We start from the raw sequence: 144,179 nt of genomic DNA, 5'->3' as shown, positions 1-144,179 counted from the left end.
GCATCTGTGGCACCACCTCAATCACCGTATTTGCTCTATGGATCCTCGCCTATGCCCCCTCCAGCAGCTGTGGGATGCACTGCAGTCAGCATGGCTCCAGATACCTGTGACAACCTACCAGGACCTAACCGAGTCACTACCACACGGCACGGCAGTCGCTCTGGATATTAGCTGGTGCTCATTATAATGGGACTTGACTGCATATATGTATATACAGTGGGGATAATAAGTATTTGATACACTGGTGATTTTGCTAATTTTCCCACCTACAAAGAATGGAGAGGTCTGTAATTTTTTTATCAGAATCTAAAAAATAAAATCCAGAAAATCACATTGTATGATTTATAAATTATTAATTAGCATTTTATTGCAAGAAATAAGTATTTGATCACCTACCAACCAGCAAGAATTCTGGCTCTCACAGACCTGTTAGTTTTTCTTTAAGAAGCGCTCCTACTCTGCACTCTTTACCTGTATTAATTGCGCCTGTTTGAACTCGTTACCTGTATAAAAGACACCTGTCCACACACTCAAACACACTCCAACCTCTCCACCATGGCCAAGACCAAAGAGCTGTCTAAGGACACCAGGGACAAAATTGTACAGGACAATGGGCAAGCAGCAATTGTTAGAAAATGGAAGAAACACAAGATGACTCTCAATCTTCCTCAGTCTGGGGCTCCATGCAAGATCTCGCCTCGTGGGATAAGGATGATTTACAGAAAGGTCAGGAATCAGCCCAGAACTACGCGGGAGGACTTGGTCAATGACCTGAAGAGAGCTGAGACCACAGTCTCAAAGATTACTGTTAGTAACATACTACACCGTCATGGATTAAAATCATGCATTGCACGGAAGGTCCCCCTGCTCACGCCACCACATGACCAGGCCTGTTTGAAGTTCGCCAATGTCTGTCTGGATGATCCAGAGGAGGAATGGGAGAAGGTCATGTGGTCAGTTGAGACCAAAATAGAACTTTTTGGTATCAACTCCACTCCCCGTGTTTTGAGGAAGAAGAAGGATGAATACAACCCCAAGAACACCGTCCCAACCGTGAAGCGTGGGGGTGTCAACATCATACTTTGGGGGTGCTTTTCTGCAAAGGGGACAGGATGACTGCACCGTGTTGAAGGGAGGATGGATAGGGCCATGTATCACAAGATTTTGGCCAACAATCTCCTTCCCTCAGTCAGAGCATTGAAGATGGGTCGTGGCTGGATCTTCCAACATGACAACGACCCGAAGCACACAGCCAGGATAACCAAGGAGTGGCCCTGTAAGAAGCATATCAAGGTCCTGGAGTGGCCTAGCCAGTCTCCAGACCTGAACCCAATCGGAAATCTTTGGACGTAGATGAAACTCAATGTAGCCCAGCGACAGGCCCGAAACCTGACAGATCTAGAGGAGATCTGTGTGGAGGAGTCGGACAAAATCCCTGCTGCAGTGTGTGCAAACCTGGTCAAGAACTACAGGAAACGTCTGACCTCTGTAATTGCAAACAAAGGCTTCTGTACCAAATAGTAACACTGATTTTCTATTGCATCAAATATTTATTTCATGCAACAAAATGTGAATTAATTATTTAAAAATCATACAATGTGATTTTCAGATTTTTTTTTAGATTCTGTCTCTCACAGTTGAAGTGTACCTACGATAAAAATGACAAAACTTGCAAAATCGCCAGTGTATCAATTACTTATCTTCCCGTCTATAGATATATATAGTGTATATTCTCCATATGTGTGGAATCTGCATGTTAGAACCAGACATCGTTTCCTACAATAAGAAGGAAGAGAATTCTCTGACCTTGTACATGACCTTGTCAGGCTGGGAGGGGCAGCACATGTCCCTGGAGTATAACTGATGGCGGTATTACTATACACAGCCCCTCTCACACACAGTGAAATGTACAGGATGAAGTCATCATGTGGATTACTTCACGAACCTCTCTAAAGTGATTACAGGAAGGGCAGCTGCAGAGACGCTGTAATACACTTACACAGCACCAGGTGGCAGCAGAGTTATATAGAATACATGAAGAGCACAGGTGTGGCCATAACATACTACAACTTGGCCAACCTGAGATGAACATTTACATGTCGCCAGAAAATCACAAAAATACTGTTTATGAATTTTTTCTAAATAAAAGATCACAATCCCCCACCACCAGCTGGTAACACCCTGCTATCAAATTAACCATACATTTCTAGGGGGAATAATAGAGAGACATCACAATGCAGAATTGTTATTCCATTCATTTAGAGTATTCACTGAAACAGACTCAGAAAATAAACTCATGTCGAAATAAAGTTGAAATAAAATGTTATAGAGGTAGCAACTGATGATCAGTCACTGTAATATGCAGAGATTATCCCCCCAATCACCAGTGGCGTACTGGAGGCAGAGCACGCAACTGCTAAGGGGCAGACGGGAGGGGTGACCAGCACTGAACTCCTTCATTTTCATGCAGCTACCACTAGAGGGGGCTCAGTGAAAAGAGATTATTTCAGCTTCCATTCCAGTAAATGGTAAATGTATAAATTCCTATGCACTGAGCTCCCCCTAGTGGCTAGTGCCAGCTTTGTAATAGAAGGGAAGCAGATTTGCCAGTTGTTTGGTGTGAATACATTGAGAAATATGGTGTTCAGAATGAGCGCCATATTAATGAAGCACCTGTTCCCCTTTTTCCGATATGGAAAGTCAGAAAAAGTGGGTGAGGAGGAGGCAACTTTTTTTTAGTACAGTCTTTTTAAATCTTAAAAAAAATATTTATTTTTTAAATGTAAAAAATTATAAAATTATTTTAAAAATTATTTAAAAAAAAATTAAATTCATCAGAAATCCGGGGTGTTGCGCTTTGCATTGCCTGGGAGTAATTGGCGCATGCATACTGGGAATCTGGGTGGGGCAGGGGCGCCCATACTAAGTTTTACAAGTTTTACAGTGGGGCCCTATGAGATCTGTGTGTGCCCCTGCCAATCATTAGATAGATTTGCCATCTTACAAGTGTTACTTAGTTGGGGGCGGCGGGGTCATTCCATTCTGCAGGCAGCATGTTATAGACCTGGAGGAGCAGAGCAGATGGATATATACGATAGTTTTGTGGGAAAAGATTCAGCATAATTTGTAATTTATTAAAGTAGATCTGTGATCATTCTGGCTTTAGGAGTCCGGCGGGCAGTTCTGCTCTGTGATTGACAGCCTTTACTCATTGGACTCGTAAGATCAGAAATAGCAGAGATCTTAGAATTAATGTTCAATATTTCTCTACTAAATGATGTATCGATCTGCTCAGCTCCTCCTGCTTTATTACATGGACGGCATTTACAACGGGACAGGTTCCCTTTATCAATAATTGGGAGCCCCTTTTCCAGCAGCCAACCATTCCCTAACAGAGCACCCAAGAAGGAGTCTCTGCCCTTTTTTGACCTAGAAGTTGACCTCTTACCTGTTGCCGTCGGTAAGGAGTAGGGATTCCAGACGATCCGTAAGAATAGATTAGGAGGAAGTAAAGAAGGGCATCCCGCAGTCCACCCATCTCCCCGACCATCTCTAGATCTGCTGTGTAGGACAGAGTGGCTTCTTATACCTATAGCGCACCTGTGTCCCTCAGAAGACACATCTGCCCTTTGCCCTAAATCAAAACCACTTCAATATCCATCTCAATTTACCCGATCATTTTACACGTCCCTCTATGAAATTGTGTGATCCGGTTACAAGCCAAATCCTTAATAATGTCTCCATCACCAAACAACTTTTCTTAAGGACTCATTGTTAAAAAGTGGATTTGTGAGCTCACCCATGGAGCTCAGTGTCAATCTGCTGTAATAAAGTCAATTACCGGGAAAAAAAACACAGGATATGTGGACACGCCGGTAAGATAGACGAAATTTAGAAATATGTGTGCTGCTCCTAAAATCTGCTTCTTTGTAATTTTATAGGTCACCAAACATCAATTTATATTGAAGGACACAAAAAGATTTCCTTACCCTAGAGCCATCTGCTAGAAGCGGGGACCCAGCTCAGGTTGGTCACATTCCCCTTTGCCACCTGATTTTGGCTTGTCTGACAGGATAACAGACTAAGGGTCCATTCACACGTCTTATGAATGGATCTGGATCCATTCCGCAATTAATTTTCAATGGGGGCGGAAAAGATGCGGACAGCACACAGTGTAATCCATCAGTGGTGGTCGTGCAGTCACCGGGAGCAGGCGGCCGGGGGCCTTTATCGGGCTGTTCTTGGAACTGCCTGCTCCCGGTGTGACCGCATTTGATTTCAGACCGGCTCGCGGCACAGGTAAGGGCTTACCTGTGCATCGCCGGACGGGTGAGTCTACCTTACTAAAGAGGGCAGCCCGCATGTGCTCGCTGGCGAACACTGCGAAGTGACCATCACTGTTCCTGCAGCCCATCAGAGGCCGGTGTCATCATGATCGCGCTGCCTGAGCCGGGCGTTTCAGTTTTCGCCCCAGGCAGCAGAAAGGCTAAGTGCACCCCTGGCGGTACTACTGATGACATCATCGGGTGGGGTATGTAGTTTATATTTTAATATATAGATTTTTTTTTGCATGATACCACAACTGTGTGCATCACTGTAGTATAAAATAATTGGATTTGGACTATCCCCTGCTAAAAATTGGAGCTTGCCCTGATCTTTACGACTTGGGGAGGCGATGTATAGCAAGCGTTACCGCAGCCTTCCTCCACCCATGTCGAGGCTGCAGGTTGAGTTGACCTCTGTGCACACAGAGAAGTTCTCTGCCCCCCTCCAGGTCTCTGCTGGTTTCTGTATTACTGCCCATTTCCTCTTTCTAGCTATGTACATAGTTCTGCACAGTAGTTTCCGAGGACGGATAAGTATTATTTTCCACTGTAAACACAAACATACGCTGTATATCTAACTCCATGATGCTTGGGGCAGAGGTCAAAATCATTTCCCAGGGGTTTATGTGTGTGGGAATAAACCAGACTGACAGGGAGATTACTGCACAGTAGAGAGAACACCAGGCCCGGCAGAATACTGAATTCATCAGGTGGGAACTACAGAATATATGTAGCAGAGCCCAGTGTGTACTACATATCGTGTGCTGCCTCTGATGACCGGACAGGAGATTATGTGCTCATCAGTCTGGGATCTGAAGCTCCAGGTCAAAGGGGTTATGCAGGAGGACAGTGACCTGAAGAACAAGTCCACCTCTGAATGGGTAAGGCCTCTTCCACACGGGCGTGTCCGGATTAGGTCCGGATGCGTCCCGGTGCATTGCGGCAAACCCGCGCGAGTAGGAACGCAATTGCAGTCAGTTTTGACTGCGATTGCGTTCCGATGTTCAGTTTTTATCACGCGAGTGCAATGTGTTTTGCACGCGCTTGATAAAAAACCGACTTCTTTACAGAAGTTCAGGTTTGGGTTAGGTGTTGTGTAGATTGTATTATTTCCCCTTATAACATGGTTATAAGGGAAGATAATAGCACAGATCGCCGGCAGGATTCAGAGGAGAGCAAGATGCAGAGCAGGGTTAGGCTACTTTCACACTGGCGTTTTGGTTTCCATTTGTGAGATCCGTTCAGGCCTCTCACAAGCCGCCCAAAACGGATCAGTTTTGCCCCCAATGCATTCAGAATGGAGAAGGATCCGCTCAGAATCCATCAGTTTGCCTCCGTTCAGTCTCCATTCCGTTCTGGAGGCGGACACCAAAACGCTGCTTGCAGCGGTTTTCTGTCCGCCATGTGGTGTGGAGCCAAACTGATCCGTCCTGGCTATATAAGACATAATACAACCGGATCCGCTCATGACGGATGCATGCGATTGTATTATTGTAACGGAAGTGTTTTTGCAGATCCATGACGGATCTGCAAAAAACACCAATGTGAAAGTAGCCTAAGGCTGGTTGCGGGAAAAGATGCGGGTGCATTGCGGGAACATGCGCGATTTTTCCACGCGAGTGCAAAACATTGTAATGCGTTTTGCACGCACGTGAGAAAAATCGCCATGTTTGGTACCCAGACCCGAACCCGGACTTCTTCACAGAAGTTCGGGCTTGGGATCGGTGTTGTGTAGATTGTATTATTTTCCCTTATAACATAGTTACAAGGGAAAATAATAGCATTCTGAATACAGAATGCATAATACAATAGGGCTGGAGGGGTTAAAAAAATAAATAATAATAATAATATAACTCACCTTAATCCACTTGTTCGCGCAGCCGGCATCTCTTCTTTCTTCTTCTGTGAGGAATAGGACCTGTGATGACGTCACTGCGCTCATCACATTGTCCATCACATGATCGTTTACCATGGTGATGGATCATGTGACGGACCATGTGATGAGCGTAGTGACGTCATCAAAGGTCCTTTTCCTGTGCACAGCAAAGATGAAGACAGAAGAGAAGCCGGCTGCGCGATCAAGTGGATTAAGGTGAGTTATATTATTATTATTATTTATTTTTTTAACCCCTCTAGCCCTATTGTACTATGCATTCTGTATTCAGAATGCTATTATTTTCCCTTATAACCATGTTATAAGGGAAAATAATAATGATCGGGTCCCCATCTTGATCGTCTCCTAGCAACCGTGCGTGAAAATCGCACCGCATCCGCACTTGCTTGCGGATGCTTGCGATTTTCACGCAGCCCCATTCACTTCTATGGGGCCCGCTTTGCGTGAAAAACGCACAATATAGAACATGCTGTGATTTTCACGCAATGCACAAGTGATGTGTGAAAATCACCGCTCATGTGAACAGCCCCATAGAAATGAATGGGTCCGGATTCAGTGCGGGTGCAATGCGTTCAACTCACGCATTGCACCCGCGCGGAAAACTCGCTCGTGTGAAAGGGGCCTAAGAGATAGCGGCAGGCAGGGGAGGACTGGCAATAGACCCTACAGGGAAATTTCAAGGTGGGCCGATGTCCAAGGGGCCATCTGAGCCCTCCTCACAGCTGCCAGCCAGGTACATTATGATTCGATGCTCTAAGCATTAAATAATGCTAGGACCATCAGGTACTTATGCACCTGGACAACAGTCACAGGTGCCCTCCTGAACTCAGCTGTATCACCATCCTCAGGACGGTCCTACGGTTGAATACTGTGATTAGCGTGGCGGTGTTTTGTGCTGCACTGTGCTATTTGGTTCTGCCTGACGCCCCTCCCCTACATAGCGCTGTCAGCAGTTTTGTATTGTCAAAACAGCTGACAGACTCCTTTTAAAGCCAATATTCAAAGAAGAATAGCCCGAAATTCATCCAAAAGCCATATGATCTCCAGCTATCAGAAGCATTTGGTTTCAGCCATTGCCATAAAGGGTATTACCTTAAAGGGAACCTGTCATGTGGATATTTGATTATATTCTAACTAATTATATACAATCATTAACTACTAAAAAGTACCTTAGATGTATTCACTTACTGGTGTGACAGATGGTTACCTCATAATATACACACAAAGATGCCGCATGCTAATGAGCTGATTTGAGTCCAGCGTGATGTCATTGAGTCCAGCGTATATTTAATTCAGAGCTATAGCCACTCCCCCGCCCACCTGCTGCTGGTTCCTATGGAAACAAACTGTCATTCAGCAGCAGGTGGGCGGGGAGAGTCAGGAGCTCATGAATATTCAGGACTCCTCATTATCAGCTGGAGCTTTTCAATACAAGATGTTGGCAGATTGACTGGGTCAATTAAAGAAAGTAACCCAGCATTGTGCTAAGAGAATCAGTCACTTATTTATGTTGCCCTTAGTTAGGACACCATAAAACTGGTGACAGGTTCCCTTTAAGGGGGCAATTACTTTTTCACACATTTATGTCTTCACAGCCGTATCTGGTGTTCATTCTTTGTTCGTTTTTTATATTACATTTCGTTTTAGGATCTGAAACAATTCATTGTGACAACCCTGCAAAAATAGAATAGTAGCTTTCTCTATTTCAGGTCCTGGATCGTTTCTGAATATCTTCCCCATCTCTGCAGATTATTTGCGGTTAATGTCAGGAAGAGAGAGCACAAGCAACATGAAAAACAAATCCTTCATGTTCCGGATAGAGCAAAATTGATCACAGGGGCATAAAATGCAGGATGAGAAGCTGACGTTATTATGTCATTTCATACGTGTGGCGGTAATAAGAAGATTAGCTCCGCTCGTACAGGGCTTTTTGACTGTAACACACCTGCGCCAAATTTATGGATGATAAATATAGTGACCCCCCAATTTTCAGACCATCCACCAGCCATTGGGTGGCTTAAGGTGGATTTACACGTCCCGATATTTGGGCACATTATCAGGAACGAACGTTTGTTCCTGACAATCTGCCCGTCTAAAAGTGCAGCCGATCCCCGGATGGATGAATGAGTGAAATGCTGTATGGTTGTCAGCAAGGAACACTTCCTTCAGCTTCTCCTCTGAATATGTAAATCAACCATTACTTATCATTGTGGGAAACGTCACATATTAAGCCATGTCCACTTTTAAGCTAGAAAACAAAGTGTCACGGACGTTCCCGTGGCAGGTAGTAGGGAGGAATCGAGCAACTATAGACCAGTGAGTCTGACATCAATAGTAGGCAAATTAATGGAAACCCTATTAAAGGATAGGATTGTGGAACATCTAAAATCCCATGGATTGCAAGATGAAAAACAACATGGGTTTACTTCAGGGAGATCATGTCAAACAAATCTTATAGATTTTTTTTGACTGGGTGAATAAAATAATAGACGGTGGAGGTGCAGTAGACATCGCATATCTAGATTTTAGTAAGGCTTTTGACACTGTCCCACATAGAAAACTTATCAATAAACTGCAGTCATTGAGCATGGACTCCCATATTGTTGAGTGGATTAGGCAGTGGCTGAGTGACAGACAACAGAGGGTTGTAGTCAATGGAGAACATTCAAAACAAGGTCATGTTACCAGTGGGGTTCCACAGGGATCTGTACTGGGACCAATTTTGTTTAATATCTTCATAAGTGATATTGCAAAAGGCCTCGCTGGTAAGGTTTGTCTTTTTGCTGATGACACAAAGATATGTAACAGGGTTGATGTTCCTGGAGGGAAACGCCAAATGGAAAAGGATTTAGGAAAACTAGAAGAATGGTCAGAACTCTGGAAACTGAAATTTAATGTGGATAAGTGCAAGATAATGCACCTGGGGCGTAAAAACCCAAGGGCAGAATATAGAATATTTGACACAGTCCTGACCTCAGTATCTGAGGAAAGGGATTTAGGAGTAATTATTTCAGAAGACTTAAAGGTGGGAAGACAATGTAATAGAGCAGCACGAAATGCCAGCAGAATGCTTGGATGTATAGGGAGAGGTATAAGCAGTAGAAAGAGTGAAGTGCTTATGCCGCTGTACAGAACACTGGTGAGACCTCACTTGGAGTATTGTGCGCAGTACTGGAGGCCATATCTCCAGAAGGATATAGATACTCTAGAGAGAGTTCAGAGAAGAGCTACTAAACTAGTACATGGATTGCAGGATAAAACTTACCAGGAAAGGTTAAAGGACCTTAATTTGTATAGCTTGGAAGAAAGAAGAGACAGAGGGGATATGATAGAAACTTTTAAATACATAAAGGGAATCAACTCGGTAAAGGAAGAGAGCATATTTAAAAGAAGAAAAACTACCACAAGAGGACACAGTTTTAAATTAGAGGGGCAAAGGTTTAAAAGTAATATAAGGAAGTATTACTTTACTGAGAGAGTAGTGGATGCATGGAATAGCCTCCTGCAGAAGTGGTAGCTGCAAATACAGTGAAGGGGTTTAAGCATGCATGGGATAGGCATAAGGCCATCCTTCATATAAGATAGGGCCGGGGGCTATCCATAGTATTCAGTATATTGGGCAGACTAGATGGGCCAAATGGTTCTTATCTGCCGACACATTCTATGTAGGTACCAGGAGATCGGAGAGACTGGCAACTCGTGGGTTAAATTGACAAGTTCACTGTGGATCTTATTGTGTCTGTGTTTTGGTGAATGCCACACCCCTTGCTTCAGGTGTTGCTTGTTGGTAATTTACCTTTCCCATAAGTAGCCGCTTCTCACTCTTGGAGGTGTGGTTTATAGATTTTTTTTCCTGCCTTCTAACTAGCTGCTCGGTTGTACTCTGTGGGGCTTCTGGAGTTGCCAGTTTTCTACTTTCAGATAAGTCTTGTTTGTTCTTATTGTTTTGTGTTTGTTATATTCCCTGTTGTCTGTATCTGGGCCTGAGACAGAGACTTCCATCCATCCATCTGGGGAGGAATGGGTTGTCTCTGGTCCTAACCTCATTCCAGGGCCTTATAGGGAAATCAGGGCCTAGGTATACAGCATATGAATATTCCTACCTTCCAGGTCTATTCATATTGATAGGTAGTAAGGGCCCGGATTAGGGTTGTGTAGGAGGTCACCTGTTTCTTCCCTAGTTTCCAGGCCCAGTTACTGTTCCCCTTCCCTCCTGTGATTAGTGTGGAGTTTCCCCCCCACACTGATCGTGACACAAAGGCAGGCGGCTAGGTGCAGTGGATTATTCTTTATGGTGCAGTTGCTTTATCAATAGGTCAAAAACTTGATGCGACTATATCTCTCATTTTTGACAATCCCATTAGCAAATTTGCCCCAATGAATATGTGGTGCTGAATTCCTTCACAGATTACAACTAATTATTATAGCAATGTATTGTACTGTGACATCACTGTGTGTACAGTACTATCTCTGTACTGTAACATCACTGTGTTTATTATCCTTGTACTGTGACATCACTGTGTTTATTATCCCTGTACTGTGACATCACTGTGTGTACAGTCGTGGCCAAAAGTTTTGAGAATGACACAAATATTAGTTTTCAGAAAGTTTGCTGCTAAACTGCTTTTAGATCTTTGTTTCAGTTGTTTCTGTGATGTAGTGAAATATAATTACACGCACTTCATACGTTTCAAAGGCTTTTATCGACAATTACATGACATTTATGCAAAGAGTCAGTATTTGCAGTGTTGGCCCTTCTTTTTCAGGACCTCTGCAATTCGACTGGGCATGCTCTCAATCAACTTCTGGGCCAATTCCTGACTGATAGCAAACCATTCTTTCATAATCACTACGTGGAGTTTGTCAGAATTAGTGGGTTTCTGTTTGTCCACCCGCCTCTTGAGGATTGACCACAAGTTCTCAATGGGATTAAGATCTGGGGAGTTTCCAGGCCATGGACCCAAAATGTCAACGTTTTGGTCCCTGAGCCACTTAGTTATCACTTTTGCCTTATGGCACGGAGCTCCATCGTGCTGGAAAATGCATTGTTCTTCACCAAACTGTTGTTGGATTGTTGGAAGAAGTTGCTGTTGGAGGGTGTTTTGGTACCATTCTTTATTCATGGCTGTGTTTTTGGGCAAAATTGTGAGTGAGCCCACTCCCTTGGATGAGAAGCAACCCCACACATGAATGGTCTCAGGATGCTTTACTGTTGGCATGACACAGGACTGATGGTAGCGCTCACCTTTTCTTCTCCGGACAAACCTTTTTCCAGATGCCCCAAACAATCGGAAAGAGGCTTCATCGGAGAATATGACTTTGCCCCAGTCCTCAGCAGTCCATTCACCATACTTTCTGCAGAAGATCAATCTGTCCCTGATGTTTTTTTTGGAGAGAAGTGGCTTCTTTGCTGCCCTTCTTGACACCAGACCATCTTCCAAAAGTCTTCGCCTCACTGTGCGTGCAGATGCGCTCACACCTGCCTGCTGCCATTCCTGAGCAAGCTCTGCACTGGTGGCACTCCGATCCCGCAGCTGAATCCTCTTTAGGGGACGATCCTGGCGCTTGCTGGACTTTCTTGGACGCCCTGAAGCCTTCTTAACAAGAATTGAACCTCTTTCCTTGAAGTTCTTGATGATCCTATAAATTGTTGATTGAGGTGCAATCTTAGTAGCCACAATATCCTTGCCTGTGAAGCTATTTTTATGCAACGCAATGATGGCTGCACGCGTTTCTTTGCAGGTCACCATGGTTTTTTTAAATTTAGTCTCTTTATTAGTATATCAAAAAGATTACAGTGAACAAGAAATTGAGTGAGCACACCATATATTTGATAGCCTCTTTTTCTCCCCTTATCCCTATCCCCCACCCTCCACCCCTGTGTTTATTATCCCAGTACTGTGACATCACTGTGTTTATTATCTCTGTGCTGTGACATCACTGTGTTTATTATCCCTGTAATGTGACATCACTGTGTTTATTATTCCTGTACTGTGACATCACTGTGTTATTATCCCTGTACTGTGACATCACTGTGTTTATTATCTCTGTACTGTGACATCACTGTGTTTATTATTCCTGTACTGTGACATCACTGTGTTTATTATCCCTGTAATGTGACATCACTGTGTTTATTATTCCTGTACTGTGACATCACTGTGTTTATTATCCCAGTACTGTGACATCACTGTGTTTATTATCTCTGTGCTGTGACATCACTGTGTTTATTATCTCTGTACTGTGACATCACTGTGTTTATTATCCCAGTACTGTGACATCACTGTGCTTATTATCCCTGTACTGTGACATCACTGTGTTTATTATCCTGTACTGTGACATCACTGTGTTTATTATCTCTGTACTGTGACATCACTGTTTATTATCCCTGTACTGTGACATCACTGTGCTTATTATCCCTGTACTGTGACATCACTGTGTTTATTATCTCTGTACTGTGACATCACTGTGCTTATTATCTCTGTACTGTGACATCACTGTGTTTATTATCCCAGTACTGTGACATCACTGTGCTTATTATCTCTGTACTGTGACATCACTGTGTTTATTATCTCTGTACTGTGACATCACTGTGTTTATTATCCCAGTACTGTGACATCACTGTGCTTATTATCCCTGTACTGTGACATCACTGTGTTTATTATCCTGTACTGTGACATCACTGTGTTTATTATCTCTGTACTGTGACATCACTGTTTATTATCCCTGTACTGTGACATCACTGTGCTTATTATCCCTGTACTGTGACATCACTGTGTTTATTATCCCAGTACTGTGACATCACTGTGCTTATTATCTCTGTACTGTGACATCACTGTGTTTATTATCTCTGTGCTGTGACATCACTGTGTTTATTATCCCTGTAATGTGACATCACTGTGTTTATTATTCCTGTACTGTGACATCACTGTGTTATTATCCCTGTACTGTGACATCACTGTGTTTATTATCTCTGTACTGTGACATCACTGTGTTTATTATTCCTGTACTGTGACATCACTGTGTTTATTATCCCTGTAATGTGACATCACTGTGTTTATTATTCCTGTACTGTGACATCACTGTGTTTATTATCCCAGTACTGTGACATCACTGTGTTTATTATCTCTGTGCTGTGACATCACTGTGTTTATTATCTCTGTACTGTGACATCACTGTGTTTATTATCCCAGTACTGTGACATCACTGTGCTTATTATCCCTGTACTGTGACATCACTGTGTTTATTATCCTGTACTGTGACATCACTGTGTTTATTATCTCTGTACTGTGACATCACTGTTTATTATCCCTGTACTGTGACATCACTGTGCTTATTATCCCTGTACTGTGACATCACTGTGTTTATTATCTCTGTACTGTGACATCACTGTGCTTATTATCTCTGTACTGTGACATCACTGTGTTTATTATCCCAGTACTGTGACATCACTGTGCTTATTATCTCTGTACTGTGACATCACTGTGTTTATTATCTCTGTACTGTGACATCACTGTGTTTATTATCCCAGTACTGTGACATCACTGTGCTTATTATCCCTGTACTGTGACATCACTGTGTTTATTATCCTGTACTGTGACATCACTGTGTTTATTATCTCTGTACTGTGACATCACTGTTTATTATCCCTGTACTGTGACATCACTGTGCTTATTATCCCTGTACTGTGACATCACTGTGTTTATTATCCCAGTACTGTGACATCGCTGTGCTTATTATCTCTGTACTGTGACATCACTGTGTTTATTATCTCTGTACTGTGACATCACTGTGTTTATTATCCCAGTACTGTGACATCACTGTGCTTATTATCCCTGTACTGTGACATCACTGTGTTTATTATCTCTGTACTGTGACATCACTGTGTTTATTATCCCTGTACTGTGACATCACTGTGTTTATTATCCTGTACTGTGACATCACTGTGTTTATTATCTCTGTACTGTGACATCACTGTTTATTATCCCTGTACTGTGACATCACTGTGCTTATTATCCCTGTACTGTGACATCACTGTGTTTATTATCCCAGTACTGTGACATCACTGTGCTTATTATCTCTGTACTGTGACATCACTGTGTTTATTATCTCTGTACTGTGACATCACTGTGTTTATTATCCCTGTAATGTGACATCACTGTGTTTATTATTCCTGTACTGTGACATCACTGTGTTATTATCCCTGTACTGTGACATCACTGTGTTTATTATCTCTGTACTGTGACATCACTGTGTTTATTATCCCTGTAATGTGACATCACTGTGTTTATTATTCCTGTACTGTGACATCACTGTGTTATTATCCCTGTACTGTGACATCACTGTGTTTATTATCTCTGTACTGTGACATCACTGTGTTTATTATTCCTGTACTGTGACATCACTGTGTTTATTATCCCTGTAATGTGACATCACTGTGTTTATTATCCCTGTACTGTGACATCACTGTGTTTATTATCCCAGTACTGTGACATCACTGTGTTTATTATCTCTGTGCTGTGACATCACTGTGTTTATTATCCCAGTACTGTGACATCACTGTGCTTATTATCCCTGTACTGTGACATCACTGTGTTTATTATCCTGTACTGTGACATCACTGTGTTTATTATCTCTGTACTGTGACATCACTGTTTATTATCCCTGTACTGTGACATCACTGTGCTTATTATCCCTGTACTGTGACATCACTGTGTTTATTATCTCTGTACTGTGACATCACTGTGCTTATTATCTCTGTACTGTGACATCACTGTGTTTATTATCCCAGTACTGTGACATCACTGTGCTTATTATCTCTGTACTGTGACATCACTGTGTTTATTATCTCTGTACTGTGACATCACTGTGTTTATTATCCCAGTACTGTGACATCACTGTGCTTATTATCCCTGTACTGTGACATCACTGTGTTTATTATCCTGTACTGTGACATCACTGTGTTTATTATCTCTGTACTGTGACATCACTGTTTATTATCCCTGTACTGTGACATCACTGTGCTTATTATCCCTGTACTGTGACATCACTGTGTTTATTATCCCAGTACTGTGACATCACTGTGCTTATTATCTCTGTACTGTGACATCACTGTGTTTATTATCTCTGTACTGTGACATCACTGTGTTTATTATCCCTGTACTGTGACATCACTGTGTTTATTATCTCTGTACTGTGACATCACTGTGTTTATTATCTCTGTACTGTGACATCACTGTGTTTATTATCTCTGTACTGTGACATCACTGTTTATTATCCCTGTACTGTGACATCACTGTGCCTATTATCCCTGTACTGTGACATCACTGTGTTTATTATCTCTGTACTGTGACATCACTGTGCTTATTATCTCTGTACTGTGACATCACTGTGTTTATTATCCCAGTACTGTGACATCACTGTGCTTATTATCCCTGTACTGTGACATCACTGTGTTTATTATCCTGTACTGTGACATCACTGTGTTTATTATCTCTGTACTGTGACATCACTGTGCTTATTATCCCTGTACTGTGACATCACTGTGTTTATTATCTCTGTACTGTGACATCACTGTGTTTATTATCTCTGTACTGTGACATCACTGTGTTTATTATCTCTGTACTGTGACATCACTGTGTTTATTATCTCTGTACTGTGACATCACTGTGTTTATTATCCCTGTACTGTGACATCACTGTGTTTATTATCCCTGTACTATGACATCACTGTGTTTATTATCCCTGTACTGTGACATCACTGTGTTTATTATCCCTGTACTGTGACATCACTGTGTTTATTGTCTCTGTACTGTGACATCACTGTGTTTATTATCCCTGTACTGTGACATCCCTGTGTTTATTATCTCTGTACTGTGACATCACTGTGTTTATTATCCCTGTTCTGTGACATCACTGTGTTTATTATCCCTATACTGTGACATCACTGTGTTTATTATCCCTGTACTGTGACATCACTGTGTTTATTATCTCTGTACTGTGACATCACTGTGTTTATTATCCCTGTGCTGTGACATCACTGTGTTTATTATCTCTGTACTGTGACATCACTGTTTATTATCTCTGTACTGTGACATCATTGTGTTTATTATCCCTGTACTGTGACATCACTGTTTATTATATCTGTACTGTGACATCACTGTGTTTATTATCCCTGTACTGTGACATCACTGTGTTTATTATCTCTGTACTGTGACATCACTGTGTTTATTATCCTGTACTGTGACATCACTGTGTTTATTATCTCTGTACTGTGACATCACTGTGTTTATTATCCTGTACTGTGACATCACTGTGTTTATTATCCCTGTACTGTGACATCACTGTGTTTATTATCTCTGTACTGTGACATCACTGTGTTTATTATCCCTGTACTGTGACATCACTGTGTTTATTATCCCTGTACTGTGACATCACTGTGTTTATTATCTCTGTACTGTGACATCACTGTGTTTATTATCCCTGTACTGTGACATCACTGTGTTTATTATCTCTGTACTGTGACATCACTGTGTTTATTATCTCTGTACTGTGACATCACTGTGTTTATTATCTCTGTACTGTGACATCACTGTGTTTATTATATCTGTACTGTGACATCACTGTGTTTATTATCTCTGTACTGTGACATCACTGTGTTTATTATCCCTGTACTGTGACATCACTGTGTTTATTATTCCTGTACTGTGACATCACTGTGTTTATTATCTCTGTACTGTGACATCACTGTGTTTATTATCTCTGTACTGTGACATCACTGTGTTTATTATCCCTGTACTGTGACATCACTGTGTTTATTATCCCTGTACTGTGACATCACTGTGCTTATTATCCCTGTACTGTGACATCACTGTGTTTATTATCTCTGTACTGTGACATCACTGTGCTTATTATCTCTGTACTGTGACATCACTGTGTTTATTATCCCAGTACTGTGACATCACTGTGCTTATTATCCCTGTACTGTGACATCACTGTGTTTATTATCCTGTACTGTGACATCACTGTGTTTATTATCTCTGTACTGTGACATCACTGTGCTTATTATCCCTGTACTGTGACATCACTGTGCTTATTATCTCTGTACTGTGACATCACTGTGTTTATTATCTCTGTACTGTGACATCACTGTGTTTATTATCCCAGTACTGTGACATCACTGTGCTTATTATCCCTGTACTGTGACATCACTGTGTTTATTATCCTGTACTGTGACATCACTGTGTTTATTATCTCTGTACTGTGACATCACTGTTTATTATCCCTGTACTGTGACATCACTGTGCTTATTATCCCTGTACTGTGACATCACTGTGTTTATTATCCCAGTACTGTGACATCACTGTGCTTATTATCTCTGTACTGTGACATCACTGTGTTTATTATCTCTGTACTGTGACATCACTGTGTTTATTATCCCTGTACTGTGACATCACTGTGTTTATTATCTCTGTACTGTGACATCACTGTGTTTATTATCTCTGTACTGTGACATCACTGTGTTTATTATCTCTGTACTGTGACATCACTGTTTATTATCCCTGTACTGTGACATCACTGTGCCTATTATCCCTGTACTGTGACATCACTGTGTTTATTATCTCTGTACTGTGACATCACTGTGCTTATTATCTCTGTACTGTGACATCACTGTGTTTATTATCCCAGTACTGTGACATCACTGTGCTTATTATCCCTGTACTGTGACATCACTGTGTTTATTATCCTGTACTGTGACATCACTGTGTTTATTATCTCTGTACTGTGACATCACTGTGCTTATTATCCCTGTACTGTGACATCACTGTGTTTATTATCTCTGTACTGTGACATCACTGTGTTTATTATCTCTGTACTGTGACATCACTGTGTTTATTATCTCTGTACTGTGACATCACTGTGTTTATTATCTCTGTACTGTGACATCACTGTGTTTATTATCCCTGTACTGTGACATCACTGTGTTTATTATCCCTGTACTATGACATCACTGTGTTTATTATCCCTGTACTGTGACATCACTGTGTTTATTATCCCTGTACTGTGACATCACTGTGTTTATTGTCTCTGTACTGTGACATCACTGTGTTTATTATCCCTGTACTGTGACATCCCTGTGTTTATTATCTCTGTACTGTGACATCACTGTGTTTATTATCCCTGTTCTGTGACATCACTGTGTTTATTATCCCTATACTGTGACATCACTGTGTTTATTATCCCTGTACTGTGACATCACTGTGTTTATTATCTCTGTACTGTGACATCACTGTGTTTATTATCCCTGTGCTGTGACATCACTGTGTTTATTATCTCTGTACTGTGACATCACTGTTTATTATCTCTGTACTGTGACATCATTGTGTTTATTATCCCTGTACTGTGACATCACTGTTTATTATATCTGTACTGTGACATCACTGTGTTTATTATCCCTGTACTGTGACATCACTGTGTTTATTATCTCTGTACTGTGACATCACTGTGTTTATTATCCTGTACTGTGACATCACTGTGTTTATTATCTCTGTACTGTGACATCACTGTGTTTATTATCCCTGTACTGTGACATCACTGTGTTTATTATCTCTGTACTGTGACATCACTGTGTTTATTATCCCTGTACTGTGACATCACTGTGTTTATTATCCCTGTACTGTGACATCACTGTGTTTATTATCTCTGTACTGTGACATCACTGTGTTTATTATCCCTGTACTGTGACATCACTGTGTTTATTATCTCTGTACTGTGACATCACTGTGTTTATTATCTCTGTACTGTGACATCACTGTGTTTATTATCTCTGTACTGTGACATCACTGTGTTTATTATCTCTGTACTGTGACATCACTGTGTTTATTATATCTGTACTGTGACATCACTGTGTTTATTATCTCTGTACTGTGACATCACTGTGTTTATTATCCCTGTACTGTGACATCACTGTGTTTATTATCCCTGTACTGTGACATCACTGTGTTTATTATCTCTGTACTGTGACATCACTGTGTTTATTATCTCTGTACTGTGACATCACTGTGTTTATTATCCCTGTACTGTGACATCACTGTGTTTATTATCCCTGTACTGTGACATCACTGTGTTTATTATCTCTGTACTGTGACATCACTGTGTTTATGATCCCTGTACTGTGACATCACTGTGTTTATGATCCCTGTGCTGTGGCTTTCTGCGTACATTACCTCAGTTGTGTGGCATTACTGGTGTATAATACTGTTATTGTGTACATTATCTATATAACAACTAGAAGTCTGAAGCCTCTGAGGACCAAAGACAAGGGGAGGCAGTGTAGGAAGCATTCCCCATAATGGCCCCTTCTTCCCCAATCTCCAGTAGCCACACTGCCAGGACACAGTATAGGGATATGTCCTGGAAACAAATGAGAATCTTGTGAATCACAGACCATAGCAACATGTCAACACAGGCCACCATGCCTGAGCTTATGTGACCGCACCTTGTTACTGGGTGGACTGGGCTCCTGGCTTTGTTCCTGTGACATTTGGTTTCCTGGAGAACATTGCACTAGGAGGGTAACCAGCTCTGTACGGTGTGTGGCAGGGGTTGCATAGGACCGTGTTAGCCCCAAAAACAATGTGATGTGGAATACTTTTGTGTTAATAAATACAAAAGTATTAAGGGAGTGATATCTTTATAGGCAGCCGGAAAAAAAAATGTATTTAGTATTCAACATGGCACTTTGGTTTACAATAGTTTCTTATGACCTCTATATAGTATTCAGCAATGGCCATGTGCACGGAGAAACCTGCCCCGGGGTCTGGTGCGCAGCTATTTCACCATCTTTCTGACATTTTGCTGCCTGACAACGAGAGCGACATGTGAATGATAAATTATTGGCTACTATGGGCACCATATGGCGGTTATATATGGCATTATTTCCGCACCATGTGGTAGTATCAGTACACATGGTTTACAGCACTGTATGGCAACACTTGTATATTCTTGTTGTAGGGACCACTGTTATTTATATAGGCACTATATGGCGGGATTATTGTGAATGGTTTATAGCACGATATAGCAACTCATGTAATATTGTTATTGGGAGACTTTATAGCACTGCATGGTGGTATTAATAGTATATAACACTGCATGGTGGTATTAATAGTATATAGCACTGCATGGTGGTATTAATAGTATATAGCACTGCATGGTGGTATTAATAGTATATAGCACTGCATGGTGGTATTAATAGTATATAGCACTATATGGTGGTATTAATAGTATATAGTACTGCATGGTGGTATTAATAGTATATAGCACTGCATGGTGGTATTAATAGTATATAGCACTATATGGTGGTATTAATAGTATATAGCACTAAATGGTGGTATTAATAGTATATAACACTGCATGGTGGTATTAATAGTATATAGCACTGCATGGTGGTATTAATAGTATATAGCACTGCATGGTGGTATTAATGGTTTATAGCACTGCATGGTGGTATTAATAGTATATAGCACTGAATGGTGGTATTAATAGTTTATAGCACTGCATGGTGGTATTAATAGTTTATAACACTGCATGGTGGTATCAATAGTATATAGCACTGCATGGTGGTATTAATAGTTTATAGCACTGCATGGTGGTATTAATAGTTTATAACACTGCATGGTGGTAATAATAGTATATAACACTGCATGGTGGTATTAATAGTATATAGCACTATATGGTGGTATTAATAGTATATAGCACTGCATGGTGGTATTAATAGTATATAGCACTGCATGGTGGTATTAATAGTATATAGCACTGCATGGTGGTATTAATAGTATATAGCACTGCATGGTGGTATTAATAGTATATAGCACTGCATTGTGGTATTAATAGTATATAGCACTGCATGGTGGTATTAATAGTTTATAACACTGCATGGTGGTATTAATAGTATATAACACTGCATGGTGGTATTAATAGTATATAGCACTGCATGGTGGTATTAATAGTATATAGCACTGCATGGTGGTATTAATAGTATATAGCACTGCATGGTGGTATTAATAGTATATAGCACTATATGGTGGTATTAATAGTATATAGTACTGCATGGTGGTATTAATAGTATATAGCACTGCATGGTGGTATTAATAGTATATAGCACTATATGGTGGTATTAATAGTATATAGCACTAAATGGTGGTATTAATAGTATATAACACTGCATGGTGGTATTAATAGTATATAGCACTGCATGGTGGTATTAATAGTATATAGCACTGCATGGTGGTATTAATGGTTTATAGCACTGCATGGTGGTATTAATAGTATATAGCACTGAATGGTGGTATTAATAGTTTATAGCACTGCATGGTGGTATTAATAGTTTATAACACTGCATGGTGGTATCAATAGTATATAGCACTGCATGGTGGTATTAATAGTTTATAGCACTGCATGGTGGTATTAATAGTTTATAACACTGCATGGTGGTAATAATAGTATATAACACTGCATGGTGGTATTAATAGTATATAGCACTATATGGTGGTATTAATAGTATATAGCACTGCATGGTGGTATTAATAGTATATAGCACTGCATGGTGGTATTAATAGTATATAGCACTGCATGGTGGTATTAATAGTATATAGCACTGCATGGTGGTATTAATAGTATATAGCACTGCATTGTGGTATTAATAGTATATAGCACTGCATGGTGGTATTAATAGTTTATAACACTGCATGGTGGTATTAATAGTATATAACACTGCATGGTGGTATTAATAGTTTATAACACTGCATGGTGGTATTAATAGTATATAGCACTGCATGGTGGTATTAATAGTATATAGCACTGCATGGTGGTATTAATAGTATATAGCACTGCATTGTGGTATTAATAGTATATAGCACTGCATGGTGGTATTAATAGTATATAGCACTGCATGGTGGTATTAATAGTTTATAACACTGCATGGTGGTATTAATAGTATATAGCACTGCATGGTGGTATTAATAGTTTATAACACTGCATGGTGGTATTAATAGTATATAGCACTGCATGGTGGTATTAATAGTATATAACACTGCATGGTGGTATTAATAGTATATAGCACTGCATGGTGGTATTAATAGTTTATAGCACTGCATGGTGGTATTAATAGTATATAGCATTGCATGGTGGTATTAATAGTTTATAGCACTGCATGGTGGTATTAATAGTTTATAGCACTGCATGGTGGTATTAATAGTATATAGCACTGCGTGGTGGTATTAATAGTTTATAGCACTGCATGGTGGTATTAATAGTATATAGCACTGCGTGGTGGTATTAATAGTTTATAGCACTGCATGGTTTATAATATGGTACGGCAATGTGTACTATAGTTATAGGAGCTCTGTATAATACAGCTATTTAGGCACTATACGGTGGTATTGTTAATGGTTCGTAGCACTATATGGCAACATGTGTGTATTATTGTTATCAGGAGACTTTATAGCACTGCTATGTAGGCAGTACATGGTGGCATTAATAGTTTATAGCAGTATTTGCTGACATTCTGGACTGGTGTATGTTTGGGCATTGTGCACTATGGTTATAACAGCTCTGTATAAGGCCTCATACACACGACCAAATTGCAGATCCGCAAAACACGGATGGCGTCCGTGCGCATTCCGCAATTTGCGGAACGGCACGGACAGCCATTGATATAGCTGCCTATTCATGTCCGCAAAACGGACAAGAATAGGACAGGTTATATTTTTTGGGCGGACCACGGAACGGAGCAACGGATTGAAGTGAATGGGTCCGCATCCAAGCCGCAAAAACTGCGGCTTGGATGCGGACCAAAACAACGATCGTGTTCATGAGGCCTAATACTGCTATTTAGGTGCTACACGGTGGTATTACTATTAACGGTTTATAGCACTATATGATTTCTTGCTAGAACAGCACCAAAGCCATTGAAGTGAATGTGGCTGAGCAGCAACACCACCTACGACCTGTAAACAAATCAGCCATGTTTTTCTAATCCTGGACAACTATTTTAAGACCAGTGCCTCTGCCCATAGTAGGTAGAGCAGTGCGCCTGCGCCGGGTCCAGCGGTGGCCGGTGCTCGCCCAAGGTCTCCAAGCCAGAGGAGGCAGACGAAGTAGTAGAGGAGGGCGGGCCAGAGGGCTGCAAGGGGAGCGGTCATCTGGGCACAAAGCTGAGGGGCCTGGGCACTTGCGGCCGTAACTCCGCCCCTGGGCACTTGCGGCCGTAACTCCGCCCCTGGGCACTTGCGGCCGTAACTCCGCCCCTGGGCACTTGCGGCCGTAACTCCGCCCCTGGGCTCTTGCGGACGTTACTCCGCCCCTGGGCACTTGCGGACGTTACTCCGCCCCTGGGCACTTGCGGACGTTACTCCGCCCCTGGGCACTTGCGACAACTAATTTGCATAACTGTATAAAGTACCATTTCAGGATCTCTACGAGGGACAGACACAAGAGAGCTACTATAGTAATGGGGGGCCCCGCAAACAGGATAGAGCGTGTCCTGTTCTTGTCTGCAATCACGGACAAGAATAGGCATTTCTGTCACAGGGCCGGCTACATTCACACGGCCGGTATCCGTGTTTTGCGGATCTGCAATTTTACGGACCGCAAAACATATACGGTCGTGTGAATGTAGCCTTATGTTGAAATCAAACTACACTTTATAAATTAAGCCAAACTTGCAGCAACTTCTTCATCCTACAGGCTGGAGTAGAAAGTATCCCCGTTACATACTCCACAAAAATAAAACCAAGATATATAAAGACACGGAGAAGGCCGCGCACTAAACATTCCTGGGTGGTGTGGACAACCCACCCGCTCCGAAATATTATCATGAACTCGTGCTACGAAGGGCCAAATGTTGTAAAGAGAAGGTGACACACAGTATCACTGTCTGGATACATTCTGCTACAATGTGTAAATATTTATCTCACTAATCAGTAACATTCTATCCCCGTGGAGGCGCCGTATGGACTGATCTAGCGGTGCTGGGTTTGTCATCTGGCACAAATGTGGTGTCTGAGGTTCTCCAGAACAATGCAGGTACCTCAGGCTATGTTCACATCTTCATTGGAGCTGTTTCAGAGGAAGGAGACGTTCATCAAGGGTTTGGTTGGAAGTGCTACGTACAGGGTGGAAATGGTGCCAAAATGGGTCAGCAAGTCCATGACCCATACTGCTCTTGGAAAATCCCTTTAAGGCCCCTCTACACATTAGTTTATTGTGGGTTTGGACGACACTCAAATGTGTATGGGGGCTACTGACTCTTCCCTGAGAGATGATGTCGGGGGAGACAAGAATTGAGCAAAATGAGTATATTTGCCTAATATTTTCCTCCAGAGGTGTCAGGCAGAGGCTCCCCTTCCAATAGATATTCGGCCAAGCCAAAGGTGCCTATTTTCGGAGGAGCCGGGAGAGATAGCCGTCGGCCAAACCATCATTCAGGGTGTACGGGCGGCTTTAGGCTTCAGCCCTCCAGTCACACAACTCCATTTGCATTCACAAAAATGCTATTTAAACATATACAACGGTGGATGCATTCACGTCAGTGACGCAAAAGAAGCTCCTTGGACTCTGTTGGCTTCCAGGATAGAAAAACGTAATCTACTCTCCACTGGCGTACATAGAGAAGTAAGGGCCCCATAGCAAGGATGAAAGCAGGCCCCCCACACAATGACTAAAACCCTTTCAATGACCCTTGGACCATTTTTCCACTGCTTCATTTGCTTGAAAGTTTTTCCTTAAGGGTCCATTCCCCTGTCCGCAAAATGGGTCTGCATCCGTTCCGCAATTTTTTTCGGAACAGGTGCGGATCCATTCATTTTCAATAGGGCCGGAATGTGCTGTCCGCATCCGCATTTGCGGATCCGCACTTCCGTTCCGCAAAAGAAAATAGAACATGTCTATTGCGGACAAGAAAAGGCATTTTCTATGAGAGTGCCGGCGATGTGCAGTCCGCAAAATGTGGAACGCACATTGTCGGTGTCCGGCGGAGCGAAACACATACGGACGTGTGAATGGACCCTTAGAGGGTAGAGTCCTGACCAAGTATTCACCTCCAGTAGAAGAGGAGATAATACTAACTAAGGCTGGGCCCCCTCTTGCCCTGGGCCCCGTAGCAGTCACAAGGTCTGCCACTATGGTAGTTACACCCTTCTACTCCTGTGCTGTCTGGCCAGAAAGATGAAAACAGAGGCAACGAGAGTCCAGGATTTAATTCCTTGGACACTGCTAATTTCAGGCGGTTTTGTGGTGGTGATTTCAGCGAAACCCGTGGCAACATATCCTTAGGCTAGTAGAGCTGTATAAACCCAGCCTGAAGGTCCTCCTACAGGATAGTGATGGTGGTTTTAACACCATGTTGATAGATCAGGGCTCCAAATCCTCAGCTTCCCCTAAGGGTCCATTCACACGTCCGTTTTTTTCTTTCCTGATCTGTTCCGTTTTTTGCTGAACAGATCTGGACCAGATCTGGACCCATTCATTTTCAATGGGTCCTGGAAAAAAACGGACAGCTCAATGTCTGATTTTTTTCAGGACCCATTGAAAACTAATGGGTCCAGATCTGGTCCAGATCTGTTCAGCAAAAAACGGAACAGATCAGGAAAGAAAAAACGGACGTGTGAATGGACCCTTACACAGACAAATAGATGACAAATTAAATTCTGGCTACCAGCAATAGCCACTAGGGGGAGCTAAGAACAAAAAAGATTTACTTTTGATTTCAATGTATCGCCTGTAGCAGTCGCCCCCTCTAGTGGCGGCTGCAGATCATTGACCCCCTTATTAGGCTATATTATCACAGAATTATGGACCTGTTTAAACTGAAAAAAGAAGAAGGGGTTTAAGGGTGGCCCTACATGTTAAAGTGGGCTTCCCTTTTCACAAAACTTTTCTAGATGAGGATCCACTAACGGGTACAGCACTCAGTAAGTATGTATGATTGTTATTAACCCTTTCAGCCCCAAGACTTTTTTTTTTCTTTTTTTTTTTCCTTTTTTGCGTTTTTTTGTGTTTCACTCCCTGGAAGTTTCCAGCAGGTAACAGGGAGGCCCTGACTGCGCGCTGACGGCTCCATCACTAAGGGCCCTTGCACACGACCGTATGCCCTCCGAGATATACAGTCTGTGAGCGGGCCATATGTACCGGAGCGGAAACACGTCGGGCCGCCCGCGGGGCTATTTTCCCGCACTCAGAGGTTAATATAAATACGGGAAAATAGTCCCGCGGGCGGCCCGACATCCACAGCATCATTGTAATCTATAATGCTGTGCGCTCCCGTGCTCCCGACTCATCATATGTGGATGCATCGAATTTTAATGAATTTAAAGGGTGTCTGTCAGCAGTTTTCACCATGCTAGACTGCTGACAGTACTAGGCAGGGGTTGGGGAGAGCAGCATAATCATACTTTGTGAGAAGCTTTTATCTAGGGTGGAGCGATTCGGGTTCGGATTGCTGTATCTGAACCCGATTTGTTTAGAAACTTTGTTAATAATATGGGCTCCGTCCTACTGTAAAACGTATGTCCTCTGCGGAGGTCTTTTCGAAGTCTCCCGCAAATATCGCGAGACTTCACGTGTCAGTTTGTTTATTCGCATAAATTACTGTATCAAATACGAAGCTGAACTCGAAGTTCAGTAATTTATGCGAATAAACAAACTGACACGTGATGGAGGCGAGACAAAGTAAGTCTGGTGATATTTGCTGAAACTTCGGAAAAGACCTCCGCGGAGGACATACATTTTACAGTAGGACGGAGCCCATATTATTAACGAAGTTTCATCTGAACCCGATTCGCTCAATCCTACTTTTATCACCAGAAGTCGTGAGGATTGAACTTTTATTCTGCCAGATTCCGCTCCTTTAAAGGGGTCCTCTCACTTCAGAAAATGACATTTATCACGTAGATAAAGTTAGGCTTCATTCACATGTCCGTAACGTGTTTTGCGGATCCGTGCACCCAGCATCCCGGACCCCGGCAATGTGCGTTCTGTATTTTGCGGACCGCACATCACCGGCACTAATAGAATATGCCTGTTCTTGTCCGCAATTGCACACTTCCATGGTGAGACAACCCCTTTAAGTGCCCAGAAGGTGGAGCTTAACTGTGAAGTGCTCTCTTCATTGAGCTGCTGCGTGGCCCCTCCCCTCTGTTTTGAGTGACAGCTGTAGCATCCAACCAGGAGACCACTACAGCTGTCACCCAGAGCAGAGGGCATACAGCAGCTCATTGAAGAGGGCACTTCACAGCGAAGCTCTGCCTCCTGGGCACTGAAAGGCTTTGAAACAATTTTTGGCAGCCCCCTGCCCCTTCACACCAGACCTGGTGGAGGGACGCATACTTACCCATTCCTGTGCTGTGCTTCCTTTCCATGAGTGGCCAAGGGTTACGTGAGACACTGCAGCCAATAACTGGCCACAGCAGTGACGTGCCCCCAAGTGTCACGTCGTTGGGTTGCATGCCACTTCAGGGACACGTCACCACTGCCGCCAGTCATTGGCTGCAGCAGCACACATGAGCCAAGTCCATTTCTGAAGTTTACAAGCAGGGAAATGGAGAACAGCAAACTGAAGAAGCCTAAGGGCTCATTCACACGGCCGTAGGTGGGCCGTTCCACGCGGTCCCCAATGCACGGGCAACCTCCGTACGGCCGCCGGGATGAATCCTGACCCATTCAACTTGAATGTGTCTGCATTCGTCCGTTCCGCAAAAAGATAGAGCAAGTTCTATCTTTTTGAGGAACGGAAGTACGGAACAGAACCCCACGGAAGCACTCCGCAGCGCTTCCGTAGTGTTTCGTTCCGTGGTTCCGCATCTCCGGACTTGCAGACCCCTTTGAAGTGAATGGGTCCGCGTCAGTGATACAGAATGCTCACGGAACGGTGCCCGTGGATTGGGAATCCGCAATACGGCAACGGGCAGCACACATTTGTGTGCATGAGCCCTAAAGCTGAACAACCCCATTCAGGAGCAGAATCTGGCAGAATAAAAATTCATATTCTCACTACTCCAGATTATTTAATCTGCACAGAAGCTGAGAGATTCCCTTCAACTAGGGAGATGGGCAAGGGGAAAAACTAAAGACGTGTGGCCGTGGTGGTCACGCTTGCACGCTGTAGGAAAAAGCGCCAACCTCTCTAGTAGCCAGGATCATGGGAGTACGCACAGGTCGGCATGACCACCGCCGCTGGATTGCAGGGTGGTCGTAACCATGGAAACGAGCAGTGTATAATGTGACGGAAAAAGGACTCCAGCCAGCAAAGGAAGCAATATGGGTAATCACAATACATTAGTAAGTGCCGTGGATTCACTTTGTCTACGTGATAAATACCATTTGCTGAAGTGCAATCACCCCCTAAGAGCAGAATCTGGCAGAATAAGGCCGCTTTCACGTGAACGATACGGATGGTGTCAGGGTGCGTTCAGTGAAACTCGCACCATTTCACACATTTGCAGTCAGTGTTTCAGTTTTTTCCGTGCGAGTGCAATCAGTTTTGATGCCTTTTTTTTACGAGCGTGAAAAAAAACCGGAATGTTTACAAACATCTCCTAGCAACCATCAGTGAAAAACGCATTACATCCGGATACAATGCGTTTTTCACTGAAGCCCCATTCACTTCTATGGGGCCAGGGCTGCGTGAAAAATGCTAGAATATAGAACCTGCTGCGATTTTTGGGGTATGAAATATGTCCTTCAGGTGCGTTTATCACTGGCACACACTAGCAGGTGCGTGGAAGCTCCATTATTGAGGCATACTGAAGCGCTTTTACCGGGGCATGCAGACTATTGGAAGGTTTTCCCGATTAATGAACCAAATATTAGATCAGCCCTAAAAATAACTACAGTCCTTCCACTTTGGGTATAAAATGGGAACTTCTGGTGACTCTGCACCAGTGTCCTAATATGGGAACGTCAGGAGAAGTGTTCTCCTCACCCATGTGAAGCTGCAGCAATGGTGACATAACCAAAACCAGATGAAGGGAGAAAAAGTCAAGTAAAAGTCACAAAGTAACAGTTTCTGTAAAATAACTGTAAGCACATAACAAATGGCAGCGACCGGCGGCTCCCTCTGGTGGCCACAGGACGAACTGCATGGTGTGCACTCCTGCAAAGCTCTGCTGTCTCCTCCCTGCTACATTCCAGAAGATCTCAGGGTCAGAGGGAGCAGCAATGTGTCCAGGATCACAGATTACTGACCAGAACCAAGTCCTTACTGCTGTGGCTCATCCAGGACTTCTTAACTAATCCAGCACCCCTGCCTGCCAGGTAACCCTGCCTGCTGCACCTAATCCTGCCCCCGCTTCCTAAAGTATCCACGCTTTCCCTCCTTCCTATCCACATCTATCACTTCTACAGCTGCTTCCACAGTAATCCACTCATGTCCCTTAATGCAACCACTCCTACCCCTTCCCTGCTCTACCCCTAACCACTCCTACCCCTCTGCTACACCACCTCCTGCTCCATCTGCTGTACCAGTAAACACTCCTACCCCTCTGCTACACCACCTCCTGCTCCATCTGCTGTACCAGTAAACACTCCTACCCCTCTGCTACACCACCTCCTGCTCCATATGCTACACCAGTAACCACTCCTACCCCTCTGCTACACCACCTCCTGCTCCATCTGCTGTACCAGTAAACACTCCTACCCCTCTGCTACACCACCTCTTGCTCCATCTGCTGTACCAGTAACAGTAACCACTCCTACCCCTCTGCTACACCACCTCCTGCTCCATCTGCTGCACCAGTAACCACTCCTAGTCCTCTGCTGCACCACCTCCTACACCAGTAAACACTCCTACCCTCTGCTACACTACCTCCTACTCCACCTCCTGCACCAGTAAACACGCCTACCCCTCTGCTACACCACCTCCTGCTCCACCTCCTGCACCAGTAAACACTCCTACCCCTCTGCTACACCACCTCCTACTCCACCTCCTGCACCAGTAAACACTCCTACCCCTCTGCTACACCACCTCCTGCTCCACCTCCTGCACCAGTAAACACGCCTACCCCTCTGCTACACCACCTCCTACTCCACCTCCTGCTCCATCTGCTGCACCAGTAACCACTCCTACCCCTCTGCTACACCACCTCCTACTCTATCTGCTGCACCAGTAACCACTCCTACCCCTCTGCTACACCACCTCCTACTCTATCTGCTGCACCAGTAACCACTCCTAGTCCTCTTCTGCACCACCTCCTACACCAGTAAACACTCCTACCCTCTGCTACACCACCTCCTGCTCCATCTTCTGCACCAGTAACCACTCCTCCCCTCTGCTACACCACCTCCTACTCCACCTCCTGCACCAGTAAACACTCCTACCCCTCTGCTACACCACCTCCTGCTCCACCTCCTGCACCAGTAAACACTCCTACCCCTCTGCTACACCACCTCCTGCTCCATCTGCTGCACCAGTAACCACTCCTACCCCTCTGCTACACCACCTCCTGCTCCATATGCTACACCAGTAACCACTCCTAGTCCTCTTCTGCACCACCTCCTACACCAGTAAACACTCCTACCCTCTGCTACACCACCTCCTGCTCCATCTTCTGCACCAGTAACCACTCCTCCTCTCTGCTACACCACCTCCTGCTCCATCTGCTGCACCAGTAACCACTCCTCCCCTCTGCTACACCACCTCCTGCTTCATCTGCTGCACCAGTAACCACTCCTACCCCTCTGCTACACCACCTCCTGCTCCATATGCTACACCAGTAACCACTCCTACCCCTCTGCTACACCACCTCCTGCTCCATATGCTGCACCAGTAACCACTCCTCCCCTCTGCTACACCACCTCCTACCCCAGCACCCTCCTTGTGAGTCACAGAACATGGTGGAGTACAGTGAACAGCTAAGGGAGGGCAGGAGCCCAGCGCTTTAACTTCTGCAGTGCCAACTTTACCCTCCTCCCCTGAAGACACCCATGTAATATGGCCCGTTGGATACCCACTAAGAGGGAGAAGTTTGGAGTGGGTGAGTGTTATGCCAACAACTCTTCTCTGCAGTCAAACCCCCCTGTCTAGATTGCAAGCTTTGCAGACCAGCGACTATTGTAACACAGCGTTGACAACCTGTTACCACTCTGTATCATGTTACTTGCATACATACAGATGTAGCAGAGCTGAATTTACCGTATTGTCAAGTCATTGATATGACACCTTCGGCACTGCTACATCTCTCCTCTAGATGTCTTACATATTAACAGCAGAGTAAACATGGCTGTTATCTCCATAAACTCCACCTTAGGTCTCTGCTCCTGTCCTTGCTCCAGGTTGCATATAAGAGGGTGGGGTAGAAATGTGGGTTTAGTTTTACAGGTTGGTTTCCAGGTCGGTCGTGTTGGGATACACGGGGTTAATCTGTAGTATCGTGGTTCTGCACTGTACCCGCTGGCACAGCTTTTACCTAATCTTGCCCGTAAACCTCAGCATAGGATGTTAGTGGTTTGGGGATCTTAAGAGTTAATCTCCTGCGCCCTGGGGTGGTGGTTTCCCTTGACTTCTGTGTCCTTCTTGCTCCTCTGATCGCAGGTGGAAGCTGCAGGGTGCAACGTGAGCCCCCTGACCTGCTGGTCATAGATGGAGGAGAAAGGGCAAAATTAGATTTTTATTTTATTTTCCAGAAATAAAAACTTTCATTGGCATGGGCATCATGGGTCAGCGGGTTCCTGGCATGTGCCAAGACGACTTGTGTCTTATACTTTTGCATTGCTTGCTGGAAATTGTAGTTCATCTGACAAAATCTGTAAGCAAGGGGCAACACCCTCTGGAAGTTCAGCTGTTGTAAAACTACAACTCCCAGCATGCACAATTCGCTTCTATGGGAGTTCCAAGAAAAGCCTAACCAGTTTGCCTGCTGGGAGTTGTAGTTTCACAATACCTGGAGTGCCGGAGGTTGCAGAGCTTCAGGTTGTCTGGAACTGCTCAGGGAGGAAGACATGGCGGCAGTGTCACCTCTGTCCATGGGTTGTGTCAGGCAGTGCAGCTCTATTGAATTGAATGGGACTGTGCTGCAATACCAGACACAACCTGTAGACAGATGTGGCGCTGTGTCCCATGGGTTGTGTCAGGCAGTGCAGCTCTATTGAATTGAATGGGACTGTACTGCAATACCAGACACAACCTGTAGACAGATGTGGCGCTGTGTCCCATGGGTTGTGTCAGGTAGTGCAGCTCTATTGAATTGAATGGGACTGTGCTGCAATACCAGACACAACCTGTAGACAGATGTGGCGCTGTGTCCCATGGGTTGTGTCAAGTAGTGCAGCTTCATTGAATTGAATGGGACTGTGCTGCAATACCAGGCACAACCTGTAGACAGATGTGGCGCTGTGTCCCATGGGTTGTGTCAGGCAGTGCAGCTCTATTGAATTGAATGGGACTGTGCTGCAATACCAGGCACAACCTGTAGACAGATGTGGCGCTGTGTCCCATGGGTTGTGTCAGGCAGTGCAGCTCTATTGAATTGAATGGGACTGTGCTGCAATACCAGGCACAACCTGTAGACAGATGTGGCGCTGTGTCCCATGGGTTGTGTCAGGTAGTGCAGCTCTATTGAATTGAATGGGACTGTGCTGCAATACCAGACACAACCTGTAGACAGATGTGGCGCTGTGTCCCATGGGTTGTGTCAAGTAGTGCAGCTTCATTGAATTGAATGGGACTGTACTGCAATACCAGACACAACCTGTAGACAGATGTGGCGCTGTGTCCCATGGGTTGTGTCAGGCAGTGCAGCTCTATTGAATTGAATGGGACTGTGCTGCAATACCAGACACAACCTGTAGACAGATGTGGCGCTGTGTCCCATGGGTTGTGTCAAGTAGTGCAGCTTCATTGAATTGAATGGGACTGTGTCGCAATACCAGGCACAACCTGTAGACAGATGTGGCGCTGTGTCCCATGGGTTGTGTCAAGTAGTGCAGCTTCATTGAATTGAATGGGACTGTACTGCAATACCAGGCACAACCTGTAGACAGATGTGGCGCTGTGTCCCATGGGTTGTGTCAGGTAGTGCAGCTTCATTGAATTGAATGGGACTGTACTGCAATACCAGGCACAACCTGTAGACAGATGTGGCGCTGTGTCCCATGGGTTGTGTCAGGTAGTGCAGCTTCATTGAATTGAATGGGACTGTACTGCAATACCAGACACAACCTGTAGACAGATGTGGCGCTGTGTCCCATGGGTTGTGTCAAGTAGTGCAGCTTCATTGAATTGAATGGGACTGTACTGCAATACCAGGCACAACCTGTAGACAGATGTGGCGCTGTGTCCCATGGGTTGTGTCAGGTAGTGCAGCTTCATTGAATTGAATGGGACTGTACTGCAATACCAGGCACAACCTGTAGACAGATGTGGCGCTGTGTCCCATGGGTTGTGTCAGGTAGTGCAGCTTCATTGAATTGAATGGGACTGTTCTGCAATACCAGATGCATCCTGTAAACAGATGTGGCGCTGTGTCCCATGGGTTGTGTCAGCTATTGCAACTCGGCTCCTTTGAATTGAATGGGACTGTGCTGCAATACCAGACGCGACCTGAAGACTGGTGTGGCGCCGTTTTTGGAAAGGGCAGCCATGTTTTTCCATCCCTGTACTGAGGCTCCAATAAAGCTTGAGATCTACAGCATGTAAACTTCAGTAATGGCGAAAAGTTAGGTATCGGTCTCATGGCGGCACCGGCAAGTTGTGGTAAAAATGGCATTATGGCGACTGTTGTGAAAACTGACATTTTTTTTCCTTTGAGAGAAAGTAACAAGTGCGGCAATAGAAAATCTGACCATGTCATATAAACCAGTGCGGTCTGCTACTGGTACCAGTTTGGTTGCTATAGGCAACTGCTCGACGTTTCCTTTACTCCACACACCCCTTTTTTTTTTTTCCTGACAACTATTAAAATGTCCTAGCTGTCGGGGGTAGGGCCTCATGTATTCATGGCGGTCAGTATAAACGCCATTGTTTTGAAGACAATGACACCAGATACGCCATGAGGTAGGGAAGTCCTGCAAGAAGAGGTCACACGATTCACAATGGTTTCTAGGAGTTGTGTGAGAGCGTAAAAAAGCTGCACTGTGATTGGTTGCTATAGGCAACGAGGCCTAGTAGTCTGTGACAGCCTCTGTCGGTATGGCCTACTGCCAGTAAGAATGGAGGATTACTTACCTGCACATGAAAAGGAAAAATTGGGAAATTTAAGCCCCTCCCCTAAACGGCCAGAATACCCACAAAATGACCACTTTGGTGCAAGGCGGTTACCGGGATTGTCCCAGCAAAATCAGCACTGCCTTAGGGGTTTGTGACAAGTCTGGTCCATAGGGGAGATCAGGGCCTCGTGCCCACGACAGCGTCCACATTGCTGTCCGCGAGAATAGGACATGTTCTATAATCTGCGGCACAGACAGACGGACGCGCACAGCACACTGGTGACACCCATGTGCTGTCCGTTTTTTTTTGCGGACCCATAGCAATGAAGTGATCCATGTACAATCCGTAAAAAAGCAGATAGTACAGAAATGTAATATACGGTCATGTGCATGATCCCCTTAAATAAAACCGTTACCCCATTTAAAAAAAATAATAAGTTTCATTTAATCAATTTGGCACCTACTCGCCGACCACGCCAACGTTCCCACCCAGTTTTCAAAAGCTGTAAAAGTTGGCATTTTTTTGTGTAAAAGCGGCATAATTTTCTACCTGATTTACTGCAGAAGCCTTAAGGCTGGGTTCACACCTGAGCGTTTTACAGCGCGTTCCTACGCGCTGTAAAACGCTCGACAGGCAAAAACCAATGTTTCCCTATGGGCATGGTTCTCACCTGAGCGTTTTACAGTGCGTACGAACGCGCTGTAAAACGCCCTACGCCCCCAAGAAGTACAGGAGCTTCTTTGGGGCGTATTGTCGCGCGTTCCCGCCCATAGATTCATTGGATGCCTCTGTGGTCAATCACACAAATGCGCGTACTACGCGCGTTTCCAAAATACAAAAACGCCCCAAAATACGCCTCAAAAACGCCCGATAAAAACGCCTGTAAAAAGCGCTTATCGAATACGCTCAGGTGTGAACCCAGCCTAATACAGGGCTTGATAAATTCCTTCCTACGTTTACGTGTGGGGCACTGTATGCTGCCATTATTTGAGCACTGTATGGCGGTATTTACTTTGGCAATATGAGGTGCTGCTACTTAGGCACTGTATGGTATTATCTGTGGCGGTAGTATTGTTATCTATGCAGCTGTATGGCAATATTCTTTAGCTGATGTACGGCACTGATCTTTGAGGACCATATTGTATGGCGCTTATATTTGGCCGTAGTATGCTGGCGTTATTTGAACACTGTATGGCGGTATTTACTTTGGCAGTTTGAGGTTCTGCTACTTCAGCACTGTACAGTATATTATTTTTTTCTGGTAGTATTGCTATCTATGCAGCTGTATGGCGGTGTTATTTAGTGGATGTATGGTGCTGATATTTTGGGCTATGTTTTATGGAGCTTATATTTGGCCACAGTATGTTGGCATTTTTTGAGCATTGCATGGCAGTATTTACTTTGGCAGTGTGTGGCGCTGCTACAGTATATTATTTTTGGTGGTAGTATTGTTATCTATGCAGCTGTATGGCGGTGTTATTTAGCTGATGTATGGCACTGATGTTAGAGGACCGTGTTGTACGGTCCTTTTAATTGCACACTATATGGCATGTTTATTTGTACACTGTAAGGGCTGTTTCACACGAGCGGATGCCATGCGTGTCATCCTCAGCGTGAATGAACTTCAAGCCCCGCACTGAACAGCAGAAACGCTGAGCATTAACATGATTGTTGATCTTGAATGATATAAATGTAAGTGATATTCAGAGCTATACTCCTTGCCTCCCACTGATTGGTATGTGTGTCAGTCTTCACTGTAGTTTTTGGATTCTATTCATCAACCTGGAAGCCCAGGATTAGCAGTTTTAACCCGATGGCTTGTAATGCACGGTAATAATGGAAAGAAAATGTGAGGGGCGCGCGTCCAGGCTGTCCAAGAATCAGTCAGTAGACGGCACATGGAAAATTGGATCCTTGTCAGGACTGGATTTCCTACTGAATGCTTAAAAGCTTCGTGCTGTGTGGCCTCCTGTATGGGGAAAGTAGTGGGAAAGCCAACATGGCCGCCCTCTGTCCTTTACTGCAGAACTAGGCAGATTTGACATTCAGTATCCCGGGAAAGCTGGGTGAGGCCCCCCTGTGGTTGCCATAATGACGGCCTTTCATCTCATCACCCAGCTTTCCTCAAAATGGAATGGAAGATGACACAAGGAAATCGGGGGATTTTTTGGGTTGACTTTTCTACTTTTTTTCCCCCTAAGAATGTCTGTAATATTAGACTATTCATACGGGACGTATTGATTGTCCGCCCTGCGCCCCCGTCTCGACTTTCTTTCTCGCGCGGTGTAAGGTCCAGAGGTCTTTCTTTTCTCTCGCACGCAGTAATCAGGAAATTTGAGTCACTTCCATTCACTGCAGTTGTTTTTCATGTCGGCTGCCATTGATTTAGTAATAACGGCAATATCCCCGCTTAATGACTGCCAACACAGGAAGTTTTTGGCCTGCGTAATAACAATATAGATAGAGCGCTGGAAACAAGGGGGCGGGTGGAGCGCACTGCTGTGATCAGCCTGATAAAGTTCTCATCCACTATCTGTCTGCAACCTGCGGCGGAGTGAAAGGCTTGTTAGAAAAACATGGCTGCTTTCTTCCAGGAACGGCGCTGCACCTGTTCACAGGTTGTGTCTGGTATTGCAGATCAGCCCCATTCGCACCAGTTGCAATACCACACACAACCTGTGGACAAGAGTGGTGCTGTTCTTAGAAGGACACTTGTGCTTTTACAGATTTTTTTTTTTATTAAATTTTTTTACAATTTGTTCCATTTTTACAGCACCTGTTTTGGCACCATATTTTGTACATTTTTCATTCTTATTTCTTAAGTTTTTTTGTTAAAGGGAACCTGTCGCCCTTGGCATGATGTTATGCAGCTGGGGTTCTGGGTCACAAATCTGCCCACAACAAACCCTTCTGTCTCTGCAGAAGAAAGTAAATGAGATTTGAAGTTATCAGGAGAAGAGTCCGGGACTCTTCACGAGTGCCATCAGGTGCATGTATGTGCAAGAATGGTGCACCTCTCTTCACGGCACACGCAACACACATGGGTTACATGCACAGTGAAGGAAGTTGCGCCATCCCATGCTTCATCGGCGCAATGCGCATGCACCCAGTGCCGCTGGGGAAGGCTCTTCTACTGGTAGTTTTGAATTTTATTTTCTCTCTAAGAGTGAATACTCCCCAAACCTCCTCCCCCCTCCAGTGCCTGGACAGTACTTACCTGGTTCCCGAAACGGTTTCCTCCTGGATCGCTCCACATCGTCTTCTCATATCCCCTGCCTGCAGGAATCAACATTCATCGACGGAGGGGGTGCAGCCAATAGCAGGCTACGGTGGTGGCGTAACACATGAAACAAGGGGGCAGGTCACTGCCACGGCCTGCTTTTGGCTGCACCCCCTCCGTAGACGGATTCACTCTTGGATAATTCCCTTTAATGTAAAATTGAGAATCATACTTCATTTAGTACATGACAGTCTCTTTGTAACAAAGCCAGAACCAGCCCCGTACCTCACATGGATCCAGAGATCTCCCCATTCATTGCTCCGATTGCTCTGCTTTCTCAGGGGATGTGTCCTTTTTGCTGCAGATGGTGGCAGTTGAAGGATGGAACTGAGCATGTGAGTCCATGAAGGATGGAACTGAGCATGTGAGTCCATGAAGGATGGAACGGAGCATGTGAGTCCATGAAGGATGGAACGGAGCATGTGAGTCCATGAAGGATGGAACGGAGCATGTGAGTCCATGAAGGATGGAACGGAGCATGTGAGTCCATGAAGGATGGAACGGAGCATGTGAGTCCATGAAGGATGGAACGGAGCATGTGAGTCCATGAAGGATGGAACGGAGCATGTGAGTCCATGAAGGATGGAACGGAGCATGTGAGTCCATGAAGGATGGAACGGAGCATGTGAGTCCATGAAGGATGGAACGGAGCATGTGAGTCCATGAAGGATGGAACGGAGCATGTGAGTCCATGAAGGATGGAACGGAGCATGTGAGTCCATGAAGGATGGAACGGAGCATGTGAGTCCATGAAGGATGGAACGGAGCATGTGAGTCCATGAAGGATGGAACGGAGCATGTGAGTCCATGAAGGATGGAACGGAGCATGTGAGTCCATGAAGGATGAAACGGAGCATGTGAGTCCATGAAGGATGGAACGGAGCATGTGAGTCCATGAAGGATGGAACGGAGCATGTGAGTCCATGAAGGATGGAACGGAGCATGTGAGTCCATGAAGGATGGAACGGAGCTTGTGAGTCCATGAAGGATGGAACGGAGCATGTGAGTCCATGAAGGATGGAACGGAGCATGTGAGTCCATGAAGGATGGAACGGAGCATGTGAGTCCATGAAGGATGGAACGGAGCATGTGAGTCCATGAAGGATGGAACGGAGCATGTGAGTCCATGAAGGATGGAACGGAGCATGTGAGTCCATGAAGGATGGAACGGAGCATGTGAGTCCATGAAGGATGGAACGGAGCATGTGAGTCCATGAAGGATGGAACGGAGCATGTGAGTCCACCTCAGTGTGGTGGACAGAGAATTTAGAAAAAGAACAAACAGCAGGTGGTGCTATACAGATAGATTTAATTTAATCAACCAGTGTCCATACAAAAAAAAATTCAGATCCAGGTGCTGGTTTGAAAACTGTAGAACACCTTTCATGAGATAAGCCCTTTAAGATACACTGAAGCCAAAAAGAGATGGAGCCCTACAGGCATCAGTCTGGACACAGAGCAACTTTCTAATATGCACCCTGTCCCATTTCTGCCTGGAGGAGAGGGGGAGATGTGAGGGCAGTGCCCTTCTATATGCAGTTTTTATAGGATAGGTTAGTGGTTCTCTTGCTGTTGCAGAACTATGTACAACTCCTTGTATGCCCTGACAGCCTGTGACTGTCAAAGCATGCTGGGAGTTATAGTTTTGCAACAACTTTCGAGCCACAGGTTGGAAAATAGCTGCTTCTTCACATGATAGAGAACTTGCCTATGATGGAAACATCCACGCTCGGCCACCATCAGTCTGTACGTTGTTAGCGCAGCATCAGGCGACTGCGAGGTCACGTTCTTGGTTTGTCATCAGTATGTGTGTTCAGTTTTTGATCTTGTGTCCACATGTGGGAGATTTCTTCTTCTTCTAGGTATCAGGCTTTGTATCGCTATGGTTAACGTGATATCTCTCTTCTCTTCAGCCATCTACAACTTCCAGACATCACATGAAGAAGAGCTGAGCCTTCAGGTGGGAGACACAGTCCAGATCTTTGAGACCTATGAAGGTGAGTGCTTAGACTGGTTCTCCAAGGTCTCCAAAGGAGATACTTTACAACATGGTTTTATCTGTTAGCTACAGGGGTAATTGACCATGGTGGATGGGAACTTCTGAATCTCCTTTGCTTCCCTGAAGATCCACCCATGGACTGTGGGATGACTTGTGTCAGTCTTTAGTTTTCTGACCAGAACTTAGGGCTTTAGCAAGAGCTCTTGGGTCCTATTATCCCTTTATCTACCATAATTCTGATGTCGGAGAAATCTTTGGATTCCTTCGGGACCTGGGTGCAAATCCCCCCTCTACTCTACCTATAGCTACATATCTGGTATTTTGCTGCTCCCCTGACTCCCGATCTTTTTTTGCATTGCTCCTGTACCTAATGGGAGTGGTTTTATTACAAAAAATAAAAAAAAGTTTCTTGGAACGTACACAGAACATCCCTGACTTTTTCTTTAGTTCTTCTGGACATTTTATCGCTTCACTCTGGACTGTCCAAAACTATCCTCAATGTGAGCTCTTGCTTGTTAGGTCTAAACTAAGTTCCTCCTATCCTATATGTTTGCAGCTTACCTACTTCTTGGCCTTTTCAAACTATATAATATCTGGGTGACATAAATGTCATCCCTTTGGTGTGGTGCCCAGACATTTTAGGAGCAGAATTCAAGACCGGTTAAAGGGGTTGTCTCATCTCAATCATTGATGGCATATCACTAGAATATGCCATCAATGTCAGATAGGTGTGGGTCCCAGATATGGGACCCAAACCTATCTCTGGAACGGGCCCCTCGAAGTGAAGGAGAGAGCACCGTGCATGTGCAACCTTCCCCCATTCACCACTATGAGAGTTCCAAAAATAGCCGAATGTGGCCGTGCATGCGTGGTGTGCTCCCCTGCCCTTCGAGGGACCTCTTCTGGAGATAGGTGTGGGTCCCAGACGTGGGACTGCTATGGGACTTCTGAGAATAGCTGAGCATGCTCCCTTGGTTATTTTTGGAACTCCCGTAGCAGTGAATGAAGAGCACCTGCGCATGCGCGGCTGTGCTCTCCTTTGCTTTAAGGGCATCGTTCTGGAGATAGGAGCGGGACCGCCACCTATCTGACTCTGATGGCATGCTATAGTTATATGCTATCAAAGTCTGAGGTGAGACAGCCCCTTTAACCTCCGAATGGCTGTCCCATAAAAAAGGACAGGACAGGAGGTTATTTTCGTCACAGGTGGTCACGCATATCTGATGCTGCTCCATCCAGCTCCATGGGGCTGCCGGAGATGGCAGGAGATGGCTGAGTTCTATGCTCCACTATCTCCGGTGGTCTCATAGAGCTGAATGGATGTTCACAACTGCCTGCTCCATCCAAACAGAGGAACATGGGGGCCCCCCATTTTTATGATCAGTGGGGACCCCAGCGATCAGAGTCCTGCCGATCAGCCTCTTACCCCCTATCCTGTCCTGGGAAGGGGCCTCTGTTTTGGTCTACCCTTCAGTCTTCTGTGAGGGCATCATTTAGATTTCATCCACTTTTTGTACAAGAGGAAATAGACAGGTACAGCCGCCTGCCATCCATTAGTGCCAAGGAGGAAGCAAATATTGAGCCAAAGCAAATACCAGACCAAACATGGGGGAATTTACTCTCGAGATTATTAAGGACTCTCCGTGACTGCTGCTGACAGACCGAGGAATCAAAAAAGGCAAAAACAGGACCCTACATGTTCTCACTCCACCTCCTTTAAATGCCAGGTCCAAATGAGGCTCAGTGGGCCTCATTGTGTCTCCTGCGTGAATCTGAGCTGAGTCAATAGGAACATGTGGCTTTGAAGAGCTAATTATCAGAAGAGGAACTTTGTGATTATAAAAATAAAAATGCCTGGTAGATCATGGTGGACATAGAGCCACATGAAGGAATTTGGAACCAGGACTAGAGCTGGGTCATAGAGGTGACAACATGAGCAAGTGATTAAAAGACAGTTTCAAAAACCAGGCCGATCAGAATGGAAGGATCCACTTTGTCCAGTCATTTTCTCAGCAGAAGGTTCTGTTGGACACCATAGACCTTAGACCAGAGGTGCACAATCCATGATCTGGGTTTGACACAAAAACCTCTCTAAGAACATGGTGGTGACCAGCCTCTGTAATGGCGGAAAGTGGTCAATGATAGCTGGCAGAGGAAGGGCTTAAAGTACATGAGTTCTAGCCCCCAATATTAATACTGACAGTAGAGTGCCCCCAGTTGTGCTAGGAGAGTTCCTGCCATTATTCCTGCTCCCATTCTAAAAGGGGTTTTCTGAGATTTTGATATTGATGACCTATTCTCAGGATAATCAATATCTGATAGGCCGGGGTCCGACTCCCAGCATCCCTGCTGATCAGCTGTATGAGGAAGGCCGAGGCTCTCCATGAGTGCTTAGACCTTTCCTTAGGCCTTTGACGTCACGTTCATTGGTCTCACGGTCTAGATGCAGCTCAGTCCAATTCAAGTGAATGGGGCAGAGCTGCGATACCAGGCACAGCCACTCTCCAATGGATGGCGCTGTACTTGGTGAGCTGCGGGGAGCACTGCCACCTCTTCAAACAGCAGCACCGATCGGAGGCTGAGGCATGAAGCGCTGTTTGCAGGAAGTAGATGATCCATTTGTTCTCTTGACTGATAACTGAACAGCTTGGTGGGGACAGACGATAAATCCATCTACTTCTGTCTCCTGCATAGCCAATACCGAGATAGTCGGGGGAAATCACTGGGGACTGCAGTGAAGGGACAGCTCTACAGTCTAATGACCCGACAAACAGCTCCTCATATCTCAGCTTCTTATGTGTAAGTGTAACGTGTGGGAAGAAGGGACTGGAGTCAGGTTCAGTCTCGGCATCACTGCCGCTCTTACATGAGCTGGGTCTGACATTAATCCTATTATTGCTGACGTTCAGGTGTAACCCCAGCAGGATGGAATCCGTACATGTATGTAATTCATGATCACATGGCAACAACAGCCGTGCACTAACAGCTGGGATCAAAAAAGACTCCGATCCCGGCCATTTACACCCTGAAGCTCTGCCATAAGTGCAGACAGAAGGAGGGGTCTCCCTCTGTCCTGTCTACAATGTGATTTCCATCTGATGACTAGGAGGTCCCCAGGACTGTCTAGTAATGGTGTCTCAGGCCTTACCTTAGGTGACTGTGCCGCTATATGGCTTGTCCTACAGGCATCGGGACTTCACTGCTGCTTCCACTGTATAGTGGACCCCGAACTGGTCAAGTGAATGGGATCAGCCTTGCAGTAACCAGCCCTGGCCACTACAGACTGGATGGCGCTGTGATATTCTGGTGCCTGTTTTCAGCACCCGGAAGGTCCTACACACATTCTGGTGCCGGAAGTGGGACCCCTACCAGGCTGATATTGATGACCTGTCCTAAGGATCGGTCATTAATACTTCCATTCTGGAGAACCCCTTTTAAAAATAGAAATAATATACAGCTGACGAAATGTTAGGAGGCAAAACGGATAAATCATATGTCCTTAAAGGGGTTGTCTTCACTGCTAGTGTGTACTGGCATAGAAACCTGCTCAATCGCCTCCGGGTTTACTTTCATGGAGTTACGCCCACACTCTCCACCCCAGTGCCTATTGCTAGCGATGTATAGAAGTGCATCCAGGGAAGCGCTGGACGTCCTGTACCTGCACTGACTGTTTTCAGCGCATGCGCAGTAGAAGGCGGAAGCGCCATCTTGGAAGGCTATGGCCACTACTCTTATTTATGTCGCTACCCATGGGCATCAGATGGGAAGCAGCTCCATGCGGGTTGAGGCAAGCCCAGAAGTGATTAGCCAATACACAGTAATATATGGCGTTGTGAAATTTACGTAGAAAGCGCACAACCCCTTTAAGGCCAAAACTGGCTTTTGTCCTTCAACGGGATACTGTACATATCAGTTTTCACTGAGAAAATTCATTTTTTGTCTCATGAAAGTGATACCATTTTCCAATATACCTTGTATACCAATTCCTCATGGTTTTCAAGATCTCTGCTTGCTGTCATTTTGAGAAGAACCGGGATTGGTTACATCCAGCGTATAAACAACCATCCTGGTCACGTGACAGACATACAAAAAATGCACAGCCCAGTTCAAGACGCCACGGTATATTCACATGCAGAGGTCCATGCGCAGGCTGCCGTGTGTGAACATGCCCTATAGAAGTCGGATTGTGGAGTCAGTCCTCACTCCCCATTGATTCTTCTGACCTTCAGTGTCAGCGGAGAAATCTCTCATCTACACCCACCCTCCTCCCGGAGCAGAATGTGGTCATTGTACACAAACGCGTAAGCGTTAACCCCTTGTGTGCTGGACGGCCTGTGCCAAGAGGAGCTTGGCATTTCTGTGGTCTGTATATTGTAATACTATGGCTTGGTGAGTGGTTGTTTCAGGGAATGTGTCTTCAGAAAATGACCTACCCAATCGCGTTCTTAGTTAACATATCTTTTTCTAATTTTTCATGTTATTCCTATATTATAAAACAGACATAAATTGCTGCAGTTTTCGCACTGGCCACTATGTCTAATGATAGGTGCCAGGTCTTGGTCTGTACAGATCCTTTTACTGCAGTTATCTGCTTATCTGTCATTTTAAGCCTGCCTGTAATTATATCACCTCTGTGGACAGATAACACAGGATCCACCATTCACAATAGGTGATATCGCAGCTTATCTGCTCCCTCCTGACCTCTGCACAGGTCACAGAGCATGCCCAGAAAACTCTACCATAGAAGTCAATGAGGTCCCCTCCTGACCATTGTGTCTACGGCTGTCGTATCTGTCGGTTCCACGACCCCTTTGCCGCCTGCGGAGTCGTCACATCCAGGTGGAGAATGAATGTAGAAGTGGCGCACCTCTCTCCATACACTTCTCTAGGAGTCACAGAAGTGAATGGCGAGTTGTACACCGGTGCGGCCACCTCCTCTCCATATATTTTCTGCCCGGAAGCAGCACTAGTGGCCACTTCACGGGGGCCTGGCAGCCCCTGTTTTGGAGAGATATTCAGATCCCACCTCCCACAGTCCTGTGGATATTTCATAGAAGTCTGAGATGGGACTAGCCCTTTAAACCAGGCACACTGCATGGTTGGGTTGATCCTGCCGATTAAAATAAGACTTCGCTACATAATAAAGGCTATTTGCTGAAGTGAGACGACCCCTTTTATTCTCTTGACGAGCATCTTTCTTCATGATCAACCCTATTAAACCAGGCACCCTGCATGATAGGGTTGATCATGCTGATTTAAAACATTACATTGCTTATGTCTGTACGATGCACCGTTCCACAGAAAACCTAATTTATATTAGTACGCTAAATTAGCTAGTTGGAGCACCGAGGGAGCGGCCAGAGCCCTTGGAGGACCAGTTAGTGAACACCCCTGCAGCCTCAGCCACTCTTCGCTTCCCCTTTTCCCTGAGATATACAGCCCTGTCAATCCAGGGTAAAGAGGAGTGGCTAAGCCCGAGGGGGTGTATATAAACTGGTCCTCCAAGGGCTCTGGCCGGCCACTCAGTGCTCCAACTAGCTAATTAGCATATTAATAAAAATGCAGTTTTCTGTGGAACGGTGCGTCATAATAGGGTTGATCATGCTGAAAGATGCTCGTTAACAAAATTAAAGGGGTCGTCTCACTTCAGCAAATAGCATTAATCATGTAGAGAAAGTTAATACAAGGCACTTACCAATGTATTGTGATTGTCCATATTGCTTCCTTTGCTGGCTGGATTCATTTTTCCATCTCATGATACACTGCTCGTTTCCATGGTTACGACCACCCTGCAATCCAGCAGCGGTGGTCGTGCTTGCACAATATAGGAAAAAGCACCAGCCTATGTGAGCTCCTACGGTCTCGGCCACCAAATAGGCCGGCACTTTTTCCTACAGTGTGCAAGCACGACCACTGCTGCTGGATTGCAGGGTGGTCGTAACCATGGAAACGAGTAGTGTATAATGTGATGGAAAAAGGAAGCAATATGGAGAATCACAGTACATTAGTAAGTGCCTTGTGTTAACTTTCTTTACATGATAAATGCCACTTGCTGAAGTGAGACGACCCCTTTTAGCAACTTTGCAACTAATCTTGATTTAAAAAGCTCCCATCGCTTCGGGTATATGGCTCTGTGCAGATCTATTTGTCGCTATAGACTGCATGCAAACCCTGTGTAGTCTGATCTCGCAGTCACGCTCCCTCCAATCTACATTTTGCTAAAGTGATGAATGTATGTTAGTAGCTGCTCCATGTATTCTGAGGAGGAGCAGCAGTAGTGCTCTGGTAGGCTTCACCTACCTGCTTCTTCTATTCACACAGCCGAGGAAAATGTATCATACGTACTGGAGCAACAGTAAAGGGGTTGTCCGCTGTGGGCACGCCCATTTGTTACAAGGGTCTCTCCAAGATAAGCTTATCGCAGATTAAATCTGTGGAAGAACCTAGCAGCAAGTGTCCAGTTTCCCTACAGCACCCCCACAGGGGAAATGAAGCATTGCATGGTGCTTTGTTTTGCCCTACAACGGTGCATTTCTCGCCAATATCACATGCACCATTATAATGCTGTAGTCACAGTGTATTGTAGGTAGGCAGTGTCTTACTACTTTTAATAACCGTCTGTTTTGGACCTGTTTACAGGTTGGTACAGAGGATTCACATGGAGGAACAAATCAAAGAAGGTGAGTAATCTGTGGGGGGTCTGATGGTTTTGTCTTCTTCTGGTCATATGCTGTTTTTGAGATTATAATCTGGTTACTAGTGACAGATAAAAACAAAGCATGCTGGGTCCTTCCCCTTCTTTGCCCTTACAGTAGTTCAGTGCCAAGTCGTGTTACCATAGTTAGTCAGTGTACCCTTGCCACCAATCTGTTTAGCATTGAGCTGGGGTGGCTAAAGCAGGTTGGCAGTAATTAGGCCATCCTACCTCCTTTGTAGCCTGCAGTATTAATTAGATTTTTGTAAAGATAAATTTGTTAAAGTACCACATTATCCTATCTGTGCCAGTGCAGTGTACCTATTAGCCACCCCAGCACGGAACTGGGGTGGCTAAAGTAGGTTGGCAGTAATTGAGCCATGCCACTATTTTCATATCTGCAGTATTATTGTCATGGATGATGTTGCAGATAGCTGGAACTTATGAATAAACGTCCGACTGGCTTGATCCCAAACTAAGGAGCATATAGGTGAGCCCTATAAAACCCTAAGAGCTCTCCCTGACTGCTATGCCCATGCAAGGGTCTCAATGGTAGACGATTGCATGCCCATGTACCTAAGACTGTGTGACACCTGAAAACCCTATAATAGTGAGGGGACACGACCACCGGCTCCCTGCACTTAATACGGACGGAGTCAGGGTCACCTAGAATCAAGCCAGCAATGAAACACAATACATGAAAAGACTTATCTGAGTAAACAGCAGCAGCAGCCTCCAGCAGTGAACACTTCATCCAGGAAGTAGCATAAACCGCAAAGTGAGGCAGTATGGGAGGGAATATAAAGGGAGACGATTAGTCTAAATAGGTGACACCTGGGAGAAGGAAAGGAGATGACAAAGAGAAACCAAAACAAAGAACATCATGCAAGAGGTAGAGAAGGACGTCTGCCAGACCTTCTCACAGAACTGGCGGTGACAATTATTTAGATTTTTCTAAAACATAATGTTGTTAAAGTGCCTTGCTAACTGGTAGGTGCCATGCCCTGTATATTGAATAGTCAGTGTACCTCTAGCCACCAGTCTGTTTAGCATGGATCTGGGGTGGCGAAAGTACATTGGCAGTAGTCATGCCATGCCACCATCTATGTAGGCTGCAGTATTAATTACATTTTTCTAAAAATAAAATTGTGAAAGTACCTCGCTAACCTGTAGTTGCCATGCCCTGTATATTGAATAGTTAGTCAGTGTACCTCTAGCCACCAGTCTGTTTAGCATTGAGCTAGATTTTTCTAAAAATACATTTATTAAAGTACTTTATTAAGCCATAGGTGCTATGCCCTGTACATATCGGCCATTTACCCCTCTGGATAGTGGATAAGTGTCTGATCAGTGGGGGTTGCCATCAATCATGAGAACGGGAGTCCTGTGTCACCACATATGGATAGGAGATAAGTTTCAGTACTGGAACATCCCCTTTAAGGGGTTCATTTTGACTTTTGATTTCCATGTGTCAACCCATCATCAGCCTTTTATAATCCCATTTACAAACTCTAGGTTGCCATTAACCCCAATCCCGTAGTCTGCTGATAGATATGCAGCCTCGCAAGTTATTACCACCTATGGCTAAAAAAAAAAGAGATTCCAATAAGACCTGTATATTAGGGAATTGCCATTTGTGCAATTCTCTGGTATATTATCACATTCACTAAACTGAGCTAATCTGCCCAATCTTCAGGCTGACAGATAATGTCCTTTAATCTCTGGGCGGTTGAGATTTAGCACAGATGCCGTGATCACGAGGAGATGATGCGTGGAAAATGAAAGCCAGAAAAAAATCTGGTCCTTCTGGTCCGCTCGTCTTCTCCACCCTTGAGTGATGATATTCAAGTAAATCCAGTCATTAGCCATATGTTCGTCAGTGAGGTATTATGGTTAGATGTTTTGTCATGTACGGATCATACAGATGTAGCAGAGCTGAAATTGTTAAATGCTTCAATGTTCTTCTGATGTAAATCGGGCTGTTTAGTCTGCAGTAGTAATTATATTTTCATAAAGTTGTTAAAGTAATCTTCCAAGCACAGACCCCAGAGGTGCAAACTACTGTCCCACCGTGGGTGTATCGTGGCAGAGATGCCAAGCTAAAAAGGCATAAAAAGGGAGCGGGCTTAGAAAAGTGCTGGGAGCCTCTTTCATTCTAGCATACCTGGCTCTAAAAACAATGGGGGGTTGGACTGGCGCGCCAGGAGACCTGCCCCAAACCCACCCTAGAACCACTTCTAGACGAGGTTTACATGAACCCTATCCATTGTCGTGCTGGTACCAGTCAAATGTGCTGGAATTGTCCCTGAAAATTCGGAACTATCCCGTCAAATTCATGACTGTTGCCGATTTCCCAGTAAGCTGGGGCTCTGCCACTACAACGGCGCTCAGACCCACCATAAGGTCTTGTAGGTATAACCCAAAGTAGAAGTTGACCATGAAGAAGTCACCTGCAGCTGAGGTTTAGGACCATTTTGGGCAATTTTACTAAAGACCCATTATCAAAACTGTATTTGTTGCCCATAGCGGCCAATCGGAGCTCTGTTTTCCTTTTTTCTACAGAAGTTTAAGAAATAAATGGCTCTCCCGACTCCCCCATACACCTACGCCTTCAGCTGTCAATGGAGAAAGAGGAGAAACATCTAGAGTTGGGAGCCCCCCAAACACATTATCTGCCGAGCATGGCAAACAGCTGACAATACTCTAATGTGTATGGGGCCTTGAGACAGTTTTGCAAAGTGAGGCCCTTAGATGTCACTTGGTCTTTTTGTGCATTGACACTAGCCATGACTCAGTGGATCACTGCAAAGGGTTAATTTGATGCTGCAGAGTCAAATGTAGAGATTTGTTTTGGTTAAAGTACTTATTTCATTATGCACTATGTATCCCAAATGGGCAACACATAGTTAACACCGGCAGCTTTGGTCCAGTTGCCTGGGTGATGGACTGGTCCTGCCCCTGGTTAGTGAGTGTCTAGTCATCAGAGCTAGTGAAGTGTGTGTGTGAGCCCAGTCCAAGGAACCTACATCCTCGAGACTGAAAGCTGCCCGTAAAAGCAACTGAACTGAGAGACTACCCCCAGAGAGAAAGAGAGCCTGAAACCAGTAAGGTACTGCACGTCTATGGCAATAAGACTTTACTGCTTGTGGAAAGGGCATGATGCTTCTGAGCCCACACACTTTGAGACATGGTGGCCATCCAGATCTAAGATTTGCACCCCGCAACTGCGAAATGCAGAAAGAGTTAAAAAGAACAGAATTGCACGACTGTGGTTATTTGGGGAGATTGCAGAGTGTACTTATTGCGAGACAGGGAGAACTACTATGACCATCATTACTGTCTGTACACAGCTATAGGAAGAAGACTACTCTGTAACATAATTTGGAATTGTGCCTATTGCTGCTATATGTACTACAACTCCCATTATCTATTTAGTGATGAGAAACTTTATTTACTGTAACCAAATGGGCTTGGTCATTGACTCCACCACCCATTCGCCGGCCTCTACATCTACCCTCCTGCCTTGCACCCCTCTGCCTAACTTTAAAGGGCATCCCAGCCATCACCAGGTAGGAGCCCCAGAAAGTCCAGGGTGTGCCCCAGGGGAAGAAAGGCTGCACCCTCCATTCACTGCATTGCCCCTGGGAGCATTGGAGCCACCGTGAACCACCACTACTCCCATAAGTGCCGCAACTACCACTCCCCTCCTCCCGGCTCTTCCCCTGTGGCATATCTTTACTATACTATATACCGGTAGTTACATATGCATCGCTTCTGTAACATGAAGGGTGGGCCTTGAGATCATATACTCTGCGGATGGTGCACCCAAGTTACCTCAGTCCGTCACTGGAACCAGTGACCCGTCAAACCATCGGTGGAGATCCTGGGTTATGAACCCATTCACATATTGGGGAAGTTTCATTAATGTGGTGTTGCAACTTATAGTGCATTCCCTATTTGTGGCCTAATTTTTAAGTGTTTTTTTTTTTGTACTTTTCGTCACTTTTTAACCATTTCGGGACTGCCCATTGATGATATACTTCTGGGCGTTCCATGCTTCTCTTGCAAAGATGGCAGCTGCATGCCAATTGTAGGTCAGTGACAGCCGGGACCCCACAGAGAAGGCAGAGACTGTAGACATGGCGCTCAATGAAAGGGGTCCTTCTGCTTCCTGCTGGGTCATCTGTCCCCGAGACCGTGAATGCCCAACAGTGTGTTGTCTGCCGGGAGCTCGGGTTCGGCATATTGCGGATCGGATTGACAGATTACTGGGTGGGGCTGGGGAAGACCCGGCGGTCATGGTACACATTGGCACCAATGACAAAGTCAGGGGGAGATGGAAGGTCCTTAAAAAATGATTTTAGGGAACTAGGAGAGAAGCTCAAGTCCAGGACCTCCAAGGTAGTGTTTTCAGAAATACTACCAGTGCCACGAGCGTCACCAGAGAGACAACGGGAGCTTAGGGAGTTAAATAAGTGGCTCAGAAGCTGGTGAAGGAGGGAAGGGTTTGGGTTCATGGAAACTGGGCCGACTTCTCTGTCGGTTACAGGGTCTACAGTAGGGACGGGCTGCACCTTAATGGGGAGGGTGCAACTGCCCTGGGAGAAAAATGGTTAGACGGCTGGAGGATCTTTTAAACTAGGATCTTGGGGGAGTGTGGGGGGGGGGTCAAACTAATAAGGGGGTAGATAGTGTAGATAGAGAGTGGGTTATAGGAGGGGACAGTGGGGATTTAGTGGGGGCTGGGGTTAGTGAGGAAAGTAGAGAGAAGACTGGGCAGAACTATACACTTATGAAAAATAGAACTGCTGGTAACAAGAACCTGTTACATACAAACATCAACCAAGGTAACCCAAAAATCCTGGATATTCACTTTAGAGGTAATAGTAATTTAAAATGTATTTTCACAAATGCCAGAAGTCTAGCTAGCAAAATGGGTGATCTGGAGGCTATGGTACTAGAAGAACACATAGATGTAGTTGGTGTGGCTGAGACATGGTTGGACTCTTCACATGACTGGGATGTTAATATTGAGGGTTTTACACTATTTAGGAAAAACAGGATCAATAGAAAAGGTGGTGGCGTCTGCCTGTATGTGAGGAGTGATCTGAAGACAAGTGTGAAAGAGGCAATTGTGGGTGAGGATGGTGAGGATGTGGAAACCTTATGGGTGGAAGTACAAAGGGATATAAACACTGAAAAAATAATACTTGGTGTAATCTATAGACCTCCTAACATCACAGAGGAGTTAGAAGCTCAACTGTACAACCAAATAGAACAGGCGGCACAGGCTGGTACAGTGGTCATAATGGGAGATTTTAACTTCCCAGACATTGACTGGGGTCATGGTTCTGCCTCAACTGCAAAGGGCAGGATCACTTTATGGGCCAGTTTGTAGAAGCTCCCACCAGGGGCGATGCTCTGTTGGTCTGGTAATCTCTAATGATGCAGAGCTTGTTGGAAATGTTACTGTTAGCGAAACACTGGGTAATAGTGACCACAATATAATTATATTCCCCCTACACTATAAGAAGCAAACGCTGTCAGGCAGAGCAAAGACACTGAATTTCAAAAAGGCTAATTTCCCTGGGTTGAGGGCAGCATTTCAGAGCATAGACTGGGAGCAGCTACTGTCACATAATAATACTGAGGATAAATGGGAGAGCTTCAAATCCACATTGAGTAATTGCACTAAAAAATGTATTCCTTTAGGTAACAAGTTTAAACAGCTAAAATTAACCCCCCCCCCCCCCATGCTGACAACTACTGTAAAAAGGGCAATAAAAGACAAAAAAAGGGCATTTAAAAAATACAAATCTGAGGGGTCAGCTGGAGCGTTTGACGAATACAAAGGGCTTAATAAAATCTGTAAAAAGGAGATAAAATTAGCAAAATTACAAAATGAACAGCAGGTAGCAAAAGAGAGCAAAACAAATCTCAAAAAATTCTTTAAATATATAAATGCTAAAAAAAAAAAAAAGGTCCGAGCAGGTAGGTCCCCTAAATAATGGTAAAGGGGGGGGGGGGGGGGGGGGGCTAGTCACTGAAGAAAAGGAAAAGGCAGAGTTACTAAATGTTTTTTTTTTTTTTTAGCTCTGTTTATACAAAAGAAGAGAAAGGAGCTGATATCTGTGGCGCCGGGGCTGTTAGTACATCCAGTAATATACTCAATTGGCTAACTGTAGATATGGTCCAAGAGAAGTTAAAGTAAATGTGAACAAGGCTCCAGGTCCAGATGGATTACACCCAAGAGTGCTTAAAGTACTCTGTTCAGTTATTGCTGTGCCCCTGTTTATAATTTGTAAAGATTCTCTAGGAACTGGTACAGTGCCAAGTGATTGGCGCAAGGCAAATATGGAGCACATATTCAAAAAAGGATCTAGGTCCTCCACAGGTAATTATAGACCAGTTAGTTTAACGTCTGTTGTGGGAAAAATTAAGGACTCTTAAGGGACTACAGGAGTATGTGACTGTAAATAATATTAGAAGTGATAACCAGCATGGGTTTACCAAGGACAGAAGTTGTCCGACTAACCTGATTAGTTTTTGAGGAGGTAAGTAGTAGCCTGGACAGAGGGGCGGCTGTGGATGTAGTGTTTCTGGATTTTGCAAAGGCTTTTGATCCTGTCCCTCATAGACGTTTAATAGGTGAAGTAAGGTCTATTGGCTTGGAAAGAATAGTCTGTAATTGGATTGAAAACTGGCTGAAGGTCCGTGTCCAGAGAGTTGTGGTCAATGATTCCTATTCAGAAGGGTCCCAGGTTATAAGTGGTGACCCCAAGGTTCAGTGCTGGGCCCTCCATTATTAATTTATTAATGATATCAAGGATGGGGTTAATAGCACCATATCTATATTTGCAGATGACACTAAGCTGTGTAGTGCTGTGCAGTCTATGGAAGATGTCCATAAACTACAAGCTGACTTGAACACTCTGAGTGATTGGGCATCAACTTGGCAAATGAGGTTCAATGTGGACAAATGTAAAGTTATGCATCTTGGTAGTAATAATCTCCGTGCTTCATATGTCCTAGGGGGTGTAACACTGGGAGAGTCACTTATAGAGAAGGATTTGGGTGTTCTTGTGGATGGTAGATTTAAAAACAGCATACAATGTCAATCAGCTGCTTCTAAGGCCACCAGGATATTGTCATGAATTAATCAAGGCATGGACTCGCGGGGCAGGGATGTGATATTACCACTTTACAAAGCGCTGGTGCGGCCTCATCTGGAATATGCAGTTCAGTTCTCGGCACCAGTCCATAGAAAGGACGCTCTGCAGCTGGAAAAAGTACAGAGGAGAGCGACTAAACTGATAAGGGGAATGGAGGGTCTTAGTTATGAAGAAAGATTAAAATAATTGAATTTATTTAGTCTTGAGAAGAGACGTCTAAGGGAGGACATGATTAACCTGTACAAATATATAAATGGGCCATACAAAAAATACGGTGAAAAGTTCAGTCTCCAGAAGCGTCAAAGCTTCTTTACTGTAAGAACTGTGGATCTGTGGAATAGACTTCCTCAGGACGTGGTCACAGCAGGAACAATGGACAGTTATAAAAGGGTTTAGATTAATTCTTAAAAGTAAATGACATTAAAGCTTATAAAATGTGTAGAAATCTGAGTCTCACTTCCTTCTGGGATTCACGTCCCCACCTATCCCTTGGTTGAACTTGATGGACTTGTGTCTTTTTTTCAACTGTATTAACTATGTAACTTTGTGCTATTAAAAAACTGTCTATTTTTCCCAATTTTTTAAAACATGTTCCTTCATATAAAAAAAAGCTCAAAAAAGACATAAAAAAAGAACTATGTATCACCAAAAAGGCACAATTTTTTTTTACATCACCAAAGTTATAGCTTTCAAAGATGCACAGGAAATATGTCTGGTCAGGTACATAGCCTGGTCTTGAACTAGTTAAAAGTGGGAACAAAAGAGGAGGGGTGGGCCTGAAGCGGCCCCTCAGGTTTACCAGAATTTGCACTAGAAACTGACGTAAATTATAGTTCAGACCTGCACCTCCTCATAATTGAAGGCCTTAGGACAGCCAGAGGATGGCCCACATTGCAGCCTGTGCCTCTTAAAGGGGTTGTCCCATGAAATATATTCTACAATTTTCAAACCAGCCCCTGGATCGGAATACTTTTGTAACTGCATGTAATTAAAAATGTAGCTTAGATTTCAGGGAATAACTCACTGGCTATCTGTACAGCGCCACCTGCTGTTTGTGCTTTTTCTTATCTCTTTGTCCGTCTCACTGAGGTGGTCACACACGCTGAGTTTAACTCTTCAACTGCCACCAGCTGTGTCAGTTATAGGGAGAGAGCTGCAACAGAAGGGACACCCCCCTGTGCTGCCAGGCTGAAGATAATCTAGCAGAGCAATGAATGGGGAGATCTCTGGATCCATGTGAGGTACAGGGCCGGTTCCTGTACTATATGATGCCATTAATCATGGGATAACCCCTTTAACAGAGTGGTCTTAGTAAATCTGCTCCACTGTCTTCTGCATAGAAAATTGGGTTCTACATGAAATAACAATTCTGAAGCATATTTCCTTAGGACTGGACATTGTGCTGTTCCTCTGTTATTCACCCTGGAAGTTAATGAATGTTACCAGTTGGGGGCGTGTCTCTACTCAGTCTGACATTGTCCAATCAGTGCTGACTGCCTGGAGGCGCACCCACAAACTGAATGGAATGGTTGGAGCTGGGAAGAAAACCCAGTTGTCATTTTATTCATATATTTCCAGGAGGAGTAGGAGAGGAACAGCACAATGCAAAGAATTCTTGTCATGGGGAATGCAAGTATTTGCTGACCTAGACGTGTCAGGAGAGCTGAGCGGTTTAAGAGAATGTAGCAGTTGTAGCTGGATTCCAATGTTAAACTACTAAACCTTGTGAAATCACCATGAATTGTGCCAAATGACATACTCGACTCTGCTACACATGTGCACAATGTATCAATTCATAGTCATCCTTAGAAAGTAGGGAAACCTCTGGCTCGGATTACACACCACACCATCTGGTGCCTGACTGAAGGCTGGTGGCCGCACAGATGAGAGGTGGGAGCCCACTTTCCCTCAGACATGCATGCTTGGACCGGCTGAGTGTGCATGTTTCTTTTAATTGGGAATAAGCTGATGCCAGGGACCACTACCACAAGTCCCTTCTGGCCAGGGGCCCACAGGCATCGTCCTATAGTCCCAATGGTCAGCACCCCTGCTGGCATGTCCTCCCAGTGACCACTGCCCCTTTAATGCATTTAGTCTTTACTGCAGAGGGCCCCCATATTACAGGGGGCCGGAACCAAGGGACGGGGGGGAGAGCTGGCAGAAATCCGGAGGTCGGGAGACCGTGGCAGTCTGTGGTCGCCAGTGTGAGGTCTCTTGTTGCACGCGGCCTGTAATTTACATGAGACAGTCACAGCCCGTAATTACATCTTAAAGGGATACCGCCACAGATGGATTGTGTATAATAAAATGTGCAAAATTAACCCTTCAATCACCACCTAGTAAATGGCTCAGTAGTTCTCTGTCGGGACATTTCCAGTCCTATTAGTGAATGTGAGAAAATCTCTGATAGTTCATGGTGGATACTCCCGACTTCTCCTTTTGTGTTTTGGGAATTTTGGGAGATAATGGCTTTTTAAAAGTTAATTACCGATAATGAAGATGATAAAATCGTCTTTTTCTGCTTCCCTGTGTACGCGGCTCATATGTTTCTGGTCAGCGCCGTCCTGTAAGATGTATTCTACTGGTAATATAAGGTAGAGTAGTAGTATATATACTGTCCAGTGTAGGGCCCCTTTACTTCCCGGCTAGTGATAGTAGGGCCCCTTTACTTCTCGGCAGGTGATAATAAGGCCCCCTTACTTACCGGCTGGTGACAGTAGGGCCTCCTTACTTCTTAGCTAGTGACAGTAAGTCCTCCTTATTTCCCCACTGGTGACAGTAGGTCCTCCTTATTTCCCCACTGGTGACAGTAGGTCCTCCTTATTTCCCCACTGGTGACAGTAGGTTCTCCTTATTTCCCCACTGGTGACAGTAGGTCCCCCTTATTTCCTGGCTGGTGACAGTAGGACCTGCTCATTTCCCGGCTGCCGGCAGTAGGGCCCCCTCTATTCTCTGCTCCTCGCACTAGCCCCTACTTCCCAGGTAGACACAGCAGCACCCCCCTATTTAATCAGTTGTGAGAGTAGGGCCCTCTGTTTCCCTAATAGTGACCATAGGGCCCCTTACTCCCTAACTAGTGAAAGTAGGGCCATCTAGTACCTTACAAATAATAGTAGGGCCACCCACTTCTCAGTGACAGACAGTAGGACCCCCTATTTCCCCAGTAATGCCAGTAACGAACCTCCACGCCATTATTAATGACAGTAGTGCCCCCTACTTCCTTGTAAATGACAGTACCCCCACTTTTCAGGTAGAGACAGTAGGGCCCCCTCTTTCCCCAGTAGTGCTGGTAGCCCACCCCCCACATCTCACAGCGCTGCAACCTCTTTTGCGGGGAGCGATGGAGCCTGATGCGGTCCGTGAGAGCATTTATTTCCATGGAGCCCTGGTTCTGTCCGGCCCTGCACGGTGGGTAGACCAAGGGGCATCTTCCACGACGGACATCACAGAATCCATTGTGGTTACTGATCTGACTGTAGCCATTACTCGTGAAGCGGATTTCTACACTGGCTCTCCTGCGAGTGATTCACTGGGTAATTGTACGTTTCCCATCACTATCCGCAGAGCCATGTTTATGCTGTCAGCATTCCTTCTCCAGAACATGGTTAACGTCTCGTCAGGCGTGCGACCAGGCCAGTAATTAGACATGGTAGGCCTCCCTCGCCCTGTCATGTGGTCATGGCAGCAGTGTAGGGGCGCTTCTTCCACATAGGCACCGAGGCTGCAGGGTGTGACTATGGGCCGAACATCTACAGGATTGACAAGAGAGGGTGGCACGGCCATTACATGTGTCCATGCCGATCATCTAGTGGCTGACCAGGGCTGGGACTTGCAGCTCTGAAGTACAAACTTCTGCTCGATCAAGTGAATTGTGCAGGAAGATGTATTTTTTTTTTTTTATCACTATCTACCATGATTACCTTTCCTCCCAGGGGCAAAGTAAAATTGCTGGTCACTGCAATGGCTTCATTAAAGGAGTGTCATCATGAGATAGATAGCAGAACCCTTTTAAAGGGGTTGTTCATCTGTGAGGGCCTTTTGGGCAAACCCCCCCCCCCCTTGGGGTTAACCATTCTTTTAAAGCTCTCCTGTCATGTCCGCTTTAGGCCTCATACACACCGCCGTAGCTTTGGTCTGCGTTTTGTGGGTCGGATATGGGCCCATTCATCTCAACGGGGCTGCAAAAGATGCCAAAGGCACACCCATGTGCTGTCCACATCCTTACGTCCGTTCTGCGTCCGTTCTTGTTCGTCTTGCGGACAACAATAAGGGGTGGCATGCTCCACGGCTGGGATCCATGTTTTACGGATCCACAATTTGCTGACCACTGCATGAGGCCTTAGTAAATATTAACCCCCCACCCCCATAAAATAACAAATTTTGGGCATCTTATGTGTTGTGCCATTCCTCAATTGTTCCTCCTGGAAATGTATGACTAAACAGGGTTTTACCATTTCTTGTGAACAGTCCAATACCATCAGCACTGATTGGACAGTGTCGGATTGTTTAAGGGCAACCCTTGTTAGCAAAGGGCATAGTTTCCATTTGTCATTAGATTCCTACATTTCCAAGAGGAATAACAGAAGTGACGCTCTATAAGAATCCTAAGGAATGGTGCCCCATCACTTGCTGCATAGGGATAAACCGTCGGACTGTCCCCAGCTCTTGCAGGTTGTATTGCGGTGATTTATAGTTTATGCCTGATGCATAATAATCGCAGATTGTTCCAAGAATGAAGGCTCGCAAAGAATGTCTGAAATGTCTGAAGACTTTCCCAAACGTCAGGAAGAATAAATAAAACCACAGGAGAGCTTCTGGTGTGAAAGTGAGAAGAGGAAGGAGAAGGCCGTATATGACACGGCAGGCAGGGTAGAAATATAGGAACCTGCTGAGATCTATACACTGGCCGGGTGTGGCCAAGGACACCACAGACCTGATAAGGTAGAGGGCATGGAAACTGCAAGGAGTCAAAGATCCCCTCATTACATGCACAGCTTCTGGATACTTCATCTGGTGGCTTAGAGTCATAAATGGAGATGCCCTTTAAAGGGCTTGTCTTATGAAAATATCACCTGTCCATATGCTTGATAAAGGTAGGTCCTCAGGACCCCCCCATGAGCCAGAACACAGAGCTGATTCTGTGGGTTTGAGTTCTCTGTGTATATGGACGCTCATTCAAAGGGCCGCCGTGTAATACTTCATTTCTCCTGTAGTGGTCACTGCAGGGAAACTGGTGGGCTGAAGTTGCTTCCCAGGTGGTCCAAAACTATTTACTCTTGTAAAAGACATTAAAGGGGTTATCCCATCTTAGACAATGGGGGCAAATCGCTAGGAACCTGCACCTACAAGGAGAACGGAGCCAGGGAGAGTTGTGGCTGGAGGACCCTGGGTTTCCCAGGGTCCGTCCACCACCAGGCGCAGCTACCCGCCTCTCATGCACGGCCACCGCTCCCATTCATTTCTATGGGCCCGACGGAAATAGCCGAGCCAGTGCTCATGGAAGTTATGTCCACACTATGCCCCTCACAGTATTTATGCCCTCATTGTATAACTTTCACAATAGTTATGCCCACATTGTGCCCCCATAAAGTACTTATCCCTTAAAGCCCTCTGTGACACCTATGTGTTAAAAAAAAGAAAACAGTAACTACTCACCCTGCCCCGTTCCTGAAGCTCTCTCCCCTGCAGACACAGATCGCTCTGCAGCACTGAGTGGGAGGAGCATAGGCAGACTCTGGGGCTGAAGGCTCCTCCCACACAGGCCAGCAGTGCGATCTGTGCCTGCAGGCTGAATGGTGGAGCAGGGAGAAATCTCCCTACTTCACCATTCTGTCCGGGAGAGATGGAGCGCGGCGAGCTGAGCAGTCAGTGGGTGACAGGAACGCACCTCCTATTCTGAGGTATATCACAGAGCAAGGTTTTCCCAAAGGCTGTGAATAGGAGCTGGCTGTAATGATGGTAGTACTCCTCCCTGAGTCTCTTTCTGTAAGTGCCCCTGATGGGCCAGTGCAGAGGATGGGAGTGGTAGTGGCCCTGATGTTGTGGTGTTGTGTCACGGTGTCCTGCTTCAGTCTGTCACTCCCTGAGGTTCAGTGCAGTAAAAAAAAAGATGATGAAAGGAACCAGGCAGAGATGGTTGAACCACATTCATCAGCAGTATGTACAAAGTTCGGTTTCTCTCCTTACAGATGATGGGGTATGGTGGCTGTCAATGTGGCAAAGGTAACGCTCAGAAAGTTGCTAGCTGACGCTGTCTCTCTCTATCTCTGGATTCCTTTCCCTACGGCTTTACTTTGGCACCTGTGACTCTAAGTGTCCACTGACTGATGCAGGCTCCTAGCTTTGCCTTTCCTGAACTATCATGATGGTGTCTTAACGTGTTTCCCACCACGTTACAGTAGAGTCTTGATAGCTTGGTCGCTTGATCATTCTGCTGACTCCAATATGCTGTATCTTGCAATTCCTCTGTTGCCTAGGACCCTGCAATGTCCTCCTAGGTCAGCTGCCTCTGAGGGCCACGTGAGGCAATTACGTACTCCTAGGTAAGCCGCCTCTTTGGTCCAGCTTGCCTGTAGGAGCGGGATATGGATCGCATTCTCCCTCACTCCTCACTATTTAACCTTATACTGACTCCCCTAGCTCAGTCCCACCCTTGATAGGAAGTCGGACCAGCCCACTCCTATCACCAGGGGAGGAATGGAATGGTAAGTTTGATTCCTGTTGCCAAACACTGCCAACCATACCCCATCTGCTGGTAGACATGGGGTATTACATGTCATTACATTCACATAGAATTTACATTACAGCCCAGTTGTAGTTACAATAGTAGTACCCCCAGGTCTAAGGTACTACACTAGCAATCTTTCCAGTTGAAGGCATGCAAGTCTCAGTGAGGCGGGTGCCTGAAGTAATATACCCTAATCACGTGCAACAAAGTCCAAGTTATTTTCGCTCTCCCTGCACATGCACTCACTTGGTCCTTTTATCTTTTGTGGGAATGTCTGTTCTGCTTTCATAGTTTCTCCTACCACAGTTGCTTTTTTTCTAGCAGCTTCACACCCCACAGGATGGGTGTTTTGCTGTTTTTTTTTTTTGGCCTGTTTGACTGCAGCAGTCTCCAAACAAGTATAGTTCCTAGCTTTAGGCTAAAAATTCCCAGGAGGCAACCAGACTGGTGTGTAAACAGCCACACCTAACAAGGAAGGGCAGGTTCAGCCTGTCCCCCTGCAACTAAACTGTCAGTATTAACTATTTCCTGCTTATATATATCCATTTGGGATTACACAGGGCATAACACAATCCTTTAAACCTTCAGCAACAAATTAGCTTTTTTTCTTTCTTTTTTGCTCTTTTTTTTTAAAAGCAATGATCCATATATAGAGAGGTCTAAACTCGATCTGAATTTCTATTTTCCAAGTCTCAACCATTGAGCTAGATGATGAAATTCTGCTTCCTTGCAGCCACCACTAGAGGGAGCTTTCTGCATTCAGTCTTATTATTTGCTTCAGTGTTATCATTTGCTATAAGCCTTGCCTATGGATACACGTTAATAGTCCATATATCCTATCTACTGTCCTTTTATCTGAGTGAGATGATTTTTTTGTGTTTGGTTAAAGGGGTTATCCAACCCCTAAAATGCCTCCCCATGCGCCCGGGCCCCTCACAGAGGTTGTACTTCCACTGCATCTCCCCATCGTGCGGATAAAAATGAAAACACGGGGGGGGGGGGGGGTAGCCAATAGCAGGGCGCGATGGGAACGAGCCTCCTTAGCGTCACCCACGATGCTAGGGAGGCTTGTTCCTGTCACGCCCTGCTATTGGCTGACCCCCCCCCCCCCCGACTCCTTGTGGGCATCAGACGCTACGAGGGTGCCAGGGAGCCACTAAGTACAACCTGTGTGAGGGGCCCCTGCGTATGGGGAGGCATTTTAAGGGTTTAAGTAGCATTTATTATGTAGAAGAAATTACTATAAGGCACTTACTAATGTATTGTTATTATCCATATTGCCTCCTTTAGGGGCTGGATTCATTTTTCCGTCACATTATGCACTGCTTGTTTCCATGGTTACGACCACCCTGTAATCCAGCACCGGTGGCCGTGCCTGCAAACTATAGGAAAAAGCGCTGGCCTCTCTTGTGGCCGGGACTGTGGGAGCGCACATAGGCTGGTGCTTTTTCCTATAGTGTGCAAGCATGACCACTGCTGCTGGATTACAGGGTGGTCGTAACCATGAAAACAAGCAGTGTATAATGAAAAAATGAATCCAGCCAGCAAAGGAAGCAATATGGACAATCACAATACATTAGTAAGTGCCTTGTATTGATTTTCTCTACATGATAAATGCTACTCACTGAAGTGACACAACCCCTTTAAGGATTAATGGTCCTGTATTGGGGGGTGGGCTTGAATACTTAAAATCGAAATCTACATTTCCAATAAAAAAAATTTAACATTAAATGCATAGAAAGCAAAAGCAACAAAAATGGAACAACTTTGACAATTTTCTAGATTAGAATTCTCCTTCCATTTTGTGTCTACATCTCCTATGCAGACTTGTGTGTCGCCATGGTTACAGACTACAGGTCTTGTGTAGTCAGATCCTGAAGTTGTCTGTTGCCATGAAGACACATAGGTTTGCACTGGGAACTGTGTACCCGATACGGTAGGATATATATATATTTTTTTTTTTCAATACAATGTGCAGAAGTGCTTCATTGTTAATTTAGATGCATTGGGCTAATTGTAGGATTCAATGCGCTCATATACAACGTGATATTACCTCTCTGCCAGAGCTGCACCGTACAATATATCACATCAGCCATTCAATTTCTACAGTGTATTCCCCAGAGGATTACACAACATGGCATACCTCAGGTGTAATATAACATGTCGAGGAGATCAGATTCTGCCATACAAGTATAAACACTGGTATCGTATTATCAGAAGAAAAAAATGCAGCTTCAGTACATTGCATTCATCTGTAGAAGGATTGCCTAATGTCTCTACTGACCCCTGGTGGTCTTCTGAATGCAGTGTACACCCTTTTCAACCATTTTTTTTTTTTTACTGTTCCAGTAAAAAACAACCTACCGCTTTGTTCCTCCAGCTCCAAGGCAGATCTGTGCATCACCATGGTAACAGACTACAGACAAAATCTGTGCTTTGTAACCTTGCAGTCGCATACTTTCTTCCATTTGTCCACTGCTCTGTGTGTGTGTGCAATACCCCAGAATAGGGTAATTGCAAAATAGTTTTTGTTATTTAATGCTCTGATGTATAGTATTACCCGTATGGTTTTGTATGGATAAGTCAGGGTTAACAGTCCTGATTTTACCCTTCTAAGAGGCTAGGAGATTGGCTTAGGTCCACCCTTAGTTTAGGCTGAGTGTTGTGTTAGCTGAGGAAGAGAGAGGAGCTACACGTGCTCACTCCTCAGAAGACTAGGCCTGAGTCCCAGGGAACCATCATCTCTGAGATATTTACATCAAGAAAGCCATCTCTACTCTACAGTACTCTGGAGGGAGAAGGAAAGAACCAAGAAGGTCCAGAATCTGCATGTCAAGCCCTGGAGTCAGTCAGTAAGGTCGTCGCTGTTTAAGGTGGACTTTACTGCAGTGAGGGGGACATTGCTAATACACCCTTCCACACCTGGACATGGCCTGGTCCACCATATCCTTATTCTGTACACCCCAGCTGGGAATTACAGACATGTTTTGCTAGAAAAGTATTGCCAGCCTTAGATTCCACAGAGAGAGAGAAAGATAGAGATGAGTACTACAACCCCTATCATTGCTTATATATTTATACATTGATATTGGAGAAGATTTGCACTGTGAATTGTTTGGAACTGTGTTTAATACTGTTGGATGTACTACAACTCCCATGCTATATCTTAGTAAAGAAAGACTTGTCTATTTCTCTACGTCTGGCCTGGTTACTGACTATGGTACCATTTACCGGCTACGTCGCCTACATCTCTTGCCTTGCACTCGTACAACACCCCCCAAGGGCGCCCCAACTACTATCAGGCAGGAGCCCCAACATCAGGGTGTGCCCCAAGGGAAGAAAGGGTGCTCCCACCCGTCACTGCCCCGGCCCTAGGGATCATCGGTGTGAGGATTGCCACTTTGATTTATCAGGATAACTGTTGTGGCCAGAGCCACTACCACTCCCATCCTCCTCTCCTCCCAGGCTGCGGCACGTACATTTGATGCATTAGCCAGAAGTACAGGATAGAAGGTAGACAGAAGGGAATATGCAGGATCAGACTACACAAAGGTTGTCGTCTGTTACCATGGAGATGCATAGGTCTGCATTGGAGCTGTAGAAACAAAACCGTGAAATTATAAACACCTATTACAAAATTGTAACATTTTTCATCTTATATGCATTGAAAGAATAAAAAATAGGCTGCTTAACCTGCTTCCCCGAACATAAAAGCCAAGCAATCTCCAACCTGTGTCCCCCCCCCCCCCCCCCCCCCCAACTGTTGCAAGATGATAACTCCCAGCATTGTCCAAGTTGTAGTTCTGCTATAGCTGGAGAGCTGAAGGTTGTAGACTGCTGTAATAGAGAATCACTTAAAGGGGTTATCCAAGAGTAAGACAGACCTGTGATTGGCTGCAGCGGTCATGTGATCTCAGAGCGGCAGGCAGAGGAGGAGCCAGCCATGGGTCGGCCACTCTGGGAGGTCTGTCTAACTCTTGGATAACTTAAAAGGGGATGTCCAAGATTAGAAAAAACTGCCTTTCCCTTTTCCTAAAGCGGCGCTTTTTGTTTGTCGCTAGGCTGTATCTGGTATTGCAGCATGTCCCCATCCAAGAAACTTTTTGGCATTCTTTTTTTCAAAAAAACTTATGAAAATGCAATCATGTCTATTAAAAAAAAAAATGTAACCGCACGTGTGGACATATCCTTAGTGGTACTAGAGGCGAAATTGCTATATGGTATACTGGGTGGGTGAAAGAATTCAAGACACAGTAAGGGCCCCATGTGTCTTGACCTCACAGGGGCCCCTATAAACTTCTAAACCCCAGGTTCACTCTATACTTTTGTCTCCACAGGGCATATTCCCAGCTACTTATATTCACATAAAAGAAGTGACTGATGACAAAGGGTAAGCTCGGTGATGACCAGCAGTATTGCGGTATTTTATTATCGGGCTATTCTGATTCTTAAACGCCCAGTTAGTGCATATCCGTGTCTCTCCTTTAAGACCCCCCCTCTGTTGGCCGGAGTGGAGAGATTTAGGAAACTTTGTCTGTTGTATTATCGTCACCTTGTTTCAGGTTATCTCATTCCCATTGTCAGCCTTGATACTGGTTTCTTACAGGCACCATGAGCCGGCGGTGCTCAGCGAGCTTCCCCTGGCACAGGAGCTCACCGTCACATTACGGGAATGGGTGGTCCTCTGGCACTCTCTGTTTGTGGTGAGTTTAAAGCGACCCTCCAAGCTCATTCCCTTCCTGAGGCTCATTCCCTTCAGTATATATGTGTGTAAATGACCTAATAGTTTAGTAATCTATACTTTATAATAATGCTGCCTTTTGCTGCAATGGATAATACGCAGCAGAACTGTGGGGGAGGGGAGAGAGCGGGAGTCTGGACCAATGACGATGCAGGAGGTGTGTCTCAGACTACCTCAGACTACCCTCAGGCACTGTAGTCGCCCGTCACAGCCCTTTCCTTATGGACTTCAGCTAAAAGGCAGCCAAGCAGCAAGATCTAAAGAAAATAAATAGCAGGTAATCATCAGATGTAGGTTCCGACTTACCTATCATTTTTGAGCTCCGGAATGCACAGTTGCTTTAACTCTTTGCTGTATTCGTACATACAGTGGATTGTTTTCACAATCTGATTATCAAACTTATATGCTCCATACAGCAAAATCAGCGGTCGTCGTTCATCCAGATACAAGACATGATGACACAACTAATGGACTGGCGCTCACAGATTATGTCTGGTACCCTCCCGAAAGATGACTTGGCCGAACTGAGGAAGAAAGTGACGGCGAAGATTGACTATGGAAATCGGTAAGGTCATTTGCAACACATTTCCTATTTTGTGCATACAGCTATGTAGACCTGTGCATCTCCAGGGTACAGACTACAGATCTATGCATCTCCAGGGTTACAGACTACAGACCTGTGCATCTCCAGGGTTACAGACTACAGACCTGTGCATCTCCAGGGTTACAGACTACAGACTACAGACCTGTGCATCTCCAGGGTTACAGACTACAGACCTGTGCATCTCCAGGGTTACAGACTACAGACCTGTGCATCTCCAGGGTTACAGACTACAGACCTATGCACCTCCAGGGTTACAGACTACAGTCCTGTGCGTCTCCAGGGTTACAGACTACAGACCTATGCATCTCCAGGGTTACAGACTACAGACCTGTGCATCTCCAGGGTTACAGACCTGTGCATCTCCAGGGTTACAGACTACAGACCTGTGCATCTTCAGGGTCACAGACTACAGACCTATGCATCTCCAGGGTTACAGACTAGACCTGTGCATCTCCAGGGTTACAGACTACAGATCTATGCATCTCCAGGGTTACAGACTACAGACCTGTGCATCTCCAGGGTTACAGACTACAGACCTGTGCATCTCCAGGGTTACAGACTACAGACCTGTGCATCTCCAGGGTTACAGACTACAGACCTGTGCATCTCCAGGGTTACAGACTACAGACCTGTGCATCTCCAGGGTTACAGACTACAGACCTGTGCATCTTCAGGGTTACAGACCTTTGCATCTCTAGGGTTACAGACTACAGACCTACGCATCTCCAGGGTTACAGACTACAGATCTACGCAATCTCCAGGGTTACAGACTACAGACCTGTGCATCTTCAGGGTTACAGACCTTTGCATCTCTAGGGTTACAGACTACAGACCTGTGCATCTCCAGGGTTACAGACTACAGACCTGTGCATCTCCAGGGTTACAGACTACAGACCTGTGCATCTCCAGGGTTACAGACTACAGACCTGTGCATCTCCAGGGTTACAGACTACAGACCTGTGCATCTCCAGGGTTACAGACTACAGACCTGTGCATCTCCAGGGTTACAGACTACAGACCTGTGCATCTCCAGGATTACAGACTACAGACCTGTGCATCTCCAGGGTTACAGACTACAGACCTGTGCATCTTCAGGGTTACAGACTACAGACCTGTGCATCTTCAGGGTTACAGACTACAGACCTGTGCATCTTCAGGGTTACAGACCTTTGCATCTCTAGGGTTACAGACTACAGACCTACGCATCTCCAGGGTTACAGACTACAGATCTATGCATCTCCAGGGTTACAGACTACAGACCTATGCATCTCCAGGGTTACAGACAACAGATCTACGCAATCTCCAGGCTTACAGACTACAGACCTATGCATCTCCAGGGTTACAGACTACAGATCTGTGCATCTCCAGGGTTACAGACTACAGATCTATGCATCTCCAGGGTTACAGACTACAGATCTATGCATCTCCAGGGTTACAGACTACAGATCTGTGCATCTCCAGGGTTACAGACTACAGACCTATGCATCTCCAGGGTTACAGACTACAGATCTATGCGACTCCAGGGTTACAGACTACAGACCTATGCATCTCCAGGGTTACAGACTACAGATCTGTGCATCTCCAGGGTTACAGACTACAGATCTATGCATCTCCAGGGTTACAGACTACAGATCTGTGCATCTCCAGGGTTACAGACTACAGACCTATGCATCTCCAGGGTTACAGACTACAGATCTATGCGACTCCAGGGTTACAGACTACAGACCTACGCATCTCCAGGGTTACAGACTACAGATCTATGCATCTCCAGGGTTACAGACTACAGACCTATGCATCTCCAGGGTTATAGACTACAGACCTGTGCATCTTCAGGGTTACAGACCTTTGCATCTCTAGGGTTACAGACTACAGATCTACGCATCTCCAGGGTTACAGACTACAGATCTACGCAATCTCCAGGGTTACAGCCTACAGACCTGTGCATCTCCAGGGTTACAGCCTACAGACCTGTGCATCTTCAGGGTTACAGACCTTTGCATCTCTAGGGTTACAGACTACAGACCTACGCATCTCCAGGGTTACAGACTACAGATCTACGCAATCTCCAGGGTTACAGACTACAGACCTATGCATCTCCAGGGTTACAGACTACAGATCTATGCATCTCCAGGGTTACAGACTACAGATCTGTGCATCTCCAGGGTTACAGACTACAGATCTATGCATATCCGGGGTTACAGACTACAGATCTATGCATCTCCAGGGTTACAGACTACAGATCTATGCATCTCCACGGTTACAGACTACAGATCTATGCATCTCCAGGGTTACAGACTACAGATCTATGCATATCCAGGGTTACAGACTACAGACTGTTTTCTCTGATCCTGCAGCGGTTTTCTTCTTTTCTTGCCAGTTTTTATGTCTGTAGGCTCAGAAGATGCAAGTGGTCAGATGTAAGACACATGATTATACAGGGTCTGACTACACACAGGTTTATTAGTTGTCTGTCACCATGGAGAAACATCTGCATTAAGCTTGAGTGAATCAATTCCACCAGTTTGAAATTTGTCCTGAATTTCTCAAAAAGTTTGGATTCTAATGAACCTGAATTTTTTTTAATTTGTTTTGGGAGAGAGAGCGAGAGTGTGTAGCATGCTACTATAGGTTACTGGGAAATATATATGTGTTGTCTAGGGGGTACTTTTTCTCATTACAGAGAGCTCCCGGTATGCTTATTACATGTGGGGAGTATGTAGGCCAGGCAACACCTAGCTGATGCCAGCAGATGTAAGATTTGCTAATTTTCATATATTTTTCCCAGAAACCCAGAGGAGTGATGACTGGTTTACGTTACTCCTCATGCATACTTGGCGACCTCCATAAGAAGAAATAGTACCCTAACCAAGGCCTCTCATACAGCCGAGCAAATTTTCTTTGCTCAGCTCTGTTAAATGGTAGTTACCTAAAAAGAGCTGGGCTCCCGGTATGAGACCCTCAGTTTCCATTACTTTTTGCGTAGACTAGCTTATATCCATTCTCTTTTCCATAGAAGCATTATGTGGGGATGTAAGCACAGCCACAAATCTTACTATGAAAAAGCACTGATTGAGAAGTTTGAGGCTACCACTAGGGGAACATTTTTTTATGAAAAATTGCTGATTGAACAGTTTGAGGCTACCACTAAAAACTTAGTGAATAAAAATAGGGGTAAATCAATCTATGAAGCACAAGGAGGTATGGAAAAAATACATACTACAGATGAGCAAATCAGTTCAATATGGAATTGATACTACATTTTCCAGGAAAAAGTGGATTCTAACAAACCCAAATATTTTGCAATTCATTTCAGGCAAACTGAGAGATCCACATGTGAAAAACATGTGCAATTCGGCTTTCTTTCTGAAACGATTAAAAAAAAAAGCAGAATGTTTCACAACTACAGCGTAGCTTTCCAATCATTGCTCAATCATATAATGGGTGGGTAGTCACTGCAGATAAGGAAAAGGTAGAGTTAATAAATGGGTTTTTTAGCTCTGTATATACAAAAGAAGAGAAGGGAGCTGATATCTGTGGTGCTGGGGCTGTTAGTACATCCAGTAATATACTCAATTGGCTAACTGTAGATATGGTCCAAGACAAGTTAAATAAGGTAAATGTGAACAAGTCTCCAGGTCCAGATGGATTACACCCAAGAGAGCTCAGGTCCAGATGGATTACACCCAAGAGAGCTCAGTTCAGTCATTGCTGTGCCCCTGTTTATAATTTGTAAAGATTCTCTAGGTACTGGTACAGTGTCAAGTGATTGGCGCAAGGCAAATTTGGTGCCCATATTCAAAAAAGGATCCAGGTCCTCCACAGGTAATTATATAGACGTATAGGCTTGGAACCTATAGTTTGTAATTGGACTGAAAACTGGCTGAAGGACCGTGTCCAGAGAGTTGTGGTCAATGATTCCTATTCAGAATGGTCCCGGGTTATAAGTGGTGACCCCGAGGTTCAGTGCTGGGCCCTCTATTATTTAATTTATTTATTAATGATATCGAGGATGGGATTAATAGCGCCATTTCTATTTTTGCAGATGACACTAAGCTGTGTAGAACTGTACAGTCTATGGAAGATGTCCATAAACTACAAGCTGACTTGAACACTGATTGGGCATCAACTTAGCAAATGAGGTTCAATGTGGATAAATGTTTTATAGAGAAGGATTTGGGTGTTCTTGTAGATCAAGCATGTCAAACTCAAAGGCTAACATGGGCCAAAAAACAAAAAATTTTAGTTTATGTGGGCCGCATCAAAAAAAAATAATTTTGTTTACAATATAATGCAGACGGATCCGTTCTGAACGGATCCACCGTCTGCATTATATGAGCGGATCCGTCTCAGACGGATCCGCTCTGAACGCAAGTGTGAAAGTAGCCTTAGGGGCGAGAACCTGGGATCTTTCATCCCTTGTCCTATTCAGCTCTATTAGGGTGAATAGGACTTCACACTGTCCCTGCTGCTCTGTGCCTTGTGCACACAGCATCAGGGATGTTACCATGGCAACCAGGGCTTCTGTAGCGTCCTGGCTGCCATGGTAACTGATTGAGCCCCAGGCTTACACAGCTGGGGCTCCGATCAGAAGCTGCCACTGCACCACCAATGAGGGGGAGGGGAGAGGTCCCTGTGGCCACTGCCACCAATGATTTTAATACTGGGGGGGTTGAGAGGGGCTGGCGCACTGTGCCACCAATGATTTTAATGGGATGGGGGGTTGAGGGGGGCACACTGCACCACCAATGATAAATTTCCCCTTTATACAGGAGGCTGGTACTGGCAGATCAGCAGTTAACCCCTCAGGTGCGGCACCTAAGGGGTTAACTGCCTCTGATCGCAGCTACCTGTCAGCGGCAGGGTGCCGGCAATGCGATTCTGCTGCCGGCACCCGCCTCCTGTATTGTGTTAAAGACTGACTCTTACTATCAGGCCACACAGAGCGGCGCCCAGCGATGTCTCAGCACTCACCATTAGTTCTGTTCGCCGCTCCGTTCGCCGGCAGTGCTCCATTACTGTCTCCTCTCCTGCTCCACATGGTGCTGATTACTATCGGAGCGATGGGAGGAGACATCAGCTTCACTAGTGGGCGTTCCTTCTTCCTGGCTGTAGCGCTGTCCAATCGCAGCGCAGGGAGAAGGAACGCCCACTAGTGAAGCTGATGTCTCCTCCCATCGCTCCGATAGTAATCAGCAGCATGTGGAGCAGGAGAGGAGACAGTAATGGGGCACTGCGGGCGAACGGAGCGGCGCCCAGGACTAATGGTGAGTGCTGAGACATCGCTGGGTGCCGCTCTGTGTGGGAAATGGGAATAGTCCTATCATTGGTGGCTCAGTGCGCCCGCCCCTCCTCCGCCCCTCTCTCCTCATTGGTGGCGCAGTGCGCCCGCCCCTCCTCCCCCCCTCTCTTCTCATTGGTGGCAGCGGCAGCAGCACAGGGGGGAGGGAGGACAGCTTCCTTCTCCCCGTGCTGCTGAGAGAACATGAGCGCGCCGATAGCAGCGCTCATGTTCAGAGATACTAGACTGCCGGGCCGCAAAGATATTCACCGCGGGCCGCATGTTTGACACCCATGTTGTAGATGGTAGATTAAATTACAGCATACAATGTCAATCAGCTGCTTCTAAGGCCACCAGGATATTGTCATGCATTAAACGAGGCTTGGACTCGCGGGGCAGGGATGTGATATTACCACTTTACAAAGCGCTGGTGCGGTCTCATCTGGAATATGCAGTCCAGTTCTGGGCACCAGTCCATAAAAAGGACGCACTGCAGCTGGAAAAAGTACAGAGAAGAGCAACTAAACTGATAAGGGGAATGGAGGGTCTTAGTTATGAAGAAAGATTAAAAGAATTACATTTATTTAGTCTTGAGAAGAGACGTCTAAGGGGGGACATGATTAACCTATACAAATATATAAATGGGCCATGCAAAAAATACGGTGAAAAACTGTTCCATGTAAAATGTCCTCAAAAGACAAGGGGGCACTGCCTCCGACTGGAGAAGAAATAGTTCAGTCTCAAGAAGCATTAAAGCTTCTTTACTGTAAGAACTGTGGATCTGTGGAATAGACTTCCTCAGGACGTGGTCACAGCAGGAACAATGGACTGTTATAAAAGGGTTTAGATTCATTCTTAAAAGTAAATGACATTATATGCTTATAAAAATGTGTAGAAATCTGAGTCTCACTTCCTTCTGGGACTCATGTCCCCACCTATCCCTTGGTTGAACTTGATGGACTTATGTTTTTTTTTCAACCGTATTAACTATGTAACCTGTAATCAGGATCGACATATAAAGCTGATTAAATATTTTCACTGGGCATACTCCAATCATTCCTAAACTGTCTTTGTCTGTGCTCAAAAGTATTGTATTCATGTGAAAAAACTACTTTAAAAATGTCTCTGATACCATGACTAGGTACCAAAAGACTATACAGGCATGTGCAGTGAGCTCTTGAAGCCACGGTGCATACACCTACGCTCACTGCCCATGGACATATCGTGGCAGTGTATGGAAGTCTTCTGTGCCAGCATGAGATTTCACTTAGCTGGAGCTGACATCAGGAAACAAAGGGGCTGTGTGGGAGAGGCAAAGGGGGGCGTGAGAGCGGGGAGATGACTTGTGGCTCCCCTCAGGCAGGACAACACCCCAATAACTCCATGATGTACCTGGCCATTAGGTCAGAGATATTTTCAAAGATGTTGAGCATAGACAAAGACAGTTAAGAAATGAGTGTAAGAGGCACAGTAAGAATATTTAATCAGCTCTATATGTCAATCCTGATGACAGGTTCCCTTTAAACAGCCTTCCTAGCATAACTAAGATATTAACTCTTCCAAAACAAAAGCCTTTTATCAAAGAAAAATAGACAAAATTGGCTTTTCTAGCTGAGAGGCCTTGGGAATCCTCTGTCTGGGTTCTATTCCTATTTTGGAGACCACTTAGAAACATAGAAACATAGAATGTGTCGGCAGATAAGAACCATTTGGCCCATCTAGTCTGCCCAATATACTGAATACTATGGATAGCCCCTGGTCCTATCTTATATGAAGGATGGCCTTATGCCTATCCCATGCATGCTTAAACTCCTCCACTGTATTTGCAGCTACCACTTCTGCAGGAAGGCTATTCCATGCATCCACTACTCTCTCAGTAAAGTAATACTTCCTGATATTACTTTTAAACCTTTGCCCCTCTAATTTAAAACTATGTCCTCTTGTAGCAGTTTTTCTTCTTTTAAATATTCTCTCCTCTTTTACCTTGTTGATTCCCTTTATATATTTAAAAGTTTCTCTCATATCCCCTCTGTCTCGTCTTTCTTCCAAGCTATACATGTTAAGGTCCTTTAATCTTTCCTGGTAAGTTTTATCCTGCAATCCATGTACTAGTTTAGTAGCTCTTCTCTGAACTCTCTCCAAAGTATTAATATCCTTCTGGAGATATGGTCTCCAGTACTGCGCACAATACTCCAAATGAGGTCTCACTAGTGCTCTGTAGAGCGGCATGAGCACCTCCCTCTTTCTACTGGTAATGCAAATTTGCATATATTTGGGTTTTTGGTAAAATATTCAAATTAGGATTTCTGACAAAAAGGAAAAAAAATATCTGATGCTAGCTGTTAGAAATGCTAATTTGCATATATTTTCCTAGAAAGCAAGAAGAGCGTTGTGTACCCTATATCGCGTATCTTAACTGGTCTCCATAATAGAAATAGTACCCACCCAGAGGTCCCTGCAAGGCCTCTCAGATAGAATCGGATTTTCTATCTGCTTTGTCTTGAAAAATCTAGATGCAGATGTCAGGCTGGCTTAGCTATTTTCTATAGCAGCTCTGAGCTGTCATATATTTCTGTTTAGGCGCACGGACTGTAGGAGAATGCGCCTAATTTATGAGGAGGTGTATACGTCTCATCATAAATTAGGTGCATCCTCTGGCAGCACAGCGGAGATCAAGATCAGTGCAGAAAGCACAGGTCTTGATAAATCTCCCCCAATGTGTCATTTTGTTTATGAATAAGGTTGGTGCCCCGATCTGCCCCAGACAACGCATATATTTGCCTAGAAATCCAGAGTAGCATACTAGTCTCTCTTCCTCTCTCTACCCCTAGAGTGTTTTTGGGAAGAAAAAAAAAGTCCTAGGAGACAAGATAATGTTATAAAACAGTTGTTTTTTTAATCAAGACAATTTGCAACATTGCTTCATTGTTATTATGGATGCATTAGGGCAATCAAATATAGTTGCAGATCTGTACATTCCCTTTTAAAAGTGAGCTTTCTATCTTGGTATTTCTGATAGGCTCCTTGGTCTGGATCTTGTGGTCAGAGATGAAAATGGAAATATCCTCGATCCCGATGAGACCAGTGTGATTACCCTCTTCCGTTCCCATGAGACTGCTTCTAGGAGGATTGATGAGAGGATACAGGAAGAGAAGGTACAGAATGCTATGGATGACTGTATTCTGATATAATTCTGTAAAATTCTAATTGCGCAACATGTGATAACAGACTATATCCTCTAATGTGACCCTATCAGGAGGGACATGATTGGAGTATCTCTGGTGTTTAATTACCTGTGCCATGTCCTGGCCCTCAGATCCGGCACTAAGCATAACACAGACTATTTTGATTAGAGTGTTCCTTTAAAGTACTGTAACTCGTATTTGCCGATATCAAATAGTCATGAAAATTCAGTAGTTCACCATCGCTCTCATTCTTCAAGACTGGATATACTAAATGACAGGTTTCATAAAGCTTGAACAACACTTAGGACATGCACCTTAGTGTGAAACTTCAAATTTATAATCTAGAATTACAAAATGAGTGCTCTGTGCTGGTATTAGCTTACTTGCAGGCTACACACCCTGTTCAGTTCTATATAGGGCACAGAAAAGCCTTAAATTTATGCAGTCCTTTACTCTCTCCCTGCTTAGAGAAAGAAAGATGGATGTAGAGCACCAGATAGATGGTGAGATATAGATACAACTATGTAACTTGAATATCTTACCCAAACAAGAAAATGCTGGATCTCGTTGTGTCCTTAGTGAGAATTGGTTAAATAGTAAAGTCATGTGATCACAGCAGCATTGGCATTGATTGAAGAAAGCAATCTCTGCAATGTAATAGGGGTACAGTAAGTAAAATGTGAGCTAGCAGACTGGTAAAGATGACTATGACCGGACTGCAATTCCACTGTATCCTGTTCATAGATAAAAGGGTAGGAGAGCAGTACAAATGGCACAGAATGTGTGATTTAATACCGTGTAGTAATTAGGTTTCTTTTTGTTATTGCTTTTCCCTCTCAGTCCCAGCTGCAAACTCTGGATTGCCGAAGTCCTGCTATGCTCCATCTAGCTCACACGTACAGCCTGTATGTCAACCTCAAGAACTTTGTATGTAACATGGGGGAGGATGCAGAACTGCTGATGTGTCTTTATGACCCAGATAGTTCCCACTTAATTAGGTAAGGCCGTGTTAACTTATGTCATATCCAATCACAATAAGAAGCGTTACTGCAAAATCTATGCTCAATTTCTCTACCTGCAGTGAGAATTACCTGGTACGCTGGAGTAGTTCTGGTATGCCAAAAGAAATCGAGAAATTAAACAACCTGCAGGCAGTGTTCACAGTGAGTATTGCCCTACCTCTTCCTTAATTATTTTTGATCCTTCCTCAGTTGAAATACAATCATCGTCTGTGTATTTTATTGTATTTTCATTGTAGTACATACTGTATGTCTCCCTATTGTTTATTACATACAGTGCCTTGCAAAACTCCTTGAACGTTTCCACGTTTTTTCATGTTACATCCACAAACTAAACTTACTGTATTTTATTGGGATTTTATGTGATATGCCAACACAAAGTAAGTGTGACTTTAAAAAGAAAATGATACGTGGTTTTCATAATTTTCAATAAATAAAAATCTGGAAAGTGTGGTGTGCATTTGTATTCAGCCCCCCTGAGTCAATACTTTCATTGCAATCACAGCTGCAAGTCTTTTGGGGCATTTCTCTACCAGCTTTGCACATCTAGAGGATAACATTTTTGCCCATTTTTCCTTGTAAAATAGCCCAAGCTCCGTCAGATTGGATGGAGAACGTCTGTGAACAGCAATTTTCAAGTCTTGCCACAGATTCTAATTGGGATTTAGGTCTGGACTGTGACTGTGACGTTCTAACACATGAATATGCTTTGATCTAAACCATTCCATTGTAGCTCTGGCTTTATGTTTAGGGTCTATCCTGCTGGAAGGTGAACCTCTGCAGGTTTTCCTCCAGGATTGCCCTGTATTTAGCTCCATCCATCTTCCCATCAGCTCTGACCAGTTTCCCTATCATTGCTGAAGAAAAGCATCCCCACAGAATGATGCTGCCACCATCATGTTTCATGGTGGAGATGGTGTGTTCAGGGTGATGTGCAGTGTTAGTTTTCTGCCACACATAACGTTTTGCGTTTAGGCCAAAAAGTTTAATTTTGGTCTCATCTGACCAGAGCACCTTCTTCCCTATGTTTTCTGCCCCCTACATGGCTTGTTGCAAACTGCAAACGGGACTTCTTATGGCTAGCTTTCAAAAATGGCTTTCTTCTAGCCACTCTTCCACAAAGGCCAGATTTGTGGAGTACACGACTAATAGTTGTCCTGTGGACAGATTCTCCCACCTGAGCTGTGGATCTCTGCAGCTCCTCCAGAGTGACCATGGGCCTCTTGGCTGCTTCTCTAATTAGTGCTCCCCTTACCTGCGCTGTCAGATTAGGTGGGCAGCCATGTCTTGCTAGGTTTGCAGTTGTTCCATACTCAGATGATGGATTAAACAGTGCTCCATGAGATGTTCAGAGCTTGGCATATTTTTTTTATAACATAACCCTGCTTTAAACTTCTCCACAACTTTATCCCTGACCTGTATTGTGTGTTCCTTGGTTTTCATGATGCTGTTTGATCACTAATGTTCTCTAAAAAAAACCTCTGAGGCCTTTACAGAACAACTGTAGTTATACTGAGAAGAAATTATACACAGGTGGACTCTATTTATTTAATAATTAGGTGACTTCTGAAGGCAATTGGTTACACCGGATTTTATTTAGGGATATCAGAGTACAGGGGGCTGAATACAAATACACAACACACTTTTCAGATTTTATTTATTAAAAATTTTGAAAACCATGTAGCATTTTATTTTCCCTTCACACATACTTGCTACTTTGTGTTGGTCTACCACATAAAGTCCCAATAAAATACATTTAGGTTTGTGGATGTAATGTGAAAACATGTGGAAAAGTTCAAGGGGTGTGAATACTTTTTCCAGACACTGTATGGTTTTCTATTGTTCATCGCATATAGTATGTCTGCCTATTATATTTCATTGACATCTATTGCTACTTAAAGGGTATCCCACCTCCATTCATTCTCTGCCTGGATGAGGTGGCCATCAGTCATATCACCAGGCAGTTTGGGAGTTGGGGCCCCCGGTTCTGAATACAGGTGAGTATTCCTAAAATGGGAATACCACTTTAAGATCAATCTTGAACCGAATAACAAAATCTGAGGTATCACTCAATTTTCCTTTCTTAACCCAGACACTTCATTTATGAGGATCCCCTTTTGCACTTATGGCTGCCGTTAAAGGGAACCTGTCATCAACTTTATGCTGACCTCACTGAGGACAGCATAAAGTAGTGACAGAAATGCTGATCTCAGCGGTGTGCCACTCATGAGCTAAAAGTAAGTGGTTGCCGAGAACCAGCATCATAATCATTGCAGCCCAGGCCTTGGAAAGAGTCAAATCTACCTGAGAAGAGTCCTGGTTATTCATAATCTCCTGCTCTCCCGCCCATCTGCTGATGATTGGCAGTTCTCTCCTAGAGAGAAAGGGAGAAAACTAGGGAGAAGACTGTCAGTCATCAGCAGGTGGGCAGGAGAGCAGGAAGTCATGAATAACCAGGACTCTTCTAAGGTGGCCCTGACTCTTTTTAGGACCAGTCTGCAATGATTGTAATTTTGGTTCTCGGCAACCACTTACTTTTGACTTTTAAATGACACACTGCTGAAATCAACTCGCCTGTCTCTACTTTATTCTGCCGTTAGTATGGGCAGCATAAAGTTGATGACAGGTTCCCTTTAAGGCCTCATGTAAACTACTATATCCATTTTGCGGTCCACAAACCGCGTATCTGCAAAGTATGGATACCGACTGTGTGCATGCCCTATTTTTCTACTAGAATTAGCAAGAATGGACAAAAATATGACATGTTCTATAATTTGCAAAATGACGGAATTAATGGGTCTGCTTGCAATCCGCAAAAAAGTACGGATCGGATATGGGCCAAAACAGCAGTTTTGTGCATAAGGCTTAAAGGGGTTGTGCCATAATTGATGTAAAAAATTTAAATCAGACGTGATCTAGTACTTTACAGTTTCTTTCTAACAAAGCTAATCATCATCATCACGGTAGACTTCCCTTTTGCATGGGCCAATGATCAGTAAGATTCAGATTCATAGGAACATTCGCTCGGCCAATCATGGATCCACTGATCAGCTGTCAGCTCGATTCTCCATATGTTACTGACAATATGCATACCTTAGGGGAGGTGAACATTCATTGTCTCATATAAAGACTCTTTAATTGACACCGTCAATCAGTTGTTATATTGTCAGTCGGCGGCGGTATGGCCTCTATACCTGTCATTTAAGTCAAGTTTCTTCTCATGCTTCTCTAATCTAAAGGGGTTTAACTGGAGTTGTCATCAATATCAGATACGTTGGCGTCCAACTATTGGGGTTTGAAGTTGTTTGAAGTTGAGATCACATCCATTGGTCACATTGCAGAAACCAGGCTACGGAGCATGCGTGAGTGTCGGTGGGTGGATAGTTGTAGTAGTAGTAGTTTTACTCACGGTTCTGAAGCTCCCTGGACTGGTGTGCAGAGACTTGAAGGGCACACCGGTTCTTCCCTTCGGAGCACACACTGGTTCTTGGGATCTTCTTGCCTGATGGCGTTCAAGGTGTCCTTGATGTTGATGGTTTTACAGTGCGAGGCGGGGTGCACAGATGTTACCGTTCTCATGGCTGCGCAGGTAATCATAAGCCATAAAATGTCTCCTTAAAGCGGAAGCAGTCTTTCTTACTCTGCACTTTGCTAACTGACTCATGCTTTAGCATCCATTTGGGGTGTAATACCTCACTTTAGGTGATGCAACCAAAGGGCAGTTCTCCCTCACTACAGGCAAACACTTCTCCTCCATTTGTTGAACAGGTTGCAGTACTTACATTACATTTCCACGATATCCACCTTGGGATGTGGAGATTTTCCACAGCAGCCAAACTATGCTTTGGTGTGCTCAGGCACCTGAGGCTTCTCCTGAACATAGGTGCTGTAGAATCTTTTTTAAGACTGGTTATCTCTACAGATCTGTCTCTACACCTCTCTTGCTTCTGGTCCACTTTTTGGAAATGTTTTGGCTCTATCCTGGCTGGTACCAGGTCCAGGATGGGCTGGCCTGTCTGATACATACATGTGCTTCTTCTCTTAGCCCTTGCTAGGCTGGACTCAAACTGACTCTCGAATTTTCTGCCCTCTTCTGACTCCAGCCTCATCTAGTGGTGGCTAAGAATATGGCCTGTGGGTACCATACAGAAATATAGTAAATGTATTCATGACATGAAAAATACAATCTGCAGTCTTCTGCGCCTCCTGGAGCAGGAAGCTGCAGCATAGCCTATGTGCAGCTCAGTACCATTCAAGTGAATGGGCCTGGGCTGCAATAACAAGCACAACCACTATACGATGTACAGCGCTGTGCTTGGTATGCTGTGAGGAAGCCTCAGCACTTGTCCAATTGCTGCTGCCCTTTCAGGGCTGCTAATTGTTGGACCCCTAGCGATCTGGTATTGATGACCTATGATCAATATTGTATTCCATAAAACCCCTTTGAACCTCTTATCATGAATAAAAATAGGTACGTCCTAGGTATTTATATCCACCAGTCCTCAACCACCCTACGTTTATCATGTTCTGGTGGTGATGTCTTCTACTCCATGTCTCTTCATCTATGTATGAAATATGCTCTTAACTCTATTGGTTGAAAAGATTGGATAAAACACAAGCTTTCTGTCTTTTGCTTATTTTCAATCAGACGTGCAGTACAACATTTGGCTTCCCTTGCTTTTCCTACCCATGAAGTATCACCCTTTGTCGTCCAGCATTTTCTAGCACAGTCTTCCTTGATGTCTGCTACTTTCTTCTTTTTCTGCTTTCCTTGTTGATCTTGAACCAGATCCATTTTGTTTTTCATTGTAGTTTTGACCTCTCTCCTCTTCAGGACCTTAGCAGTCTGGATTTAATACGACCACGGATCAGCCTCGTGTGTCAGATTGTACGAGTAGGACACATGGAAATGAAGGATGGCAAGAAACATACATTTGGCTTGAGAAGGCCCTTTGGTGTTGCAGGTAAACTCAACAATAATCATATTTTGTATACATTCTACATTTTCAGTAATGTATTAAAATTATCCTTATGATATGGTCCTGGGCCACACCTAAGCACCCATTTTTATTCCCAATTTGTGAAGGGAAATTGGGAGAAAGGATAAAATGACACTGGGGATGTAGAAATCAAAATAAGACTATGGACATCTTTGCACCTTATTATTGTTCATTATCTTCCTAAATATGAAATTGACCAACTTTCTAAATAGTCTTCATTAAAACATTTCTTACCATTTTTCTACCGTAGAGTGTGTCTAAGTTCTTTACATAGCAGCAAGTGTTGCTGCTTCTGATATAGATCCATCTGCACACTGCTCCTGTTTCTGATGGATCTCTCTGCTCTTCCCCTCACTTCTTTCAGATGCGGACCCGTTCATTTTAATGGATGCTGTGTGCATCTGTATGTCCATTCTATGGCCCCGCAAAAAAATAAAAAATAAATAGAACATGTCCTATTGTTGTTCATTTTACAGACAAGAATTGGTGTTTCTAACAAAGGAAGAGACATGCTGATCTGCATAATGCAGAAATTACAAGCCCAGTATCTGTGTTTTGTGGATCCGCAATTTTCAGACCCCAATGCAGATATGGTCTTGTGATTTCCCCCTTAGAGATAGCAGCACTGTTGGGGGAACAGGATGTACATGGCAGATCAGAGTGTGGAGAGGAGGGAAAGCGTCCAAGTCTTCAGTGAGGGCAGATTACACAGGTTGCACTTTATCAAAGTGAAAATAGGAAGGAAAACTGTCACAGCAGGGGAAGGGGGGAATCACAGTGCAGAGAGAGAGATACACCCTTGTCATACTCTGCATGGATGGGGAGAGGGGAAATCATGCAGTCGGCATTGGTGTTTGTTAGAGAGGAGAGATCCCTCATGAGATGTTGAAGGGGAAATCAGCTGTGCTGGTAAATGGGATTACATCAGCACGTACTGTGCTTCTGGGTAATGTCCGTAGCCTTTAATTGTTATTGACCCCTGAACTCACTAATGATAATGGTGGTTATGGTGTAATGAGACTCAATTACAAGTCGTGCTATGGAACCACATGATTGTTACGTCCCTGGATTTTTATTTAGTTCTTCCTCTATGTATTTTGCAGTAATGGATATCTCTGATGTGGTCCACGGAAAAGTAGATGACGAGGAGAAGCAACATTTTATCCCCTTTCATCCGTAAGTCCCCCTTGCCTACAAACCCGTCAACTATTATCATTATATGAAGAAGGCTGTTTATATGGAAATGTAATTCACCCACAGAATGGCTAAGGAGAATTACATCAGCCAGCGGCAGCTCATCATGTCTCCTCTGAGCAATTCCCGGGTATTGGCAGAGAATGAACCCCTGACCACCATCTACAACAAGGTGATCGCAGCCAAGGAAATCAACCACAAGGGGCAGGGTATGGACTCTTATCTTACAGGCTGTTATCAAGCACTTGAAATAAAATCTTCTTTGGGAGACCACATCTTTGAGGAGACTACCTCTTTATTTAGAGCAGATTTTCAGTTCCATAGTATCCGATCCGTATTGGCCATCTTGGTTGCGCTATAAAACCATCTTCAACAGACTTTGTTAGGTTTTCTCAAAGAGGTTTCACCATATGCAGTTATGTAACCCCTTAAAGGGGTTGTCTGATCTCGCCATTGCTAAGGCAAGATAGCACTAAGCTCCAAACACCAGATGGAGGGGAAACACAAACGTGTCCCAAAAATTTAGATAAATCATGCTGAAAAAAAAAAAATCATGGATTCTGTGCTTAACTTTGTAGATGGATTTTCAAAATCCGTCATGTGAACATACCCTAACTCAGAAACGGCAAAGCTTGTTCTTAAGAAACATAAAGAAATTTTGACTGACATGTCCTTCTTCTCTTGGACTTCTTTAGGTCTCTGGATTTCCCTTAAGCTTCTTCCTGGAGACTTGAATCAAGTGCAGAAGGAATATTCTCATCTGGTGGACAGATCTACTGCTGTTGCTCGGAAGATGGGTTTCCCAGAAATCATCCTGCCTGGTATATATTGGTGTCATTTGCTTAAGCAGATTACTTTATTATAATGCCAGCCGATAGACATGATACATTTCTCCAATCTGATCTTCTAGGAGATGTACGAAATGACATTTATATCACTCTGATCCAGGGGGAGTTTGATAAGGGCAAAAAGAAAACTCCAAAAAATGTGGAAGTTACAATGTCTATCCATGACCTGGAGGGTAATTTACTGGAGGTACAGTTTGGACCCTGCAAAACCTTGATATTTTTTTTTCTTGTGCAGTGATGTGACCCTCAAGGATTTATTTATATTTTTTAGAAGGCAATAATTCCTGGAGCTGGACAGGAAGGACTTCCAGAGTACAAATCTGTGGTGTATTATCAAGTCAAGCAGCCAAGCTGGTATGAGACGGTCAAGGTTAGTCATCTATTCTATGTGAATTTCTTAAAGAGGACCTCTTGAGAGTCCTAAGATGACACTTGTGTTCTCCAGGAAATATTAAAGTTAGACCATCTTATTTTCTTTGAACTCTGTTACTCCCCCTGGAATTGTATAGATAAATTGACTATTGAGAGTTGAGATACGACCCCATGGCGCATGGAACAGGCCGCACAGGGCCCTAATTAAAGTGCTTTTTACTCAGTCTGTTGTTAATGGCCGCGCTGCCCCTGCAATACTGCACGGCCATTAACAATGCAGACTGGCTTAAACAGAGCGGTCTCATTAGTTTAATCAAGGCCCAGTGTGGCATGGCCACATGGTTCTTAATTGCAGCAAGGCCGTGGTCATACCATTCCCGTTGTCAGGAGGATGTGTCCCTACATAGTCTGACACTGACAGCAATCTGCTCAGATCCTCCTGCTCTATAACATGCTTCCTGCGTTGTCATGGTGACAGGTTCACGGATAACATTTATATGAAGGATACATACATTTCAGTGAAGGGTCTGATTTGTCTCACTCCGACCCTACTAGAAAAATAGATATTTGGTCACTGATTCCAAATTTACACTGTAGAGAGCGGTGCTCACTCAGTTTTGGTATGTTTCCCTGGGTCTGTGGTCAAACCAAGACAAACTTAATTAAGACCTCAGACCAGACCCCGGAGCAGACACCTAAAATGAATTCAGACCCCAGACCAGATTCCTAAACTTAAAGGGGTTGCCTCATCTGAGACATTGGTGGCATATCCTAGCAATATGGCTTCAATGTCAGATGCACAGCCAGCCTCCACTCATTACTATGGGAGTTCTGAAAGTACGCTTGCTCAATTTATTATATATTTTTTGGACTCCCATAGAAATTAAAGGAGAGCATGATGCACTTTCCCTCACTTTCAGGAGCCCAGTTTTGGAGGTAGGAGGTGGGACCTGCAACTATCTGACTTTGATGGCATATCCTAGCAATGCGCCACCAATGTCTGAGATAACACAATCCCTTTCATGACTTCAAACCAGACCCCAAACTTAATTAAGACTTCAGACCAGACTCCTAAACTCATTCAGACCCTGAAACAAAAGCTTAAAATGAATTATGTCCCAAACCAAACCCTTAAAATTAATTTAGACCCCTGACTAAACCCTTCTATTTAATTAAGACCCCAGACCAAACCCCAAAATGAATTCAGATTCCCCAGATCAGACAAAAAAGAAAAATATATACAGGTGCCACACACACACAATTTCCTGACTCTGATCAACATCAGGTCCTTGTGGGTCAGGTCCCGGCCGCAACTCTAGTCCTGACGGCAGACCTGCCATCATAGATGCATTAAAGAAGACCTCCTATGATGGAAGGTGTGTGCGGTTTGGACAGCTGGTCAGCCAGTTGAGCACCACTGCTGTGAAGGTATAGAATGGATAAAAAGCTAGTACCTGAACAGGGAAGACGGTAGATTGTGTTTTACTGTACTGCCATTGACTGCCAGGAATCTCTGAGAGAGAGGAGGACCCATTGGATGATGAAAAACACAACCCTGTGAATGATACTAGCACTGGTAGTCTAGATTCTCTACCAGAATTGTACAGCACCTTCATTTCTGGCTAGAGGTCCACTTTTGCCTAACCTTCTACTCAACCAAGGGCTTTCCTCTTACATGGTTAAAGCAGTCCATTCACTGGTCTAGCAGCCCTCTCTTGACAGTGATATTCATGTCCTCCTTTCCAGCACGTCCCGGGAGTGGCAGCTGTAGTTATGTAAGCCACGTGAAGCAGCGCCAGCAGCGAGGATGCCAGCAGATTCTTGTCCTTCTAAACAGCTGGCAGAGAATTTAACTGCAGAACCAAGGATACTGTAGGAAGTTAATTAGACACTTTAGACAGCACTCCCTATTCTTAAATATGTATGCACCCAATATGTGTATTACTTTAACCCCTTAGGACCAAAACAAGATTAAAAATTCTTTTGTAAAAAAATTTTTTATAGAAATATTTGTATGCTGACCGTATTTGCAGGCATTCTGGCAGGGATGGGCAGTCTGTACAGCTTTTAGGGATGCACTGAAAACTTGGAGCCCATTGTCACCATAAAAAGAAAAATATTAGCGCCCTCTAATGTCTCTCAGTTTACATGCATGATGGACTGGCGTACCAACGTGGGGCCAACTACTAAAGATTATCAAGTCTTCAGTAGCAGAACCATTGGGTTAAAAGTTTATACTGACATTATTTTAGAGTTCAATTTTTATCTTAGGCCGTTCCTTCTTACTTGATGCTCATCCATTCTGTCTGTGCAGGTCTCCATCCCCATTGAAGAGGTCAGTCACTGCCATCTCCGCTTCAATTTCCGGCACCGCTCCTCTCAGGAATGTAAGTCTAGTATGTTTTTGGAAGTCTAGAACATTTTTTGTATCAGTCCTGAAGATGCAATGATTGATATTAATTATAAATTTGCACCCATATACGTAGCTTAAAGCTGTTGAGTAGCTTAACGAGTTCCTTGCATTTCTCAGAAACATAGTGCATAGACTGTAATGCTTCCAGTTAGGTCTAAGATGACCCGAAACCATTGTTGTATCTTTGAATTTGCCCAGAGGCTCAGCAGTATTTGCTTTCTTTGCCTTCTGCCAGCTCGGGACAAGTCAGAGAAGGTGTTTGGAATGGCTTTCGTCAGGCTGATGAACCACAATGGGACAACACTACAGGATGGATTTCATGACCTGATAATTTATAAGGTAAGAATAGTATCTTCCTTAACCCTCACAAGGTAGTGTGTTTCTTTTCTGGTCAAATTCCAAGCTTGCAGTTCATAGAATAGTCACAGGTTGATGGTAATAGTGCTGAAAAAACAATAGCATAGTCCGGAACGGACTGTGAGAGATGGTCAGGATGTGACAAGCAAGGAGACGAGAGATAGGAGTGGTTAGGGATGAAACCAATAGTCAAAGCCAGGAGAAGAACAACAGGTATCAGGTGAATTATCGAAAGGGCAAGGTTACAGTGATATCCAGGCAGAAGACCAAGGTCAGGGTCAAAACAGAAGTCAAGATCAGAGTCGCAAAGCACAGGAAGAGGAGCCAAGCGGTAAATACCTTATTCTGCAAGCAAAAGGGTGCCCAATAAATAGGCCACCAGGGTTTCACATCATCTTAAGATGTCAGTTGCCTTAGCAATCCGAGTTCATGCAGACAGAGGAGGCGATCATGCTGGTCCAGCAGTGTCGCAGAAGACACAAACCATTGCTGAAACAGAAAAGGCAACCACATTTGGCCTTAGGAGCTGAGGCCACCCAGAGGGACTCGCTGCAGGAGCCAGGTGAGGTGAGTAACATTTTCACGGTTTCCTGAACAGTTTTTTTTTTTTTTTAAGGAATTCAAGTGATGTGGAAAAATGGCTAACTGTGACCATTTAAGTGTTCAGAAGGATGGAAAGTATCATCCCTGGCCGCTTAGAAACAGGAGTCCTAGGGAGGCATGCCAGATGAATTATCTTGCTCCTGCAGAATGACTCGTAGAGATTACAGAGTTAAGACAAGCCATTAATACTTATAAATAAAAGCATATGTGGCTCCTGGGATTATCACCTCTGCTTCCTATTAACTGGGTACTACTGCCCCCTGTACTTCAATTGTTGGTAGGTCATCTTACTGAATGCCTTGTCTGATGGGGCTGTCTGGCTTTTTCTAGAAGAATGCATACGTAGATGAAAGGAACATGTAGGTGCATCTAGTCTGCCCATGTGATGTAATTTTTATTTGCTTCTGACGACTTAAAAGGGTCGTCTTGCTTCAGTAAGTGGCATTTATCATGTAGATAAAGTTAATACTAGGCACTTACTAATGTATTGTGATTGTCTATATTGCCTCCTTTGCTGGCTGGATTCATTTTTCCTTCACATTATACACTGCTCATTTCCATGGTTACAGACCACCCTGCATCCCATCAGTGGTGGTCGTGCTTGCACACTATAGGAAAAATCATCAGCCTCTCTGGTGGCCGGTACCATGGGCAGTGCAAATAGGGTAGTGTTTTTTCCTATATTGTGCAAGCACGACCACCACTGATGGATTGCAGGGTGGTCATAACCATGGAAACGAACAGTTGAATCCAGCCATCAAAGGAAGCAATATGTACAGTAAGTGGCTTGTATTAACTTTCTCTACATAATAAATGCCCCTAACTCAAGTGAGACAACCCGTTTAAGTAAAAAATTCCAATATTTTTCCAGTTTTTATTAACAACCCTGATTTTGTTGAGCAAAGTGGATTTAATGCAAAACATGTTGTAAATCTACAATCTATAGGGTGATAGCAAGAAGTCGGATGATGCCAAGATGTATTTGTTGCTCCCTGCTACTAAGGAAGAGGAAGAAGAAGTCCGTTCTCCCAGAGGACATGCACCTAGTCTAACACCTACTAAGGACAGCTTCCAAATCAGCACCTTGATCTGCTCCACCAAGCTGACACAGAATGGTGAGGGCGACACTGTGGTACTGGATTGGACTTTGTGTCTGTGTGTTAGGGGATTTTATGTATGTTGGTGGAGACATGACTGACCATTTTTATGTATTTGCCACCAGTCGATTTACTTGGTCTCCTCAACTGGCGCTCTAACCCTAGACCTATATCCCAAGCACTCCGCAAGCTCATGGAAGTAGATGGAAGTGAAATCATGAAGGTAAGTCTTAAGAAGATGCCTGGTTTCTCCCATGCAAATTATACTAGATGGTCGGTCGAAATAGGCAGGTTCAAACGACAGTCGTCTAATGTTTATGGCCACCTTTACCTTAAGCTGCCCACACAACAAAATGTAAAGGGGGTTGTCCAGGTGCTTTCAGTGGTGAGCCCTGGTGCCTTGCAACACTGATGTCCTAGATTCGTATCCGACCAATGACTTCTGAAAGGAGTTTGTATGTTCTTCCCATGTTTGCGTGGGTTGGACAACTGCAAGTCCGGCTTCTCTAACCCCCAGCAGTCAGAATGCTAAGCCATGCAAATGCTAGAGTATATTCTAGTATTGATTGGGGGAGGGGTTCCTTGTTATGTAACTGCCATCATCGGAGGCCACCAGCACATCAAGACAAACTGGTTTGTTTAAAAAGACCCAAGGCTGTCCCATTTTCTATTCCTGTATTACGCTCTTAATGCACGTTGCTCAAAATGGCAATTCAAGAACAACTGGTCCCACAAATAAAAACAAAACCCCTTCCACCACAGCAGAAAAAGTTTTAAAAACTACATGTCCGTAAAGAGGTTCTCCAGAATTAAACAGTTCATGACCTATCCCTAGTATGGGTCATCAATATCAAAACGGTGGAGGTCCAACACCCTTAACTGCCAACTACCAGCTGTTTGGGTGGAGTTCTGGTGCCAGAAATACAAAGCTCCTTCCACTATGAATGCACTGCTTCTCCCATTTACTTCATTGGGATCAGTGCGGCAGTAACCAGCTCCATTCTGGAACCAGACTTACTCCTGAACAGCCAGTAGTGAGGGGTGTTGGACCTCCACCGATCTGATATTGAAGACCTGTTCTTGGGATAGGTCGTCAGTTGTTAAATCCTGGAGAATCCCTTCAAAGAGGTTGGCTCATCTGAGACATTGGTGGCATATCGCTAGGATATGTCACCAATGTCAGATAGGTGACCGGACTTATCTCTACAACAGGGCTCCCAAATTGAACGAGAGCGCACTGTGCATGCAAACGCACTCAGCTATTTTCAGAACTCCTATAGAAGTGAATGTAGGGAGGCCGATGTGCTCATGTTCACTTTGGAGGCCTCATTCTAGAGTAAGGTGGGACCTGCACCTATTTGACATTGGTGGCATATACTAGAGATATGCCACCAATGTCTCAGATGAGACAACCCCTTTAAGGACAAAATTGTCTATACCTTAGGCCTCATGCACACGACCGTATTTTTGGTCCATATCCAATCCGCATTTTTTGCGGACCATACACGGACCCATTTGTTTCTATGAGTTTGCAAAATAAAAACCAACAGCACATGGGTGTCATCCGTGTGCTTTCCACATCCGTGCAGAAATTGTAGAACCAAATTATGGAACCTGTCCTATTCTTGTCCGTTTTGTGGACAAAAGTAGGCATTTTTTTACTGTGCATCGTGCAGACATTGCGGGGTACACACGGACAGCATCCGTATTTTGGAGATCGGCAATTTGCTGACCACAGAACAGATACGGTTGTGTGCAGGAGCCCTTCTAGTTACACAGCAACAGATAACATGCACATATCTGGTAACATGCTGTAACAGTATTTGGGGTGAATCATAGGCGTGCGCACAGGGTGTGCCGTGTGTGCCTGGGCACATCCTAATCAAGCCTGCTGGCCGGCGAATACAATTTTGGAAGCGCTCATTAGTACCGGAGGACCAGGAAGCAGTGAACGCTATGTACTTACCGCTTCCTGGTCCTCAGCTGTCAGCTGCGCACAGCGTGAGGCGCTTTGTGACGTCACGCTGTGCGCGCCAGTTCAGAGCACAGCCGACAGCAGGAGGAAGAGGATCGCGGGCGGCGAGGAGCGCCGTCGTCCAGGAGCAGAGAGGTAAGTGTTTTTTTATTTTATAAAAAATGAGGCTGCTGGGGGCATAATAGAGGCTAATGAGGCATAATAGAGGCTAATGAGGCATAATATAGGCTAATGAGGCATATGGGGGCTAATGAGGCATAATGGGGGTGTGACGGTCTGGTCAACTGCCACCGTCACGGGTCCCCTTTTCCTGCCCGGATCGTAAATAATGCTGTCAGGCGCACTCCCTCAGGCATGAAATCATCCCACACATCAGCTGAGGCCCATTGCTGTGTAAACCATGAACTGAACTTTATTGACACACACAAGTTTATACAGTGCACATAACTCCTCCCCCAGTATCCTGGGAGATAATTGAGTGACAACATAAGCCACCCCCCCCTCCCCATGTGTCACATCCTTAGTTGGCTGTGGTAGAACTGTGAACAAGAGTCAAACAGTGTTCATGATGGAGGGCATAATAAAGGGCTTTCCTTCACACTGCTCCCTCCTTGCTGACAGCTCCGGCAGACACAGATGGACCCTTTTCGGGTCGACTTGGGGCTGTCTGGGTAGCCCCTGAGATACTTAAGCTACCAACTCCATTTGCCTAGACAAGCCATCCGCATTCCCGTTCAGCTTGCCAGGCCGTTAGTGTATAGTGAAGTCGTATGGTTGTAGGGCTAGACTCCACCTGAGAAGACGGGCGTTATACCCTGCAACTTGGTTGAGCCAGACTAGGGGATTGTGGTCGGTGATGAGGGTGAATGCACGGCCATAGAGAGAAGGTATCAGGTTTTTCAGTGCCCAGACGAGAGCTAGGCACTCTTTTTCGATAGCTGCATAACTGACCTCTCTGGGAAATAGTTTCCGACTCAGATAGGCTACTGGGTGCTCCCCTCCGTCCTCTCCGACCTGGCTTATCACTGCCCCCAGTCCAAACATGGAAGCATCTGTGTGAACGATAAAACGTTTATTAGGATCAGGGGCGGCGAGAACAGGTGCATTTACAAGAGCTTACTTCAGGGTTTGGAAAGCTGTCTCACACTCTGGGGACCACAGGACCTGTCGGGGCAGGTTTTTATTTGTCAGGTCTGACAAGGGTTTAGCCAGGGCGCTATAGTCAGGGACAAAGTGTCTAGATCAGGCATCCTCAAACTGCAGCCCTCCAGCTGTTGTAAAACTACAACTCCCACAATGCCCTGCTGTAGGCTGTCCGGGCATGCTGCGAGTTGTAGTTTGAGGATGCCTGGTCTATAGTAACCAGCTGTCCCTAAAAAAACCAAAACTTGTGTTTTGGTACGGGGAGTGGGCCAATTGGCAACAGCCTCAATTTTAGCAGACTCCGGTCGTCGTCTTCCACAACCTACCCTGTGTCCCAGATATTGAACTTCCGCCATACCAATGTGACACTTCTGGGGTTTCAAAGTCAAACCAGCTGCTCTGATCCTGTCCAATACAGTACCTATGTGGACTAAGTTGGGCTTCCCATGAATCGCTAAAAATGGCTATGTCATCCATGTAGGCACACGCAAAGTCCTGGAGCCCATCTAGGAGACCATCTACCATTCTTTGGAATGTAGCTGGGGGATTCTTCATCCGAACGGCATGACCCTAAATTGATACAGGCTGAACGGGGGTGACAAAGGCGGATTTCGGAACAGCATCCTCGGCTAGGGGAATTTGCCAGTAGCACTTGCATAAGTTGATAGTAGTCAGATACTTCCCCCTAGCGATGTGGTTCAGCAGTTCGTCTACCCGGGGCATTGGGTAGGCGTCTGTAACCGTCTTATCATTTAGTCTACAGTAATCTACACAGAGGCGGGTCGTACCGTCCCGCTTTGGCGCTAGTACCACCGGTGGGGCCCAAGGGCTTTCCGCATGCTCAATGACTCCCAAACGGAGCATCTCCTTAATTTCCTTACGCATTCGTTTCCGGACCGCCTGGGGGATGCGGTAGGGGGTTTGCCTCAACGGAGCCTGGCCTGGGGTCTGTACCCTGTGGGTCGCTAGTCTAGTGTATCAGGGCTCCGGAGAGAACGTGGCCTGTTTGGCTTTCAGAAGGGTGATCGCCTGTGTCCGCTCCTGTGGTCCCAGCCATTCCCCAAGTGTACCAACTCTATGGCCCTTTCTCTCTGGTCACTCCCTAGCAGATCAGGTAACGGTAAGTTATCCGTATCCTCAGATGCTCGGGGCACATACGGCCGCCACTTCTTCCTCTCTCCCTTTGTACTCCTTGAGCATATTGATGTGAAATGTGCGCTTCACATCCACATTCTCACAGCTGGCAACAGTGTACGTAGTGTCACATATCTTCCCAATAATCTAGTATGGTTTCTGCCAGGCAGCCTGTAGTTTGTCATGCTGGACCAGTTTAAGTACCATAGCCTTCTGTCCCAGTTGAAAGCTACGGTGCCGGGCCTTCCGGTCATACCATACCCGCTGGCGCCGATGGGCCGCCTGAAGGTTCTCATGTACCATCTGCATCAATGCCTTCATTCAGTCCCTCAATTCCAGCACATACGCTACCACCGGGGTCCCTGTCGATTCTGTGGCCCCCTCCCAATGCTCCTTAATTAGATCTAAGGGTCCCCTCACTTGCCTCCCGTATAGCAGCTCGAAGGGCGAGAATTCCTGCACTTCCCGGTCCGCATTTCCGTTCCCGAAAAAAATAGAACATGTCCTATTCTTGTCCGCAATTGGGGACAAGAATAGGCATATTCTATTAGTGCCGGCGATGTGCGGTCCGCAAAATGCGGAGTGCACATTGCCATGTCCGTGTTTTGTGGATCCGCAAAACACGTTACGGACGTGTGAATGAACCCTAACTGATGGAAATAACGGACCAAATAACTGAAGTCTGAACACAGATGTATGTACCTAAAATAAAAATAAAGAACAATTAGTCCAGCAAACTAAGGAGGCTTCATACAAGTTGGTTGTCCTAAAAGGAAAAAGAAATATGACTGGAAGAATACCAAGAGGCAAAAACAAAATGCTTTTGGAGGCCAAAAATGATCTTCAAGGGATTAAATGGATAATATCGACGTGAAGTGCTATTTGTGTATATAGTACTAGGAGGACTTGTCTTTGGTGGAGATAATTCTCAATGTGGCTCTTGTCTTGGATATGTCTGACTCCTCTGCTTCCTGTCGCTTAGTTCCTGCAGGACACACTGGACGCTCTATTCAACATAATGATGGAGGGACAAGACAAGGAGAGCTGTGACGTGCTGGTGTTTGATGCTCTGGTGAGATGGAACAGATGACCATGTATCTTCTGGTTCCCATGTATCTTGTTTCCTGGACCCTTAGTCCTCCCCTTATTCTTTGGTGTCCTTCTTTTCATCCTGTCCTGGTATTTTCTTCTTATCATTCACTCCTTTTGTCTTGTTCTTTCAGGTTTTTATTATTTCTCTGATCGCAGATATTAAGTTTCAGCACTTTAACCCGGTCCTGGAGACCTATATCACCAAGCACTTCAGTACGACTCTGGCCTATGAGTAAGTAGGAGATCTGATGAGACATGTGGGCCTCTGGCTGCTGCTGCCATCATGGTTACCTCGTCTCTCCTGGACGTTTCTAGCACCTTCATAGCTGCGTCCATCAAAATGGTTGCTTTTCTGTTCCTTCATAGAAGCAAGCAAACCAAAAGAATGATGCCCCCAGTGTTGCGGTTCATTGGGCTCTGTCACAGTTTCTCTGATTTTGAGAAGGAGACAAGCTCATAATGCTGCAAATATGAAGGAATATCTGACAGAAATGTGAACATGACTTAAAACAGCAAATTTGACCATGTAAGGAGACAGGGCGAGAGGGAGGAAGACAAACTTTGGTTTCTTATTTGCAGGAGGTGACAGTCCGGGCAGGAGGTGGATATGAACCAACATGTGACATCCACTTCTCTGAGGGACATTTTGTGCCAGAGTGGTTGTCACCTATTCTCTCTGTACACCAGGGGACTTTACACCATAATGCTGAATTGCATTCTGGTCCAGAACTGGGATTGTTGTTAATCTATGTATGTGGCCGCACACATCCATAATGTTCATAAAATCAATGTCAGTGGAACATTCCTATTGATGTCTGTAAATAATATCTGCATCCGAACCTGACAATTATACAGAGATGAGCGGCGCTACCTTGGCACTGCTTGTCTCTTCCTGCAGAGTCATCCTGGTCACTTGTTGGAATTTGCTTCTCCTACGTCTAGCACTAATTGACTGACATGTAGAGATCATTTTTACAAAAGAGGTTCTCCAGCAGCAGCTGCAGTGTGCATTATACAGGTCTGTGTCGCAGCTGCTGCAGAACATCCTTTTATATATGTCTGCTGCTCCAGAAGCACACCTCAGCTTCTGCAGAACATCATAACACACATCTCAACTGCTGCAGAACATCATAACACACACCTCAACTGCTGCAGAACATCATAACACACACCTCAACTGCTGCAGAACCTCATAACACACACCTCAGCTGCTGCAGAGCCTCATAACACACACCTCAGCTGCTGCAGAACCTCATAACACACACCTCAGCTGCTGTAGAACCTCATAACACACACCTCAGCTGCTGCAGAACATCATAATACACACCTCAGCGGCTGCAGAACCTCATAATACACACCTCAGCGGCTGCAGAACCTCATAATACACACCTCAGCTGCTGCAGAACCTCATAATACACACCTCAGCTGCTGCAGAACGTCATAATACACACCTCAGCGGCTGCAGAACATAACACATCCGCTGCTGCAGAACATCATAATACACACCTCAGCTGCTGCAGAACCTCATAATACACACCTCAGCTGCTGCAGAACCTCATAATACACACCTCAGCTGCTGCAGAACATCATAATACACACCTCAGCTGCTGCCGAACATCATAATACACACCTCAGCTGCTGCCGAACATCATAATACACACCTCAGCTGCTGCAGAACATCATAATACACACCTCAGCTGCTGCCGAACATCATAATACACACCTCAGCTGCTGCAGAACGTCATAATACACACCTCAGCTGCTGCCGAACATCATAATACACACCTCAGCTGCTGCAGAACATCATAATACACACCTCAGCTGCTGCAGAACGTCATAATACACACCTCAGCTGCTGCAGAACCTCATAATACACACCTCAGCTACGGAAGAACCTCATAATACACACCTCAGTTGCTGCAGAACCTCATAGTACACACCTCAGCTGCTGCAGAACATCATAATACACACCTCAGCTGCTGCAGAACATCATAATACACACATCAGCTGCTGCAGAACATCATAATACACACCTCAGCTGCTGCAGAACATCATAATACACACATCAGCTGCTGCAGAACATCATAATACACACCTCAGCTGCTGCAGAACATCATAATACACACATCAGCTGCTGCAGAACATCATAATACACACCTCAGTTGCTGCAGAACCTCATAGTACACACCTCAGCTGCTGCAGAACATCATAATACACACCTCAGCTGCTGCAGAACATCATAATACACACCTCAGCTGCTGCAGAACATCATAATACACACCTCAGCTGCTGCAGAACATGGTGATACACACTTCAGCTGCTGCAGAACCTCATAATACACACCTCAGCTGCTGCAGAACATCATAATACACACCTCAGCTGCTGCAGAACCTCACAATACACACCTCAGCTGCTGCAGAACATTTTTTTTAAAGAAAACATTTTATATCAGTCAGTAGTTGACAGGGTATCTCCTTCTCATTCTTCATAAAGAGGTTCTGCAGCAGTTAGGTGTGTATGATAAAGAATAATGTACCTTTTTCTATAAATTATAATGATGTTGGAGTCTCTTTGAGTTTTGTAATTTGTATGAATCTTCTCAGCCTGTGGTCTCATGATGTTACTGGTCCTGTAACTCCTCGTGACTATTAGTATTCTTATAATCTACAGTGGGGGGGATTTTTTTTTTTTTCAAAAGGTAAGCTTTAAGTAAAATCTGCTATCCTGCCTCTCCATATGGACAGGATGCACGGATTATAATTTGCTTCCATTATGTCATGCTTCTGTTCAGTCATTCATTTGGGTATTTTTTTAACATGTCTGTAGGAAGCTGATCAAGGTGCTGACCTGGTACGTGAGGAGCGCTGACGACCCAAGTTGCAGGGAGATGCTCTTCTCATCCCTAAAAGCCATCAAGTACTTGTTTTGGTTTATTGTCCAGTCCAGAGACCTGTACCTAAGGTGGGTGTCGTCATTACTTTACAACATTGGGGGGAATTTATCCCGCCCTGCACTCCTGAATTCTTACTTCAAAAATATCACAAAATAGAGATTTGCATTTTTTTCTTTTGTCTTATTTGCGCATTTGCAACATTTTGCATTTTTACTCCACTCACTTCAGTTTTCAAAAATGAATGGGGAAGTGAAGGCGGTTAACTTGTCGAGCGGATTTAAGGCAGTTTTACAGCTGCAACTTTTTAAAAAATCCCAAAAATTGTTGCCATCTAAACTAATGGGTGACGTAGAAAGTGGATCAGCATCTCAGGACACACAATTAAGCAGCAGATTTATGAAACATTGTGCAACTTTTTATATATTTGACATGAATTATGGAAAGGCAGACTCCTGCAGAACTGACTTTAGAAATCCCTCCCCAGTGATTAATCTCGCCCATTGGGTAACGTGTGGCTGCCTGCAACTTTCCCCCCTGTCATTTCAAGCACTGGGGGTGGGCTCCTGGTGATCAGCTGATTGGAGGGGCAGCTTGTTATACAAAAGGGGGTGTTCAGTTGGACAAAATATTTACACTCATTGCATATATGCAATAAATGCCCAAAAATAATGGGAGGTTTCCTGTATTGCGATCCTGTGTATTGAAGAGAGTACAGTTTTTCATGACCATCGGCCATCTGTGTATTAAAATAAAATATTTTTCACACTATAGGACGCACAAGATTTTATGTTCTACTACTTTTGCACAATATAAGCAGCTGTGGGAGGACATGATTTTTGTGGGATGAGTCGACATTTTCATTACCACCATTTAGAGATAAATTCGATATTTTTATTCTTGGAATCAAATGAAACTTTCTATGTGTGAATGTAACGATGATATGTGTAAGTGATTACAGTGTTAGAATGAAGTTCAAAAATACTTTGTGGCACTCCGCTTTCTAGTGCTAGGAGTCGGGTTCCAACCCCATTCACAATAGAGAAAATACTCCAGCAATGTAGTTTAAAGACTGTTAGTATTTATTGGAGTTGCGGCTGTACTAATCATGTGACGTTTCGGCCTAATTTGGCCTTCATCAAACTGGTGCCGCTAAAAAGTAAAGGGTCAGGGAAGCGTGCGCTCTCTGGATCTGTGCCTCAGCACTGTAGGAAATGCGCATTTCCTAAAGTGCTGAGGCATAGATCCAGAGAGCGCACGCTTCCCTAACCCTTTACTCTTAGCGGCACCAGTTTGATGAAGGCCAAATTAGGCCGAAACGTCACATGATATAAATACTAACAGTCTTGAAACTACATTGCTGGAGTATTTTCTCTAGTGTTAGAATGAAGGGATAGGTTTATTGGGGAAAGCTGTACAATTGAAAGGAGGCTTTAGTACCCTGTTGGGCCACCTATAGGCTGGATACCAGATGAAATACAGCCTCTAGCCTGGATACAAGATGAGATACGGTCTCTAGCCTGGATACAAGATGAGATACGGCCTCTAACCTGGATACAAGATGACATATGGCCTCTAGCCTGGAGACAAGATGACATATGGCCTCTAGCCTGGAGACAAGATGACATATGGCCTCTAGCCTGGAGACAAGATGACATATGGCCTCTAGCCTGGAGACAAGATGACATATGGCCTCTAGCCTGGAGACAAGATGAGATATGGCCTCTAGCCTGGAGACAAGATGACATATGGCCTCTAGCCTGGAGACAAGATGACATATGGCCTCTAGCCTGGAGACAAGATGACATATGGCCTCTAGCCTGGAGACAAGATGACATATGGCCTCTAGCCTGGAGACAAGATGACATATGGCCTCTAGCCTGGAGACAAGATGAGATATGGCCTCTAGCCTGGATACAAGATGACATATGGCCTCTAGCCTGGATACAAGATGAGATATGGCCTCTAGTCTGGATACAAGATGAGATATGGCCTCTAGCCTTGAGACAAGATGAGATACGGCCTCTAGCCTGGATTCAAGTTGAGATACAGCCACCAGCCTGGATACAAGATGAGATACGGCCTCTAGCCTGGATACAAGGTGAGATACGGCCTCTATCCTGGACACAAGATGAGATATGGCCTCTAGCCTGGACACAAGATGAGATATGGCCTCTAGCCTGGATACAAGATGAGATATGGCCTCTAGCCTGGATACAAGGTGAGATATGGCCTCTAGCCTGGATACAAGGTGAGATATGGCCTCTAGCCTGGATACAAGATGAGATATGGCCTCTAGCCTGGATACAAGATGAGATATGGCCTCTAGCCTTTATTGAAGTTGAGATACGGCCTCTAGCCTGGATTCAAGTTGAGATACAGCCTCCAGCCTGGATACAAGATGAGATATGGTTGGGCATGGAGGCATACAGGTTCTGTAGGGTATTCTGCGGCACATTTGCCCACAGATGTTACAGCTGGGCCTGTAGATCCTGCACACTGGTAGATTTATGAAGCTTGTGTCTCAGCTGGTCCCATAAATGCTGGATTAGGGATAAATCTGGTGACCGGGCAGCCAAGGAAGTGTTGTAATCTGGAGAAGACTTTCCTGGGAAGCCCTTGCTGTGTTTGGGCGAGCATTACCCTGCTGAAAAATGCCAGCTGGAAGTCCTGTCATGAGAGGAACACATGTGGCCACGGGATGTCCTGCACATATCATTGACCTGTTAGTGTCCCTTGTATCACTAATAGGGACTGTTCGTGAAGATCAAACGATCCTCTCTACTAGTGCTCTCTCTGGGCTGTCTGAGGCCTGTTCACCATGTGTACGTGCCCTCACGTAACCACTGCACCCAACACCTCCTAACAGCTAGATCAGAACGGACTAGATGACGGGTAGCTTTTTGAAACTGCTTTCCTGCTTTTCTCAATGAGGCACCCCCTCAATGTCTGTCAACTTAGTAAAATGTCTTCGAGGCATGTCTAGCAGTCAATGATCTCTAACCAAGAGGTACACTACCCAAAAGTAGCTTCTGAGAGCCTTTTTATAAAGCAGCAGGGGAAACACGTACACACCCTCTTGTGGCCAGAAGCAGCATCTAACCAGACCACACCTGTAATCATTTACATATCTGCCTGAGACATAACTGCATGCCAAGTTTTGCAGAAATCTGACATTTCTATCTGGGGTTTTGTTTTTAGTTTTTTGTCAATGAAACACTAAACAGTGCTCAAACAATACCACCTTACAGTGCTCAGATAATAATACCATACAGCGCTCAAATAACAGCTCCATACAGAGTAATCTAATAAAAGCACTATACAGTTGGGATTAGAGGTGATTACAGGCCAGGTCATCTGTAACGCTTCCTCCACATAGGTTGAGTACTCCTAATCATGTCCATGGTCCCCACTAGTTGGTCTTATTTTTGTGTAGTAACTGATAAGTTTAATTCAGTAGAAACAACACTAAGATCCACTCGGTATAAGGTCACTACTTTCAGGTGAGAAGTAAATGTGGATCTCCATAAGAAAATGAATACTGTACATGACTCTATCTCTTGATTTGCTGACCTGTCAGGTTTTACGGTCAGGAAGAAGGAAGAGACCAGTTCAGTGACTCCATACGACAGCTGTTCCTGGCCTTTAATGAACTGATGGACCGGCCATTGCAGGAAGCCGTGAAGATTAAGGTGCGTGATGGGCCTAGGTAGGCCATTGATTCTGGATACAGCTGCACAACACCTTGTGTTCTTCAGAAGTTCTGGATGAAGAATGTTTCCCATATATAAAGCAATTGATGTGTTTGTGTTGCAGGCGGCCGCATTGAAGTATCTTCCAGGAATTATAAATCATTTAAAAAATGTCTTTAATCCAGTAGAGCTGAGGTAAATGAACTGACGGAAAAGTGAGTAGAATATTCTGCCACAGTCATGTTGGCCAGAAGTCGTGATCTTCTTAATACCGGTTTTATCTTAAAAACACCTTTGAGTTCCATGTAGTTTAATTCACCAGAGCCATATCCATCGTATACCTAATTTAAACCTTCTGCCGCTCCTGAAATGCACTTTATGCACATAGGCACCTTCATGCAATTTCCCTTAAATTGTAAGTTTTTGTGCAAAATTGCCTCAGAGTATTTGGGGCTAAAAGTGTACCATCTTTAACTTGCACTAGCTCCAGCTAGATTGTGGCTACAGCCATGATTTCAGTCTTGTTTTAAAGCCAAGAGGCTAGCCTCAGAGACTTTAGTAAAAAGACTGTAACAGATACTTCCTCAGTTACTGAAGTTCTTCTCTTCCAATATGAATAAAATCCTCGGGAGGAAAAGGGTTGAATTGGTTCTCCATTTCCATAAATTTTCCATGTAGTGTGTAATTTTGAATTTCCTACCCAAGATCTGAATGGCATGACGTATACTTACAAGTTTTGGGCTGGGTACCTATGCCTAGGCTGATCCTTAGGATGAAGGGCACAAGTTAACCCTTGTCCATATGGGTTCACTCCAACCTCTGATAGACTGTAGACTCGAGTTCTCCTTGTATTACTGTACATGGACAGCCATTCATCTAAATGGCAGCCACTACAAGGGAAATTAACTGTATGTCGGGAGCTTGACCTCCGACAATCAACCAATTGCCACGGCTGTATCACCATACAAGGTGATAGAAAATATTTTTGCCACGCAAAAGTACTTGACAAGAGTTATATGCTTCAAATCAAAACAATTTTGCAGTGGTGAATTCACCTTTAGACAAGCCTCTTGACCTTCTTATTATTTTACAGTGACCTCTTTGCCAAGTTCATGCAGAGTGTTCCTCCAGACCAGCTTGTCCATCAGACCCTGACCTGTATGTGCAAAGTGGTGGAGAGTGACCTCTTTCTGCAACCAGGTGAGTACCTTGTGGTAAAAATCTTGACCTCTAATACAGTACATTTCATAATTTAATGTTAGAACTTATTTTTTGCAGAATGCAGAGATGCCCTTCTACCTCATTTTATTGACCAGCTGAGTGGACAGTTGGACGACAATTGTAATAAACCAGATTATGAAGCCAGCGGACAGCTCCTCAGTAATATTTTGGAGGTTCTCCAGAACAAAGAAGCAGTGAGTGAGATAGTAATATGGTACTAATAAAAGCATCAATAGTCATACGATAAGTAAAGGGGTCAGTAGATAGCAGGGTGGTCCAGGATAAAAAAAACATGGCTGATTTCCTCAAAAAGCAGTGCCATTCCTGTCCATGTCTGGTACTGCAGATCAGCCCCATTGACGTTAATGTGCAATACCACACACTACCCGCGGACTGGTGTGGCGCTGGAAGAATGCATATGTTACAAAACATATCATTCAAAATAAAATTTAAAAAAGTTTAAAATATAAAGAAAGTAAAAAACACCCTGGCTACATCAATATAAACTGTCTCTATAGCTGTCATATAACCCAAGGCTACACATATAATGTATCAAAATGACCGATACAAAATAGGGAGGCCATTCTTAAAGTGTCAGTTTGCTTATTAAAAAACAACAAAACTATTAATAGGGAAAAAACACATTTTACCCCTAATAAAACTAAAAACGTGTCACGGTAAAAACATACTTAACTTATTTTGGCAGCTCAAGAAATAAAAATTCAGACCATTAAACCAGCACATGCACTGAAAAGTGGATATTTAGGACCAAAAATCACTGGTCATTAAGGGGTGGCTCAGCGTCAGTCATAAATAAGAAAGAAGCTTTACTCACCTCCACCACTCTCCCACATCTGCTGTGAGGCAAGACGAGCTGGATCAGGAAGTGCAGAGCCTCGGGGATCTGTGGAGGTGAGTAAAGATTCTTTCTTATTTTCAACATGTTCTGGCCCATTTTTTTTAGGCCTCTCACCCAGATAAGCCAGTACTCTCTGCTCTGCACTGATGAGGGGCAATCACCCCGAAACAGCGGTCTGGCTTATTTAATATACAAGTCGTGTCTCAAGGCCTATTTAAAGGGTCAAACATTGACTTATAGGATAGCTGCCTTACATCTGGTGGCATCAGAGGCAGAGCTTGCTAAAAGCTCATTTGCATACCTTCTTCCCAGAGTGAATAAAAATAATAACTGTAGATAATAAATGTTATCTCACGTTTTACAGTGTGACTCTACTCAGCATATCCAGCTCATCATGGAGCGTCTGCTACGGAGAATAAATCGGACAGTTATTGGGATGAGTCGGCAGTCACAACATATAGTGAGTCTCCGAGGTGGGAGAATCCACCTTGCCTCTTGAATGTTGATATAATAGCGCTGAGCTGTAGAGGAGACGTCATGACATGATGAGTTTTCATGAAAATATTTCTGATTGTTTCCTGCTTTAGGGTCGTTTTGTGGCTTGTATGACCGCCGTTCTCAGACAGATGGAGGATTATCACTATGATCACTATGTGGGCACTTTCAAGACTCGTCAAGACATCATTGTAAGTCCTCCACTGGAGTTGCTACTGTGAGTTGTCCATTTCTCATCTTCTCATTCCTTCATAACAGCTTTCCACCTTTCTCTCCGCCTTGTGTAGGATTTCCTGATGGAAACATTTATTATGTTCAAAGACCTAATTGGAAAACGAGTGTTCCCAAGGGATTGGATGCTGATGACCATGACACAGAACAAGTAGGCATCTTCTTCCTACGCCTTTATTCTCTATTTCTTCCCGCTAGGGATCCACAATCTTTTAAGATGTGCACCTCTAAATCCAAGTTTCTAATCTACAATTTAACATACTGTATGCTAATTATTAGCTTTATTCACGTGTACGCTACATAATCTATTTCAGTATGGGGCAGAGTAACAGGTGACTTGAATTACTGAAGCCCTTTACTTTCTCCCTGCAGACATGAACTGTAGGAACTGATATATCCCTATAAATATATACCATAATTTAAAAATATTTCCCAAGGTATTGTATGCTGATGACCATGATACAGTACAAGTAGGAGTCTTCTTCCTACGTCTTTACTCATTACTCCTCCTTATTACATACTGTTAGTAATCCACAATCTTTTAGAATGTGCACCTCTTTGAGTAAATCCAAGTTTCTAATCTAGAATTTAACAATACTGTATGCCAGTTATTAGCTTTATTCACACGTACGCCACACAATTCATTTTAGTATAGGCTAGAGTAATGGGAGACTTGAACTACTGAAGACCTTTACTTTCTCCCTGCAGAAATCAACTGTAACAGATATATGGCGATAAATATATACCATGACACAAAAAAAATTCCCAATAAGAAAATTACAAGTTACCTTTGTGTTTTTCAAGGGAACTTGCTAGCTGATAAAGTCCTGTGATTACAGCAGCATTGGCACTGATTAAAGAAGTGAAAAAGAGTATACAAAAAGGCAAAAAAAAAGGTGGGGGTTGTGGAAAATGTAATGTAAGCTGGCAGGCTTCTAGAAAAAGTGACCATGACCGGGCTTTAGCCCCACAGTATCTGTAACATGGCAAACAATGACAACCACTTGATGTTAGGGAATTAGGATAGAGAGGTCTGACTGAAAGCAGTTTAACAGAAAATAGAAGACTTCACAGAGCTGCTACACGTGAGGACCCTTTAATCCAGCATCAACAGTAACTCGTAGGTGGCAGATTGACAGATATTACAGATTAATGAATGGTCATAGAAAATTATATAAAACTCTCTTGCAAGGTTGAGGAACCATGAAAAATAAACGCCAGCTGGAAGTAAGATCCTGTTTATCAGAGGCCCGATTCATGGAATTTTACTGTAAGAACTTTTGAGCTGTAACGTGCTCCATGTCCTCGTTGACTAATTTCCAGGCGTCTCACTTACAGGGTGTTCCTTCGGGCCATGAACAGGTTTTCTGTCGTTCTAAACAAGTTCTTCCTGGATCAGACCAACTTCGAACTGCAGGTGAGAATATCTCCTGTGCAAGTTCTGAGCTTGGATAATGTCTCAAGAGACTAGGTGACGGGAATCTGAATAAAAAAAGTTGTTCTTTACGGTAAGGGCAGTCAGACTGTGGAGTTGTCTGCCCATGAAATGGTAATGACCGACTCTTTTCAATTAAAGTAAAAGCGTTTTTATGCCTTCTTCACAAAAGTGGGATCTCCATAAATATTAGATGTCATGGAGGGTAATTATAGGTGCTTTTTATGCCGGTGCTTTTGCAGCAGTAATAAAGGAAAGCTGCCTGATCATGTAGAATCAATATTACCTCTCATCTAAGGGAAGTAATAATGAGCCGATACGCAGTCACTGCCATGGCGGACTACAGTGCAGTCAGTATAAGTCTAGTTTACCAGGCCTTTATCCAACATCAAGACATGACACCCCCCCCCCCCCCCCCCCCCAAATACACATCGTGCTCAGCTGAACAGGTATGCATTCTCAATAGGGGGAGGTGACTAAGTGCTTTCGGGCACCTCTGCAGCGTCTTATCATTTTTGAGGGTATGCTGAAATTAAACTGTCCAATCCGATCCTTCCCTCTTGAATGCTGTCCAGATGTACCGTATTTTAGCCACATGTTTCATAAAGAAGGATTCAGCCCTGTTCACCTAGGAGCGGTCTTTACCGCCACCCAAAACCTGGTACCCCCTGCAGGCCAAACCATGTGTCTTCACAGCAGACGGTGCCGGCCTGCCCTATTGCCAAATGCACTCCGGTTCCCGCTGGCAGAGACCCAGTGTTGCCTGCCCACTGCCTGACACCAGGACCTGACACTGACATCGTCCGGACATCCAGCATGTGACGGCTGCGATGTTCACATGGTTCTGACCCTGGCAAGTGATAAAAAGGCGTGTGGGCGCAGGGTCGTCTCACGTGGTGAGACAGCAGCCTTTTGTGGACCAGTTCAAACGTGATGGATAGTGCTGCCTCTGTTAGCAGCATGGGGGGCGTCCACTCTTGACCAGCAGTGGTGTATGTGACAATGGTATGACCCACACTCAGACAATACTATGGAGACTTCATGTGTTCATCCTATAGCAGGGGGCCGTATTACTACTGGGGGAACTGTGGGGGCTTTATAACTAGTGGGGACACTATAGGGGCTTTATTATTACTGGGGGAACTATGGGATGCTTTATTACTACTGGGGGCACTATGGGATGCCTTACTACTACTGGGTGCACTATGAGATGCTTTATTACTACTGGGTGCACTATGGGATGCTTTATTACTACTGGAAGCACTATGAGATGCTTTATTACTACTGGGGACACTATGGGATGCTTTATTACTACTGGGACATTATGAGATGCTTTATTACTACTGGGAGCACTATAAGATGCTTTATTACTATTGGGGGAACTATGGGATGCTTTATTACTACTGGGGACACTATGGGATGCTTTATTACTACTGGGGGAACTATGGGATGCTTTATTACTACTGGAAGCACTATGAGATGCTTTATTACTACTGGGACACTATGAGATGCTTTATAACTACTGGGACACTATAGGGGGTTTATTACTACTGGGGGAACTATGGGATGCTTTATTACTACTGGGGGAACTATGGGATGCTTTATTACTACTGGGGGAACTATGGGATGCTTTATTACTACTGGGGACACTATGGGATGCTTTATAACTACTGGGACACTATGGGGGCTTTATTACTACTGGGGGAACTATGGGATGCTTTATTACTACTGGGGACACTATGGGATGCTTTATAACTACTGGGACACTATGGGGGCTTTATTACTACTGGGGAAACTATGGGATGCTTTATTACTACTGGGGACACTATGGGATGCTTTATTACTACTGGGAACACTATGAGATGCTTTATAACTACAGGGGCACTATGGGATGCTTTACTACACCTAGGGGCACTATGGGATGCTTTATAACTACGGGGGCACTATGGGAACTTTATTACTACTGGGGGCACTATTGGATGCCTTATTACTACTGGGGCACTAAGGGATGCTTTAATACTACTGGGACACTATGGGGGCTTTATTACTACTGGGGCGCTATGGGGGCTTTATTACTACTGGGGCGCTATGGGGGCTTTATTACTACTAGGGACACTATGGGATGCCTTACTACTACTGGGTGCACTATGGGATGCTTTATTATTTCTGGGGACACTATGGGATGCTTTATAACTACAGGGGCACTATGGGATGCTTTATAACTACAGGGGCACTATGGGATGCTTTACTACACCTGGGGGCACTATGGGATGCTTTATAACTACGGGGGCACTATGGGGACTTTATTACTACTGGGGGCACTATAGGGGCTTTATTACTACTGGAGCACTATGGGATGCTTTATTACTACTGGGGACACTATGGGATGCTTTATTACTACTGGGGACACTATGGGATGCTTTACTACTACTGGGCCACTAAGGGACTTTATTACTACTGGGGCGCTATGGGGGCTTTATTACTACTGGGGACACTATGGGATGCTTTATTACTACTAGGGACACTATGGGATGCTTTATTACTACTGGGGGCACTATGGAATGCATTATTACTATTGGGGCACTATGGGATGCATTATTACTACTGGGGCACTATGGGATGGTTTATTACTACTGGGGACACAATGGGATGCTTTATTACTACTGGGGACACTATGGGATGCTTTATTACTACTAGGGGCACTATGAGATGCATTATTACTACTGGGGATACTATGGGGGCTTTATTATTACTACTGCGGGCACTATGGGGGCTTTATTACCACTGGCCTGTCTATGGGATGATTTTTTTCTGCTACTGGGACACTATGGTGGCTTTAATATACGGGGGGGGGGGGGGGGATCAGTAGGGACGTTATTACCACTGGGGGCTTTACTAATATAGAGGTGGAGTTTAGTTGGCTGATGGAGCAGAGCATAGCAGTGCAACAGGGCCCTCAGACCTAATTTTCTTGGGTCCCCGGAAATGTAAAATCCGGGTGCATACACATAAAGGATAACAGGTAGCGGTCTATAGTGGTACCTGTATAGGAGCACGCACATTCAGATCCTGATTTCTATCATTTGTGTTGAATTCTGGGAAATGCCATGACTGTGGATAGTAGTACTACCTCGGGTGCCCCCCGATGATCTCCGTCTATAGCTTTTCTATTTCTCTCTCAGCTCTGGAATAACTTCTTCCACTTGGCCGTGTCGCTGTTAACCCACGAGTCTCTGCAGCTCCACAAGTTCTCCCAGGAGAAGCGACACAAGATTCTGTGCAAGTAAGAGTGTGGAAATGGCATGTTATATGTGCGGTGGTCTGATGAAAAGATGCCTTCTGTCCAGCTTTCTTTGGGGCTGTTTGGATAGGGTCTGTATATCATGGAGGTCCATGTAACAACGTGTACAAAGGGCTGATTTGAGTAGTCCATAGTGATACGTTCACGCAGAATGTACGGGGTGGAACGTGGGTATCTCAACCCTTGAACATCATTGTGGGCCTAAAATTCTGTACAGATTTCAAAATATCTTTATAGTTGTGGAAGCTCAATTCTATTGTATAGAGGTAAATGACAACATTTGGTCTGACTACAGCTACCACTAGAGGGAGCTGAGGAGCTTCCTGAATACTATCAGACATTTGGTGAGCTGTACCCCCCGTGGTGTTCGAAGGCTAGAATTTTATCATTTATTTCTGCAGAAGATGTAAGAAAAGTAGAGCTCTGACCCCACTAAAGGTGTATTTTGTAATAAACTAGTACATAATATTGGACCAAATAATGGTGTTTAAAAGTGGGCATTCCCTTTAAAGAGGTTTCTAGGATTATAAAAACAAGGCTGCTTTCTTCCATGAACATCACCAACCCTGTCCATGAGTGGTGTGTGGTATTGCACCTAAGCTCCATTGGAGGCTGTGTGGCAGAGCTGCAGTACCGTGTACAACCTGTGGACAGGGGTGGTGCTGTTTATGGAAGAAAGCAGCTGTCTTTGTAATCCTGGACAACTCCTTTAGGTTCCTGAGCTTGGGTGCAAAATCCATATCAGAGTTCCTGTCCATCACCTGCCAATTTTAGTTCAGATATCCTTCCAGATGGACCTTTGGAGTTAGTAGCATGCGAGGTGCAACTTAAAGGCGTTGTCCCACCATAAAAATCCCCTATACACGGGATAGGGTATAAGCATCTGATTGGCGGGGGTCTGACCGCTGGGATCCCCACCGATCACAAGAATGAGGTCCCGCTCCAATCAACTCTGGAAGTTCCATGGAGTTGAATGGTGCAGGAGCGCGACCACCATTATGTCCACTCCAGGGACTCCGACACCTTATTCTTGTCATTAGTGGGGTGCCCGACAGTCGGCAAGTGATTTTCTTGTCATGTGCCCTGTGTGTATCTGATGACCACTCTGTATTATCTTGCAGATATGGGGACATGAGGAAGGAGATTGGTCTGAAGATCAGGGACATGTGGTATAATCTAGGTGAGCTTCTCACGTGTGTGTGTTTTAACCCTTTTTCTGTCATGACATGAAGAAAAGTTCCTGTGAACGGTTTCTACGCTGCTCCCTGAGTTCGAGCGGGTGCTGCGCCTCTACGTAAATCCTTGGCAGTGAAAGGGTTAAAGGGGCTTGCCCATCTCAGATATTCATGGCATATAACCAGGATATGCCATCAGTGTCGGACAGGTGCGGGTCCCTCCTCTGGAACCCGTTCCCATCTCCAGAACGGGGTCCCCGAAGTGAAGGAGAGTGCACTGCGCATGCGTGGGTACTCTCCATTCACTGCTATGGGAGTTATTAAAAAGGCAGGGTGGGCACGCTCTGCTATATTTGGAAGTCCCATAGAAATGAATGGAGAGCAGCCGCGCATGCGGAAACTCACCTCTCCACCTTCATGGGGCCGGCTCAGCTATTTGCGCTTGCGTGCCGCATTCTCCTTCATTTCGATGGGGCCTGTCCTGGAGTTCTAGACCTGCACCTGTCTGACATTGAAGGCATATCCTAGCGAGATGCCATCATTGTCTAAGATGAGACACTCCCTTTAAGGCACTTGCTACAAAATTTCAGGCAATCATTGTGCAACCTTCTCAAAACAGCACCACACCTGTCCTCAGGTTGTGTAGGGTACTGCAGGTCAGCACCGTTCACGTCAATGGAGCTGGCCCATCAATACCAGGACCGGAGTGGCGCTGCTCCTTAAAGAAAGTTGCCATCATAATCCATAGCCTCAAGTCCCCATCAAGTCAAGTGGAGATCTCCGATTTCCCTTAGAACAGAATGCATAGACATGTGCTTGCTTGTAAAACGGTTATATTCTTCATGCAGGACCTCACAAGATTAAGTTCATTCCTTCCATGGTGGGACCAATCCTTGAGGTGACCCTCACCCCAGAACCAGATCTACGTAAGGCAACAATCCCCATCTTCTTTGACATGATGCAGCACGAACACAACTTCAGTGGCAGCGGTCATTTCCATATGGTAAGTGGTGCAGGAGCCTCCACCAGATAGACCTTACAGATGTATGACCGGATCCATCTCCGCATGGTGAAACCAGAATAAATATATATTTCACTTACTACAAACCCATGAAAGGTCCTCTTTAACTGGCAGAAAAAATATAGGTGACACTTTCCCTTTAACAGCATTTATCAGCCACCATGGGCCGTGTGTGTGTGTGTGTAACCTTTCATTGTAATCCTGCCTGTAATCATAATAAGATGTCTGCTGAGAACTGATCTGTGCAGAACTGGACGTCTTGACATATTTTTAGGCCCACTTGACTATGTGAAAACTCCAATATTTTAGGATTTAAAAAAATGTAGACAGTGAAATTGGAAATTGAAAAAAAAAATTGACAAAATTAAAAAAAAATAATGTTAAACATAAAAACTTGATTTAAACGATCGGTCGTTTTCTGATGACACATTCCCTTTAGATCAGTGCTCTGTCCCATTAAACATGATACAATTCTGATTGCGTGCAATTTAACTCTATAGTAAAAACAGTAAGGTGTCAGCGCCCCCTAGTGGAAACAAAAAGAATTGTATCACTTATAGGGCACCTGTTATCGTGAAAATACAGTTTCATCGACAGGCAGCATGTTATAGAGCAGGAGGAGCTGAGCAGATGGATATATAAAAAATACTGATCTGAAATCCATATCTGTAGGACTACTCATGTATTACTGTAGGTAATGGTCCAAAATCAGGGTGACTGATTCCCTTTAAAGACAACCCATCAGTCAGCCTAGTGTGTGGGGTCACCTTTAATCTTAGTTGACCTATCTTTGTTCTGTAGTTTGAGAATGAGCTGATCACACGTCTGGATCAGGAGGTAGAAGGAGGACGAGGAGACAGATCGTACAAAGATCTTCTGGAGAAACTGTGAGTTTACTTCCCTGTGAAATCATAACGGATTGGAAGGTTGTCAAGGACCTCATGGTGGCCTAATGTCCACCTCCTTCTCCATTCATTATAACCTCCTGTCTGATGTTTGTCCTCAGCTTGTTGGAGCACTGCAGGAAACACAAGTATCTCTCCAGTTCTGGGGAGGTCTTCACGGTCCTGGTCAGCAGCCTGCTGGAGAATCTCCTCGATTACCGAACAATTGCCAATGATGAGAGTGAGGAGAACCGCATGAGCTGTACAGTAAACCTGCTGGTAGGAATGTTCCCTCACACCACTATCTGTATGCACTCAGGCTACATTCCCTGAAACTGCTCAGTTTGTTATGTAAAATGTCAAGGGAATAACCTGTGTGCGTGTACCTGCTCCATGTGGAAGGAAAGGCAAGGGCACCATTTCCTGATGGGACATAAATAAAAATAAATAAAAAAATGCAACCAGGCCGCCAAGTGGGCCCACACCCATACTGGTTTAGCAATGTTACAAGCCGTTAAGCACTGATGTGTTAGACCCCCTAAGTTATTAGATCTCAGAACCCTAAATTATTAGACCTCTAAATTACCAAACCTCAGACCAGACCTCTAAGTTATCAGATCCCAGTCCAGACCCCTAAATTATCAGACAAGACCCCTAAATGATCTGAACCCAGACTAGACCCTTAATTTCAGGGTTTGGCCTGAGGTTTGGTAATTTTATCAGACCCCAGACCAGACCCTTAAGTTATCAGATCATAGGCACCTAAATTATCAGACCCCGGACACTTAAATTACCAAACCCTAGACCAGACCCCTAAGTTATCAGACCCCAGACCAGATGCCTAAATTATCAGAACCATAAACAATTATCAGACACTAGAACGCTATTTTATCAGATCCCAGAATCCTAAATTATCATATTGCAGACCTGACCCCTAAGTTATTAGACCCCAGAATAGACCCTTAAATTTCCAGATGCCGGACCAGACACCTAAATTATCAGACAGACTCAGCTCCCTAAGAACTCTAAATCATTAGATCCCAGTCCCTCAAATTAATAGACCCAAGACCAGCACTTACATTTTTCAGACCCCAGACCTTTAAATTTGCAGATACCAGGCCCCAGATCAGAACCCTAAATTATAAAAGCCCAGACCCCTTAATTGTAAGACTTGAAACCAAACAAAAGAACATCTAGACCACAGTATACTTCCAAGTGTCACTCTGGGCAGGCCTTCTCGGACCTCTTGACTTCCAGATGACGGTGTCAGGCCATTGTGTGGCAGACGTGGTGGCCTGGGCCTCCTGAGACCACACTCACTGTTTAATTCTGTATTTATTTACCGTGTGTAAAGATGGGAGTCCTGCACTTGCCATCACACTGATATCTTGGGGACTGTATGGTTAAGTCCTCAGTGGACTTTACACCGATCTCTGTACACAGTCCACAGAATGTGCAGTAAGACCTTCATACCTATAGAGAAGGTCCATAGTCAAGGTGTCCGTTCTGGTGTGTATTCGAGTCAGTTTGTCTCCATAGTTAAATCTGGATTTTCCTTTTCATCATTTCTCTTGTACAGAACTTTTATAAAGAGAAGAAGAGGGAGGATATTTATATCCGGTAAATATGAGACGTGGGGGTGTGAGGTGTGACGCCATATCCTTTGTATAGTTGATGCTACAGTTTTATTGTCCTGCAGGTACGTGTACAAACTGAGAGATCTGCACCTCAGCAAGGAGAATTACACAGAGGCGGCATACACCCTGCTACTCCATGCCGAGCTGCTACAGGTGAGGGCTCTACACCGCGGTCTACATGGTTCTTTACATTATGGGACTGCCACTGTGGCGCAGTCCGCAAATATGTATCGCTCAGAGCGCTTGATCAGGCTGCGTTGTCGCCCTCTAGTGGTCAGATAAGCCATGTGCACCTCACTTGCTGCAGCGAGACAGTTACACGGTGTACACACAGCAGGAGCTGAAGGAAAGGCTGTACCTGGAGATTATATCCTTCTTCGATAAAGGCAAGGTAAGTCAGACGCCTTCTTCTTCTTCGTAGGCTTGTGTAATACCATAACCTGTGCATTAGCGCCCTTTCCTCGCTTGTAATACTATTCTCTGGTCTACTACAGGTGTGGGAGCAGGCGATCATACGCAGCAAGGAGCTTATAGAGATGTACGAAAACCAGATCTTCCACTATGAGCCCCTCAGCGTCCTGCTGGTAATGAAGTCTATGAAGCTTGTGCCTGGCGCCACACATGTACTAATGACACATGCAGTGAAACATATAGATAGACCAATCCATTTATATAGAGTATATCATGAAAGGTTCTGCAGTAGAGCTGAGCAAATTTCGGGTGAGATTTGCCGAATAATAGTTATTTTAGATTCAGGTATGAAGAGTTTGAGGCTACTGCCAGGGGGAGATCTTATTATGAAAACGCACTGATTGAACAGTTTGAGGCTACCACCTGGGGAAATCTTATTATGAAAAAGCACTGATTGAACAGTTTGAGGCTACCACCTGGGGAAATCTTATTATGAAAAAGCACTGATTGAACAGTTTGAGGCTACCACCTGGGGAAAATGTTACAATAAAAAAAACACTGATTCAACAGTTTGAGGCTACCACCTGGGGAAATTTTATTATGAAAAAGCACTGATTTGAACAGTTTGAGGCTACCACCTGGGGAAAATGTTATAATGAAAACATCACTGATTCAACAGTTTGAGGCTACCACCTGTGGAAAATCTTAGAATGAAAAATGCACTGAATGAACAGTTTGAGGCTACCATCAGGTGAAGATCTCTCTGTCTAGCTTTCCACCTCTCTCTGTGTCTTATGAAGACAATCCCTTTGCATATACATTTTTGGGGAATATGAGATCCCATTCTTCTCCACTGTAACCATCATTATATAGCATATGAATGGTCTTCATGTAATTCTAGGACATTGTATCAGTGTAGATAAAATGTAAAGGTGTCCAAGCTACAGTTGGATACAATTGTAGCAACTTTGTGAAGTAGTTCAGGGCTCTAGGTTCTATATACTGACCCAGTAGGACCTGGCTGGCCGCCCATTCACTGCAGCCGCTTTTTACTCCCTATGTGACAGCTGAATTTAAGCTACACACATGCCAGGCGCACATCCGGTGGATCCTTTCAGAGTACATATGTGATGCAGCTCCTATATAATCAGCCATGGACAGGCTACAAGTAAACAATCACCTATAGGTCTGCTTCCGCTGCATCCATTCGCTCCATATCTCCGTCATCATTGTCCTCTCTGTCTTCTCAGAACAAGCAGGCTGGTTTCTACCAGAACATCATGCGCTCCTTGCGGTTACAGCCGGAGTACTTTGCTGTGGGATACTATGGCCATGGGTTCCCTTCTTTCCTGCGGGTAAGTCCCGCACTCCATTATTCAGATCTTCTCTTCTGGTTTCCTTTCCTCTCGTTCTGTTCTCCATTATTCCTCCTTTCCACCTTTTTTCTCCTTGACCTTCTCCATCACGTGATGAAACGTTTTCATCTTTCATACAGAACAAGATTTTCATACACAGGGGAAAGGAGTACGAACGACTTGAAGATTTTAACCTTTGGCTTTTGACACAATTTCCTAACGCAGAGAAGCTCTCCAGCAGCTCCCCGCCGGGGGATGACATCAGAAACTCGCCCAAGCAATGTATCCTAATTCCAAGGTCCCCAATCTTACGTCTCTTACTTCTTTTTAATACCCACTTGGGAAATCTCCGGAGGACCCGGCACGCCCATTGTCAGCAGGATCAATCTTATTAAACCAACCATAATACCTACTAGGGCTGATCCTGCAGATTAAAACCATACCTTCCTTCCCCCGATCCACTGCTGTATTTAGGAGAAATAAGTGTTTGTTTGTTTAAATATGCTAATTAGAGTTTAAGTGCACTGAGGGCGGGTCCTAGTCTTCAGTACATTTTAGCTTCTCCCCTCTGTGCTTCATTTACAGGGCCAGGCATCCAGGTGGAGTTGGGAAACAAAATGGAGGCGTTAGGGTGCACAGAGTGGCTAGGCCCCACCCTCAGTGCACTTAAGCTCTAATTTGTATATTTTTCTCAAAAAGCAGCAACAGATTGCAGGAAGGAAGGTACTATATGTTTATAAGCAGGGTCAGCCCTGTGAGGCATTATGACTGGTTTAATAGTGGTTGATCCTGCTTTAAATGGAAACCATGTAATGCTTCATTTTGCCTGTGATGGCGCTGCAGGGGAAATTGATCACTTGCTGCCATTACAGCTGATCGCTGGGGATCTCTGCAGCAGGAGATCATGTGATCAGCTGCACAATCCCGTCTAATAAAAAGGAATTGTGCAGTGTGGAGTGCCCCTTTAACAACGCAAAGCCATTTACTAATAAAAACAATTGACGGTAATGTTTAGAGATGAGCGAATCAAAGCTGACAAAGTGGAATTCGTTTAGAATTTCAGGGAAACTTCGATTCTCAACGAATTGCGAATTTCCTTGCGCTTCGTGGTAACGAATCGCAATTTTCCTAAAATGGCGGCTACACGTGTGAGGACTGAGGACATGGGGCAAGGAACTCTGGGAAGGCGGGATCACCCAGATTGACATGCATGCAGCCAATCAGCAGCCAGCCCTGTGATGTCACACAGCCCTATAAATACGGCGGCCATCTTAGAGTCAGACATTTCCAGTATCCAGAGTGCAGGGACAGACGTGAGAAGGCGCTAGGGACAGCAATTGGAAAAACGATTGGGGAAAAAAAAGACAGAAAAATGTGCAGGGAAAGGATAGGAAGGAATCATTTCACAGCATCTTAGTGCAGGGAGAGACGTCAGAAGGCGCTAGGGACAGTGATAGGAAAGTGATTTACAAGTGCATGGAAAGATTATTTGGGGATCCAAATAGCCATTATACAGCTCTGTCTTTCCAGAAATTTGTTGAAAAGCCTTTAGTGGCTTATATCTTAGTATCTTATTTAGTACAACAAGAAAAATATAAACGCATTTCACTTCTGCAGTTATTTCTGGTGAAAGAGTATAGGGGCGTATTTCAGTCCAACCAGAAAAATATATTCTCAGTTCACTGCTGCAGTTAATTGTGGTAAAAGCGTTTACTGGCCTATTTCAGTAAAAAAAGAATTATATATTTGTCGCTTTAAGGGGTGTTTGAATTTCCATTTAATTTGTTTAGTTTAGCTACAAGTATGTCAGGCAGAGAAGTCCCAGGCCCTGCACAGGGGAGTGGCAGAGGCCTAAATGTTTCTGACCCAGGCAGAGGTCACAGCAGAGTAAGGGGGCATTGCAGCAGGAGTCGCAGCGAGAGGCCTGAGCTCCCGGTGTCATCTGGCGGTCGTGTCTTGACCAGACACCCAGCGGTTCTTGATTGGTTAACTCGGTCATCCACGTCATCCCAAGTGACGTCAGACACCCCCAGCCAACAGTCGGTGGGATCGTCAGGCACAACCCTTAGTTGGCATGGCCCGGGAGCAGGCCCTGTGCCCTCACCTGTCCTCAACCTGCCTCCGTCCTTTTCTGCTCCCTCACAGCGAGAAGTACCACATGCTGTGGGCTCAGCTCCACTTTTCAGCGAGGTCAAGCTACTAGAGGACAGTCGGCAGCTACTGCCCAGCAGGGGCGGGCTGGGCCGGGGGGCAGGGAGGCAATTGCCCCCCAGGCCGCCCTAAATAAACGGCCGCTGGGCCGCCCGTCTTAAAAAAAAAAAAATTTTTTTTTTTTATTCTTCAGGGCCGCACCGCCGATCATCACCACAGGCGGCGCGGCCCTGGGTGTCATTGCGGCCGTGCTGTGTGCTGTGGGGAAGGGGAGGGAGAGGCGTGTCCCTCCCCTGTTCTTCTGATAGGCCGCAGGCACTAATGCCTGCAGCCTATCAGAGGCCGGCTCAGGCAGCGCAATGACGTCATTATCATTGCGACGCCTGAGCCGGGCAGCACACAGCGCGGGACACAGGCTGGAAGAGGCTGCATCGCTGCTGATGGAGGTAAGTATTAGTGTGGGTTTTTTTTTTCTTCTTTGCGGGGATCTGGCATTATAGGGGGGATCTGGCACTATGGGGGGGGGGAATCTGGCACTATGGGGGGGGGGGGGATCTGGCACTATGGGGGGATCTGGCATTATAGGGGGGATCTGGCACTATGGGGGGGGAATCTGGCACTATGGGAGGGCTTGCACTATAGGGGGGCTTGCACTATAGGGGGGGCTTGCACTATAGGGGGGGCTGGCACTATGGGGGGGATTTGGCACTATGGGGGGGATCTGGCACTTTGGGGGAGCTAGCACTATGCGGGGGCACTATAGGGGTAGCTGGCACTATGGGGGGGCTGACACTATGGGGGGCTTGGCACTATGGGGGAGGAGCTGGCACTATGAGGGGGCTTGCACTATAGGGGGAGCTGGCACTATGGGGGAGGAGCTGGCACTATGGGGGAGCTTGCACTATAGGGCGAGCTGGCACTATGGGGGAAGAGCTGGCACTATGGGGGGGCTTGCACTATAGGGGGAGCTGGCACTATGGGGGGATTTGGCACTATGGGGGGGGAATCTGGCACTTTGGGGGGGCACTATAGGCGGAGCTGGCACTATGGGGGGGCTGGCACTATGGGGGGGCTGGCACTATAGGGGGGGCTGGCACTATGGGGGAGGAGCTGGCACTATGGGGGGGCTTGCACTATAGGGGGAGCTAGCACTATGGGGGGGCTGGCACTATGGGGGGGCTGGCACTATGGGGGAATTGGCACTATGGGGGAATTGGCACTATAAGGGGGCTGGCACTATGGGGGGGCTGGCACTGGGCTGGCACTATGGGGGGGCTGGCACTATAAGGGGGCTGGCACTATAAGGGGGCTGGCACTATAAGGGGGCTGGCACTATAAGGGGGCTGGCACTATGGGGGAACTGGCACTATAAGGGGGATGGCACTATGGGGGGGGAGCTGGCACTATGGGGGGAGCTGGCACTATGGGGGGAGCTGGCACTATGAGGGGAGCTGGCACTATTGGAGGAGCTGGCACTATGGGGGCATTTCTTGCTGGTACATTATGGGGGGGGCACCATGGGGGAGAGGAGCACTATGGGGGTATCTGGGGGCTCTAAAGGTGCTTTTTTTAAAAAATTATTGGCACATTCTGGGGGGCACTATAGGGGAGAGCAGCACTATGGGGCATCTGGTGTTACTATAGGGGCATTATTTGGGGGCACTATGGGGAAGTGGGGGCTCTAAAGGGGCCTTTTGTATTGGAACATTATGGGGGGCACTATGGCATTTGGTAGCACTAAGGGGGCATTTTTTACTGGCACATTATGGCAGGCACTATAGGGGAGAGCGGCACTATGGGACATTATTTGGGGGCACTATGGGGGAGTGGAGCACTATTGGGGCATATGGTGGCACTAAGAAGGGGGATTTTTTTTACTGGCACATTGTGAGGGAGAGGAGCACTATAGGGGCATCTGCTGGGGGCACTAAGGGGCATTTTTTTACTGGCATATTATGGGGGACACTATGGGGAAGGGGGAGAGGAGCAGTATGAGTGCATTTACTGGGGCACTATATAGGGGTATTTTATACTGGCATACATTATGGGGACATTAGCTCAACTGCGGGCACTAAGCGGGGGTATTTCATGTACTGTCATATTATAGGGAAAATTAGTACTACTAGGGGGTATTATGGGGAGCTTTACTACTACTGGGGGGCTATGAGGAACATGATTACTAGGGCACTATAGGGGCATTATTACTACTAAGTGTGCTCTGGCAGAGAATTATTTCTATTGGTGGGATTTTGGGGGGCACTGTTACTTTGGGGGCACCCTGGCATAGTATCAGCTCAGCACAATTATTTTTGGGGGACATTATCTTTATACTATTAGTGTCTGGGCGCAGTTATTTTTTAGAGCACTGTGTGCCAATAATTGTTTAAGGGGGCGCTATCTGTGTGGAAGTAGTATTTCCAGGGGGACTGTTTCTGCAGTATAGTATTGGGGGTGGCAGGAAACTAATGTCTGTTTCTCAATCTCTGCAGAGACGGGAGATGGCAGAAAAATCATCATGGCGGTCTGGTCTGAATGGAGAGATGAGGAAAGAGAACGTCTACAACAAAGGTGACATCACTGGATGTAAGAGGTATGGGGCGCTATGTAGGAGAGGAGATGCTTTGGCTCATCCCCCTGCCATTTGCAGAAGGAGGATTCAGAGCTGGGTGAGGACGGCCAAAGGGGGCAGCAGGCCACGGGCGGGTGGCAGATGGTGGGGGGGGGAACCACAAGCCTTGAGCAGGATCTGGGGAGGGAGGAGAGCGGAGGAGCGTCCTGGCTGTAGCTTGTTGTATAAGCAGGCAGTGCAGCCAGGACAGACCCCCCCTCTCCGTATGATGTGTAGACAGGCCTCAACTATAGAATGTCAGCTGTACAGTGTGTGTTGGGAGTGGCCTATTATATGTAGGAGGGGCTTTTAATAATGGGCGGGGCTAAAAATGGGCCACTTGACTGGATTTGCCCCCCAGGACTAAAGCTGCCAGCCCTCCCCTGCTGCCCAGCCAAGATGTGGAGGAGACATCCACCGCTTCATCCGTTGAGGAGGACATCAGTGACGTGCAGATGCTACTCGATGATGATGAAGCCGATTGCACTTGGGAGCCGGGTGCAGAAGGGACTTCATCATCATCAGGAGAAGAGGGTGGCAGCTTGCCCATGAGGCAGCAGCTAAGCCAGCAAGCCTACCTGCCCGGGAAGCAAGTTTTTTGTGAAGCCGCCGGAGGAGGTCAACATGGCCATATGTAGAATATGTGGGCAGAAGATGAAGCGTGGTCAGGGTGCCAATGTTGGCACCACGGCCCTGTGTCAACATATGCAGCGTCACCATAAAGTGGCCTGGGAGAACCGTGGCTCCGATGTGGTGGTCCAGCCTGCTGTAGCGACCGCTGCATCACCCAGTGGCACGCACCCGGTTTCAGCCAGTCAAGGCTCCACCACCTCAGCCGAAGGGAGCTGTCTGTCATTCCCTTCTTCTGCTGGTCCAGGTGCTCCTACTCCTCGTCAGTCATTCCATCAGCAAACGATCACCGAAGTGATTGCCAAGAGACAACAGTATGTGTGCACTCATCCAACGGTGCAGAAGCTGAATGTGCTCCTGGCCAAGTTGCTGGTGCTGCAGTCCCTCCCTTTCCAAGTGGTGGACTCTGCACCTTTCAGAGCCGAGGTGGAGAGTCCCAAGTCGCCATTTCTTTGCGAAAAAAGGCAGTACCAACCCTGCACAAATATATAGAACATAAGGTGGGCCAGTCCTTGAGCCTTTCGGTGTCTGCCAAAGTGCACGGCAGTGCAGACGTGTGGAGCTGTAACTACGTTCAGGGACAATACATGTCCTTTACAGCCCACTGGGTGAATGTGGTTCCTGCACAGCCACACCAGCAACTTGGCCAGGTCACGCCGCTTCCGTCTCCACGTTGTCACGCCGTTGGTCCTGCGAAATTGTCCGCCTCTACCTCCTCATCCTCTACCATGTCCTCAGCCTCCACTGCAGGGACAACTCACAGTGCCCCTCAAGCATACCACATGTGCAGGGCATGGCGGTGTCACGCTGTTCTGCACCTCGTTTTCCTGGGCGAACGGAGTCACACAGGGGAGGAACTTCTCCGTGTGATTCATCGAGAAATCTAATCCTGGCTTTCTCCGCGACAAATGAAAATCGGAACAATAGTGACCGACAACGGGAAGAACATGGTGCCGGCGCTGCGTCAAGGAGGGCTGAGCCATGCGCCCTGCATGGCAGACGTGTTCAATCTGGTTGTCAAGCGGTTCCTGAAGTCTTCCACCCATCTGCAAGACATCCTAAAAATGGCCAGGAAACTTTGCATGCACTTCAGCCATTCGTACACCGCTAAGCACACCCTCCTTGAGCTGCAGCGGCAAAACGGCATCCCCCAACATAGGCTGATATGCAACGTTTCCAGCCGTTGGAATTCCACCCTCCATATGTTGGACCGACTATACGAACAGAGAAAGGCCATAAACGATAAATGTGTAACTTCGATGTCATCCAGTGGCAGCTCATACGTGACACCTGCCGTTTGCTCTGGCCCTTTGATGACGCCACGTTATTTGTCAGTCGCCAGGACTACGGGATAAACAACATCATTCCACTGCTTCATGTCCTGGAACAGATGCTGGTAACAATGGCTGGTCAGGGGACTGGAGACGTGGCACCTAGATCTCATGGCCACATGAGCCCTGTGGGGGCTGAACTGGAAGAGGAGGAGGAGGACATTGGAGCACAGGCAATGTGTAGAGAAATTGGTGGTTTTTCTACTCGGGTGACAGGAGAGGAGAAGCAGGAGCAGACAGAGGAGCTACAGGGTGTTGAGGACGAGACAGAGGACCCGGACACACCGTGGCAGTATGCAGTGGAGATGGAGGCAGGGAGTCCCTCCGAGTCATATGTAGTCAGTTGGCCTATCTGCGCCAGCGTTCATCCGCTCGCAGGTCTGACCGGGGGGCCCTCTGCGCTCACGTTCCACTGCCATGGCTGCTGGGGAGGGTTGGGGTGGCAGGAGCAGTACCAGCTCCATCAGCAGCAACTTAAGTCTACAGTCGCTGATGAGCAGCTTTCTTCACCCACCTAGTGAAGAAACTACTCACCAGCAGCAGGTAGACCTGGAGCAGGACCTGAACCAGCAGGTGGTGGCATACTTGGACAGCACCCTGCCAACCCACAGAGTTTGCCCTGGAAAAGCTGTCCTGCCCGGCCAGTAGTGTGGCATCAGAGCGGGTGTTTAGTGCGGCGGGGGCCATAGTTACCCTAAGGAGAACTTGTCTGTCCACACAAAATGTGGAGAGACTGACCTTTGTCAAGATGAATCAGGCTTGGATCAGCCAGGATTTCCACCCACCAATGCCTGATGCATCAGACTAGATCATCCATGGTGCTGCACCACTTTAACAAAAGAGACTGGTGTCTTCTGACTACTTGCCTCATCTACTACTCTGTTGCTTCCACCCGCCTGATGCCAGACATCTGATGCCAAGTGCTCCTTCTTTCAGCCACCTTCATTAGCGGGTACTGGAATTGCCACCCACCGCCCCACTCTGTTACCGGGTCACTTTGTGGTCTCCTGATGCTGCTGCCACCTGCACACTATGTCACCTTTCCACTCTGTGGACTTCTCATGCTGTTCCCACCCTCCACACTTCATGACTGGTCCACTATTTTGCCTTTCGGCCTGGCTGACATCATAATTTATTTCACCCTTCTTCTGATCTGTCAGAAGGAAGGAAAAATGAGACGCACAATGGATCCTGTCTGTGTAGCAGCTGTAAGGCCTATATGGTCCCATCAGAATTGGCTTGTGATTTGGTAGCCAAAAGCAAGAGTGGGTACTAGTGTTGAGCGAACTTGTGTTTTAAGTTTGGCGTCTAAAGTTTGGGTTTGGGTTATCAAAGAATTGCGTTATGGTTTCCGCTACTATGGATCATAACGGAATTTAGAAACCATAATGTGATTCATCGATAACCTGAACCCAAACTTTAGATGCCGAACTTAAAGCACAAGTTCGCTTAACACTAGTGGGTACAAAACACAGAAGACATGCAAATAGTCCATTCACGTGTCATCTCTGTTTTGGAGCTACTCCTGGTTTTTTTTTTGGCATTAGCAATACTGATGGATTACTGACCAAATGCTGACCGAGTGAAGGTGGATGCTCAACAGACAGGATTTGGGGTTATTGTTCTGACGGATCAGAGGAAGGGCAAAATAATCAGTGACGTCAACACAAACTTACTGCTGACACTCTCTCCACTCTGTCGGGGGGCTCTACTTGTATAAGCGTTTAATAGAACAGGTTCTGTAGACATCTATGTGGAATCCGCTGATGACGGTGTAAAAGGAGTGCGCTTCTTCTTGGCGCTAACATCGACCTGTAAGGCTGAGTTCATACTTGAGTTATTTGGTCAGTTTTGGCCCTGTAACTGCCCATTTTTGGCACATCAATGGAAAGTAGGAAGAATACTTTTACTTTTCATAATACATTTCTGACTGCCTGCATCTGCCACAAGGGGGAGCTTAAGAGCTTACTGTGGACAGATTGGATTCTGCTATATTTCCTTAAATAAGTACTACAGATGTGAGGTGCTTCAGTGTGAAGCCATTACTGAACCTTCCTCCACGATATAAGGACAAGCTGGTGCCTGAACAGATTCTTAGGTAGGCAGTGGTCCCTTATTATCCTGGGCACATGGTGCCATCATTCTGCATGGATGTAGTGTATGACCGCCGCCCTGGTAATATGTCTCTTCGTTCTTCACCTGCAGTTATTATCGCTTCAACGAGGTGCACAGTTTTTCCTACTCTAGGCCATTCCGAAGAGGAGAGAAAGATCCTGACAATGAATTTGCTGTAAGCATGTTGATGTCTTCACACATACATGTAATGCAGATGTAGCAGAGCTGAATTTGTTAATCCATGATTAATGTAAAAAATAAAAATCAGACACCATACAGTACATGAAAATCTCATTCTAACAAAGCTAGAACCAGCCCTGTACTGGAGGCAGCAGGACCTGACACTCCCAACGTGATCATGTGACATCACTGTCAGGTCCTTCTGCCTCCAGTGCAGAGCGAGTGCTCCCTCTCATGCAAGTGTTGAGGTTTGTATTTTTTTTATTATTTTAACCCCTGAAATTGCACTTTTTACACAGTGTACCCGTTTTTTTTAACGGCCCATAGATGGCTGCATTCCTGGCTAAAAGGGCGTTAAAAACGAGCCTATTGATTTCATTGGAGACCATCTGGCTGTGAAAACTGCCGAAATAGAACTTGCCCTATTTTCTGACGGCTGTGAATAGCCCCATAGACTTTAATTGGTTCTGTAAACAGCAGTGTGAATGTTCCCTGAGAGCCGCACCCTCACATGGCATCCACAGCCCCATAACAACAACCATCTGGAGTGACCCCATTGACCGTGCCAACCAGAAAAGCCTCATCTATTACGAGTGCCCCATGACTAGCCTTTGTGGGAGACCCCCTTAGTAGGTAGTATCAGGGGAGACGCCTCTGAGAGGTCATTATACTCCACCGACACTAGATTCACCCAGGTCTCCGCCTCTACCCTGTAGACCATGTGGATCGAGAGGACGACGTTCACGACGGCCTACAAGCTGCCCGGCATCCTGAAGTGGTTTGAAGTAAAGCACCTACAGACGGTAAGGGGAATGATGTTTTTGCCATCCTGTAGTATGTTTTGTATGTACTATCTTCGTGCCTTTAGGTTGGTTCTATAAAATGAAGCCCACTTTAACCACATATTGGGGAACTGGCGTTTTCCAGTCCTCAGGATGGTCCTTCAGTATTGGATCAGTGACCCCGCTCTGGGCATCCCCCACTGATCAGCTGTCTGAAGGAGCCATGGTGCTTGTGCGTCCTCTTCATTGTTTCCAGTGCTCCATCTATCTGCCCGTCTTCTACTTAAAGGGGTTGTCCGGCCTAGGTGCCAACAATCCCAGTGGTTGGAAGGTGTGTCCTATTAAAAAAAAAAAAAAAAACTATCTGCAGTCCTGCTGCCTCATTCCCACTTCCGAACCTGCCCAGATGGAAAGTGGCTTAGTCCAGTAACCTCTGCAGCCAATCGCTGGCCTCAGCAGAGAGATTAGTACAGCCGCTGCTGATGTGTTCAGACTGGATACAACCGTGTCTACTCTTAAAGGGGTTTTCAGATGGATAGGTCATCAGTATCTGATCAGTGGGGGTCTGACACCCGGGACCCCCGCCGATCAGCTGTTTGAGAAGACACTAGCCGTAATGCTGTGGCCTTCTCACAGCTTTCTCTAGGACGTGAGAGTGCAGAACTTGTACGACCTGCCTACCTGACTTACCTGCCTAGGTTACAGCTCCTCCATCCCCATTCACTTCAGTAGGGCGGCTCTGTCCTATTCACTTGATGTAAACACCCCTACCCCCGCCGATCTGATAATGATGACCTAACCGGAAGATAGATCATCAGTCTAAAAAAGCGGACAACCCCTTTAACTGGTAATAAGAATGTGGTCATCAGTAGCACAAGGCTGCCATTCTCCTTTTTGTCCACCAGGTGTCACTCACTTCCACATGTTTTTACACTTGCCAGTAATGCTTTTACATCCTTCTACCCTAGTGGACACAGCAGAACTGGACGTTGATGGGGGCTGTATACCTAATGGTCTAGAAATATCTAGATAATTGTTTCAACACATTCATAACATGGCATCAGTGGAGAGTCAGAAAGCTCCGAGGTCTTCTCCCTAGGCTAAGAATCAGCCTCCCATCAGTCCTGCAGTGCTGCCTAACACATGGTCCTTCCTCTAGGACTACCAGGAAATGTCCATAAAATCCTGGTGAAGTGTATTTCAAACCTGTCAGATTTGTCTGAGATTAGACTGAAATTTCTGCCTTTCCCCCCCCCCCCGGAAACAACACCACTCTTACCCACAGGCAGCGCCTGGTATTGCACACTCGATGAGTCTGAGCTGCAATATCACAGGCAGCCTACCTACAGGAGTGGCGCTGTTTCTCAGTATAGTCGATGTTAGCTATAATGGTGACTAACGTTCCTTTGTTCCCGCAGGAAGAGATCAGTCCGTTACAGAATGCTATTGAGACCATGGAGCTGACCAACGAGAAGATAAGTCACCAGGTCCAGCAGCACCGGGCAGACCCCAGCCTGGCCCTGCACCCGCTCTCTATGCTGCTGAATGGTATTGTGGACCCTGCCGTCATGGGAGGATTCTCTAACTATGAGAAGGTGGTTATTAGTATCTAAGGCAGTGGGGGTCCGGGACATTCAAAGACTGTACAGGGGCGAGAGCGCGGTCTCAAAACTAATCGCCAGGGTCCGTGAGGTCGTCCTCGTCGAACATCAAGTGATGTGATATCCTAGTGATTTGTCATGAGATGTGAGCACCCCTTTAACCGGTTACAGGCTGCGCACTGTACATTTTTGGGGGACGGTCGAGAACCCTAAGGCCCACTCCATGTGCAATGTAGGGCATGGATTCTATCCCTCTGGTCTCATCTGGACACACTGCGGGGGGCCGCCTGGTTCTTATACACAGTGCTTAGAGAGGTATTCCGGATATAGAAAGTTCTTATACACAGTGCTTAGAGAGGTATTCCGGATATAGAAAGTTCTTATACACAGTGCTTAGAGAGGTATTCCGGATATAGACAGTTCTTATACACAGTGCTTAGAGAGGTATTCCGGCTGTAGAGAGTTCTTATACACAGTGCTTAGAGAGGTATTCCGGCTATAGACAGTTCTTATACACAGTGCTTAGAGAGGTATTCCGGCTATAGACAGTTCTTATACACAGTGCTTAGAGAGGTATTCCGGCTGTAGAAAGTTCTTATACACAGTGCTTAGAGAGGTATTCCGGCTGTAGAGAGTTCTTATACACAGTGCTTAGAGAGGTATTCCGGCTGTAGAAAGTTCTTATACACAGTGCTTAGAGAGGTATTCCGGCTATAGACAGTTCTTATACACAGTGCTTAGAGAGGTATTCCGGCTGTAGAAAGTTCTTATACACAGTGCTTAGAGAGGTATTCCGGCTGTAGAGAGTTCTTATACACAGTGCTTAGAGAGGTATTCCGGCTGTAGAAAGTTCTTATACACAGTGCTTAGAGAGGTATTCCGGCTGTAGAAGGTTCTTATACACAGTGCTTAGAGAGGTATTCCGGATATAGAAGGTTCTTATACACAGTGCTTAGAGAGGTATTCCGGCTGTAGAAAGTTCTTATGCACAGTGCTTAGAGAGGTATTCCGGCTATAGAAAGTTCTTATACACAGTGCTTAGAGAGGTATTCCGGCTGTAGAAAGTTCTTACACACAGTGCTTAGAGAGGTATTCCGGTTATAGACAGTTCTTATACACAGTGCTTAGAGAGGTATTCCGGCTATAGAAAGTTCTTATACACAGTGCTTAGAGAGGTATTCCGGATGTAGAGAGTTCTTATACACAGTGCTTAGAGAGGTATTCCGGATATAGAAGGTTCTTATACACAGTGCTTAGAGAGGTATTCCGGATATAGACAGTTCTTATACACAGTGCTTAGAGAGGTATTCCGGCTGTAGAAAGTTCTTATACACAGTGCTTAGAGAGGTATTCTGGCTGTAGAAAGTTCTTATACACAGTGCTTAGAGAGGTATTCCGGATATAGACAGTTCTTATACACAGTGCTTAGAGAGGTATTCCGGCTGTAGAGAGTTCTTATACACAGTGCTTAGAGAGGTATTCCGGTTATAGACAGTTCTTATACACAGTGCTTAGAGAGGTATTCTGGATATAGACAGTTCTTATACACAGTGCTTAGAGAGGTATTCCGGCTGTAGAAAGTTCTTATACGCAGTGCTTAGAGAGGTATTCCGGCTGTAGAGAGTTCTTATGCACAGTGCTTAGAGAGGTATTCCGGCTATAGAAAGTTCTTATACACAGTGCTTAGAGAGGTATTCCGGCTGTAGAAAGTTCTTATACACAATGCTTAGAGAGGTATTCCGCCTGTAGAAAGTTCTTATACACAGTGCTTAGAGAGGTATTCCGGCTATAGAAAGTTCTTATACACAGTGCTTAGAGAGTTATTCTGGCTGTAGAGAGTTCTTATACACAGTGCTTAGAGAGGTATTCCGCCTGTAGAAAGTTCTTATACACAGTGCTTAGAGAGGTATTCCGGCTGTAGAGAGTTCTTATACACAGTGCTTAGAGAGGTATTCCGGATATAGAAAGTTCTTATACACAGTGCTTAGAGAGGTATTCCGGATATAGAAAGTTCTTATACACAGTGCTTAGAGAGGTATTCTGGCTGTAGAGAGTTCTTATACACAGTGCTTAGAGAGGTATTCCGCCTGTAGAAAGTTCTTATACACAGTGCTTAGAGAGGTATTCCGGCTGTAGAGAGTTCTTATACACAGTGCTTAGAGAGGTATTCCGGATATAGAAGGTTCTTATACACAGTGCTTAGAGAGGTATTCCGGATATAGAAAGTTCTTATACACAGTGCTTAGAGAGGTATTCCGGATATAGAAGGTTCTTATACACAGTGCTTAGAGAGTTATTCCGGTTATAGAAAGTTCTTATACACAGTGCTTAGAGAGGTATTCCGTTATAGAGAGTTCTTATACACAGTGCTTAGAGAGGTATTCCGGTTATAGAGAGTTCTTATACACAGTGCTTAGAGAGGTATTCCGGATATAGAAGGTTCTTATACACAGTGCTTAGAGAGGTATTCCGGATATAGAAAGTTCTTATACACAATGCTTAGAGAGGTATTCCGGATATAGAAAGTTCTTATACACAATGCTTAGAGAGGTATTCCGGCTATAGACAGTTCTTATACACAGTGCTTAGAGAGGTATTCCGGTTATAGAAAGTTCTTATACACAGTGCTTAGAGAGGTATTCCGGCTGTAGAAAGTTCTTATCCACAGTGCTTAGAGAGGTATTCTGGCTGTAGAAAGTTCTTATACACAGTGCTTAGAGAGGTATTCCGGCTGTAGAAGGTTCTTATACACAGTGCTTAGAGAGGTATTCCGGCTATAGAAAGTTCTTATACACAGTGCTTAGAGAGGTATTCCGGCTGTAGAAAGTTCTTATACACAATGCTTAGAGAGGTATTCCGCCTGTAGAAAGTTCTTATACACAGTGCTTAGAGAGGTATTCCGGCTATAGAAAGTTCTTATACACAGTGCTTAGAGAGGTATTCTGGCTGTAGAGAGTTCTTATACACAGTGCTTAGAGAGGTATTCCGGCTGTAGAGAGTTCTTATACACAGTGCTTAGAGAAGTATTCCGGCTGTAGAGAGTTCTTATACACAGTGCTTAGAGAGGTATTCCGGATATAGACAGTTCTTATACACAGTGCTTAGAGAGGTATTCCGGCTGTAGAGAGTTCTTATACACAGTGCTTAGAGAGGTATTCCGGTTATAGACAGTTCTTATACACAGTGCTTAGAGAGGTATTCCGGTTATAGACAGTTCTTATACACAGTGCTTAGAGAGGTATTCCGGATATAGAAAGTTCTTATACGCAGTGCTTAGAGAGGTATTCCGGATATAGAAAGTTCTTATACACAGTGCTTAGAGAGGTATTCCGGATATAGAAGGTTCTTATACACAGTGCTTAGAGAGGTATTCCGGATATAGAAAGTTCTTATACACAGTGCTTAGAGAGTTATTCCGGTTATAGAAAGTTCTTATACACAGTGCTTAGAGAGGTATTCCGGTTATAGAGAGTTCTTATACACAGTGCTTAGAGAGGTATTCCGGATATAGAAGGTTCTTATACACAGTGCTTAGAGAGGTATTCCGGATATAGAAAGTTCTTATACACAGTGCTTAGAGAGGTATTCCGGATATAGAAAGTTCTTATACACATTGCTTAGAGAGGTATTCCGGCTGTAGAGAGTTCTTATACACAGTGCTTAGAGAGGTATTCCGGCTGTAGAAAGTTCTTATACACAGTGCTTAGAGAGGTATTCCGGATATAGAAAGTTCTTATACACAGTGCTTAGAGAGGTATTCCGGCTATAGACAGTTCTTATACACAGTGCTTAGAGAGGTATTCCGGCTGTAGAAAGTTCTTATACACAGTGCTTAGAGAGGTATTCCGGATATAGAAAGTTCTTATACACAGTGCTTAGAGAGGTATTCCGGCTGTAGAGAGTTCTTATACACAGTGCTTAGAGAGGTATTCCGGCTGTAGAAAGTTCTTATACACAGTGCTTAGAGAGGTATTCCGGATATAGAAAGTTCTTATACACAGTGCTTAGAGAGGTATTCCGGCTGTAGAAAGTTCTTATACACAGTGCTTAGAGAGGTATTCCGGATATAGAAAGTTCTTATACACAGTGCTTAGAGAGGTATTCCGGCTGTAGAAAGTTCTTATACACAGTGCTTAGAGAGGTATTCCGGCTGTAGAAAGTTCTTATACACAGTGCTTAGAGAGGTATTCTGGCTGTAGAAAGTTCTTATACACAGTTCTTAGAGAGGTATTCCGGATATAGAAAGTTCTTATACACAGTGCTTAGAGAGGTATTCCGGCTATAGAAAGTTCTTATACACAGTGCTTAGAGAGGTATTCCGGTTATAGAAAGTTCTTATACACAGTGCTTAGAGAGGTATTCCGGCTGTAGAGAGTTCTTATACACAGTGCTTAGAGAGGTATTCCGGCTGTAGAAAGTTCTTATACACAGTGCTTAGAGAGGTATTCCGGTTATAGACAGTTCTTATACACAGTGCTTAGAGAGGTATTCCGGATATAGAAGGTTCTTATACACAGTGCTTAGAGAGGTATTCCGGCTGTAGAAAGTTCTTATACACAGTGCTTAGAGAGGTATTCCGGTTATAGACAGTTCTTATACACAGTGCTTAGAGAGGTATTCCGGATATAGAAAGTTCTTACACACAGTGCTTAGAGAGGTATTCCGGATATAGAAAGTTCTTACACACAGTGCTTAGAGAGGTATTCCGGCTGTAGAAAGTTCTTATACACAGTGCTTAGAGAGGTATTCCGGATATAGAAAGTTCTTATACACAGTGCTTAGAGAGTTATTCCGGTTATAGAAAGTTCTTATACACAGTTCTTAGAGAGGTATTCCGGATATAGAAAGTTCTTATACACAGTGCTTAGAGAGGTATTCCGGCTATAGAAAGTTCTTATACACAGTGCTTAGAGAGGTATTCCGGATATAGAAAGTTCTTATACACAGTGCTTAGAGAGGTATTCCGGCTGTAGAAAGTTCTTATACACAGTGCTTAGAGAGGTATTCCGGCTGTAGAAAGTTCTTATACACAGTGCTTAGAGAGGTATTCCGGCTGTAGAAAGTTCTTATACACAGTGCTTAGAGAGGTATTCCGGATATAGAAAGTTCTTATACACAGTGCTTAGAGAGGTATTCCGGATATAGAAAGTTCTTATACACAGTGCTTAGAGAGGTATTCCGGATATAGAAAGTTCTTATACACAGTGCTTGGAGAGGTATTCCGGATATAGAGAGTTCTTATACACAGTGCTTAGAGAGGTATTCCGGCTGTAGAAAGTTCTTATACACAGTGCTTAGAGAGGTATTCCGGCTGTAGAAAGTTCTTATACACAATGCTTAGAGAGGTATTCCGGCTGTAGAGAGTTCTTATACACAGTGCTTAGAGAGGTATTCCGGATATAGAAAGTTCTTATACACATTGCTTAGAGAGGTATTCCGGATATAGAAAGTTCTTATACACAGTGCTTAGAGAGGTATTCCGGCTGTGGAAAGTTCTTATACACAGTGCTTAGAGAGGTATTCCGGATATAGAAAGTTCTTATACGCAGTGCTTAGAGAGGTATTCCGGCTATAGAAAGTTCTTATACACAGTGCTTAGAGAGGTATTCCGGATATAGAAAGTTCTTATACGCAGTGCTTAGAGAGGTATTCCGGATATAGAAAGTTCTTATACGCAGTGCTTAGAGAGGTATTCCGGATATAGACAGTTCTTATACACAGTGCTTAGAGAGGTATTCCGGATATAGAAAGTTCTTATACGCAGTGCTTAGAGAGGTATTCCGGCTGTAGAAAGTTCTTATACACAGTGCTTAGAGAGGTATTCCGGATATAGAAAGTTCTTATACACATTGCTTAGAGAGGTATTCCGGATATAGAAAGTTCTTACACACAGTGCTTAGAGAGGTATTCCGGATATAGAAAGTTCTTATACACAGTGCTTAGAGAGTTATTCCGGATATAGAAAGTTCTTATACACAGTGCTTAGAGAGGTATTCCGGTTATAGAAAGTTCTTATACACAGTGCTTAGAGAGGTATTCCGGCTATAGAAAGTTCTTATACACAGTGCTTAGAGAGGTATTCCGGATATAGAAAGTTCTTATACACAGTGCTTAGAGAGGTATTCCGGCTGTAGAAAGTTCTTATACACAGTGCTTAGAGAGGTATTCCGGATATAGAAAGTTCTTATACACAGTGCTTAGAGAGGTATTCCGGCTATAGAAAGTTCTTATACACAGTGCTTAGAGAGGTATTCCGGATATAGACAGTTCTTATACACAGTGCTTAGAGAGGTATTCCGGATATAGAAAGTTCTTATACACAGTGCTTAGAGAGGTATTCCGGCTATAGAAAGTTCTTATACACAGTGCTTAGAGAGGTATTCCGGATATAGAAAGTTCTTATACACAGTGCTTAGAGAGGTATTCCGGCTGTAGAAAGTTCTTATACACAGTGCTTAGAGAGGTATTCCGGATATAGAAAGTTCTTATACACAGTGCTTAGAGAGGTATTCCGGCTGTAGAAAGTTCTTATACACAGTGCTTAGAGAGGTATTCCGGATATAGAAAGTTCTTATACACAGTGCTTAGAGAGGTATTCCGGCTGTAGAAAGTTCTTATACACAGTGCTTAGAGAGGTATTCCGGATATAGAAAGTTCTTATACACAGTGCTTAGAGAGGTATTCCGGTTATAGAGAGTTCTTATACACAGTGCTTAGAGAGGTATTCCGGATATAGACAGTTCTTATACACAGTGCTTAGAGAGGTATTCCGGCTGTAGAAAGTTCTTATACACAGTGCTTAGAGAGTTATTCCGGATATAGAAAGTTCTTATGCACAGTGCTTAGAGAGGTATTCCGGATATAGAAAGTTCTTATACACAGTGCTTAGAGAGGTATTCCGGCTGTAGAAAGTTCTTATACACAGTGCTTAGAGAGTTATTCCGGCTATAGAAAGTTCTTATACACAGTGCTTAGAGAGGTATTCCGGCTATAGAAAGTTCTTATACACAGTGCTTAGAGAGGTATTCCGGATATAGAAAGTTCTTATACACAGTGCTTAGAGAGGTATTCCGGCTGTAGAAAGTTCTTATACACAGTGCTTAGAGAGGTATTCCGGATATAGAAAGTTCTTATACACAGTGCTTAGAGAGGTATTCCGGTTATAGAGAGTTCTTATACACAGTGCTTAGAGAGGTATTCCGGATATAGACAGTTCTTATACACAGTGCTTAGAGAGGTATTCCGGCTGTAGAAAGTTCTTATACACAGTGCTTAGAGAGTTATTCCGGATATAGAAAGTTCTTATGCACAGTGCTTAGAGAGGTATTCCGGATATAGAAAGTTCTTATACACAGTGCTTAGAGAGGTATTCCGGCTGTAGAAAGTTCTTATACACAGTGCTTAGAGAGTTATTCCGGCTATAGAAAGTTCTTATACACAGTGCTTAGAGAGGTATTCCGGCTATAGAAAGTTCTTATACACAGTGCTTAGAGAGGTATTCCGGATATAGAAAGTTCTTATACACAGTGCTTAGAGAGGTATTCCGGCTGTAGAAAGTTCTTATACACAGTGCTTAGAGAGGTATTCCGGATATAGAAAGTTCTTATACACAGTGCTTAGAGAGGTATTCCGGCTATAGAAAGTTCTTATACACAGTGCTTAGAGAGGTATTCCGGATATAGACAGTTCTTATACACAGTGCTTAGAGAGGTATTCCGGATATAGAAAGTTCTTATACACAGTGCTTAGAGAGTTATTCCGGATATAGAAAGTTCTTATGCACAGTGCTTAGAGAGGTATTCCGGATATAGAAAGTTCTTATGCACAGTGCTTAGAGAGGTATTCCGGCTATAGAAAGTTCTTATACACAGTGCTTAGAGAGGTATTCCGGATATAGAAAGTTCTTATACACAGTGCTTAGAGAGGTATTCCGGCTGTAGAAAGTTCTTATACACAGTGCTTAGAGAGGTATTCCGGATATAGAAAGTTCTTATACACAGTGCTTAGAGAGGTATTCCGGCTATAGAAAGTTCTTATACACAGTGCTTAGAGAGGTATTCCGGATATAGACAGTTCTTATACACAGTGCTTAGAGAGGTATTCCGGATATAGACAGTTCTTATACACAGTGCTTAGAGAGGTATTCCGGATATAGAAAGTTCTTATACACAGTGCTTAGAGAGGTATTCCGGCTGTAGAGAGTTCTTATACACAGTGCTTAGAGAGGTATTCCGGCTGTAGAGAGTTCTTATACACAGTGCTTAGAGAGGTATTCCGGCTGTAGAAAGTTCTTATACACAGTGCTTAGAGAGGTATTCCGGTTATAGAAAGTTCTTATACACAGTGCTTAGAGAGGTATTCCGGCTGTAGAGAGTTCTTATACACAGTGCTTAGAGAGGTATTCCGGCTGTAGAAAGTTCTTATACACAGTGCTTAGAGAGGTATTCCGGCTGTAGAAAGTTCTTATACACAGTGCTTAGAGAGGTATTCCGGCTGTAGAAAGTTCTTATACACAGTGCTTAGAGAGGTATTCCGGTTGTAGAAAGTTCTTATACACAGTGCTTAGAGAGGTATTCCGGCTGTAGAAAGTTCTTATACACAGTGCTTAGAGAGGTATTCCGGCTGTAGAAAGTTCTTATACACAGTGCTTAGAGAGGTATTCCGGCTGTAGAAAGTTCTTATACACAGTGCTTAGAGAGGTATTCCGGCTGTAGAAAGTTCTTATACACAGTGCTTAGAGAGGTATTCCCTATCCACAGGATGGGATCAGGGATCAGATTGGTAGGGGTCCTACATCTGGGACACTCCATGAAAATGAGAATGTGGGCCCCATACCCTGTAGAGCCCCCCTGAACAGAGAGACTGGTCGGAAATGCACGCTGACAGTCCTTTCATTTCTATGGAATTTCCGGGAGTGCCGAGCACAGCGCTTTAATGAGTGAGGTGTATAGAATGGAGGCTGCCGGCCTGCCGCTGCCCCTGGTGTTGATGGGACTGATCAGCAGATGGCTCGGACTCCGGTACTAGGAGGCTCCTACTCCGCAAAAATCACATCACTGGCCGTTAAACTCCCCCATGCAAAATGGCAGCTAAACTGTGTCTGGTCCCCAACCGATAAATAGTATTATATTATAGATATAATCTACATAAAATGTAATGTCATTTCGCATCTATTGCATTTCTTACGTTGTAGTGATCCCAAACTACAGCCTGCATTATACTCCAGAGCTGCATTCACAATTCTGCTGGTTTGTATTTGAAACCATCCACAATCTTCATTTCAAATTTCTCTGAAATCTATTGCTTGGTCACAGGAAATGAAATTATGAGCCAGGGAGATTTAAAGGGGTCCTCTCACTTCAGCCAATGGCATTCATCATGTAGAGAAAGTTAATACAAGGCACTTACTGAATCCAGCCAGCAAAGGAAGCAATATGGACAATCATAATACATTAGTAAGTGCCTTGTATTAACTTTCTCTACGTGATAGATCCCATTTGCTGAAGTGAGACGACCCCTTTAAGCTCTGAAGCCTGTAGAATTGTGAAGACCACTCTGGGGTGAAAAATTGGCTCAGGGTTCAATGTAATGTATTCACAAACCTTTTTACATAAAGCATTGCACAGAAGTCAAAGGTAAGTCAGCATGTTCTTCTCCTGAATGTCTGGAAATCTACAGATTGAAGGTGTCGGGGTATCATCAGGGGTCAAGTATGCTCCTTTCGATTGGCCTTCTAAGTCCTCCTCTGTCGGTTCTTTGTAAATCCTTACCGATTACATCTCTCTGTATTCTTCATAGGCTTTCTTTACTGAGCGCTACCTTCAAGAACATCTTGGAGACCAGGACAAGATTGAGCTCCTCAAACAGTTGATTGCTCTGCAGGTAGTGTAGAGAGGAGACGACGCTTCACATCTTCGTCAGTGCTTAGTCCACTTGCTTTCTTCAATCATTTTGGTGATTTCATGGGGTCATTCAGCCGCCTTCTATTCTTGTCTCCACCGTCTGCTTCTAGATGCCTCTTCTGGCTCAAGGAATCCGCATTCATGGAGAGAAGCTGACCGAGAACCTACGGCCACTTCATGAAAGACTTGTCTCCTGTTTCCAGGATCTGAGAGGGAAAGTGGAAAAACTGTATGGGACAATCACTCTGGTAAGAGATCAGTAGGTTGCGGAAAGTTGGAGAACATCAGAATGGATTTTGTGATGACACAACCATTCCTTGCTCTACTTTAGCCTGTCAGTTTGACAGATAGGAAGCTAAGTCGTTCCGGATCTGTGGTTGTCCCGTATATCACATCTGCCACTCTAAGAAGGTTGTCCACTGTGTCGTCTTCTTCTTCTTCGGGAAGTGGTAGCTCCAGACCGGCCTCGGAAGGGTATGTGGACCATCTGCTTTTTTCAACTGGGTAAACCACTTCTTTTTAGATAAGATTCCCTCTAAAGGAGAGACCTCCCATTCCATTTGTTAATGTAGTCAACCACTTTTAACCCTTCTCTAGCTCTCCTATATCTCTTTTTTCCCTCCAAAATAAAAGCCCATATTATAGAGATTTGTAGAGGGACAATGTTGCATTTGGATCACAGTTTTGTTTTCTTCTCACTTTTTATACACTGCAGCTTGACATTGAGTCCTTAGTTTATTGCTAACCATTTCTCTCGCTTTATTATTCTCAGTTGTATTCCATTTATTGTATACCCAACTGTTATAGGATTGTTTTGTGATGCATTATACCTGTGTAACTTTTCTGATCTCAGGGAAGAACTTCTTGGGTTTTATATTATCGATTACCAGGTTGATGTCTCCATATTTTATTAATTCTCCTTTTCTCTGAAGGTCACTCCCGGAACCTGTACCTCCTCGTCGAGGATCCCTCATCTCCCGCCATGATGAACATAATGACCGAGAGGAAGGTGACATCAGAATGATGAAACTGAAGCAGAACATCAGCCAATCTCAAACCATCACAGAGCGTCCTGGGGAACAGGAGGTGAGCAGCGACTGGGTTGTGTGTGACAATAGAGATAATGGCATGGATGTGACTATGACCATAACATTTGCTATGGGTGCAACGACTCAGGCCACAGGGGTGTGCGCAAGTATGGGTGGCTGGATGGGTGTAGTAGGCATTGTACTCATGGTTATAAAGCTCCCTGGGCCAGCATGCAGTGAAGGGAAGGGCGCATCAGTTCTTCCCTTAGGAGAGCACTCTGCCGTTCTTGGGATCCTCCTGCCTGATGACTGTTGAGTGTTAGGGTTGCTCCCAGCACATAGAGAGATGGCTGTAACCTCAGGGTAGGGAGTTACCTGCTCTGACAAAATACCTTGCAGTCCTCCTTGCGGTCGCTGACCTTTGCTGCTTTCAGTAAGTCTATTCCTGGTTGATTCTTTGAGATGCACAGGAAGATTCCCATGACCCTGCTCTATGTTGTCTTTTGGCGGCATACAGGACAGAAGCTCCTTCTAGACTAACTAGAAAAAGTTACGCCTTTAGATAATGGGTTGGGACAGTGGAAGGAGGATAGACATGTCCTCTATTTTATCTACTCTGTTATGGTTCAGATGTATTCCCAGAGCCTGCCCACCAAGACGCGACCGAAGAGCCTTCAGCTTTCAGATGGCCGTCTCACCCTCCACACCAGCTCAACAAATCAAGGAATAACAACTCTTGCTCCTTCTCCGATCACTCCTAAAACGCCAAGAACCCATAGTAAGTAGAGTCAAGTCACACTTTATAGGTTATTTAAAGGGGCTGTCTCACTTCAGCAAGTGGCATTTATCATGTAGAGAAGTTAATACAAGGCAGTTACTACTGTATTGTGATTATCCATATCGCCTCCTTTGCTGGCTGGATTCATTTTCCCATCACATTATACACTGCTCATTTCCATGGTTACGACCACCCTGCGATCCAGCAGCGGTGGTCGTGCTTCCACACTATAGAAAAAAGTGCTGGACTATTGCATGGTTGTGGTCACCAGCCAGCAAAGGAGGCAATATGGACAATCACAATAAATTAGTAAGTGGCTTGTATTAACTTTCTCTACATTATAAATGCCATTTGCTGAAGTGAGAGGGCCCCTATAGGTGCTGTTTGAGGCACACACTGTGTAATTTATATATTTTTTTGTGATAAGAAAAAAACTTTTTTCACTCTTTTATTTTTTATTTTTTATTTTTTTTATTCTAAGTGGCTAAGAGTATAGGAAGCCCATGTTTCCTTCCTACGTCCCCAGGGTCACCTGTACAGGGGGTTCCCCAGTTCTTTATTTTGTCACCAGGCGTCTCCTTCGATCTTGCTTTTACTCTTGACCCCATCGATAAAAGGGTTAAATGGCTGGCCTTTGAGGTTCTGGCCATTAGAGCAGGAGATTGACTGTCACAAAATGGGTCTGCATCAAAAGCAAAAAAAAGTCTCTCTAGTGCCCTTATAGATGGCTACCTATAGTGAATGTGTATGAGCTTACAGGGTAACCACCTATAGGTGACACTAGAGATGTCTTCCTCCTGGAGGAAATCTAATTTGCATACCTTTTCCCAGAATGAATTACCCTAAAGACTTTCTACTATCTGGAGTTCCACAAGGAGAATTAGTACCTTGTATGATAAAGTAAGCGCCTGTATCTCTAAGGGTTTTCCTCCCCTTTTCCCCATCATGTTTACATCTCCTCTGCACAAGTCATATATTGTCCATTACTTGTATAGGTTTCCCTTCACTTTCTACACATGGTCATGAAACATTACAAATGATTGGGTCACCTCCTCCACCACCTCCCAAAAGCAGATCCAATGAGGGAAGCCAACGACTTTCCACAGAGGTAAGTGATATTACACATTCCAGGACAAGCGTATATTTCTATAGCATCAATTCTCTACAGGCATTTATATTGTACATTTTCTGATGTTCTCCAGATACCTCCACCATTGCCAAAAAGAGAAGATGCCAAGCCACCAACACCACCTCCAAAGGTTAGGAAGTCAAGTGTGATCCATGAACCTGTATTGTGATGGGTCATCAACCCAGAAGACCATCCTACATCTTTGAAGACTTTTATGTATCTTCCAAAATTCAGACCATTCATTAACACTCTGATGCTCCACCTGGTCAGGATATCTTGGCAGACACTCCGTGGATCTTGAACGAACAGTATGGGGCATAGTCTTATGGAGCAATAGCTGGTCTATTGAGTGTACACTCAAGTAACTAAGCTAAATGAAGATTTTATTCTATACAGAGAAGACTGATCATACATGTGGAGGGAAGTCTTCTCCATATGGAGGCTCTTCCTTGGTGAGAATCGTCAGGAAGACGTCTGTGTTAATAATGTAATCACACTTTGTACATATGGGACTCAATATTATTGTAAGAACAAAGCCTCAAACCAATTTTATCTCATTCTTGTGTTTCCTTTATGTTTTCGGACCTCCCTCTGGGGGAATTTTACTGCAGAAGAACATAAACCTCACGTCTATAATTCTGTAAGATATAGAAATATCAGATTTATTTATTCTCTAGAACATCAGGGAATCTGCCATGAAATCCACCTAACTCCTCTAGATCACCTGGGGTTCTGCCATAAACCCTCCACTTCTCTAGGCCACCAGAGAAACTGTCATAAACCCCTGAGTTTCTCTAGACCACCATGGAAGCTAGTCAGTAACCTCCTTAATTCTCTAGGCCATCAGGAAATTTGTCAATAACCCCCTCCATTTCTCTAGACCACCAGGGAAGCTGTCATTAACACCTCCACTCTTCTTGACTACCAAGGATAAGAGCATACGTGCTATATCATAAACCAACAAAAAAAGAAGCTGTTAGCCCCCGTCTAGTTTCCTAGACCACTGGAGAAATGCATCCCCAATTCAATATAAATTGGGGTGCTGTATAAAATGTGAATAAATGTTAATAAAAACAGAATACAATAATTTGCTAATGTCATAGACCCATGTTTTATTCACAATAGATCATATCAGATGTTGAAAGGGAGACATTTTACCATTTCATGGAAAAAATTTACTCATTTACAACTTGATGGCAGCAACGCATCTCAAAAAATAATAAAAATCAGTATTACCAGTCAGTGAAAAACTTCTTCGAAAAATTTGTTTCAGAAATTTTTTCCTAAACGTAAAAATTGTGAAGACTTTGAATATTCCAACATCTACAGTACATAATATCAGAACATTCAGCAAATCTGGAAATATCCATGTGCAAAAGGAACATGGCAGATGGTGAATACTGGATGCTTGTGATTGATGGGCCCTCAGGCGGCACTGCATTAAAAACGGGCATGATTCTGTACTGGAAATCATTGCATGGGCTCAGGAACACTTCCAGAAATTATTGCCTGTGAACATAGTTCGCAGTGCCATCCACAAATGGAAGATAAAGCTGTATTATGCAAAGAAGAAGCCACATGTCAACACAATCAGTCTTATCTGCGGAAAAAGCTCCTTTAAAATGGACGAATGGAAAACTGTACTGTGGTCAGATGAACCTCCTGTGTTCTGCGGGCTCAAGAAAAGAGGGAGCATCCAGCTTATCAGAGCACAGTTCAAAAGCCTGCATCTCTGATAGTATGAGGGTGCATTTATGCCTATATTGTGGGTGGCTTACACATCTGGAAAGGCACTATCAATGCTGAACAGTATATACAGGTTTTAGAACAATATATGCTCCCATCTAGACAACCTCTCTTTGAGGGAAGGCCTTTAATCAAGACAAGGCTAAACCACATACTGCATCTATCACAACAGCATGGCTTCCCAGAAGAACAGTTTGGGTGCTCAACTGGCCATCTGCATTCAGACCTTTCACAAATAGAAAACATTTGGGGCATCATGAAATGAAAAATGGAGTAACGAAGACCCAGGACTGCTGAGCAGCTGGAATCCTACATCAGACAAGAATAGGACTAGCATTCCTTTCCCAAAACTCCAGCAGTTGGTTTCCTCGCTTCCCAGATGTTTACAAACTGTTGTTAAAAGAAGACGGGTGCTACACAATGGTAGATGTGGTCCTGTCCTGAGAGGATGCTACACAATGGTAGACTTGTAGACATGGCCCTGCCCCGAGAGGATGCTACACAATGGTAGACATGGCCCTGTACCGAGAGGATGTTACACAATAGTAGACATGGCCCTGTCCTAAGGGGATACTACACAATGGTAGACATGGCCCTGTCCTGAGAGGATGCTACACAATGGTAGACATGGCCCTGTCCTAAGGGGATACTACACAATGGTAGACATGGCCCTGTACCGAGAGTATGCTACACAATGGTAGACATGGCCCTGTCCTGAGAGAATGGTACACAATAGTAGACATGGCCCTGTCCTGAGAGGATGGTACACAATAGTAGACATGGCCCTGTCCTAAGGGGATACTACACAATGGTAGACATGGCCCTGTCCTGAGAGGATGGTACACAATAGTAGACATGGCCCGGTCTTGAGAGGATGGTACACAATGGTAGACATGGTCCTGTCCTAAGAGGATGCTTCACAATGGTAGACATGGCCCTGTCACGAGAGGATGCTGCACAATAGTAGACATGGCCCTGTCCTGAGAGGATGCTGCACAATAGTAGACATGGCCCTGTCCTAAGGGGATACTACACAATGGTAGACATGGCCCTGTTCTGAGAGGATGCTGCACAATGGTAGACATGGCCCTGTCCTAAGGGGATACTACACAATGGTAGACATGGCCCTGTACCGAGAGGATGTTACACAATAGTAGACATGGCCCTGTCCTAAGGGGATACTACACAATGGTAGACATGGCCCTGTCCTGAGAGGATGCTACACAATGGTAGACATGGCCCTGTCCTAAGGGGATACTACACAATGGTAGACATGGCCCTGTACCGAGAGTATGCTACACAATGGTAGACATGGCCCTGTCCTGAGAGAATGGTACACAATAGTAGACATGGCCCTGTCCTGAGAGGATGGTACACAATAGTAGACATGGCCCTGTCCTAAGGGGATACTACACAATGGTAGACATGGCCCTGTCCTGAGAGGATGGTACACAATAGTAGACATGGCCCGGTCTTGAGAGGATGGTACACAATGGTAGACATGGTCCTGTCCTAAGAGGATGCTTCACAATGGTAGACATGGCCCTGTCACGAGAGGATGCTGCACAATAGTAGACATGGCCCTGTCCTGAGAGGATGCTGCACAATAGTAGACATGGCCCTGTCCTAAGGGGATACTACACAATGGTAGACATGGCCCTGTTCTGAGAGGATGCTGCACAATGGTAGACATGGCCCTGTCCTAAGGGGATACTACACAATGGTAGACATGGCCCTGTACCGAGAGTATGCTACACAATGGTAGACATGGCCCTGTCCTGAGAGAATGGTACACAATAGTAGACATGGCCCTGTCCTGAGAGGATGGTACACAATAGTAGACATGGCCCTGTCCTAAGGGGATACTACACAATGGTAGACATGGCCCTGTCCTGAGAGGATGGTACACAATAGTAGACATGGCCCGGTCTTGAGAGGATGGTACACAATGGTAGACATGGTCCTGTCCTAAGAGGATGCTTCACAATGGTAGACATGGCCCTGTCACGAGAGGATGCTGCACAATAGTAGACATGGCCCTGTCCTGAGAGGATGCTGCACAATAGTAGACATGGCCCTGTCCTAAGGGGATACTACACAATGGTAGACATGGCCCTGTCCTGAGAGGATGCTACACAATGGTAGACATGGCCCTGTCCTGAGAGGATGCTGCACAATGGTAGACATGGCCCTGTCCTAAGGGGATACTACACAATGCTAGACATGGCCCTGTCCTGAGAGGATGCTACACAATGGTAGACATGGCCCTGTCCCGAGAGGATGCTACACAATGGTAGACATGGCCCTGTCCCGAGAGGATGCTACACAATGGTAGACATGGCCCTGTCCTGAGAGGATGGTACACAATGGTAGACATGGCCCTGTCCTGAGAGGATTGTACACAATGGTAGACATGGCCCTGTCCTGAGAGCATGCTACACAATGGTAGACATGGCCCTGTCCTGAGAGGATTCTACACAATGGTAGACATGGCCCTGTCCTGAGAGGATGCTACACAATGGTAGACATGGCCCTGTGCCGATAGGATGCTACACAAGGGTAGACATGGTCCTGTCCCGAGAGGATGCTACACAATGGTAGACATGGTCCTGTCCTAAGGGGATACTACACAATGGTAGACATGGCCCTGTCCTGAGAGGATGCTACACAATAGTAGACATGGCCCTGTCCTGAGAGGATGCTACACAATGGTAGACAAGGCCCTGTCCTGAGAGGATGCTACACAATGGTAGACATGGCCCTGTCCTGAGAGGATGCTACACAATGGTAGACATGGCCCTGTCCTGAGAAAATGGTACACAATAGTAGACATGGCCCTGTCCTAAGGGGATACTACACAATGGTAGACATGACCCGGTCTTGAGAGGATGGTACACAATGGTAGACATGGCCCTGTCCTGAGAGGATGCTGCACAATAGTAGACATGGCCCTGTCCTAAGGGGATACTACACAATGGTAGACATGGTCCTGTCCCAACTTTTTTGAGATGCGTTGCTGCCATCAAGTTCTAAATAGGTTAAAAAAAATCATGAAATGGTAAAATGTCTCACTTTAATCATCTGATATATGTTCTATGTTTTACTAGGAATAAAATATGGGTCTATGAGATTTACAAATCATTACATTCAGTTTTTACTTACATTTTACACAGCAACTTTTTTGGAATTGGACTTTGTAGATATTAACCTATTCGCTAACCAAGAACAACCACCAGGGAACAGGTCTTCTAGGCACATAGGATTATTCTGTTTGGTGCATTTGCTTCATCAATAGATCTATAACTTACGATATGTGCCAGAAATCTTATAGTAAGTTTCCCTGCAGCGACACCACAGGAGAAATGAAGTATTGCACAGTGTCCATTCAGATTAATCGATTGTCAGTGTAATAAAGGGTACGACTGGTCCTCCAGAGCGAGAGATGCTCCTTGTAAAATCCCTGCACTCTGGCCAAGGAATGAGGGAGAAGATCCCCTGTATTTCCCCAGAATTTACTAGTCGGGGGTACGAACATGCAATTTATAAACTATTTGCCCTGATAATCTTTATACCTGATCTCAAGTATGTAAAAGTGAAGGCACAGGAGGACATGCCATATGTGCGAGCCCGCTAGGAAGGGTGCCCATGCCAACTTAAATCCCCTTCTTACTATTAGCTAATGACAATGGCCGACAATTATTGGGGGATTATTAGCAGGATATTAGGGTCTGCTCTGTGATGAGCTGTTGGAGGAAAATGGGCCCATTATATTATTCTTGCACAGGGGTCTTCTTCTGTTATTTGTGTCTACCCCTGAGTGAATTCTGCTGTACCAAACCCATGCACTAGAGGGCGCTCCACCACAAGCACTAGTAGAATTCAGCTTCTACCACTGAGTCCACAGTACGTGTTTTACAGAACCGAGAAGCGACTCTTGGTAGTAAAGAGCACTGGAACGGGATACAGCCGGCAAACGTTTCTGCGATCTGCTTGTGCAGAGACCCGTAAGAGGGCAGCGGAGGATGGGAGTAGTCGTAATGGCTATGATGGTGGTCACAGTACTCTCGGTTCACAATGGCAGCCCTCATATTGGCTCCCTGGGCTGTGCACAGTGAATGGAGGATGCACCCTTTCTTCCTTCAGGGCACACCCAGGTTCTAGGACTCCTGCCTGGTGGTAGTTGGGGTGCCCTTGATGGTAAATAGTTGGCACATGCTGGGCCCAGTGGACGGATGGTGGAGTCAATTACCAGGCCCAGTTTAGTGATAACAAGGAACAGTCTCTTTACCAAGGATGATGAGAGTTGCTGTACAAACAGCAGCAACAGGCACAGTTCTAAAATATCTTACAGTACAGCCACCTCCCTGTCTGTGGGCACCAACAATGATGGTAGTAGCAGTGGCGTAACTAGAAATGACTGGGCCCCACAGCAAATTTTTGATCCCCCATTCCAGAAACTTCTTTGCAACCCCTTCCTTCCATGCAACCCCCACTCCTGTGGCTAGTGAAGATCGCTCTCTCAGACCAGGCCTGGCATCTGCCCCATCAGTTTCATACAGTGTCACTGTATATAACATCACTGTATAATACTGTTGAGGGGCCCTGACAAGAAAATCTGTTAGTCCTCCACCTGGGTGGGCCCCTTTTAAATTCGGGCCACAAAGCAGCCACTTTCCCTATAGCTACGCCCCTGGGAGTAGTATTAGTCCCTGAGCTTTTTTAAATACTTAACTATCCTTCCAAAACTCTCACAATCAGTACTGCAGTTCCCAAGCCAGTCCGTTATATAAGTGTGGTGGGAACAGAGGCATCATACCCTTTCTACAAAGCAGCAAAGTCCATAGCCATAAACGAGCGTTACCTTTGCTAACACTCACAGTCCCTTGTGATCCTAGATAGTCTGTGGATATCTTTCCTGCTTTCTCTCAGGAGTTTGCCATTTGTCCTCAGCATAGAGGGATGGAGGATCCTCGCCCGGCACAAGCACATGTGCAGTAAGCCGGATTGTGACTAATGCACACTGGCGCAAGATTAATAGTTTTTAGTTTGTGACGCCAATTGCAGCTTGCGCAGGTTATAGTCTCAGGGCCCTTTAAGATGTTATAGCTCACGTACCAGGTGAGGAATGCCAGAGGGGGATAATGTCTCTGTGTAGTAGGTATTGTGTCAACGGTGTCTCCTACCTTGGTACGGCTGGACTCTTGGATCCTGGCTCACTTGCAATAAATTTGGTGCTGTTAGTAGGAGTAAA

At 44.8% G+C, this 144,179-nt stretch overlaps 1 protein-coding gene across 1 annotated transcript; it reads left to right on the top strand.

Moving 5' to 3' along the window:
* The first annotated feature begins 31,200 nt into the window (after positions 1 to 31,200).
* DOCK5 (dedicator of cytokinesis 5) lies at positions 31,201 to 138,254 on the top strand. The gene is made up of 52 exons (XM_040414874.1): positions 31,201 to 31,243; positions 39,607 to 39,690; positions 46,332 to 46,372; positions 64,623 to 64,675; positions 64,892 to 64,988; positions 65,443 to 65,591; positions 73,928 to 74,063; positions 74,934 to 75,091; positions 75,175 to 75,256; positions 79,947 to 80,076; positions 81,216 to 81,288; positions 81,373 to 81,515; positions 82,002 to 82,127; positions 82,217 to 82,341; positions 82,426 to 82,524; positions 84,841 to 84,913; positions 85,175 to 85,278; positions 86,846 to 87,014; positions 87,122 to 87,219; positions 92,231 to 92,320; positions 92,472 to 92,572; positions 95,167 to 95,301; positions 98,811 to 98,922; positions 99,047 to 99,117; positions 100,016 to 100,122; positions 100,201 to 100,337; positions 101,367 to 101,462; positions 101,590 to 101,688; positions 101,785 to 101,879; positions 103,067 to 103,145; positions 106,346 to 106,446; positions 107,586 to 107,644; positions 108,488 to 108,642; positions 109,462 to 109,547; positions 109,667 to 109,823; positions 111,124 to 111,164; positions 111,244 to 111,334; positions 111,453 to 111,572; positions 111,676 to 111,765; positions 112,843 to 112,947; positions 113,088 to 113,229; positions 121,684 to 121,765; positions 121,873 to 121,957; positions 122,679 to 122,765; positions 124,163 to 124,339; positions 134,144 to 134,227; positions 134,358 to 134,495; positions 134,579 to 134,721; positions 135,180 to 135,333; positions 135,906 to 136,053; positions 137,049 to 137,161; positions 137,256 to 138,254. Exons 1-52 carry the CDS (start codon positions 31,201 to 31,203, stop codon positions 137,349 to 137,351), a joined length of 5,559 nt encoding a protein of 1,852 aa, XP_040270808.1. The 3' UTR covers positions 137,352 to 138,254.
* Positions 138,255 to 144,179: the final 5,925 nt, after the last annotated feature.

Source organism: Bufo bufo, chromosome 1 (assembly GCF_905171765.1).
Source record: "Bufo bufo chromosome 1, aBufBuf1.1, whole genome shotgun sequence".
In the NCBI taxonomy this organism is placed as follows: domain Eukaryota; kingdom Metazoa; phylum Chordata; class Amphibia; order Anura; family Bufonidae; genus Bufo; species Bufo bufo.
Note: the sequence above shows the minus strand (reverse complement) of the source record. Positions and strands in the feature narration are given on the sequence as shown.

Excerpts from the sequence above, each read along its gene's own strand:
- DOCK5 (XM_040414874.1), top strand. The coding sequence starts at position 31,201 with ATGGCCCGTTGGATACCCACTAAGAGGGAGAAGTTTGGAGTGG. Across the intron at positions 81,289-81,372 it reads CATTTTATCCCCTTTCATCC|AATGGCTAAGGAGAATTACA; the intron begins GTAAGTCCCCCT and ends ATTCACCCACAG. Across the intron at positions 108,643-109,461 it reads GCAGCGGTCATTTCCATATG|TTTGAGAATGAGCTGATCAC; the intron begins GTAAGTGGTGCA and ends TTTGTTCTGTAG.